General features: G+C 42.0%; 1 protein-coding gene across 3 annotated transcripts; it reads right to left on the reverse strand.

The window, feature by feature from the left end:
* Positions 1-54,659: 54,659 nt before the first annotated feature.
* UVH6 (RAD3-like DNA-binding helicase protein) lies at positions 54,660-121,392 on the reverse strand. Of its 3 annotated transcripts, XM_087660874.1 has the most exons (11): positions 120,420-121,386; positions 120,062-120,144; positions 110,123-110,523; positions 109,597-109,790; positions 77,063-77,243; positions 71,115-71,239; positions 68,741-68,830; positions 68,380-68,458; positions 68,209-68,285; positions 55,322-55,430; positions 54,660-55,225 (listed from the first exon to the last, which is right to left on the reverse strand). In XM_087660874.1, exons 1-11 carry the CDS (start codon positions 121,226-121,228, stop codon positions 55,112-55,114), a joined length of 2,262 nt encoding a protein of 753 aa, XP_087517000.1. In that variant the 5' UTR covers positions 121,229-121,386; the 3' UTR covers positions 54,660-55,111. The 3 variants fall into 3 exon arrangements, 1 of the variants encoding a protein (XP_087517000.1); XR_015687562.1 differs by lacking the exons at positions 54,660-55,225; positions 55,322-55,430 and having other exon boundaries at positions 68,216-68,285; positions 68,380-68,484; positions 120,420-121,392; XR_015687563.1 differs by lacking the exons at positions 54,660-55,225; positions 55,322-55,430 and having other exon boundaries at positions 68,242-68,285; positions 68,380-68,615; positions 120,420-121,392.
* Between the last annotated feature and the right edge of the window lie 857 nt (positions 121,393-122,249).

Consider the following 122,249-nt stretch of genomic DNA (forward strand, 5'->3'; position numbering starts at 1 on the left):
ATAAGATGTGCAACCTTGGTGAGCATATCCACCACAACCATAATGGAGTTGTATCCTCCCTGAACTTGGGGCAGGACAACAACAAAGTCCATACTAATGAATTCCCATTTCATTTGGGGAATTTCAAGTGGTTGCAATTTTTCGGGCATTTTGACATGTTCTACCTTAATACTCAAGACAAACATTCCATGACATATTTGAGAACGTCACCTTTGAGCCTATCCCAATAATAGCTCTTCCTGACCACGTTAAGGTCTTGGCATAGCCAGGATGTCCTAAGAAAGGGGAGTCATGGGCTTCCCAAAGTATCTTCTGCTTGAGTAATTGGCTTGCCGGAATACATAATCTCGTCCTATAGTAGACAAGCCCACTATTGATAGAGAATTCTTGATACTTTGCTTGTAGCTTTGGGTCTTGATCCTTGATGGGGATCTCCCTTAGCAATTTCTGATAGACTGGGTCATGGCATGCCTCTTCTCTAGCCAGCTCAAGAATTGGGTTGTTTGGCATGGATACCTTTGTGGCTAGAGATCTGGTTGTTGATGGATCTTGCAAAATTAGAGAATTTAGAAATGTCTTGCGACTGAGTGCATCGACAACTACATTCTCCTTTCCAGGCCGGTATATGATTTCAAAGTCATATTCTTCCAGCACTTCAATCCATCAATGTTGCCTCATATTGAGCTCATTCTGGGTGAAGATCCACTTAAGACTCTTATGGTCCATCATTAAGGTAAATTTGTTACCCAACAAGTAGTGTCTCCAAAGTTTGAGAGCATGGATGATAGCCAACAGCTCCAGATCGTGGGTAGCATAGTTTCTTTCATGGCTCTTCAGTTTCCTTGAAGAGTATGCTACAGAATGACCTTCTTGCATGAGCACACATCCTAAGGCAAGTGTGCTAGCATCAGTTATCACTTCAAACCTCTTACTAAGATCAGGAAGTTTCAGGATGGGTTTTGATACCAAGCTTTGCTTTAGTTTGTCAAAGCTGGTATGTTCAGCAGGTGACCATACAATTGATACTTTCTTCTTTAGTAGATCAGTTAGAGGCACTGCAATCAAAGCATAGTTTTTGATAAAGACCCTATACCATCCTGTCAATCCAAGAAAACTACGTATCTCTTTGACATAAGTTGGTGTTGGCCACTCTAGAACGTCTCTGCGGATCTACTGAAATTCCTTCCGCTGATACAATGAATCCCGGATATTCAACCTGTCACTTGAAAAATGCACACTTCTTCTTCTTGGCATAAAGCTTGTGTGCTCTCATTGTTTCAAGAACAATGCGAAGCTAGGGTTCATGATCTTCTTCCTATTTGGAGTAGACCAGGGTATTGTCAAAGAAGACGAGTACGAAGTCCTCAAGATAGGGCCTAAAGATATCCTGCATTAACCTGTTGAAGGTAGTAGGAGCATTTGTCAACCCGAATGACATGACTAGGAATTCAAAGTGTCCATACCTTGTGCTAAATGCTGTCTTTGGGATATCTTCTTCCTTGATCCTTATCTGATAATATCCAGACCTGAGATCTATCTTAGAGAAGATCTTTGCACCTTGAAGACGGTCAAGAAGTTCATCTATTCTTGGAATGGGTTATTTGTTTTTAATGGTCAATTGATTCAAACCTCTATAGTCAATGCATAGCCAAAGTGTTCCATCTTTCTTCTTCTGGAACAGCACTAGGGATCCCTATGGAAAACTACTGGGACGGATGTAACCTTGGTCTAACAGTTGCTTGAGTTTCTCCTTCAGCTCAACCACTTCTGGGATGGACATCCTATATGGTCTCTTTGCGATTCGTGCAGCTCCTAGCACTAGCTCAATTTCGTGATCGACTTCCCTTTGAGAAGGAAGTTCCATCAGCTCTTTAGGAAATACGTCCGCGTATTCCTTTAACCATGAAGGTTATTCCCTAGATTCCTAATTCTCATCTAGCTTATTTAGTTTAATCAAATAGATAGGTAGGCCCTTCCTAACTCCTTTTATTATCTGTGTTGCTTTGGCCAGTTGAATTTTTGACTTACCAACCTCTCCTTGAGTTGTAACTAGCTCCCCTTCAGAATTTTGAAAGGAGACTTGGCCCTTTCCACAGTGAATGCGGGTGTCATTAGGTATTAGCCAATCCATTTCGAGCAAAAATTCGTGGACACCTAGGTTCATTACCCTGAATCTAACCGAAGTCGCCTTTCCACCCAGTACGAATTTCACCTTAGCATTTTTCCCGGTACAAGTGACCTCACGACCATTTGCTAATTCCACAAGTAAGGTAGGTGCATCATTTGTGGCTATTCCTAATCTTCTTGCACAGACTGGTGAAATGAAGGAATGAGTACTGCCACAATCAATCAAGGTTTTGAAGCTTTTACCTTGATAATCCGAAGGGGTTTGAATCACCGAGGATTGGCGATTTGGACCTTTCCTATGAAGAGTGGCGTGAATTGTTGCCCTCTCAATATCAGCTTCCATGGTTGGGTCTTCTTCATCACACAACTCCTTGTAGGCAACAGTGGAGGTTCTCCCTTTTGCCATGACGGTGGCTCCTTGGCCATGGACGGCACCTTGGGATGGCCCTTGACATTGTCCTCTGCAAAGCTTGGGACACTACCTCTTGAAGTGACCAGGCTCGTTGCAATGGAAGCAATGGAGATTGTGGCCATCACCTTGTGTAGGAACGAAGTTGTTAGCAACGTTTGCCCTAGTTTTCTTCCTTTGTGCCTGCTTTTGGCCATGTGTTCTCTTGGCTTGAGACCTATACACTCCCTTGTTTTGATCCTTGTAAGACCAAAACCTGTTATTCCTTGGCTTGGACTGCACCTCCTGTATTATTGATGCAACTCGAATGAGTGCGTCTTGAAGGTCTGTTGGGCACATTGATTCCAAGCGGGTATTTATGGGTGGGTTTAATCCGTCACAAAACTTTGACACCTGTTGTGTCATATCCATTTGCGGCGTGTACTTTAAGAGAGAGACGACTTTTAAATAGTAAGCATCAAGGGATAGACCAAGCTGCTTCAGTTCATAAAACTCATTCATCTTCTACTCGTGGTAGGAAGGTGGCAGATATCTCCCTCGCACAGCTCTTTTAAGCTTCTCCCAAGTAAGTGACCCTTCTGAGATCCCTTAGTCTCTGCACCATTGCTTCCACCAAAGTCTTGCTTCGTCGCGGTAAGCTTTAGTTTGGCGAGTATCGCTTGGTTAATGGGTACAGTACCTACTGCTTCGAAATAATCCTCCATGGATTCAATCTAGATCTCGGCATTGGTTTGGACGGTCCTTCCCTTACCATCGAATTCTGGTGGCTTGATTTGTTTGAGAAGAAACTTCTTCTCCTGAATTACAGCCGTACTTGGTGTAGGGGTCAGACTAGGAATCTGCACTTGCGGTTGCACCTAGGCATTAAGATTCCTTACGTTAGAAACTTGCTAAGCGTTTCTCACATTACATTAACATGCCCAGTTCAGCTTTTAGCCAAGTGACCTAATCCCTTAACTCCTTTACCAACACTTACAGCCATGACAGACAATGGTAAAAAATCTTATTCATTCATGTGGGCATAGCCCTTTCGACTACATTTATTTGGGAAGGTAGAACAAGTTGATACATCAATTTGGGGCAAATAAGATTGTGTTACATTCGGCTACGAGAACTGAGTAATAATATGGAGTGGGGTCATGGATTTTCAAGAATCGATAGGTCATAGGAAGCTTGGGGTATCCCTTCCTTTGATACCCGTTCTTCTCATAACGTCCCAACGCCTTGATTCTGTCAGTAGGGATTATTTGAGTCACTTCCTCATACACATACTTGTTCTCCTTGACCTTTCAATCGCCGGCATGTAGGGTTGCATTTGCATGAGCCTCAACAAAGATGTACAGCTTCATGATCTTTAAATCCTCCATCCACTTGATTCTCTTCAAGTTGGTCTGAAGGTACGCAAGTCGGTGGGCAGCTATGTAATAAATTCGTGAATCACCTATCAATCTCCATTCCACGTACAGGGGTGAAGGATTGTAGATACGGTCTAAGATATTCATCATGCCTAGCATCCGTCTGTAATCCGAAGCACGCATTGCAGTCATAAAAATAACCTGGAACACCAAAAATTTATTCCATGCTTTGCGACTCTGCAGGCCAGCATCCATAAGCAAGTAAGGAAATTTTCTTATCGACAACATTTCTCTACTTCCCCTCATTTAAGTTTTCTTGTAAATATTATATTATGTTGGTTCGCTCTGATACCAACTGTAACGTGTCCCCTTGTCCACATGTGGGACATGTCTTAGTAGCCCATCGGGAAGAGAGTCCAGAAAGCGCAGTCCGACACTCCCAGGGAATGTCACGGGGTTTGCGATCTAGGACTTTCCAAGTCTACCACAAAGCAGAAGCACTCTGACCGTTCCCATTTAGGATCGACCTATATCATGGTTTCCCTAATGGTCAAGTTCCTAGAAGGTAGCTAGCGTCAACCCTAGACGAACTACTTTATGCAGAAACATCAGGGTCGAAGTGGATTTATACTGCACTTGGTTCAAGGAGAATGGGAAATGAGAGGGATGTGAAGCTCGACCTCTCTACCCGTAAGGGATAGTCTCATTCGGTTCCCCTAAAACAGTATAAATCGGGACTCTAGCTCTAAAGATTTTAGGTCATCGTTTACCTTATTGTCAATTCCTTTGAGAAAAGTTCCCAGTCAACTTGGACCATCCTTTTGTAGGATGGACCCAGGGTCACATCCATCGCACTTTCCTCAGGCTGCTTTAGTTATCTAATTACCTACCATATTTAGTTTGACAAGCAAAAACAGCTTCCTTAATTAACCAATTAATCACGGGTTCCTTCACATAACTTAAGCACTCATATAGAAAAGCAATGTCAAATGAGTTCATTTTCAACATTTGATATTTATTTATCAGTCTTTGGAATACATCAAATAATCTACCCGAAGGCTATTCCAGAAATCGACAGGGATCGCTATTCCATGTTCTGCCCGTGGACTAGTATGCAGGCCTCGAGATCCCATCTCGAGTCACGTCGGCCTCTTGTGCAAGATCTGGAGGCAAGGGATTTACCACCAGAGCCCCCACTAGCATCTAGGTGTCCTCTTGCTCCAAGTAGCACCCACGGAGAGACCTCTCACGGCAGGTTCGGTCCACGTATCCGGCATGGCTAACAACCCCCTTGGATAGGGTCAGGCAGACAATTAGAGGTAATTGATGCTTCCTCTCTCTCCAAGATTTCAACCTAAAGCATTAATTATTTTTCTGGCATTAGTTCCTTGATCAAAGAAGTACAAACAGTGCTCCTAAGTGTATAAACACAAGCACTCTAATGGTCGTTTATATGGCCACAACTGCTAAGGTATGAATCCTTCTCTCCAAATACATCCAGCATTCGATCCGAGATTAATTACGACTTGGCAAGATCCCAAGGGTTTCGTAAGCTGAGTTGCTTGTTTACCCCTTTTTCCTTGGGTTAGGGTTTATACCCTATTGACCCAAATTGTCACTACCTTAGGTTTCCTTATATTATGGTCAACAAATCCTGGACAACCTTGTTGTCCTCACTTGATTGGTCAATTGCTTGCTAGGCAATTCATAATTACCCTAACTTGGTAAATCAGCCCTGAGGAAGGGTGATGTAGTAGGATGACTACTCATCCTCTCTAGAAAATTATACTTGTACTTAGAACTCGCCAATCTTGTTCTAAGGAGTGGCAATACTATTTTGATTTAGACACAAAAGCATGTGATGTTGCAACTTGTTGCATGAGATAAGTGTCACACCTAACTTGTGGGACTATTTCTCCCATCACATGGCATTCCTTGGTCAAGAATACCTTTGGTCAAGATGTAGGGTTTGGGAGTCCTCTTGATCCAATCCAATCCTTGACCCTACTAGGCTGATAACGTTTTGGCCCTAAGGTTCCTAAATTCATACGGAGGTCTAGTATTTGATCAATTGATCCTTAGGGTGAGAACCCTAGATCGTTCTTGCATGGGCGTTTAGATAACCCAAACATTTTCGGGAATGTGGGTAGGATCTTTGGGATCGAAAGTCTTAAATCGGCATCCCAAGTGCGATATTAGGCACAATTTTAACGTAGCTTAACCCTACCTAGCACTTTGAGGTGATCGTCATATGCAATCTAATCGTATCTTTATGATTCCCATGTGAGTTACACAATTACAAGCAATTTAATTGTCTTACGACAAGAGGTGATCTTTCCTTAGAGATGCAATTACTTTCCCTAAAGATGTAAATAACTGCAAGATAGGTGAGATGCATCATTCCATGCAAATATGCGATTTCAAGACCATAGACCTTTTCCTTCTATGCAGCTATAAGATCTACAATGATCATTACTTTTCCTTGCCCTATGCTACGTTCATGCAACGAAATCAAAGCTTTAATATTTTTAATGAAGATGCATTCAAGCTTTGATTTAAAAAAAACTCCATGCATGAGCGAATGCCATGAGTCCATCCTTGATTTAATCCTTCCTTTTATCACTTAACCCAACCTAAAATGTAACCATCTTCACGTGCAATTTTCCATTCATTGAGACTATTTGGACATCATTCAATGGGCATCTAAGATTATCTCATACACGTCACAACTAGGAAATTATTACCTAAGTGCATTATGTGCTATTCTCTTCGCAAGGCAACAAGGATGCCTTTAGACAAATCCACATTTTAATTTATGCAATATGCGTTCAAGAATGCAACTACCATGACCATGCAAGTACTCGTCATGCAACTTACTTGGTAATTTGATGCGAGTATATAAATTCTCCAATGTATTCAAACTTGCCTGCGTGAATTAAAGACATGCTTAAATGCATCCTTTTCATGTAGGAAATTTATCGAAACCTGGACATTAAGATTCGAGGTGTTGTCCATTCGCGTACTTGAGGTGGAAGCTCCCGCGTGTGCTCCTCTTGCCTTTTGCTTCAGAGCCATTTATGTAGTGAATTTCGTCCCAACAACTCCCCCTTGGTTTACTCACGTGTTTTGAAGTCTCTCAGTCCGAGATCTCCTCTTCTGCAAAGGACACAGGCCTTGCAGTCACGGTTTTTTTTTAAAACTGGGGAAGGCATGGGAGAACAAGGCTTATGGAGGCTTTAATAGAATCCTCCAAGCTTTTGGACAGAGAGATGATGACGTGGAGATGGGGAGATGATTGGGAGGATGACGACGATGAAGAAGAAGATGATGATGATGATGGTAATGATGATGAAGATGATGGCAGGGGGCGGCAGCAAGGGCAACCTAGGGGTGTGGCCTGGCGGCAACAGCAGTGCAATGATCACGGGCAGCACGGCAACACGGCACGATGTCCTCCTCCCTTCAAGCTTAGGAGGGGAGGGTTCTTATAGTGGCAATCTGCATGCTCCCCTCCCCCATGCTCCTCCTCACTCAACTCACACTCCCCCTCCCCGCCATGCAACGGCTAAAGGGAGGGGAGTTCTAATAAAAAAAATTTGCCAAAATTTTATCCATTATCTCTTTTTTTTCCCCCTTAAAGGGGTGTTCCCACGTGGGCTACGGGTTTTTAGCCAGAGTCTCTTATGCACAATGCAGCTGGAGTTCGTTGATGCACGCGGAGGGAGCACTTAGCCACCAACATTTATCATTGCGGGAGACTACTTTGGGTTGCTTTTTGAGCGAGATTTAGGATCTTGAATATTTTGTAGCGGAAATATTACAACGAGAGTTTGCACTTTGGGGTCATTTCGAAGCTTGGGATAAGACCTTCACTTCTCTTGGAGCACTCCTTTGTGCCGGCGTTCCCTACATGCCTTTCAGTCAATGGAGAGATCTCAGGAAATGGCGATGGGGAGAGAGGGTACTTGAGGTTTCATCCAAGAAAGGAATTGCCCTTGAGCCTCTTCTCTCTCTTTCCCTTTCTCTCTTATTCTAAGTTTCCCCTTCACTCTCCCTCTCTCTCTCTCACTCTCACTCACACACACACACACTCTCTCTCTCTCTCACTCTCTCTCTCTCTCTCTCTCTTTTTCTCAAACCAGCACAACAGGGGGAAAGAGAAGAAAATTATATTGTCTTGCTTAAGGGGGGGTTTATAGGAGTGAGATGGGTATTGATTTGGGGGTGGGGGGGAGGCACTATGACAGGGGCCCTTAACTCCACTATAACGACCTGTGTGCATGTTGTCATGTGGCCTAAAAGAAGGGGTAGTGGAGGGGGGGCTTTGGAGGTGGCACACATGTGCCCCTCCCCCCGTCAAAATCATCATCGTCTTTGACTTCATGTTCTCGGCAACTCCACCATTGCCACATCATCTCCACCTCCTAGTGGTGATGCCCAATGTAGCTCCTTGTTATCATTATCCTCTTCACCTATAAATTACCGCTCCTCACCTTGTCACGTTGGCATGCCCTCATCATGGCCGCCTTTGCAGCCCCCCCTCCATCCGCCACAGTTGGTGGTGTGGATAGGGGGCCAAAAAAAATCGGTTAATTTTGATTTTTTAAAGGGGGTCTCACGGTGACATAATGTATTACATCCTTTCCCCCTTAAGGAATCAAGATGTCCTCATCTCAAAAGAAATTGGGGTTTTGGAGATTTTATAAAAAGAAAAATAAAGAAAAGTGATTGGCGAAATCGTGTGCGCTGCAATCACAGTCTATACGCAGTAGACAGCACTTCAAACAAAGAAAAGAAGAAAGAGTGAACTAAGAGCTTTCTAATCAAGTGTCTTGGGGTTTTACCCCCTTTTTGGAGCCAATGCAACCATCAGATTTATGATCTGAGTATCAAATCACTGAGTCTTCCAAGAGCCCCTCCACTCTTATTTTCAGCCTTATCTCCTCCTCTCTAATTCATTATGAATATGAGGCATGGGAGGCACAAGGGAGCATAAGGAGACCCCGAGAGGCTGCGAGAGAGAGGTAGAGAGAAGGATGCCCCTCCAAAAGATTGTGAGAGAGAGCTTGAGAGAGAGAGAGAGAAGAGTTATCCCGAGAGGCCACACAATTCTCTCTATCTCGATCCTTGACTTATCCATCTTCTCTTACGCTCTCCCATCTCAAATCTATTTTTCCTTCTTAATCTCTTGAGTCTACTTGCAGACGATGGCCTCCAAGCGAAGAACGTTGTGTGTGCATGGCAATCCTACAACTAGCAATGAAGCTTCAAGCGAAGGCATCACTATCAATCCAATTGCGGATCGTAAGTAATGTATTTTCTAAATCAATAGATGCTTGCTTTGATTCTCGCATGATATACATTAGGCCCATGCTATGACATACGAGAATAGGTCATGGGAAGGGATAAACCTCTTCCCACATATTCGAAAGATGGAGTTTGCAAAGTGCATGTATCAAGGGAAGTTGATTGCACTAATTATGTAGGGCTTATTCATTGATAGAGCAATCAATCACAGGTTATGAATAGCATAATCGTAAAAAGAATACATTAAGAATTGTGCATGTAAGTATTAAGTAAAATTTGCATAGAATTGCTCTTTGATCCCAAGGGGGAGAGCAAATATTCGATGGAATTATTATCGCGTCCATTCTTGTATTGTTTGGAAAAAATACAATTAGTTTGTTGGATTGATTGAACAACACCCTAAATGCTTTTTACAATCAATTGATTTGTTGTTTTGTGATTTGGATAAATATTCCAAGGCTTGTGTTGATGGCCAATGCATAGTAGGGGTGTGTAATGACAAGTTTGCATGGGAATAAAGGAATGTTTTCCTAGAAGATGATATTAGGGATAATTGTCTTGATTATGCTTAACTCTTAATTGGATTAATTAAGGAAGGATATTTTGCACGCATGGATCATCTCCAAGATTGCATCGTGGATTACCTCAAGAGGGCACTACTCAATTCACAAGCTAATGGTCGAATGGTGAAAAGGCCAACCACGGAAATAAAAACTCACTCCTAAACCACTCGTGGGTCAGGTGGAGCTCTGGACACCCCTTACTTGTCCAGAATGGGGTTTGAGATCCCCGTGAGCCCAACGTCTATGTAACATGCCATGCTTCCTCCCTTAGGAACCCCCCTTTTTTTCAAGAAAAAAAATTATTATCTATAATTCAAAATTTTTTAACCCCCCTCTCTCTCCCCACCGAGAGCATGTCGGGGAGAGAGAGAGAGGGAGTGGTGGTATTGGGGAGCATGCAACCCCCCCAGGTGGGAGGGGTGGCCATGCGACCCACCTCCTCCCCCTCCTATATAAGGGGAGGCCCCTCCCCTCCTTGGGTACTCAGAGAGCAAGCACCGCCCCTTCCCCTAACTTGTCACCTCCCTCCTCCAGCAGTAGTGGAAGCAACGCCTTGGCTCCATCGGTCGACTCCTTCCCCCCTCTCCTCGCTGGTACGGCAGCTGCGCTCCCTTGGGCCTTTCGCTAGAGTTCTCCCCCCCCCCCTTCGACTTGCTGCGACAGCACCCTGGGGCCTACGACTCAACTGCCTCCCTAGTTGCTAGCCCCCCAGGCTACGACTCAACCCACTCTCCCCCCCCGGTGACAGCAAGGCGGCGACACCCTCCTCTGCCATGAATTGCGTGCCATATATGTGAGCAAGAAAAAGAAGGTAAGAAAGTGGGAAGAGAAAGAAAAAGGGAGAGAGAGAAGAGGAGGGAGAGGGAGAGAAGGAGAAGGAGAGAAGAAGGAGTGGGAGAGAGAAGGGAAGAAGAGGGAGAGAGAGAAGAGGAGGAAGAGGGAGAGAAGGAGAAGGAGAGAAGAAGAAGGAGTGGGAGAGAGAAGGGAAGAACTCGGAGAGAAGGAGGAAGAAGAGGGAGACAAGGACAAGGAGATAAGAAGGAGTGAAGAGAGAGGAGAGGAGGAAGAGGGAGACAAGGAGAAGGGGAGAAGAAGAAGGAGAGGGAGAGAGAAGGGAAGAAGTGGGAGAGAAGGAGGAAGAAGAGGGAGAGAGAAGAGAAGAAGAGGGAGAGGAGGAGAGAAGAAGGAGTGAGGGTAGAGAAGAAGAGGGAGAGAAGGACAAGGAGAGAAGAAGGAGTGAGGAGAGAGAAGAAGGAGAGGGAGAGAGAAGAGAATAAGAGCGAGAGGAGGAGAGAAAAAAAGAAGAAGAGAAGGAGAGAGAGAGAGAGTAGGAGAATAAGAGAAAAGAAGAAGAAGAGGTAGAGGATAGGAAGAGAAGAAGGAGAAGAGGAGGAAAAGAAGAAGAAGAGACAGAGAGAGAGAAAGAAGGAGAGGGAGTGAGAGTTGATGAGTAACTTCAAGGAGCCACACTCAAACCACCCCCTCGGCGAAGGACCCCATCCAACGATCTTTCCTACCCGATCCCGTCGTTTCAAAAACCGTTAAGGTCCGGACTGTCCAATCTCCACGAGGTGAATGGCTCCCAAGAAGAAAGTCGCAGAAAGTGTAGGTGCCAAAGCTACCGGTAATACTAGAGAGGCAAGCGGAATGACCAACACAACAAACATGAATTAAACCCAGGTTTTAAGCTTTAAAAATTAACTAGGTATTATTTCTCATGGAAGAGATGAAAGGGTTGGTGACATGCATGGAACAAGAACGAGTCTTAGGGTTTTGTTTACTCTAAGCACCAAGTTGCATGCATCAAACAGTAGAGTATGGAATTTGCATAAGATTATATGCATGAAATGATAGTTTTTACACACATAAAATGATAAGGTTATCGCCTTACTTCACATAAAATGATAGCTTTTTAACTAGTTCAATGCATGAATAGTCATTTAGAATTCACGTTTCGCAATCATGGTTAAAAGAAACACATGAAATGTTAGTTTCTGTTCATGAGATACACTTGCATCGTTGGACAAAACCCTAGACTTCCATATACGCAAGTCACATGTGAACCGGTGCATTAGAAATAAGTACTCGTTGCCAAGAATGATGAGATAAAGGTTGTTTAGGATGCTCAACTTTACTAAGCCCACCATGTGCATGATGGGTAAGGTTGATTGGAAAATTCTGCATGGAACCGCACTAAGAGAAATGGAGGAAACGCATGCATCTAAACTATATCTCGAAGGCCCAAATGAAGAGTCTTGTGTTGCCAAGTGTAATAACCGAACTTGGTTAGAACTAGAAGATTAAAAAGACCCTTGGTTGGGTTGCAAATAAGGCATGTCCATTGCCTTGACTAACCAGCTAATGCTTGAGTTAGGGTTAAGATACCATAAGGTAAATCCCAAAGAAAAAGGGCAAGTCAAAATAAGTTAACTTACCAAGAACATTTGCTTGCGTAATCTTGTTTGAGATTATTGGGATCTCGCCAAGTCGTGAAAAGACCCAAGATCAGACCCTAGGAGCATCCGAGAAAAAAGGAGTCACACCTTAGCAGTCGGTCGTACAAACGACCTCCAAAATGTTCCTGCTTGTACTTAGGTAGAATTATTTGATATCTTTACTCAAGGAACTAATTCAAGGAAAACACTTAATGCTTTAGGTTGAAAGCCTAGAGGGAGAGGCAAGAACAGTTACCTCCGACTGTCTGCCTGGCCCTATTCAAGGGAGACGCTTGGGTGCCAGGGGAGGCTCTAGCTGTAAATCTCTTGCCTCCGAGTCCCGCACAAGAGGCCGACGTGACTTGAGATGGGATCTCGAGGCCCATGTACTAGTCAACGAGCGAAACTTGGAACAACAATCCTGTAGATTGCTGGGATAGCCTTCGGGCATGATATTGGATGTACTCTAAGATTTTGATAAATAAAGACCAGATATTGGAGAAAAAGGAATTTGCTTGACATTGTTTTTGTGTTAGTGCCTAAGTTGCGTGAAGGAACCCCTGATTAATTTGATTAATTAAGGAACCTGCTTTTGCATGTCAAAACATAATTGGGTAGGTAATTAGATAACTAAAGCGAATTAAGGAAAGTGCGGTGGACGTGATTTAGGTCTGTCCTACGGAAGGGTGGTCCCGACGGTTAGCTGGGAACTTTCCTCAAATGATGAGATAATAAGACAATGAAGACCTAGTGTCAGTAGATGTAGAATTTCCGGTTTATTCTGTTTTAGGGGAAAGGAATGGGACTATGCCGTATGTCAGAGAGGTTGACCTTCGCATCCATCTCGTTTCCCATTCTCCATGAACCAAGTGCAATATGAAACCACTTCAACTCTGTTGTTCCTACAAAAGGAGGTACAACTGGAGCTTGATGCTAGCTTCTTCCTAGAGACCTTGTTGATAGGAAAGGAACCCTGACCTTAGGTCGATCCCAAGTGGGAATGGTCGGACTCTTATGGCTCGGGGAGGGCTCCGAAAGACCTAGATCACAAACCTTGTGTCATTCCTTGCGAGTGCGCGGAGCCTTCTCGACCCTCCTCTCGATGGGCTGCTAAGACATGTCCCACAAGTAGGCAAGCGAACACGTTACAGTTGGTATCAGAGCGAACGAACGGGATCTAAGATCTACAAGGGAACTTAATGGATGAAAATAAAGAGAATAAGGGGACAGTCAGGGGAAGGTGAGTGAAATAGAGTAGTGTTTTCTGTTGAAAACATTTCCTTATTCACTTATGGATGTTGGGTTGCAGAGTCACGAAGCATGGAGCAAGTTCTTGGTGTTCCAGGTCATATTCATGATTGCAATGCGTGCTTCGGATTATCGTCAAAGGCTAGGCATGATGAATATTTTGGACGGCATCTATAATCATTCACCCCTATATGCGAAACGGAGATGGACAGGAGAACAGGAATATACTACATAGCAACCCACCGACTCGCGTACCTTCAGACTAACTTGAAGAGAATCAAGTGGATGGAGGATTTAAAGATCATGAAGCTATTCATCTTTGTTTAAGCTCACGCAAATGCAACCTTGCATGTTGGTGGTCGGCAAGTCAAGCAAAACAAGTATATCTATGAAGAAGTGACCCGAGTGATCCCTGCCGACAGGATCAAAGTGCTAGGGCGCTATGAGACCAACGGGTATCAAAGGAAGGGATACCCCAAGCTTCCTATGACGTGTCCCTGTCACCGATTGTAACACAATCTTATTTTTCCCAAATTGATGTATCAATCAGCTTGTTCTACTTACCCAAAATAAATGTACTCTAAGGGTTATACGCTCATGAATGAACAAGTTTTTTTTTTTACTATCATCTATCTTTATTGTAAATGTTAGCTAAGGTATTAAGTGATTAAATCACTTGGTTAAAAGCTGTGCTAGTCGTACTAACATAATATGGGAAATGTTTCATAAGTTTTTAACATAAAGAATCTTATTGTCCAGACGCAAACCCAAATGCAGGTTCCAAGTCCGACTCCTGCACTAAGTTCAACTGTGATTCAAGAGAAGAAGTTCCTTCTCAAACAATTTAATCCACCTGAGTTTGATGGCAAGGGAAGGACTGTTCAAGCCGATGCCGAGATCTGGATTGAGTCCATGGAGGACTACTTTGAGGCAGTAGGAACTGCAACTACTAACCAAGCTATGCTCGCCAAACTTAAGCTTACAGGCAAAGTGAGACTTTGGTGGAAACAGTGGTGCAGAGATCAAGCAATCTCGGAAGGGTCAGTCACTTAAGAGAAGCTTAAAGAAGCTATGCGAGGGAGGTATCTGCCACCTGCCTACCGCACACAGAAGATGAAAGAATTCTATGAATTGAAGCAGCTTGGACTATCCCTTGATGCATATTATTCAAAGTTTGTTTCTCTCTTAAAGTACGCGCCTCCGATGGATATGACACAACAGGTGTCAAATTTTTGTGATGGGTTAAATCCACCCATAAACACTCGCTTGGAATCAATGCACCCAACGGACCTACAAGACACACTCATTCGAGCTGCACCAATAATACAGGAGGTGCAGGCCAAATCAAGGAACAATAGGACTTGGCCTTATAGAGATCAAAACAAGGGTATGTCCAGGGCTCAGACTAAGAGAGTGCAAGGTTAGAATCCGGGCCAAATGAAGAAAGCTAGAGCCAATGCTGTCGACAACTTTGTCCCTACACAAGGTAATGACCACAATCTACGTTGCTTCCCTTACAATGAGCCCGGACACTTCAAGAGGCAGTGTCCCAAGCTTAGCACAGGACATCGCCAAGGGCAATTCCATGGAGCCGCCCATGGCTAGGGAACCACCATCATGGCCAGAGGGAGAACCTCCAGTGTTTCGAACAAGGAGCTAGGCGATGAAGAAGATCCATCTATGGATGCTGACATTGAGAGGGCAATGGTTCACACCGCTCTTCACAAGAAGGGGCTGAATCGCCAATTCTCGGTGATTCAAACTCCATCAAATTATGAAGGTAAAAGCTTCAAAGTCCTAATTGATTGTGGCAATACACATTCCTTCATTTCACCGATCTGTGCAAATAGGTTAGGGATAGCCACAATAGACGCACCTACTTTACTTGTGGAATTGGCAAATGGTCGTGAGGTCTCTTGTACTAGGCAAACTGCTAAGGTGAAATTCCTACTGGGTGGGAAGCCAACTTCGGTGAGATTTAGGGTAATGAACCTAGGTGTCCACAAATGTCTACTTGGAATGGATTGGTTGATACCCAATGATGCCCACATCCATTGTGGAAAGGGCCAAGTCTCCTTCCGAAATTCTGAAGGGGAACTAGTTACAACTCAAGGAGAGGCTGGTTAGCCAAAAATACAGCTGGCAAAAGCAACATGGATAATAAAAGGAGTTAGAAATGGCCTACCTGTCTATCTGATTAAACTGAATAAGCTAGATCAGAATCAGGAATTTGGGGAAGAACCTTCATGGTTAAGGGAATACGCGGACGTATTTCCTGAAGAGCTAATAGAACTTCCTCCTCAAAGGGAAGTCGCCCATGAAATCAAGCTGGCGCCAGGAGCTGCACCAGTAATGTGTATAGTTTGGATAGTCCAAAAATATTAGATTTTTGGGTTAAAAGAACTAGTATATTTTAGATATTATCCTAAAAATATAGAACTAAAAGTCATTTAAAAGAAAAGATAAGTGATTTTTTAGTTAGTTTTGGAGATTTTATAAAAAGAAAAATAAAGAAAAGTGACTCGCGAAATCGCGCGCACCGCAATCGCAGTCTATAGGCAGTAGACAGCACTTCAAACAAAGAAAAGAAGAAAGAGTGAACTGAGAGCTTTCTAATCAAGTGTCTTGGGGTTTTACCCCCCTTTTGGAGCCAATGCAACCATCAGATTTATGATCTGAGCATCAAATCACTGAGTCTTCCAAGAGCCCCTCCACTCTTATTTTCAGTCGTATCCCCTCCTCTCTAATTCATTATGAATATGAGGCATGGGGAGGCACAAGGGAGCATAAGGAGACCCCGAGAGGCTACGAGAGAGAGGCAGAGAGAAGGATGCCCCTCCAAGAGATTATGAGAGAGAGCTTGAGAGAGAGAGAGAGAGGGAGAGAAAAGTTACCCCGAGAGGCTGCACAATTCTCTCTATTTCGATCCTTGACTTATCCATCTTCTCTTATGCTCTCCCATCTCAAATCTATTTTGCCTTCTTAATCTCTTGAGTCTACTTGCGAACGATGGCCTCCAAGTGAAGAATGGTGCGTGCCGATGGCAATCCTACAACCAGCAACGAAGCTTCAGGCGAAAGCATCACTATCAATCCAATTGCGGTACCGGTCGTAAGTAATGTATTTTCTAAATTGTTAAATGCTTGCTTTGATTCTCGCATGACATACATTAGGCCCATGCTATGACATACGAGAATAGGTCATGGGAAGGGATAAACCTCTTTCCATATATTCAAAAGATGGAGTTTGCAAAGTGCATGTATCAAGGGAAGTTAATTGCACTACTTGTGTATGGCTTATTCATTGATAGAGCAATCAAGGGTTATGAATAGCATAATTGTAAAAAGAATACATTAATAATTGTAACGTGCCCCCTTGTCCACTTGTAGGACGCGATTAGTAGCCCATCAAGAAGAGAGTCTAGAAAGCACCGCCCGGCACTCACAAGGAATGTCACAGGGTTTGTGATCAAGGTCTTCCCGAGTCTGCCACGAAGCGGAAGCATCTGGCCGTTCCCACTTAGGACCGACCTGAATCAGCGTTTTCCTAATAGACAAGTTTCTAGGAAGTAGCTAGCGTCGAGCCCCAAACGAGCCACTTTGCTCAGAAACATCAGGGTCGAAGCTGATTTATACTGCACTTGGTTCAAGGAGAATGGGAAACGAGAGGGACGCAAAGCTCAACCTCTCTGCCCATAAGGCATAGTCCCATTCCATTCCCCTAAAACAACATATATCGGGACTCTAACTCTATTGATTCTAGGTCATTGCTACTTCACTATCAATTCCTTCAAGAAAAGTTCCCAGCTAACCAGGACCACCCTTCCGTAGGACGGACCCAGAGTCACGTCCACCGCACTTTCCTCAGGTTTCTTGATTATATAATTACCTACCACATTTAGTTTGACATGCAAAAACAACTTCCTTAATTAACCAATTAAAAACTGATTCCTTCACGTAACTTAGGTGACAACGGAATTTTGGCACCGAGAAGTGCTTAAAAATAGCTAAAAATTAGGAATATCAAGGGAAAAATATTCAACGTTGAAGGTGGCGGCTCGATCTAGGACGATTTTAAGCACCAAAGCGCTTTAAAGGCGCCCAAGCGACACTTGTTTATTTTTCATAATTTTTTAGACAGTCGTGCAGGTTGACACGAGTTACCGGCCAATCCAGGATGCCAAGCCGGATGCCCAGGATTTTTCAGAGCTCAATTCCGAGTCCGGACGGGGAAAAGGCCAAGAAATGGTCAAGATTTGAAAGGGTGGCCACAACATGGACCAAAGGGGGGGTGCCCTTTAGGGGAATTTTAACCCCCCACCCAAAAGGCATGCATTTTGGATGAAACAAATCGTGGGATGAGGAAGAAAACGTGGCCAGCGTGCCGAATTTTGCGCCATGAGAGGATGGGAGGCATCATGGCTGTTACACACACCCTGCCTAATGGATTATGGGGCTTCATTCCCCTCTGTCTGTGGACTCTATCACATGCCTTCGCTCCTCCAATGGTGGCATGAATGCTGAGAATAGAAATCAGTATTTCTCTCTTCTCCCTCTCTCTCTTCTAAGGGCAGATTCATGTGGTGAAGAAGAAGAAGAAGAATGGATGATGGATGCTTGTCCAATGAAGACCGGATTGCTCCGTGGTGCAAGAGGAATGAAGATTACTGATTGTGGACTGTCATGAGCATTAATGGCTACTGGAAATCAGTCCCGAGATATGGCAAATAAAAACCCGCAACCCGCAAAGAACGATAATCTCATTTTTACAAAGAAAATTGATGTTTTATGCAATTTGCTTCATGAATACTTGTTCCCATTGGATGTTTATGCATTATAATGTTGTTTGCAATGTCTTTCACCTGGTTATGATCAGAAAATCAGAAAATCATAAGTGTTGTGGATGAAATTAATAGTGGAAAACCCGTAAAGCACGTGAAATATGGGAAAATTGGGTGTTTTTGAGATATAAATGGAAAATACAATAAGACACACCAACTAAATTTGTGATTTTGCTACAAATAAACCTAAGGGCCACAACCCACAACTCATTTTGAATTTTCAATCATTTAATATTGAAAAAAATACAATAAAAATAGGAAAAATAGAAAAAATAGGGAAAAAATAGATTTTGAATGCCGAATATTAAGGAAAAATAAGATTCGTGTTTGTGGATGTATAGGGGGTCTGAAGTATGAGTTTTAGCCTCAGTTCAACCCTACCTTTATGTTTTAGTGAGTTTTTATTGCTTTTCATACAATAAAAAACATGGAAATGAACCCTAAACCGATCAATAATGCACAACCTAAATGGGTGAGGGGGTAGTGTATAAAAGGTGGTTAAATGCTGAATGAAATGATGAAAAGCTTGCTGGTTTTTTTTGCATATCATATAGATCGGTCGTTGATTAAAAATTAAGAACCTAGTAGCACGGGGTTTTCTCGGTGCTAGGTTCATGCAACGCCATATACGAGCGATAGTTAAAATCATTGAAAGAAATGTTTTCTACATGTACACAAATGCTGATTTTCTTAATTGTTTAAGCACATGGACATTCACAATTTTCATGAAGCATAAAATGATAAAAGGTATCAGACAATACCTCCTGGATGCATTGCACATGTATTCTCTAGATCGTGACCAACGTTGAGTGAGTAAGGTTGTCCAAGCTGTAGGCTAAGCGTGGATCCTAGGGGAAAGAAAGTGAGGTATGGTACATTCCTGGATATGATCAATTGGTACCTTGAGTGGAACTATGTGCGATATTGTGTTATATATGTTTAGCGATGCATCGAGGGGCCAATCCCTGAGGTGTAGGAGAGTCGCAGTGAGGTAGCAGAAATCAGCCGTTGGAGGACCTCCTATGTTTGTACTTCATGCTATTTGGCAATGTACTGGGACTCCCTCTGAGGAATGTTGATTGGGTTAGAGTTGGACTACGATACGTGATACAAACGCAAGATGTTTAGGAAGATGATGTATGTCACTCCTAGTCGTGAGGCCGTGGGGTTGTTGAGCGCATGATAGAGGTCCGGCTAGTGCATGAGCCAGTGCCGGCCCGTTTTAGGTCCCATCAGTGGTGTGTTTGCCGGGAGCCTCTTAGAAGTGGCGGTCCTCGAATCCTGGTTGTCTAGGGACCAGTTAGCAGTTTATGCCAAAGGACATTGAGATTGATCCGTTATTCATCGATAAGCATCATCTAGCAAAAATCCAAAAGCAAGAAAGAGACGAAAGAGCTAGGCGGCATGCTAAAATCCTTAGGAGGTATTCCCTTAAGCGTAGCGGTGTTGAGCCCTTACAAGGGAGTGGATCTAGTGGTCTTGGTGCCACAAGCAGTAAGTTAGGAGAAGGTGGAAGCTCTAGTGCTCCCCTTTCTTCCATAAGCCAGTCTATATCAAGTGTGGAAGGTGTAACCCCACCGTCCCCTATTCCTAGTGCAAATCCAATTCTCGTCATGGCGCAGCCTATCACAATTTCTGCAAGAACGACGGATTTGTCGGCTCTAGGTTACCCACTACCCATTTTTAATGGGCTAGTTGAGGAAGATGCGGAACTCCACATCAGGGAGTTTCAAAAGCTGATGTTTAACTGTCGCATCCAAGAAGAAGGACATTCAATGATGTTCTTCAACATGACTCTCAAAGGAAGAGCTGCCATATGGTATCATGGTTTAGAAGCCGGAACCATATTGAATATTGATGCATTTTATGGAGCTTTTCGAAGGGAGTTTTCCCCTGAAAGGGGTGGGCAATATTGGTTGCGTGTACTTAACGTGACCCGCCAAGAACCACACGAGGATATTCGTGCTTACGCGAAGAAAATAAAAGAGGTTTTCCGTAATTTGGACACCTCTATTCCTATCCCCACAGCTGCCCAATTGCAATATTTTCTACATGGTTTGGTCTTTAATATCCAATTGCAATTGAGTAGTGTCCCTTTGGGGGATATTGATACTGCCATTACAAGAGCACAAGAAGTGGAATCCCGACTACAAGCAGCCTATGCCTCTTGAGGCAATTTGAATATGGGTCTAGCATTGGAAAATAATATGGCGATGGCCAATGGCAGTAGTAGCCAAGGGATAGAGATGGCTAATCCTAGTGGGAGAGGGAACATGATGCAGAATGTGCCTTTATTACCAACTCCCCCTAGCATGACGATGCCTACGAGCAGTCAAATGGCTCCAAATGGTAGAAGCCACACGGTTAATCCTAATACCATGCCTGCAGTTCAACAACCAGTGCCTAATCAAATTGTTAGGCCGATGGAACGACAGGGTAATGATCAAGGCTACGAGTCGAGCGTTTCTAATGTTCTTGGTGAGGTTAAGGACATGATGAAGCATTATACTGACATGATTACGGAGCAGGATCGACAAATAGCCATTGATGTCAACTTCCTTAAAAAACAACAAAATTTGATAGGAAGTAGATACCCAGATGAGGGTACACCTTCAAGGTTTAGTTGCAAATGGTGTGATGGGCAACATTATCCACAAAACTGCCCAAATGTCAAGTGCAACATTTGTGGGAAATCCGGCCATTAGCAGCCACTTGCTGGAGTAAGATTAGTTCTCTCCAGCGAGGTAATCTGCAAACCAGGGCCTGTTAATCATCGTGCGCAAGTGTTGGCTGCACGGCAGCCTAGCCTCGTCCACAGCACGGTAATGAGGCGGCATGTTCGACTCCTTCCCTCCACTCCAACACACAGGCGGCAACCTCCTCTAACTACACAACGGCCAGCCCTTGTCTCCTCCCCCCTCGGCGGCGGTCAGTTGGATGACTTCCCTCATAGAGCCTTATCCTCCAACTCTCTTGAATTTCGATCGCCTCCCCCCCTAGCGACAGTAACGCAAGGTTTAAATAGGGGAGGGGAGGGGGATCCTCCCTCTCGACATGGCGAGAGGCATGGTGCTCTACACCTGTGAGCTCCCACCGAGGAGCTTCCGCCTTGTTGCTATTCCCCTACCGTTCTAGCACAACAGTCGGCTGGGGAGGGGAATAATTTTTTTAAAAATTCATTATCCTAAAAATTGCCATATCAATATCCCCTTTCCTATAAGGGTAGTTCACATAAAAATAAATTTGGAAAAAATGGTTACCAACTGGCCAATTGAAATCCTACTTGAGTCATCTAAGACCTGTGACCTTAAGATAAGAACCCCGGACTAAAGGTTGGCAAATTAGGGGAACTACCACCCAAATATAGATCTAATAGCATAATTGCTTGCTCCTATCACATAGGATTGAGGTTGGAGTGAGGGTATTCTCTATCCCCTAGAAAGTCATGGGAGTTGACATCAAGGCAAGAAAAAAACCCAAAAAAGGGGTGAACACTAAGCATTCAAAAATAGGAACTCCACCTTAGCAGATGTCCTGATACTCGCCTTCATTATTGTTTGTGCTTGTAAATTTAGGAATACCATCTATGAAAGGATTCTATGACCCCAAACTCACAAAAGAAATTGGAATAATGAATTAGGTTGAATTCATGGAGGGTGCTCCAAACCACACCCAGCTAGCCGTCAACCCTATCCAAGGAGGTTCTAAATAACCATGATAGGAACGTGGACCGAACTTGCCACGAGAGCTCTCTTCATGGAATTAGTTTGAATGTAGGAGGACGTTTGGATGCCAAGGGGGCTTTGGCTATAAATTCCCTACCTCCACCTTTGAACTTTATTGGGGTTTCTAATTTTACCTTAGGGTTTCTAAGATAATGGGGACTTTTGTTTATTCCTTTCACAAGTCAAGAGTAAACTAAGCCCTTTTGCAATCCTTGAATAGTTGTGAGTATTAAATGTCATGTGGCAAGTGGTCATTTATTCTTGTGGATATGACATTCGAGTTTTCTTGTATTGGCTTGGAGATGTATCATATTTTAAAAATGATATATCTAAGGGTGTTTTGGACTCATCGCGGCTAGTTGTTAGGATAGAGACCAAAGACATGGTTACTTGACTCTAAGTCAACATATGATTGTAACAATAATTTGACTTATTTACAATGAAATTCTAACTGAGTCAAATTAAACCCTAGCCTTACTTATCATTGTTGAGAATAGCAAATGATGTATGCCCATAGAGGCTAAATGTGTGCCTAAAATAGGCTTGCCCATAAGTGGCTTTGTATGAGAGATATGACAAATATGTATGGTCTAGAAGCTCAAAGAAGAGATGTCCAAAATCCCATATGCACAGTGAGGTACAGTGGTACTATCCAAAAAGCTATAAAGGCATGTACTTGACACTCATTTCAATGTAATGGCACTATCAATTTGATTCACTCAAGATTGTGTTATGAGTCCAAGCTAATCTATCTTGGAACCTAATTCACTTGAGTTACAATCTCTCATTTTGATAATGTATCGTGTGTTTGATTTGCGTCCACCATAGCTAACTAGCTCTAGATCCCTATTTCTCAACATGGTATCAGAGCTATGGTTGAGCTAGGTAGCTAGTAGGTGGAGTTTCTCCTTCTTTTCATGCTTTACAATCCTTCCTCTCTCTTTCTCTCCCTTGTACAAACCTATTTTTATTCCAGTATCTCAAGGTATCCAACATCCATTGTGCATTCGGGGTGAAGAAGCTCAAGGAAGGAGGTGCAAGGTGTTATTCAAGAAGCTTGATTTGGAGTCTACATTGAAGCAACAGCGAGGTGCAAGCTGAGATCAAGAACTAGAATCTGGGCAACAAGAGCTCCACGCCATGGATCCAATCTTTATGATAACAGTGCGCTTGTAAACCTTATGACGAGTTTCAAATCCATTACCCACTTTAGGTAGGCAAGTTTGCTCTCGTGAAAACTGGTCGTGATGGAGGAGAGGTTACTGAAGGTTGGGACACCTTCTCCCACTAGATTTGTCATGAATATGCTCAATCCACACACCGACATCGTCATGACTGAGCCTCAGAAATGGCTCTACAGCCCCTTCATCGCACATATGGATGCCTATGGAAATATCTATGCATGTGGCTCACAGGACATGAAGTGTGTTGGCATGCAGTACCTCAAAGCCATCAAAGTGCTTAAGATCAAGCTTGGATTCCAACCTCTGCGCACTCTCCACATCTCCTTTGTGCCAGATAAGGAGATCGGTGGGAAAGATGGCATGGGTAGCCTTGTTCAGTCGTCGGTCGTCTCTGATCTCAATTCAGGTATCACACTCGATGAAGGCTCTCCATCACCTGGATCAGATTACCATGTCTTTAATAGCGAGCTATCACCCTACTGGTTTATCATCAAAGCAACAGGGAGATCGAAGGCCTTTGCATTTAATCATCTACAGTCGGCTCAATTGATGTTGACCACAGAGTGCATAAGATAACACAATTTTAATATATTAAACCTTATCATTAAAGGTTTTGAAGTCTCCCCTATTAAAGCCCTATTCACACCTTGGTTTATCCATTTTTTTTTAATTCATACTAGACCTTTCTTGAGAACCTCGTTCACACACTCCTCTGGTTGCATTCAAACCTTCACTGAAATTCAATATCAATTTTTGAAATTGTAATCGAGATTAAACACTGCCATTGAGCAAGTTTACCAATTGGTAAGACCTTCCCGCATGAAATGATTTGCTCTGCACAAGTGCTCAAAAAGAAAGTCAATGCCAAATGAAAACCCAAAAACCATGTATTCCAAAATTCATCTCATGTGTCAGAGTTTGTCAAACAAAGCTCATATATCCATCAGTGTACTCACGTGTAAAAGCATGAAGCAAAATGACTATGTCAAGAAGATTGAAGCAAAAAGAGAAGTACCACACATCAAAAAAAGGGATAAGAAGCACAACAAAATCCAAGGAGCATGAAGAAAAAGAAGTCCAAAAAGATGAAGAAGATCAAAGGTTGCCAATGAAGCAACAAAACAAAAAGGATGAAGAAAATATTTTTCCGTTGCTACAAACCAACAAAATGTTTTTGCAAAAAATTCCCATTGTGGATTTGTTTCCCATAGTGGATTTAAAACCCTTACCAAGAATGTAAAGTTTCAAGCCTTAATTTGACTAGGCTGCCAACAAAGAGCTAGTCTCCTACTCCATGTCTACATGTAGGGGGGGCAAAAGCCAACAAGGGTAGAGACTCATCATTTGAGGGGGGGTGTTGAGAATAGCAAATGATGTATGCCCATAGAGGCTGAATGTGTGCCCAAAAGAGGCTTGCCCATAGGTGGCTTTGTATGAGAGATATGACAAAGATGTATGCTCTAGAAGCTCTAAGAAGATATGTCCAAAATCCCATATGCACAGTGAGGTATAGTGGTACTATCCAAAAAGCTATAAAGGCATGTACTTGACACTCATTTCAATGTAATGGCACTATCAATTTGATTCACTCAAGATTGTGTTTATGAGTCCAAGCTAATCTATCTTAGAACCTAATTCACTTGAGTTACAATCTCTCATTTTGATAATGTATCGTGTGTTTGATTTGCGTCCACCATAGATATCTAGCTCTAGATCCCTGTTTCTCAACAATAATATAGGATTTCATTTACCAAACTGCCTCTTGCAATTAAGTTTAGGAATTCACTTGCACATGTTAAATCTGTCTTTTAAGATGAATCTCTATTATGTAGTGCAACCGAAACTATCCATGATGCCATGCAAATCTAGATGCAAGTCTCTCCTGAGTTGATGATACGATGCGGGATTCCCATTCACATAGAAACAAGACTAATGGGAAGGTTTGACTAATAAGAAAGATAAGGTGTTGAGTTTGCCGCGTGAAACAAAGGAAGGAGCGTGAAACAAAATTAGACGAACATGATGTTGGCATATATCTTTGCATTTGCCTGCCACCATGATCATTGCATAAGGCAAGCTACACTTCGTCTTCTCAAGAAAATCACATACAACTCATGATAGGCCTGCAAGAGATAGCTAGTATTGTCTTGACAATGCTTAGGAGGGACCCAGTTTCTAGATGAGGTTGGCTCTATCAGACAGGTCACAGTAAACCTCGCCTCTTGACAACACTAGGCCAAAAGCAATAGCACATATGGAAGGCAAGGGAGGAAGGGATAGTGAAATGTCATTGAAGAGGGGGTGATGAAGAAGAATAAAGGGAAAGAGAGGAAAGAGGGAGACGAAGTGGAACTGGTGGAAAATGTTCAACAGAAACATAGACTTATCAACTCATCTTCTTCTCCATCTTCTCATTAGTAAAGCCTTCTTCTTCTTGATTTTACAAAACCCATCTTTTCTTCTTGAGTAGCATACAACCAAGAAATGATACTTTCCATGGCCGAAAATGTAGTTGCAAATCCTTCTCTTGCAAGCTCCATGGCCATCTCTTTCTTGGCCAGTGCACCAAATGAACAGCACCCTACCACACACAAATCGAACCACGAACCAGCTAGGTAGAGGCTGCAAAAAGCTTGCTGGCCACAAAAACCTGCAAGAAAACTCTCCTTCTCACCAAGAATCCATACTCTCATAACACACAAGAGAGAGACACACAAGAAATTGAGAGATCCAAACCATCCTCACCCTCTTCCTCTTCCTCACTCTCCATGAAAATGAGCATGAAGCATAAGAGAAAGAGATAAGAACAAGAAGGAAAATGTTGTGCGAAAATGGGAGAGATAGAAATGAAGCATGAGAGGAGAAGATAAAGGAAGAGAGAGGGTGTAACCACCTCAATCTCCCACCTCCTCAAATCACCCGACAAGCCTCTTCCTTTTCCTTTCTTGATGTTATAAAATGGAATTTGCATACATCTTGGCAAAGGTCTAAAGGGCCTTTATTTTTGGAATGGGACAAAAGGTGTTTGACCGTTCTTTTCCTTTCAACATTTTTTAATGTGAGCCTTTTGGACTACACATTTTACATTGCTTCATAATTGAAATTTTTCCAAGAGTTACAAAAGCAAAATGCTATTTCACAAAAGATGTTCCCATGTTGAGCACATTTTCGTGCCTTTTTTTGCGCTGATTTCTTGGTTATCATTCCTCCCACACTTAAGTGTGAAGCGTCCCCACAAACAAATTAGAGAAGAACCACGATCTGCACCGCAAAAACCTTCATCTTCATGCTCGGTCTTCAATTTCTTTGTTGATCTTCGAATCGCCATTGGATAAGGAGGGGGATAACACATGAAAGAAAGATGGAACTAGGATGTTGAGCCTAGCTTATAAGCTCACTACAAATTTTCACTTAGCACACAAAAGATAGGGCTCTCAACCAACTTGCACACAAGAATAACTTCACACTTAGGATAGATAGAAAAAACAACCACACCATGAAGCTCATGAATAAATCCCAAAAGGATATAAATATGAAGTGCATCCCTTGCAAAGGATATGATATTGAAGTTCTCCCACCCAGTACATGTATTTTGAAAAGGAAAAGAGGTGTAGACTTTATAAAGAACATCAACAAAGAGAAAAAGAAATACAAAATTTATGAGAAAACTTGTGCATATTATGAAGAAGGGTCCTTGATAAAGCAAGAAAAGCATATGAATTGATTTTAGATCCATGAGTATGAGAGAAAGAAGGAAGAGCATAGAAACAAGACTCATGGGAAGGTTTGACTGATAAGAAAGATAAGGTGTTGAGTCTGCCGCGTGAAACAAAGGAAGGAGTGTGAAACAAAATCAAACAAATGTGATGTTAGCATAGTTCTTTGCGTTTGCCTGCCATAACGATCATTGCATAAGGGGAGCTAAACTTCTTCTTCTCAAGTAGCTCACGTACAACTCATGATAGGCCTCCAAGAGATAGCCAGTATTGTCTTGACAACGCTTAGGAGGGACCCAGTTTTTTCTGGATGAGGTTGGCTCTATCGGATAAGTCACAGCAAACCTAGCCTCTTGCCAAGACTAGGCCGAAAGCAATGGCACATATGGAAGGCATGGGAGGAAGGGATAGTGAAATGTCACTGAAGAGGGGGTGATGAAGAAGAATAAAGGGAAAGAGAGGAAAGAGGGAGACGAAGTGGAATTGGTGGAAAATATTCAACGGAAACATAGACTTATCAACTCATCTTCTTCTCCATTTTCTCATTGATAAAGCCTTCTTCTTCTTGATTTTACAAAACCCATCTTTTCTTCTTGAGCAGCATACAACCAAGAAATGATACTTTCCATGGCCGAAAATGTAGTTGCAAATCCTTCTCTTGCAAGCTCCATGACCACCTCTTTCTCAGCTACTAGTGCACCAAATGAACAGCACCCTGCCACACACAAATCGAACCACGAAACGTCTAGGTAGAGGCTGCAAAAAGCTTGCTAGCCACAAAAACTTGCAAGAAAACTCTCCTTCTCACCAAAAATCCATACTCTCATAACAACACAAAAGATAGAGGCACACGAGAAATTGAGAGATCCAAACCATCCTCACCCTCTTTCTCTTCCTCACTCTCCATGAAAATGAGCATGAAGCATGAGAGAAAGAGAGAAGAACAAGAAGGAAAATGTTGTGTGAAAATGGGAGAGAGGGAAATGAAGTGTAAAAGGAGAAGATAAAGGAAGAGAGAGGGTGTAACCACCTCAATCTCCCACCTCCTCAAATCACCCGACAAGCCTCTTCCTTTTCCTTTCTTGATGTTATAAAATGGAATTTGCATACATCTTGGCTAAGGTCTAAAGGGCCTTTATTTTTGGAATGGGACAAAAGGTGTTTTACCGTTCTTTTCCTTTCAACATTTTTTTATGTGAACCTTTTAGACTACACATTTTACATTGCTTCATAATTGAAATTTTGCCAAGAGTTACAAAAGCAAAATGCTATTTCACAAAAGATTTTCCCATGTTGAGCACATTTTGGTGCCTTTTTTTGCGTTGATTTCTTGGTTATCATTCCTCCCACACTTAATGTGAAGCGTCCCTGCGAAAAAATTGGAGAAGAACCACGATCTGCACTAAAAAAACCTTCATCTTCATGCTCGGTCTTCATTTTCCTTGTTGATCTTCGAATCGCCATTGGATAAGGAGGGGAATAACACATGAAAGAAAGGTGGAACTAGGATGTTGAGCCTAGCTTATAAGCTCACTACAAAAATTCACTCAACACACAAAAGATAGGGCTCTCAACCAACTTGCACACAAGAATAACTTCACACTTAGGATAGACAGAAAAAACAACCACACCATGAAGCTCATGAATAAATCCCAAAAGGATATAAAAATGAAGTGCATCCCTTGCAAAGGATATGATATTGAAGTTCTCCCACCCGATACATGTATTTTGAAAAGGAAAAGAGGTGTAGACTTTATAAAGAACATCAACAAAGAGAAAAAGAAATACAAAATTTATGAGAAATCTTGTGCATATTATGAAGAAGGGTCCTTGATAAAGCAAGAAGAGCATATGAATTGCTTTTAGATCCATGCATATGAGAGAAAGAAGGAAGAGCATAGAAACAAGACTCATGTGAAGGTTTGACTGTTAATATTGTTTTTTTGAGAGAGGGATTTTGATGGATTTGCTACGTGGTGGAAGATAAGAAAGATAAGGTGTTGAGTCTGCCGTGTGAAACGAAGGAAGGAGCGTGAAACTAAATCAGATGAACCTAATGTTGGCACAGTTCTTTGTGTTTGGCTACCATCACGGACATTGTATAAGGCAAGCTACACTTCTTCTCGTCTAGCAACTCATGTACAACTCATGATAGGCCTGCAAGAGATAGCCAATATTGTCTTGACAATGCTTAGGAGGGACTAAGTTTCTTGATAAGGTTGGCTCTATCGGACAGGTCACAGAAAACCTTGCCTCTTCACATAGACTAGGCCGAAAGCAATAGCACATATAGAAGACATGGGAGGAAGGGATAGTGAAATGTCACTGAAGAGGGGGTGATGAAGAAGAATAAAGGGAAAGAGAGGAAAGAGGGAGGCGAAGTGGAATTGCTAGAAAATGATCAATAGAAACATAGACTTATCAACTCATCTTCTTCTCCATTTTCTCATTGATAAAGCCTTCTTCTTCTTGATTTTACAAAACCCATCTTCTCTTCTTGAGCATACAGCCAATAAATGATACTTTCCATGGCCGAAAGTGTAGTTGCAAATCCTTCTCTTGCAAGCTCCATGACCACCTCTTTCTCGGCCAATGCACCAAATGAAGAGCACCCTACCACACACAAATCGAACAACGAAACGTCTAGGTAGAGGCTGCAAAAATCTTGTTGGCCACAAAAACCTACAAGAAAACTCTCCTTCTCACCAAGAATCTATACTCTCATAACACATAGAGAGAGACACAGGAGAAATTGCGAGATCCAAACCATCCTCACCCTCTTCCTCTTCCTCATTCTCCATGAAAATGAGCATGAAGCATAAGAGAAAGAGACAAGAACAAGAAGGAAAATGTTGTGCCAAAATGGAACAGAGGAAAATGAAGCGTAAGAGGAGAAGATAAAGGAAGAGAGAGGGTGTAACCACCTCAACCTCCCACCTCCTCAAATCACCCAACAAGCCTCTTCATTTTCCTTTCTTGATGTTATAAAATTGAATTTGCATACATCTTGGCTAACGTCTAAAGGGCCTTTATTTTTGGAATGGGACAAAAGGTGTTTGACCATTCTTTTCCTTACAACATTTTCTAATGTGAGCCTTTTGGACTACACATTTTACATTGTTTCATAATTGAAATTTTGCCAAGAGTTACAAAAGAAAAATGCTATTTCACAAAAGATGTTCCCATGTTAAGCACATTTTGGTGCCTTTTTTTGCACTGATTTTTTTGTTATCAATCCTCCCACACTTAAGTGTGAAGCGTCCCCACGAAAAAATTAGAGAAGAACCATAATCAGCACTTCAAAAACCTTCATCTTCATGCTCGGTCTTCATTTTCTTTGTTGATTTTCAAATTGCCATTGGATAAGGAGGGGAATAACACATGAAAGAAGATGGAACTAGGACATTGAGCCTAGCTTATAAGCTCACTACAAAAGTTCACTCAGCACGCAAAAGATAGGGCTCTCAACCAACTTGCACACAGGAATAACTTCACACTTAGGATAGACACAAAAAACAACCACACCATGAACCTCATGAAGAAATCCCAAAAAGATATAAAAATGAAGTGCATCCCTTGCAAAGGATATGATATTGAAAATCTCCCACCGGGTACATGTATTTTGAAAAGGAAAAGAGGTGTAGACTTTATAAAGAACATCAACAAAGAGAAAAAGAAATACAAAATTTATGATAAATCTTGTGCATATTATGAAGAAGGGTCCTTGATAAGGCAAGAAGAGCATATGAATTGCTTTTAGATCCATGCATATGAGAGAAAGAAGGAAGACCATAGAAACAAGACTCATGGGAAGGTTTCACTATTAACATTGTTTTTTAAGAAATGGATTTTGATGGATTTGCTACATGGTGGAAGATAAGAAAGATAAGGTGTTGAGTCTGCCGTGTGAAACGAAGGAAGGAGCGTGAAACAAAATCGAACAAACCTGATGTTGGCACAGTTCTTTGTGTTTGGCTACCATCACGGTCATTGTATAAGGCAAGCTACACTTCTTCTTGTCGAGCAGCTCACGTACAACTCATGATAGGCGTGCGAGAGATAGCCAGTATTGTCTTGACAACGCTTAGGAGAGACCGAGTTTCTTGATAAGGTTGGCTCTATCAAACATGTCATGGAAAACCTCACCTCTTGACATAGACTAGGCCGAAAGCAATGGCACATATGGAAGGCATGGGAGGAAGGGATAGTGAAATGTCACTGAAGAGGGGGTGATGAAGAAGAATAAAGGGAAAGAGAGGAAAGAGGGAGACGAAGTGGAATTGCTGGAAACTGATCAATAGAAACATAGACTTATCAACTCATCTTCTTCTCCATCTTCTCATTGATAAAGCCTTCTTCTTCTAGATTTTACAAAACCCATCTTTTCTTCTTGAACATACAGCCAAGAAATGATACTTTCCATGGCCGAAAATGTAGTTGCAAATCCTTCTCTTGCAAGCTCCATGACCACCTCTTTCTCGGCCAATGCACCAAATGAATAGCACCCTGCCACACACAAATCGAACCATGAACCAGCTAAGTAGAGGCTGCAAAGAGCTTGTTGGCCACAAAAACCTACAAGAAAACTCTCCTTCTCGCCAAGAATTCATAATTTCATAACACACAAGAGAGAGGCTCAGGAGAAATTGAGAGATCCAAAGCATCTTCACCCTCTTCCTCTTCCTCACTCTCCATGAAAATGAGCATGAAGCATAAGAGAAAGAGATAAGAACAAGAAGGAAAATGTTGTGCCAAAATGGGAGAGAGGGAAATGAAGCGTGAGAGGAGAAGATAAAGGAAGAGAGAGGGTGTAACCACCTCAACCTCCCACCTCCTCAAATCACCCGACAAGCCTCTTCCTTTTCCTTTCTTGATGTTATAAAATGGAATTTTCATACATCTTGGCAAAGGTCTAAAGGGCCATTATTTTTGGAATGGGACAAAAGGTGTTTGACCATTCTTTTCCTTTCAACATTTTTTAATGTGAGCCTTTTGGACTACACATTTTACATTGCTTCATAATTGAAATTTTGCCAAGAGTTACAAAATCAAAATGCTATTTCACAAAAGATTTTCCCATGTTGAGCACATTTTGGTGTCTTTGTTTGCACTAATTTCTTGGTTATCAACAAGATAGAACAAACCCATGACATAGGTCAATTATTGGCATGGAGTAAAGCATAGAAAAGAAATGGAGCATTGCTTTGGGGATCCACTATATTTATATATTCTATATTACGTGCATTGAAGCCCTATTTACCTTAATAAAACACACCCCTTTTCTATGTAACATGTAAATAGCCCCTTTATATATCACCCTTTTGTATAATAAAAAACTAAAACTCTGGAATTTGAAAACAAATATATTTATGAGTTACCTCCCACTACCTATTTTCAAGCATAGAGGCCATAGAGTAAATTAAGTATAGTATTAGGACAACTTTGGACTAAAAAATGGACCTTTTAAGGGATTTGACTTAGTCTCTCTCCTAAAAAATGGGTCCATGGTGAAATTTTTGCAAAGTAACTCTAAATTTGTTAGAGCTCGGATACTTAGAAGATACTCTTTGAGCTCTTTCCATTGATCTATAACATACCATGAGATTATACATATTTCAAAAGATTCCAAATTATCTAACCCCTTGATGTGACTTCTACAATCCACAATGTTACATCAAGGCATTGGATCCATTTGGGATCTTTTGAAATATGAAGAATCTCATGGCATCCTCTATATTAACAAAACGAGCTAAAAGAGTATGCTCAAACTATCCAAGCTCTACCAATTGCATAGTTTGTTTGCAAAATTTTCATTGACGCTCCATTCTTTAGGAAGAGAGTGAGTCAAAGCCCCTAAATGATCCAATTTTAAGTCCAAACTTTTCCTAATGCTTCCATTTGTGTTAGGATATCTATGTCCACCATGAAACATGAGTTTTTAGGTGCAATGAAGCTTAAGCTTTGGAGCATGAGAAAACTTTAAGATTTTGGCAAAATATTTTGCAAGATTTAGGTGACTAGAAACCCTTTGTATGTTAGAAAGTAACTTGCCAACTCCATTGGGCCCTTAATAAGCCATGTAGAGGAAAGATTCCAATCAATTAGTCCCTCTAACAAATATTACATAATAAATCCAATTGGAATGGGACACATAAAGCAAACATAATAAATATAGTACAAAATACTCAGATCTTCTATTTAGATCACACTATGAAGTAGGCAAATTTGAAAATAGCAAAGAAGCCACTTCAAATAATGGCCCCACCATTGATTGAGTACATGTTGTATTCATGGTTCCCTTAGAATGCCCTCATGCTACATGATTCAAAGAGAAAAGGACATCAGTGACTTATGCTGATATAGATAATGATGCAATGAGGTAGTGTGCTATGAAATATACGATATTACTATATTTACATTTTAAATGCAAAATCTTATTATGTAGCCATATTCAAAAAATACCATATTTCTAAATTGGAAATAAAAATGTCATTTTTCACATAAGTTTGATATTGATTGAGAAACTTTACACAAAACCATTACTTCACTTACTACTTAGTCTTATGTCTTAGTCACCTAGAGGGGCATCTATCTATGTCTTCCAAATGTTGGGGATTGTCTTGAGTTCAAAGATAACCCTCAACACTGAGAGATCAGTTGGTTGGAATGCTCCTCCACAACCTTCTTACCTAGACTTCCAAAGTATTATTTTTGCTTGCCTTTGCTTTCTTAATGGTTAGGAGACTCCTCCTTCTCCTTCTTCTTCTTCTTCTCTTTATCCTTCTCCCTCTCCTTCTCCTCCTTCTCCTTCTCCCTCTCCTTCTCCCTCTCCCTCTCCCTCTCCCTCTCCCTCTCCCTCTCCCTCTCCCTCTCCCTCTCCCTCTCCCTCTCCCTCTCCCTCTCCCTCTCCCTCTCCCTCTCCTTCTCCTTCTCCTTCTCCTTCTCCTTCTCCTTCTCCTTCTCCTTCTCCTTCTCCTTCTACTCCTCCTTAAATCCTAGATTTATTTCAATGGTAATTTAAATGAGTAAATTGAGTTTATGGTACAATTATATAATGTATTTAGGAATCACTAGTACTTGCTTTAGTGCAATTACTTTCTTTTAATTAGGAATGTTCCCCAATATATACTTCAACCACCAAGGAAACTCACATATGTCCTAATCACTAAAACACCCAAGTGTGTCACCACATTCATATGTTGTTGTGCTTCAGAGAATGCCCCAAATGTATTGGGTAGTATAGTCCCACCACTTCAAGGATTGGCATACACCATTTTTAACGTGATGCCAATATACCTCATTGTACATATAGTCACACAAGTTTTTCACATGCATGACATGGAGGACACTAAGCTTTAGGTTGAGATAAACTTATTGCCAAAACGATCTAGGTTTAGAGTATCAACAAACTCTTGAAATAACTTTAACAAGTAGACACATATTCATATAACTTTGCCTATCTATCATTATTCTTTTTTAACACAAAAAGTAGGGCTTGTCCTTTCTCATGCCGAACTTATCGCTCAATGAAAATAGAGCTTTTGAGCATGAAAATTAGAGCTTCTCCTTTTCCATGAAAATGGTGATTCTTTTTCACCAAAAAAAGAAAAGCTTGTCCTTTTCTATGCAAATGGTAGACTTATTGTCCCATCTCAATTGATATAGGGTCTCAAACAACTCTTCTCCATGCATTGGATTTGCAATGGTAGGGTACTTATAACCCCTATCTCTTAACTTATCCTACTCCCTGTAAAAAATTATTCCTCTTTTAATTGCATTAGTATTGAAAACAAAATCTCTCTTATAGAATTAAAAAATAAATGTAGATTATGAAATTAAGTCTTGTATTGATATAAAGAATGAATTAAACATAATTAATGGACATTATTATGGTGTCATGTCATTGTGTTTTGGTATTGCCATATCCCAAACTTGTATTTAAGCTCCACCTATTGCCTTTTTTGTGCTTTCTTAACCTCTCCAAGATGCTCTTCTTATTAGGCACAACAAACTTTTGAGACATCCAAATCTTGTGCCCAAGTTTGGTTTTATGTGGGTAGATGTGACACTCTAAGTTGTATTTATAAGGCCATATTATGCAAACATATGTTTATAAATTAAATACAACCATATAGAGCATATAACACCTTATCTTCAATACCATGCATTCAATACAACCATGTGGAGAATATAATATCTTAATTACTATATTTTCAATAACCTTTTACATGAAAGAATATTTTTTATGAAAGAATTATTTTTCAATAACCTTTTACATGAAAGAATTTTTTTTATGAAAGAATTCTTTTTTAACTTGAAAGATCTTTTTACAAAAGATTCTTGTATATAATAGATGTATGCATTTTATATAAGCATACGCTAATAGTTTAGAATTTCTTATACAAAGGAAAACAACTTTGATGACCACCTACCAACGTCATCCATTCCCTACATTAGCATACAACTCATTTAAAATAGACTTACAAAAAATAACTTAAAAAGTAAATAATTGTAAAAGAATAACAAGATAGTTAGATATTAGTAACACCTTGTTGCTTGTTTACTTATGTCGTCTTACTCCAATGAGTTTAGGATTAGGAATGAAATCCATTATGATAGTAACGCTTTGGTACTAGTTTTCTTGCATCTTGCACCAATGCAATTAAGATTAAAAAAAGTAATGTGTTAGGGTAGTAGCATCTTGATGCAAATCTTGTAGCAATGGGTTTAGAATATGGTAAAACTCTAAATTTAGAGGTCAGTAAACAATGCCTTGATATAGGCTTGGATGGTTATGCTTTATACCCATGTGCTTGTATTATAGTAGTTGTACTATAGTATGCTTGTATTGCACACTATGTTCTTAGGCTAGAACTATATTAGGATCAATGATAAAGATAATGCACCTAACATATGTAGAAATATAGAATTTAGTGTCCATTAGATAATATCATAAATGATATGGATACCTAGATATATTGGTAATTGATAAATGATTAGCCCACAATACTAATTTTACCATTGAAAATGTGTCAAAGTTTGATTATCAAACAAAAATACAAAATAAATTATACCATACAAATGACCTATGATCCATCCTTCAAAACCTTCATAAATGAGCTTGGTGGATACTAAGAAACCCTACAAGAGAAAATATCCTAGAGAATATCAAATCTTGGATTTCAACTATAAAAGAAAAGTTATAGTTAGGAACTAAGTCTCATTTTACATTATCCTAGAAGCATTTAAACACAGATAATGGTTGAACTTTATATGATCCCCTAAAATTCAATTGTATTATTATACACTACAATAGATGGGGCTATTTTTATGCTAGCTTCTAATGGCTTAGCTATTTGTTGGTACGTCATTAGTATAGACATCAATAGAATTGCTAATATATGCATCAGTATGTGCATCACTACATGTACTGATAGTTTTGCATTGGTATATACGATGGTATTTATGTTATCTGTGTCGATATATGCATTGCATATATTTATGTGTATACCGATGTATATATTGGTGCATATACTGATGAAAATACCATCACAAATATTTTCATTTAAAAAATACATAAATAAAACTTTTATTTTATTTGCTCATTTATGCATCCTATAGCATCTTGTGGTACATGAATATGTAATATGTGAAGGTAAGTGCTCTTTTTACCTCTAGTTTTATGCATATTTAGTTCTTTTTTTACTTTTCTCTTTTATGCACATGCACAAAAGAAATAAAAAACATGGATGCAAGGTCAATGTGTTTTTGTTCATCTTCTTTTTTCTTTTGTGTAAAAGAGATACATAGTAGAAGAAAAGAGTTAAGAAAGAGAAAGCAAGATACTGAAGTAATTAGGTTGTATAGCTATATTCTAAATTAATTTTATTCCATGTTATCATGAAAATAATATGAAAGAGGAAAAGAAAGGGATTGGTGAAAGAATAAGGAGAAGAGAATATAAACAATTTACCCTTGTAGATTGTATGATTTATTGTGTACTCTTTTCTTCTCTTAATTTTTTTGTTATACAAGAGAGAAGAAGAAAGAGAAAGAGTGAGGAAAAGATGAAGAGGATGAAATTGGATTATGTATATTAAGTGAGTTGTTAAATTAGTGAAATCTTTCATTTTTATAGGAAATTGTGAAAAATAGTGTTGAGCCAAATGCACCAACATTCAGGACTTTGGACGAACTTCTATTGTTTCAGAAGAAAGTTGCAACTCACTTTGACGACAATCTCTCACCTTGTCTCTCAACACTCTGCTCTAACTAGCCAAGCATCCTCCTCTCCATCCCAAGAAAGCAAGCAAGAACACCAGACTAGCTTCAAGAGCATGAAGATATAGAGGAAGAAGAAGAGGCGGAAGATGAAGACATTCAATACATGGCAAAATATACTTCTTCTGACACTGCAAATCCGTAAGACTTTGGCACGTGCCAAAGGATGTGCAGGTTAGGAGGGGGTGGATGTCGTGCCACTACGTGCACACCGTGTAAAAAAATCTAGAGTGTGGCTTCCTTTTAGATTTAGAGAGCCAATGCCACTTTAGGCATTAGTATTAGTATCCATGGTTCAAAATATTATATTTTTTTGGACAAGTTTTTAGTCAATTTTTGATATTCTAGATATTATCTCTTTTAAAAATCCATAAAACTATAGATAACTTCTAGATTAGGAGGACATGTAAAAGAAAGCATGTAGCTTTTAGCCAATTCAAGAGGATTTTATGAAAAAAAAAAGAGATCAGTGAAATTGTGCGACGCACGATCGCTGTTTTCAGGCAGTGAACAGCATTCCGAAAGTAGGAGATGAAGAAGGAGTGATCTGGCAGGATTCTGGCCATGTGTCCTAGTATTTAACCCTCCTTTCGGAGCCATTTGAAGCATCAAATTGGCGATCTGAGTAGCATAGAGAAAGGTATTATTTTGTACACGTTTTTGTCTATTAGAGTTATATTTTCTCATAATGCTGAAAGAAACTAACAAGCTTCATCTCCGTTAGTATTCTTCTATATTTTCTAATTATTTTTTGGAGTATTATTCTACATCTTCAATCTCTTCGAACCCCTTCTCTTCCATCTACTCCTCTCCTCAAATCTACCTACACCCTGCTGTCTCTTATCTTCAAGAACTTAGCTTGAAACCTTCAACCCTTCTCTTATCTCTACCATCTCTGAAGTCTAAGCTCTTGAACCCCCATACATTCTTCTCTTGCCAAATCCTTGTGGTGACATTCAACCCTATGCGCTGCAACAGTGCCATCTGCCATAGCTCTTGCTTTGCTCTTACTTTGGATTGTGTACTTCCACTCAGGCTCTACCTTTCAATATTAATGGTAAGATATATAGCATACTTGGTGGATATTCCTCTAAGCTTGGAGAACTTGCTACTAGTGAAGGGAGGTGAGTCCTGATGTGGAAACACGAGTGAGAGCAAAAGCAAGAGAGAGACACGCACAATGTGGAAACTCCAAGAGTCACAATGTGTGACCGACCTTCCCTTTATTCAAATGTCACTAAAAGAATAAATAATGAAGTGACTATGATGGGCGCCCACCACCTGTAGTGTGCAGGTTGCGGGTACTGTCAGCTTAATAATACACTGGCGGCTAGGCAGAGGCACCTTCACCCCTAACAACCTCCCATTTAAAGATGAATCTGTCTTAGTGAGGAGTGAAGAGAAAAAAAGAAAAGATAGTACAAGATATACATGGATACAACAGGATGAGGAAAAATGTCATATCATCCAATGCCCATCAATCTCCTAAGGAAGGCAAAGCACTCTATAGAGAGGCTTTTCATGTGCAAGTCTACATGATTCTGGTCAATTGAGATCTTGACAAGGCCAATAGACTTATCCTCAATAACCTCATGAATGAAGTAATATTCTCACCTCAATGTGTTTTATCTTCACATGGAAGACCGGATTCTTGGCTAACTGGATAGCACTCATAGAATCTGAATGCAGTGTAGGGGTAGCATCTACAATACCAAGGTCACCAACCAAATGGCCTCCTTGCAAGCCTCAATGGCTGCAACATACTTGGCCTGTGTGTAGTAGAAAGGGTTGTGCATTTGGACATCCATAAAACAGCACCTCTAGCAAAAGTTAATACATAGTCAAAAGTGAACTTCCTATTATCTACATGTCTTGCATACTCAAAGTCATTGTATCCCACGACTCCTATATCCTAGCTACCATAACGTATGTACATATCAGCAATGCCCTTCAGGTATCTCATAATGCCCTTCACGATATCCCAATGCTTCTTGCTAGATCTAGCCATATAACGTGCCACAACAACAACTGCAAATGCAATACCTGGATGGTTGGCTATCATGGCATACATAAGACTTCCCACTGTGGATGCATAGGGAATCTTGGTCATCTTGACCCTCTGCTCATCTATCTATGGACAATCGGCCTATGATACCTTCACATGAGAAGGCAATGGATAGCTAATAGGCTTCACATCCTGCATACGACGGCGCTCAAGGACTTTATGGATATGCTCCTTCTATGACAAATAGAGTAGTCCCTGAGACTTGTCACACGTAATGCGCAAACCAAGTATATGAGAGGCTTGTCCTAGATCCTTCATCTCAAAGCTCTTCTTGAACTGAGCCTTAAGAGCATCTAGCTCATCATGAGCTTTCCCTACTAAAAGTATGTCATCCACATAGAGTATCAAAATCAGTAATGAACCATCATGGGCTTTCTTGATATACAAACACGGATCCATAGCACTACGACTATAGCCTTATGACTACATGAATGCATTAAATTTGTGGTACCATTCCCTAGGTTCTTGCTTCAAGACATAAAGTATCTTCCTCAATTTGCACACTAGGTGTTCCTTACCAGGCTCAGCAAAGCCCTTAGGCTACTCCATGATATCTCATCATCGATGATCAACAAGTTGTAATGCCTAGTCAAGGAGTCCTTGAACTAAGGCCTGACAGGATCGTAGATGTTAGGGAGAGACAACTGAGATCTAGAACCTTGAGAGAATGCCTCGTCCAGTGGAAAGATTATCCCAAGGAGGATGCCACTTGGATAGATGAAAGCACTCTCAACCATCAATATCCCCAGTTTATCTCGAGATGAGGACATCTCGATTCCTCCAAGGGGGAGAGAATGTAACCTTCTCGATTCTAAAACACACATTCTTTATATGAATCTCCTACAAGTCCCCATGTAAGAAAGTCACCTTGACATCCAACTAATACAAGTCCAAGTGAGCTGTGCAACCAAAGCGAAGACTGAGCATAGGGTAGTCATCTTAACCACAAGAGAGAAGACCTCATCAAAGTCAACACCATACTCTTGCTTAAAACCCTTTGTTGCCAATCTGGCCTTGTATGCCAGTCTAGGGTGTCTAGGGGTACTTTTCAACTTGTACACCCACTTACAAGGCAAAGCCCTCTTGCCACTAGGCAAGAAAAGTAAATCCCATGTACGATTTTTATGCAACAAGTCAATCTTAGAGTGTATAGTCCTCTCCTAGGAGTGACTCTTGTTAGCCATTGGCTTAACACTACATTTACCCTTAGAATGGTGTATTACCTTAGTCAGTGTTATTTCCTGTATGAAGCAGCCTTTATATATCTTATGAAGTTCACTGCCTCATGAAGTGCAGTTTTGGGGCAGATGCAAAAACATGACCTGATGAGGTATTTTGTGTATTCTTCTCATTGATCTGGTCATATGTGATGTCTATACATGATGTATGATGGATTTATCTAATTATGAAGAGAATCTAGCAGTTGGCGCCATCATCTATGGTGTATTTGTCTCATTTGCAACATGTTTCATATGTTGTGCTTCTCATTTTTTGATATGTACTGCTATAGTATGTCTATGATTTCATATGATTAGTTCTGAGTTTCTCTAATTCCTAGGTGTGAGATTAGGTATTTGCCTCATGAAGCATTATGTCCTGTTATGTATTCTGCATAGATAGGGCAGCAACACTTTGGAAATCTTGTCATGCTTTTCTGAATCTCTGGTGTGGAAGTTTAGCAACAAAACGACTTCAGTTGATGCCAAAAATTTGAAGGTCTGTCAAAAACAACCATGTTTTGGGGAAGACAACAAAATTTCGTATATGTAATTTGAAAGGTTTTATGGGTGCTGAATTTGTGTAGAGATTTGAAGAAGTACTTGAGATTTGTGAAAAACGACTTTGTTTTATGGATGAAAAATATATTTTTTGTATGGAGTTCAAAGTGTTTTCTGTTGGTATATGTTGCCCTTGCTTCTCTGTGTCTCTATGTTCAAACACCATTAAAAATGGCAAAGGTTGAGGCCAGAAATTCGAACTTGCTATATGGAGCAGAATGCCTACATGGAGTGCAATTTTCTGCATGAAGCAGAGTTCCTGCATAAAGCCATAGTTCTTGAATGGAGAAGAATTCTTGTGTGGAGTAGAATTTTTGCATGAAGCAGTTTCCTGCATGAGGCAAAGTTTCTATATGAAGCAGAATGTCCTAAAAATCTGAAATTTTTGCCAAGACATGAAGTAGGGCAGATTGCTTGAAGCAATGACAACTATCTGAAGCAATGGGTAAATCAAGGGAAAAGAAAAAGCGGTGCAAAGTTTTATTTGAGTCTAGACATACTTCAAAGCATAGTTCTTATGTTCGTGGGTCTTGTGAAGACAGAAAATCTTGCAAGTATTTCTGCATGTTTGATTTATGCAATGAGTTTGATGGTATCCACAAGAGGTTTTCATCAGCAGTAAAGATGCCTTCAAGTTCGAAGATGGATAAGGCATGGAAGAAGTTGGATTATTTTCAGGATATTCTTCATGATGCTTATGAATGGCATGATAATCATGAAGGCAAGAAAGTCAAGTCTTGTTCAAGCATTAAATATATTGGGAGATTGCTTACAGTAGTTGAAAAGCTCAAGGAAAGATATGAACATGTTTTGGATTCCGATTTAGATTCTGATTCAAGTTCAAGTGATGATGATGATGATTGGTGCTCTTTACCCATGGTCTTGCCAAAGATTGAGGTAAAGGGAGTGAGAGAGGACACACGCCAAAGAAGCCAAGAATCCTCAAGTACCCCAAACCCAATAGAGCAACCACCCAATGGGAGAGTGGATCATCACACACTTTGCATCAATAATCTCAAGGTATTTTCCATATTTTGGTATTTTGCAAATTGTCATAATCAATCTCCAGTCATCTTTAATCAAGAAGAAAGGAAGCCAACATTTATGAACAATGAAGATGATCAAATTGGTGATCAAGAAGATCAATTATGTATTCCAAAAGATGGTGCTATTATGGATTATAAGTTTGAGGATTATGGTTATTGCAATGAAGATGTCATTGGGCATGATTTTCCCGGTTCTCTCATTGATGCTAAGGAAGATAATGCAACAACTAAGTTGGATTTCAATGAAGGAACTTTACCAGAACTTGAAGAAGTGCCACTACTTCTAGTGCTAAATGCACCATCTTTGGATATATTTGTTCAGGATACCAATGTTTCCAATATGCAAGATAATATTTCAGGTCATTGAATTGCTAGATTTGAAGAACAAGTCAGTGTTCCACTCCCAGAATTGAGGAATTGCAAGATTAGCACTGTAATCCCTTTGCAAGAAGAGTAAGATTGCAATATTTGCACTACATTTCCTTTGCAAGAGTTGGTTGAATATGAAGCATTGCAAAATGCAGTCTGTTTGCATGCTTTTTCTGAAGTTCCCAATGAGGTACACTCTATGCTTCAATCTCCAACTGATATGATTCATTGGTTTTCTATTGAGCTTGAAAAGGAGAGAAATGCAGCCAATGTTGCAGCAATTGAAGTTTTGTCTGTTATTAATCGGCTTCAAGAGGAGAAAGCAATACTATAGCAAAAGGTTTCTCAACTGAGGAATGTAATGGATTTCCAAGTTTCTCATTGTTTTGAAGTCATTAATGATCTTGAGGATTTGTTCTCCAGAAGGATAATGAAATTGCTAATTTGCATACACATTTGGTATTTTCTCCTGATTCAAGTCAAGATGTTATTCTTGAGGATCTCTATGCATTGAATGATCAGGTTATTCATGTTTTAATTCAAATTGCTATTTCTAAAGTCATTGAGGACTCCGATCAGTCTATCACTAAAGTTGCAGTAGTATCTGGAAGTATGCCAGTACCTACATTGGATATCTATGCAATTCATATTGCGGCAGGAATGGTTGATGTTATTCATGTTGATTGGTTTTTTAGCATGAAAGTACTGATGATGTATGAGGTGGATGCTTGTAGCAAGTGTATGTTACAATTTTCTGTATCAAGAAAGCTTTAGAATGATCTGCAAGAACCTAAATTTCAGCAATTCTTACTAATGAATTCTGAATTCCTACAACAATATTTTAACTTCATGCAGCAGCAACCAAACTTCATGCAGCAGCAAGCTGAATTTCTACAGTACCTACAACAGCAAGCTGAATTTCTATAGTATCTACAACAACAAGCTGAATTTCTACAGTATCTACAGCAACAAGTTGAATTCTTGTACTTCCTATGGCAGCAAAATGTACTATAACAAGCTAAAATGTAGTTAGAAGTGCTACAACCACCTCAAAAACAGCAAATACAACAACCACATGATGATTACTGGTTCCAAGTACTTGAAAATCAACAGTTGCAAGTTGTTGTGTATTATCTTATATGTTTCTTCAAGATGCAATGTCTTATTCAAGATCCAAATTGGGTGGTACACTGCCATACATTTATTATGATGAAAATGCTAGAGCATCGTTGATATCTTTTCAAGTCAATGCAATTATTCTTTGCAATTGGAGTAGTAATCTACTTATTCTATTATGGTTTTATATCTTCATTCTCTATTATATACTATGGATGTCATTGTATATGATGAGTTCTCAACTGCCCTGACATATTTCATTGAAATGGTTGTACTATAGAACTATGGTCCATTACCTGTCAGTAGTTGCATAGACTTTCATTTTGGCTATAATGCAAGGGTGCATTGTTCAAGTTGGCATAGACATACTATATTCAGCACTACATATTAGAAAATGAGAAGCACAACATATGAAACAGGCTGCAAATGAGACAAATACACCATAGATGATGGCGACAACTGCCAGATTCTCTTCATAATCAGGGAAATCTATCATAGATCAAGCATCGACATCACATATGACCAGATCAATGAGAAGAATACACAAAATACCTCATCATGTCACATTTTTGCAACTGCCCCAAAATTGCACTTCATGAGGAAGTGAACTTCATAAGACATATAAAGATTGCTTCACATAGGAAATAACAATGACTAAGGTAATACACCATTCTAAGGGTAAATGTAGTGTCAAGCCAACAGCTAACACCTGGCACAGCCCGGTGGATGGTTGGCATAGCCATGACTCAAACCCTTGAATGATCCATGAAGTCAAAATGCCTTATCCAAAACCCGACATATCTAGTGAGAAAAATTATGCCTTACTCACAGCCTTGCACCATGAAGTAAGCCACAAAGAGTAACCATAAGTAGAGCCTCTCTAGTAGGATACTTATTGCCCTCTACTGCAGTTGCATGGTCCCCTCAAAAGACAATCAAAACAAAACATAAAGGCATAGTCCTAGAGACATACATATCAAATATGAAATAAGCATGAAATAGATCTGACATTGGTACATCAAAGTAAGTCATGAACTATGAGGCTCATGAGCATCATGGCAATCCATAGTAGATTGCTCTTGGTAATGCTGCTCGTGTGGTCCAAGAGGTAAAATATCCATATCATGAATCCTATCAACTGTGAGATCCCTAATCTTAACATGTTGGTTAAGATCCTGCAAAACATCACTAATATCATCCCTAACCACATCATCAACATGTGCAGGCCGATTTTCAGCACTATGAAGCTGCTTAGCATATTGCAATCCAACAAGCATATCCACAAGTCTATGGTACTCAGCCTATAGACCATCAAACTTCTCTTGCAACATGTCTTTCTCATGTATCAATGCTTCCATATTCTCAAACAAAAAGGATTGCTATGAAATTGCATAAGGTTGAGAAAGAGTAAGAAAATCATAAACTACTCTTTGAGGAAAAACTACACTGTCTACTATGTGAGGCAAAACTGCACTACCTGCTCTATGAGGCAAAACTGCATTGCCTACTCTATGAGCCAAAACTACATAAAGTTGAACCAAAGTAACTGCAACTATGGATTTCTTTTGAACTTCAAGAGAAAAATCATTATAATTTGGTTATACTAGTCTTCTTAGTCTGAACCCATTTATTGATGGCTTGATTATTTCACCTCGCAAAGTAGCCAACACGAAAGTACATTGACCCACATCTTTTACAACCTCATAAGGAGGACCAATACACCTCAACTTTAGCTTTCCCATATGTTTTCCAAGCCGTGAATTATACACCATGACCGATCTCCTTCTTTAATTATTTTCTTTTTGATGTGTCTATTAACCCATACTCTATCAAAATCCTCCTCTGTTTTTGATAAAGGCTTTTGCTGCTTCTTGAAAGTGTATCCATATTAGTTCTCTTACTCCCCTCAGAGTTACCATTGATTTCTGCAACCAAGTTGATGACTTGTTGTATGAAATCATTGTCATGCTCTATGGGGTTACTATTTACTAACAATGGTAAACCTGCTGCTTGGAGTAGTGACCATGTTGCCTGCAGTAGTAACCTTATTATCTACTGCAATAACCTTGTTTCTTGCTGCAATAACCCTGTCTCTTGCAGCAAGGTTACAGTCACCTTTATCAAGATTGTAGTTTCATGTAACATGAATGATATCTGTTTTGTCCATTCAAGACAAACAAATACAATTGTTAGCACTAAAATATCACCAATATAAGTATAATGAGATATTGTCAAAGTTTGAGAACTATTTATCTCATAAAACTGACAAATAACCACTATATCCATAGAATTACGCACTACTGCTACCACCAGGAAAACTTTAGAGTGACATCACCAATGCCAACAATAGCAAGAGACCGATCATCACCTAAGCATAGTACCAAATACACTGTGATAGGTATGAAACCACTCACAGTAGGGGGTCACATGAAAAGACATACTTGAATCCAAGAGCCAACACTATGCATGCATACATTGAGGAGCCTCAGTCAGTTGAGAGGCATCACATGAAGAGGCTGCTAAGATGTAGTCACCATCGGACTCCTCAGGCTATATGGTATTTATCTCCACAATCTTTACGCTGGACTTTACATGTATAATGTCGTGATCATTAGATTTCTCCTACACTTTTTCTGTCCCCTTTTCTTTACGCTTGTCATCGTGCATCTTATGGCACTACGGCCATATGTATCCTACTTTCCCACAATAATGGCATATAAGATTAGACTTATGTCCGAGACTTTTGAGAGTCCTTCCCATGATGATCATTATATTTCTTACCACTTCTGCCACCTGTAACAAATTCCATGCACTCTAATCTTCATCTTCAACAGCATTATTATGGACCTCTTTAGAGAGTGATAAAATAATAGTAGACTTGCATACTACATCTAAATCAGCACAGTCATCATCATCCATATTCTCAGGTTTAATACTTTTGTTTCTTAGTGGCTTAATCTTCAATTTATACACCAAAATTTGCCATATTTGAGACTTCCAGTAGCCATAGTTGGTGCCATCCAACTTGGCAATGTTAAACAAAGTCGTACCTTTGTAAAGACCAGCCATAATGAGTCAAACAAAGGCAGACTATGCAAAAAACAATCTTTTGTAATCAGCGATAAATAGGCCACAACCACTACTACCAAAACAAGCTAAAAATAAGATAAACTGCTAAAATGTCCAATTGTCCACCAAATAGTACCAAAATTACATCAAAATGACATGATTAAGCTCAGTAAGTGCATCACAATCAACATAAAATAGCTTGTTGTAATAAACCACAACAATGAGAAAAAGAGAGCAAACAATGAGCTAACAGTGATCCAAAGTCAAGTATGACTGCCAACTCAAATCCTGCATGAAGTGGGCATGTAACAAACATTACACTAGCCAAGAACCATGAGCCAAACACCCAAATACTTAACAAAGGTCATTGTATGCTCAAAGAGAAGACTGATCAAATCAACCCAAAAGCATCCGATGCAAACAAGTATCCATCAAGAGCATAGACATGTAAGGAATCCCAATCTCATCTACTCAAGAAGTTGAACTGCATAAACGACAAGCTCTGCAATATCCAAAGATAGCATGAAGACCCCACTGGCAGAAAGATCATTATCAATCAAGCAACCAATCTCAAAGATAGCATGTGAATGCATAAGGCATCATGGAGCCAAGACCCTATATCGACAGAGCATCCAGAACAAGGGATCAATCAAGCATCACCTATAACATCATGTACATCATGTAACAGTCAATATCAAATCTCTGACAATCTAAATAAGCATCCAAGAGCTCCAAAGTATGCAAATGAACGCCCAATTGAAGCTCCAAGTAGCAATCAAACACAGACAATGTAAGGAGCATGGATTTATGACATGCATCAAAGCATGTACCGAAGAGTCAATCATAGACCATAGGCATAATGATTGTCATAAAGGATGCCAGTATAGACCAATGTTAATAAAATTCCAACCAAGACGAAGCGAAGCTCAAAAGGAATTCAGTAGCAATACAAGGCATGTGCCAACCTCCGTATACATCCGTATAGTCATATGAGTCACCTAAGAAGCACTCATGACCAATAGGTAGACCTTTATTCAAATGTCATTGAAAAAATAAAGAATGAAATGACAATGATGGGCGCCCTCCGCCTATAGTGTGCAAGTGCAAGTACTATCAGCGTAGTAATACACGAGCGGCTAGGCAGAGGCACCTTTACCCCCAACAGCTAGCAGCACTCTTATATGTTGCTCCCTAATCTTTAAGTACCACAAACAAAAAAACCTTTCACTTCCTTTAGACACTTATCAAATTTATTGTCCACATTATCCTTACCAAATCTAGCTCGCCCTCTCATCCTACAATTCATCATTGACCATCATTCTTCATGACAACTCATATCACAATCCATACTCTCCAACTCTCACAATTCATGTTGCCCCTATCTCCTAGTATGGCCTATTTGCATCTAATGATGTTGTGAAACCTAGCTTTATCCATTGTCTTTTCAAAGCCTTTAGACATGCTTGCATTATGAGAACAAAGTATACGTACTCCTCCTTTTGGCAACAGAAGAAACACATTGGATGCCCCTGTTTAAAGTTCCTAACCATCTTTTTTGTGGAAAGCTTTTGGAACAATACCCTCCAAAGCAAGATGTTTGACTTCTTTGATACTGAGTGCCAAATTCATGAGCATCTTCATGATTATATCATTTAGAAACCTTCTATCCCAACATGCATTGAGCTTTACTATGTGATGCTTATCACGCTCCCTAAAGGCTCCCCTACATTTAAGCTTGTATTGTGTAGTCAGACAGATTGGGGCTAACCTAGTAGAAAAGGGTCTTTCCTCTCTTGATCACCCATGTTGTGGGCCACTTGTCCTTTTTCTTGGCCGAACAAAAGCTTCACCCTTCCACCTCTCCATTAGTGAGTCAATTCTTACTTGATCCTTACTTCATTCTTCGATTCCATACCTCCTAAGTTCCACATGTTCACCCACACTTTAATGCCCTTCTTGGCAATCGCAATGGCCTAGTTAGGTTTGTTGTTGATGTGCATGTATTCATTCTTATAAGATTCCTGTATGCACCAAATCTATTGGAGCAAGGAGTCACCCCTTTCGTCCCAATTTCACCTGTAGTTCAATCCTTGTGGCAAATAGCTTGTCTACCCAATTAAGTCGTGACACTGCATTGGATATTGTTGGGCTAGATCCTATTTGGTGTCAACTAATTATTGACCAAGGTTGGTTATCTTCCAATCTCTTCAAAAATGTAAACATCGGCCTTTGTGATTTTTCCTACAACAATTCTAGGTAGACCAGTCATTCCCTTGGGGGTTCTAAGTTGGTCCCACCTGATTGCTACTATTTTCCTCCTATGTAAGTTAGGGGCTATAGGTTGCATCCTCAAATGCTAGTCAGTCAAATTTGGGGCTTTATGCTATTTATAGCCCTCCCTACTAATTGGTGGAGCATTCTTCTCTCTTCCTTGGCAAGTGGTCTATTGGTGGCTACTGTCTCCTCCGTCTCCAACATGGACAGTAGACTACATATTCTTCGTCTTCATCACCATCTCCATCACTATCACTATCACCATCTCTATCATCATTGATTCTTCTTCTCCATCACCATCACCGTCACTAACATCATTTAGTCTAATCCGGTGCCCTCACTAACACGTGGAGCTACATATAGGGACTAATCAATCCACTCCTTTGTATTTAACACTCTTGTTTAGTCAATGCAGAGATCTCTCTCTCTCTCTCTCTCTCTCTCTCTCTCTCTCTCTCTCTCTCTCTCTCTCTCTCTCATGTTCATCGTTCTTTTCTATTGCACTCACAAGGTATGATCACCAAAGTGAGTATAAAGAGTTACCCAATCGAGGAGAGACGAAATTCATCAGCATTGGCACTCTTCATGTCGCCCTCGGATCCACATCTTCTTTAGCCTTCAACGACATCTAGGATCTGGGAGGAGGTATTAGCAGTCATGTTTGTCATGCACTATCATCTCCTACGTGTGAGCCTCAATCTGAGCCAAACGGAAACATTAGGAGCTCTAACATGTCTATCATGTGCTTTGACAAAAGAGGCGACTCTATTTGAGCATGCATTTCTTGGCCTATGAAGTCGTCCTGCAAATTGTGGCCAACCCTCTCATATTGTGATTGGTCTTGTCTCCACTATCTACATTTATGATGACTTCATCTACATCTTTTGCATTTTTGTGTGCAGTCAACTGCACTAGATTTTATGGAATCCTCAGAGGTTGGTCTACCAAATTTGGGGCGGTTATGCTATTTATAGTCCCCCTCCCCCCAAACTAGCATAGTTGCCAAGGGTTTCTAAAACAAGATCTATGCAACGGGTTTCATAGGTTTCATACAAGTTTCCTAGAACATTAGAAACAAGTTTCATTCAAAATGGAAGAAAACTATTATAAGACTTTATGCGTATAGAGTATGACTCATATCATGTAATTTATCATGCTTCATGATCATATACAATGCAAATGGGCATTCAACATAGCACCAACATATCCATGCATCATGATCCATTATCCATGGCAATATTAGGTTTAATTATAGAAGAAGCCATCAATATATGCATCCATCATAGACAATAGCTTAAGAAAAGTTCTTGCAATCTATGCCAATGTCCATGTTAGTGTGTCAAATGAATCTCTAACAAATGTTGATCACAAAAGTTCATAGGTACATCTATACATGGTGGTATGGACTAATCCATATTGTACAATCTGTATGATACCATAATGTACATATCCATACGAATTAGTACAAAAAAATTGACCATTTTTGTCCACACCCTTTTAAGTACGAAAACTGCCACTTTTCAACATGGAAAACTACCCCCTTTGTATGATCATTGATGATAATGTATGATGTATCCGCTCCCACCTATCTACTTGTAAGTTGTAGTACATGTGCATTTCATTGTATCATATTGTACCTTACCATAGCTTCCATATGTGACCACCATGCAAAACTTCAAACACATTTTTTAGGGTGGGACTTCTGGAAAATTTAAAATAGGTGTTTCATAGGTTTCTGAAATGTCAAGGTATGAAACTAGTTTCCTAACCTTATGAAATGAGTTTCTTGGCAACTATGTCCACTAGGTGGTAGAGCATTCTTCTCTCTTCCTTGGCAAGTGCTTCGTTGGTGGCTGCCGTGTCCTCCATCTCGGGGTGGACAGCAGGCTGCATATTCTCCATCTTTGTTACCGTCACTATTGCCGTCTTTATCACGATAAGTGTTGCTCTCATAATTTCAACCTAATTTGGTGCCCTCACTAACGGCTCAGGCTGTGTGCAAGGACCGATTAGCCCACTCCTTTGTATTCAGCATTCTTCTTCAGTCAGTGCAGATTTCTTTATTTCATCTCTTACTGTGTCTCTCTATCTCTTTCTCTCCATGTTTGTGGTTCTTATCCATTGCGCACTCTCACAGCACCCAAAATACCTAGTCACTACTCCATGTTGGATTTCTTTGAAACTGAGCTGAGATAGCCAATGCAACCGCTCATCCTAGTCCTGGTCATTATAAAGCATCTCATTTTTTGTTAGATAATCTTCAAGCCCGAAACAATCGAGAAATCATCATACACTCTCAAAAGGGCTTTGACCAATGGTTCTTCATCTTCCAAGAGATTCAAATTATCATCTATGAACATCTGCATGAGAATTGGCTCATTGTTGTGGGCAGCTTGATTCCTCTGATTAGGCCTTGCTCCATCTTCCCATGTGCAGCTCTTGGCAAAGGCTCTGTGGCGAGCGTGAAGAGCAGGGGGCTAGGTGGAACCCTTGCCTCACAAATCTCTTGGGCTTGAACCCCTGGGATGTATGGCCATCAATTGATACATTGACAGCAGCATGGCAGAACAGCGGCCTCACCATCCTCTAAGCAAAGCCCAACACCTCAAGTACAAATCCCAAGAAATCCTGTCATAAGCTTTTTCAAAGTCTATGTTAATTAACACATACTTCCCTTCCTGACTAAGTGCACAGTTAATAGTGGTAACCAGATTGAGGGTTGGGTCCTGGAACTTTCCTGTGTACAAAACCACACTGCCGTGGATAAGTTAATTCAGGGAAAGAATTTTTTTCTGTGGGCTAATGCCTTTGGCATGACTTGATAAGCAGTGTTTAGCATAGTCAGTGACCTCCAATCGCTTGGCTTCATCCTTACAGTCAACTTGGTGATAACTTTGATAATGCCAATGTACACATTCGCAAAGACTTCTCTCTCTAAAGCTATCCAACAGCCAGCATAAATTCTATCCCAACACATCCCAAAAGGTTTGGAAGAACTCCATGGGAAGCCCATCTGGTCCTGGTGACTCAGTGAGTTCTACTTTTCATCTTCTATACCACAAACTCCAGCTCTTCCTCTGTGAATGGCCTATCTAGCATCAGCTGCTTCTCCATTGGCACTCTAGCATGCACATACTCCAACAGTCCATCTTTTTTCTTTTCCAGACTAATTCGCCATCATCTGGGGTTCTGGTGCCAAGCCCATGTTGCTTAAGAGGTACTTGTCAAAGACTGCAATTTGAGCATCATCTCTGCAAAGATGCCCTTCATCTTCTATGCTCTCCTTTTACCTGCTTCTTAGCATGACAAACTAGAATTGATGTGGAGCTTCTTCCTGCATCAGCTTCTTCTCCATTGGCACTCTAGCATGCACATATTCCAACAGTTCATCTTTTTTCTTTTCCAGACTAATTCACCCTCATCAGGGGTTCTGGTGCCAAGCCCATGTTGCTTAGGAGGTACTTGTCAAAGACTGCAATTTGAGTATCATCTCCGCAAAGATGCCCCTCTTCATCTTCTATCCATATGATGCTCTCTTTTTACCTGCTTCTTAGCATGCCAAACTAGAATTGATGTGGAGCTTCTCCCTGCATCTCCCACTTGAGCTGGAGCTGCACTCAAGCGGCTTCAGCTCTGCGATGCTCCTGACCTTTTATGAATTTTTCTGTTATATATAACACCTAGTATAGGATGGGATCACCTGCATGCTCCGCTGACACAAGGAGAATATTGCTGCCCTCTGGCTGCTGCATTCCATGTTGCCTGCCTAGGCTGCTCTACAGTAATCCTGCTCCTGCAGAAAGGTGACATTAAGTTTAATTGAGGGAGGGCCCCCTTGATTACCAACATAGTTGGCAATTGCAAATTCCATAAAGATTGGGGAATAATCAGATTTGGACATACCCATGGGGGTTTCATAGCTCACTTCAGGCCCTAGCCACTATCCTTCTTTACATGGATTCTATATGTCCCATACCCTCGTTCCCTCCTCTATCATGCAATCATAGCCATAAGACCTGTCTTCTTCAACTGCAGTCATGTTCCAATTGCCTGCAAGGAACATGTGGCTGTTTCCTAGTTGCCCTCCTATGCACGCCTCCAACACACAGTCCCTCCAGACATTTGGAACATAGACGAAGACCACAGTCAGCTTCTCACCTTCTACATTGAAGTTAATTACAGCTATGGCTCTGCTTTCATCAAGCCATTCCTGCAGTGTTTCTAACTCGTTCTTGCATAATGAATGGTATATCCTCTTCCTCGTATTCCTGCCTCCACAGAATGCTGATATCTCAGATGGACCTCCTTTCTTCCAGCTCATCCCCAACCGTCACAACTATAGAGCAATCAAGTCATGTTTCATTCTTCTTACCTCCTTTTCTTGCTGCAAAATCCTCTTAGATCCTTCGGCCAGTGCTCCAATCTCCCCTTCCAGCCAGGCTGGTGGCACTGGAACTGGACCCAGACCAGGCAGCCATGGAGAAGTGCAGCTTCTGGAGAGAAGCTGGTGATCCAATGTACCATGTACACCAGGTTGCCTATAAACCCAACCAGGCTACCCAAAACATACTCCCTCTCTACTCTCGAGCCAAGAGGTGCAAGGAAAAAACATCTGCCCACAAAGCGATATTGTCACAGAGATGCTTTGAGTCGGTATGTGAAAGTGAGCCATTTCATGAACTCATTGCGTATTATGCATCGCTGTTTTTAAGTTTTGACTGTGAGAATGCCACTGGAGCTCAGAGGACTTTAGTCTTTCTTGCCTTCAATGGTGTTGCTTTTGCACTTGTCATTGTGAAGCTCAAGACTGATGCATAGCTCCTGCTCAATAGCTTCCATGGAAACTTGGTTGCCACGCACAACTGCTACGTAATTGACTTCCATCCCATCCCTTTCTCCTTTCTGCAGATAACCAACAACACCCCTCACATCATCAACTCCTGCTTGGTCTAGCTCGCTTTGTGCAGATCGTCTCTATGTACCCTCCTACATGTGTTTGATGGAGTGGGTGGCTACCAAATGGCAACGTCCACATTTCTCTTTATTGAGGTTTTAATGCTTTGACTGCCATTAGCTCACTCACAAGCTTCCCTAATTCTCCTCACCTCTGCTCCTCCCTTGTTTCTTCTAGGGTAACAGTTGCATTGAGCAAAAACAACACTAGATAATCATACAGATTGACACATAAATACAAGAACAAAGTCGTGCAGAAACTAGATTACAAATCATTGCACAGTGGTCTAAGGCCTCTTTAAAGCGAAAATTTTGGGTTGCGCATACTCTCACTCAATTGATACAAGATTAAAAGGCAATCCCATCCCACATTGAATGGTCTGATAATATCACCAACCAAAGGCACTTCTATGTAAAAAGAAAGGCCACATTATTTACTTTCTTTAAGCAGAAATGGCACTACCAAATCATATTTCTCTTCTGAATGTGTTGCTAATTTTTGGAATAGAGTTTATCATGAAGCCTATTCCATGTGCATTGTGTATGTGCACGTAAGAGGGAGGTGTTGTATTAATGCCTACGAAAGGGTAAAATGGCCTATGAGACCTGAACATATAGTAGACCTGAATGACATCTCATCAAAGTACATCCAATTTTGTTGAAGTATGATCAAACGGTAGATCGTATGGGACAATGGTTGCATGAAGAAAGATGTAAAAGAACACATGCATACATACATTACATTTCTGTGTATCTATACATAAATGTGTAACACTTCCAACATAAAATATACTTGAAATAAGGCAATCAAAATCATGAATTTCAAAAATTATAGGTCTTTATTAGCCATTGGGAAAGTTTCATACCCTTCGCTCTTCCACAGTTTTTGCCATTGACCGAAACTTTTGTATTATATAATGTTTTCTAGTTGTTGTTTTCAGGCACTAGACCTTGATCACAATGCTTCTCAGGTACAAATTAATCAAGTTTGCCTCCTACTCCTGAGGCTTTTTTGTGCTGACTTTCTGTAGACTTTCATCTCAAAATTTTCATCAACCCATCACAATTGAGTGGTTCATTCTCACATTTGTATCCATGCTTAAACAGCCCTTCTGTATAAATCATGCCTCTGCAACCCTCAGCCTTCTAAATGCAAGGCTTGCCTTGTATTTTGACAAGCAAACCCTCCATCAGCATGTATGACTCCACCCTTCTACACCCAAGTCCAGCAGCAAAGCATGTTTCCTTGGTTCAAAAACCAGCATTTGCTTGAGCTTCCATACTTTCAAGGTCTGACTGAGATAACAAGGTCTTCCTAGGTCCATTGCCTGACTTGTCATATGGTTGGGCCATTTTCCTCAAGAACTGAAAACCAACAGAAGAAGATCAGTATAACAAAACAAACTTTTGCAGGAACCATGAATAACAGAAAGATCACAGCCATTTGACCTCTAGACCTACCTCGCGTGCTATATGAAGAGACATATCAGTGCTCAAGTTCAGATGTGCATCCTTCAAGTGTGCCAATATCCACCCTGGCAGCTTTGAGCGCTTATCATGTCGATTATATCTGTACAAGAAAAGGTACACAGAGCAAAGCAGTATTGCTATAAGAAAACCTTGATTGTTCTAAATGCAAATAACCACAGATGCCTAGTTTATGACATTTTATCTCATACAACATAGTGTGCTTCTTTTGTTTTTCCAGGAATAAATATCAAAACTCATAATAGTGATGCCCTATGCAACAAATGCAAATCCATTTAGTACCAAGCCTAAAGTAGCAATACCCGACTTCTTATCCGGCAGTAAACCATGGCCTATGAGATCAATATGACTTAAGACACTATGCAAAAGATGACTGAAAACTTGCATTCCACCCACTTCAGATCTTGCAGGAGCTTCCTACACTTTCTGTCCCATCAACAAAGACTTTTGACACTTTTGAAAGCGAGTTCAAATGTTGGGGTTTAATACATGATGGAAACCCAAGACAAATGAAGTGGACAGCAAAACCAAAGTGAAAGTTGAGCACTAGGACAGCAACGGGGCAGCAGAGAACTAATTGAGATGAAATTAAAAATGCCCTGCATAAACAGATGCATGCAGCAGGAAAGTTTCAACCTACACTGTCCAACCATAAAGTTGACAATGTTGGTCAGCCCATAAATGAACACCAAAATAAAACTGGACACACCCCATCTAAGCAACGTTTCTAGGAAGCCAAAAGAGAACCCAAGTGTCCTGAGGTCAAAAGGAAAGAGAAATGAGGAAACAAGAGCCCCTCTCAAAATGGAAAACATGGAGGTCCAAATCTGCCTCTGTACAATCGCTCAAGGCTGCTCAATGGAAGGGCCTCCATAAAATCTGCAAGGCTATCCCAGGCAGGATGTATTCCAATATAGAGCTGTCAACTCAGCAATCTACTGTCGGACCAAGTTGTAGCAGTGGTCCTCAAATGGAAGACAGGATCCTGTGCCAAGGCAATCCTGCAGTAAGTCAGTAGATGACTATGGGCATCTGTGCTGCACATGCCCGACTGCTGGCAAATGTATAAGAGCTCTAAAGTAGCATCACAATGGTCTGCAGACAACCCTGCAATTGGGGGTTGCTTCAAGCTCAACCAACAAACGAGGCCAGTTCCAAGAGAGAAGTGATGTTCTGTATATGATCTCTCACCAGCTCCAGAGGATCTATTTAAAACTCTAGAACAGTGCCTCTATGCTAACAAATGGCAAGATGTGAAGTGCCTCTAAGGTAGGTGAGCATCCACATAGGTGGTCTCAAACTCTTGAAGAGCAATCCTCTAAAATAAAAAGAAAGGAATGGGAGAGGCTAGATAGATCAAAGATGGGTGCATGAAGAACAAGGGCAGGAGGTCCTCCTCAATAGGAAGAGAGAGGGTTGTGTTGCAAGGATGGGAAAGTGGAGAGATGAAGACCAGTCCCCTTTGAAGATTGCTCATTAAAACAACATCATTCATAACAAGCAAATGTGTCTCCAGATCCCAAAACTAGTAGGCCTTCAAAGCATTGTAGCTGATGAAGATGTTGTTGAGCTAAAACAAGCTGTTCAGCTAATTAGCATTCTTAAAACAGCCCCAAAACACACTTAATTAATGAAAAACCCTTAAAAGGCCTAAAAAGGGGAGCAGTCCGAGAGAGTTTCAGTGGTCCCCCAAAAGCCCTAATTCTTTGGGGCACCCTTCAACATCTATAAATAGACAGGCTACCCCCATTCAGTATTATTCCCATCTGTGCAAGTTTCACACCCTTGAGTGCAGATTCCAGCCATCAATCTACCTCTATGTGGCTGTCCAACCTTCGAGACTACTATCACCTCTCCATCAGCCCTTGCAATGCCTTGGCACCTTCCTCCAAGCTGTCGCCCACTGTTTGGCGCCTTCCTCCAAGCTGTGTTTGGCATCTTCCAGCCATCGCCAACATCTTCATCAACTCCTGCTACTTGTGTTTGGTGTCTCTTCCTCCAGGCGACAGGTGCTGGTGCTCCTCCTCATCCAAGCGACATCCACAGTTTGCGTTTACACTCATCTGGGGGCCACCTTCCATCTCCACAGCTTCTTCTACTTGCGTATGGTGCTCTAGGCCCTTCTAGCATCATCGTTTTGCAAACTACACACTCCAACTAGTGGTCACAGACTTGGGATCTGTTTCTAGTGGACGTCACTCTCCGACACACTGCTCTGCCCTTGAGTATCTATATACTCTTACATTCATTTGCAGTATTCATTCACTTTAGAGTTGTGTTCTTCTTTCCCTTCTTCCGTTTGTGTTTGAGTTTCTGTGTTTGAGTTGAGTTTTGCATTTAGGGTTTGAGTTTTTCTTTTTGTGTCTATACCTGTCTCTTTATGTTTCTGTTGTGGTCGTACACTCTATGTTTCCTTAGTGCAAACCCTAGCAGTCTTCTTCACATGGTATCACAGCCAATGCTCTTGTAAAGAGTATCTTGCGGATATTGTAGAGAGGTAGTCTTTGTGCGAGGTACACAATGTGACTCGTAATTGAATCACAATGTCCCAGACACATTCTCCAGTTCCTATGATGTCCTATCAAGCTTCTCCATCACTGGAGGCCCTAAGGCAGCATTATGGACTTGATGAGGAGGACAACACTCCACTTTCACCTTCGCATTCTTTTTCTACTCCTATTCTAGATTTCACTAATATGACAGAGGAGAACTTTGAGGAGTATTATCATAACAAGTACAATAATGTTTACACCCCTCCTACAAGCTTTGCTACCACATTCAAACCGGTTGGTGGGGCTAGCCACCTCTTCGATCATGGAGGATATTCAGCATTTGGAGCATCTGGCGATCCATCTTCTTCATTTCAACTAGGTCCAATGTTAGATTTGTACAACCCTTTTGAGTTGAATGAATCAAAACCCTCATATGTTTCTTCTTTTGAGGTGCAAGATCCAACTAGCTTTGCGTATGTAAACTTTAATAGAGGAGGCTCACGAAGCAGACAAAATTCAAGTACATCTACAACTTCTATTTCATTTGAGCATGTAACACACACTTTTCACTTCCTTCCCATCCCACCCTCTTCTACCTCGACCCTTGATCATCCCTCTTCATCCTTTCAAAATCTCGGATTACACTCCACATCCGCTTCACACACACTAGGGGTTGGATCTTCCATCTCCGCTCCTAGCACCTTCTCTTTCTCTACCCCATTCTCTACCTCTTTGCACCATGATACTTCATTAGGGGGAACGCCACCCTTTAACACAGTGCCTCTCACCTTTCTGCAAAGGAGCACACCCATAGCTCCCGGGGCGGCTTTGATGGGCATCCCCCTCACAACTCCCACATTCACCTCTCACATGACCACTCAGACGCAAAGGATTCCATCCTCGGCTTATGGTGTGTCATCCCACTTACCTTGGGTTACACCTACGAAAGGGTTTTCATCTTCTACTTCACGTGTTCCCATCCCACCTCCACCCTGGGCTACTCATACGGCTACCATATCCATGCCTAGTCAGCCCATCCCAACCTATGGATCCACCTTGCACACTACCCGAATGTTTGGTGGGCACTCTGGGGCCCATTCCCAAGTGCACTCCACTCCCCCATCTTACCCCCATTACACTTTTTCATACTACCAATCTCCAAGCACTACCACTCCTGTTGCAACGGCCAAGAATGCCTTCACAGATAAGACTCGTTTTAACAGGTCGAATTTCACCATTTGGTCGAATTTCATGCAACAAGTGCTTGAGTCTCAAGGCCTTTGGAACCTCGTCATTGGTCTAGAGCCTATGCCAGACCCTCGACTAGCTTATTTTAACTACATCCATCAATGGAGAGCCTGCAATGCCACAACCAATGTTGAGCTGATGTAGTGATTGCTTCCTGAGTTTCACTCTCAGTTATAGCACTTCCCACTCATGTCAGAGCGTTGGAATCACATTCTCGACCGCTATGCGGTCCAAGATCGTACTCGACACATAAATCTCGACTTTGAGCTTCAAGAGTTCTCTATTAAGGAAGGGGATGATCTGAAAGTCAAGCTCGCTGAGTATAGGCGGTTACTCGCCAAGTTCGCCACTATTGGCTCTCCAAAGTCAGACGACGATGAGGTTACATTCTTCTTGAATAAGTTGCTCAAAAAATACTTCAATTTCATTCAGCACATCATTTCACAGTCTCAATTGCCAACCTTCTACGAGTTTGAGTGCCAATTCTTGCATTACGCAAGGCTGCATAATCAAATCCACAAGAAATCCTCACCACAGTCTTATTCCGAGCAGAGGGGGTTAATTGCCTCTTCTTTGGGAGGCAAAACCAACAATGGCAAGATGCGAAGGCAAGCCAATCAAAGGGTGACTCCTCTTCCTCAGATGGAACCCAAGAATCTAGACCTATCTGGCAGTAACTCCCTAAGAAAAACCGGTTTTGCACAAATTGCCAGAGAGCAGACCATATGGACGAGAAGTGTCGCTCCAAGGCCCAAGGTCTTCCACTTAAAAAGCCTCAACAGACCGCTGCAACTGCACAGGCTAGTGGAGCTACGCCTTCCACTCCTGCTTCATCTGCTCCTTCAGCACCCGTTGTTGCTACTGGACATGTGGCCCGAGCACAATCTCAACAGACAGTCTCTTTCACTACTCCTAAGGGACTGGCTAATTGGTCTGCAGGTCCCGATCCCATTGCATTTCATGCATCCATCTCACCTTCTCCACCTCGTTTCCCTTGGCAGAGCCTTACTACTTGACGTACGTGATGGTAGACACCTTAGACTAGCATGTCTCTAGGTCCTTTAGGATACCCTAGGTCAGTCTAGAATCCATTTTTCACACTCTTAGAGTCAGGCCCATAAGATTCATTGTCCTTAGCTTTTCCATTTTTAAGTCTTCCGCTGCATTTACTAACACACATACATATTCATTGCATTGTCTTTTCAGTTAGATTTTCTCTTTGTTATGTTTTGCTTTGATCCATCTCACCACTCACCTCTATGTTTACAAATTCTCATCTCATTTACAAGGTTTTGTCTTTCAATGTAGGGCTAACTTGCAGCTTGCTTTGGTCCTACCTAGGCTAGAGACGTAGGGACGTGCACCATTCCTTTCATGGTTTCATCATCCTAGGAGTGCTTCCTCTTCTTCCAACATGGCGATTTCCCATCTCGAGGCAGATTGTGCAACATCTCTCTTGATGCTATCATGGCGGTGACTTCTACCTTGCTCTTCCAGTGAGGTGCTTCATCCACTTCATCTTCTTCCCTTCCTTACGGTTCTCAACACCAAACGAAGACCGACATCAGGCTCCTCTTCCTTCTTCGGCATTTACATCCAGGTTGAGAGGGGGTTCCTACCCTTCTTGGTATTCTACAAGCTTCAGCACTTTGTCTTCGACATTAGCTTCTCCCCCCTGTTGTATCTTCCCCTTTGCATTGCATGATTTTATCATCTTTGTACTAGGGCGCTTGTGCAAGTGAACAATTTTTCCACAAGGGACATTGTCCAAGTGGCACCTACTACATGAGCATTCTTCAACATGTAGCATACTTTGTATCTCATTGTGCAAAGCACCACTTGAGCAGATCCTAAGTTGTTTCCACCGGCGGCTGTTGACACCACTCACCATACTCCCTCATCATATTTTCCCTCGTCATCGACATCCTTGAGTGGATGGGTAAGCTTGTACTATTTTGTGATGTGTCGGTTGTACCCTCCCTACTCGCATCTTTTAAATCATTGTTACTCAATCGGCCACATCCCATAAAATTTAACTCGCTTTTTTTTTTTTAAGTTCAATGTGGTTCCATCCGCCTTTGTAGGTCTTGGTACGCCACTCTTTTGTCCGATGCCCTGTCCTCTCTAGGGTGACTACTTGGACTCCCTTGGTAAGATAACCATCGCCTCTGTAGTCTTGGCAAGCCACTGGGCAGCCGACGTGTACCCTTTGTCCAATGCCCTGACTGCTTTGAGGTGAAACGCCTTGGATTAAGTAAAAATCTAACTAGCTAGCCTAACCTTTTGGCTCCATTTTTGGGCTTGAGAGGGAGTGTTGAGCTAGAACACACTTTTCAGCCGATTAGTATTCTTAAAACAGCCCCGAAATACACTTAATTAATAAAAAACCCTAAAAAGGGGAGCGGTCCGAGAGAGTTTCAATGGTCCCCCAAAAACCCTAATTCTTTGGGGCACCCTCAGATGGACGTCACTCTCTGAGGCACTGCTCTGTCCTTGAGTATCTGTACACTCTTACATTCATTTGTAGTATTCATTCACTTCAGAGTTGTGTTCTTATTTCCCTTCTTCTATTTGTGTTTGAGTTTTGAGTTTTGCTTTCTATGTCTGTGTCTGTCTCTTTGTGTTTCTGTCGTGGTCGTTCACTCTGTGTTTCCTCAGTGCAAACCCTAGCAGTTTTCTTCACAGATGTGCTGTTTGGACAAAGGCCAACTTGCACCCCTTTCCATCTACAACATGCACAAGGCACTATAACCAAAACAGCGTGGATGAGAAAGACCACCATATACTTATAGGCTTCCTATTGAGTGATGACTTGGAGGGCTTCAAAAGGTATACGGCTAAGCAAATAGATTGCCATGAAAATGAGCCCTATCTTAAAGGAGTGATAAAGCTCTTTCCTATACAACATGGAGAAGACTATCACCACAACAATTTATTTCTCCTGCTCAACAACCCCATTCAGAAAAGGATGTAAGGAATGGAGAAGTGGGGCTTCATACTACACATGCTTTGGAAAAACTCACCCACCATTATCGATGTGGGTACTCCTTGTCTACCTACCTCAATCTCATTTGAGACTAAACACTTTGCGAAATAGAAAAATATTCTCGACTCGAGGGATAAAAAATAGACCCCACTCAAGAGGAAGAATCAATTAGTAGAAAAAAATCAAGCGAACCAGCACAAAAAGACAAGTGAAAAGGATCAAGTGCACCTCAAGCATGAAAGCTATCTATTGACAAAATGAAGTACAATGTTGCTTGCTCTCTAAGCAAGCCTTACAAATGCCATCATCTTCCTCAGTGGAGATAAGCCTCAAACAATGGACTTGCAAAAACGTATACTCAAGCAAGAGAAAGAGAGATGACCATACCTACATTACCAAAACATAGATAGATTTAGCAACAAGGCCATAAGACTTGAGAATTGGTAAATAGATCCTCTTCCTCAATTGGAGAGATGTAGGAAGTGAGTGCACTTCTCTCTCAAGATTGAGAAGGGGCCACCTTAGTCCCCAAGAACCTTGTACCCATAAACTGAGTCCCTCCAAAGCTATCCTAATCTCGTGCTACCACTATCCTAGAAACTATTTTTCCTTACATAATTGTAGGTTCCACCAAAGCATACTCCAAGATTTACAAAAAAACCATTTATTCATTGTTTTCGATGTGTTACTAGAGGATCTACAAGGGCTTGAGTTTTCAACGTACTAAGAGCTCCAAATTACCAGTCCTAGAATCAACACAGATCCTTTATTCCCAGTAAATGCCAGTAAAAACCTTCCACATCTTTTGAGAGGAGGGGCATCAACCATAGGGCAGTAGTGCATTAACTTGAAAACAAAATGAATTGAAAACAAGTATGGCATCTTGCAATATTATTTTATGATTGCTAAAAAGCTTTACAAATTGTCAACCACCCAATTGACCAAGATCAAATATGGACTTTTATAGTCACCAAACAATGCCCCACTGCAAACTCTAATATTGGTGGGCACTATGAATCAGTCCCAAATTTACCAATGATTCTTCAATGCATAGTCATCAAACTCAATCTTGCTTTACTCTAGTGCATTTGCCCACTATTTCTCTCACCAACATTGACAATTCACACGACAAAATATCCCAAATGCACTTTGAGAGATGCACACATGCATCACTAAGTATACCTCCCTAGTTGAAAACCTCTTTCCCCTAGTTTAAAACTGTAAAAAGTCCCTTCATAAAAAGACACATTTCCTATTTTGGCCCCTCTTGAAAGAAACTTTTGAAACATGTTTGAAATGCTTCGTTTCTAAAATTTATGGCTGCTATGTGAAAGACCTTACAAAAGCATCCATCTCTCATCTTAAAGTTGGCCAAAGGAAGTTATCTATTGCTTCCAATGGAGCATTTATAACTCATTGCCCAGTTTCAACTACTTTGTGACACATAGACCTATTAGTTTGGTACATATCATGGGTATTTAAGCCATTGGCAGCTTCTTTTTCAACGGGCAGACTAATCCTCTCAAGTCTCGCTCCTATGATCCACTTGGGCATTGCTCCATTGTTGCCTCTTTATAAGCAGTCTTCCACTCTCATTGTATCACATCATCTGGAGAGGGGGAGACTCTAGGAATTGTCAATCACATTGTCTGCCGGTTACACCAGTAGTATTGTACCTTATTCTTATGCTTTCATCAATAGATACTATTGCATGCCCATGATGTTGAGAAACCCTTCACATGCACTTTGCGTTCTACGTTTTGTGTTTAGGGTTTTGTGTTTTGCGTTTAGGGTTTCACAGTGGACAACCCCAAAAAGGGGTTGGGCGCCCACAATGGGGCACCACCCTAGACAGTCGGCACCCTCCCTCCAGGCGCCACCCTAGACAATCTCTTGCCTATTTATAGGCTGCCTCTGTCACTCATTCTTCATGGTTGATTCATTCAATCCGTCACCTCCTCTCTCCAACCTCCCCACTACCCTCACACCCCTTCACGAGGACATTGCAGTTCATGGTTCGTGGTTGTCTTCATTATCTTCCTTGTGCTATGGCACCCTTGTTCCCTTTATCACATTCACTCCAAGATTCAGATCTTCATCATTCCATTCATCAGAGTTTCTTCTCTCTTTTCTTCTCATCTCAGTGTTTGCCGAGTTCACTTTGTGTTCCTCCCCACAAACCCTAGTGTCTCGCTGGTACGTCGTCTTTTGACATGGTATCAAAGTTAGATCTGCTCAAACAGTGGCAAAGATCCTCCACTCCAGTGAAGGCAAAGACAGGTGGTGGGTTTGGCATCCACTTCTCTTCTTCTTCCGCAACATCAACACCCTAACTGGCGGTTGCTCCCTCTTGCATTTGCTGTTTTCCAACTTGCGTTCAGGGCTGCTGCTGCCACCTCCACTTCTCCTTTGATGCGTTTACTGCTGGCAAACCTTCTGCTGCACCTGGTAGTATTCCAGCGCCTACTGTCTGCTGCTGGTGGCTCAGCTAGACTGCTAGTGGCTCCTCCTTGCTGCTGGCGGCTCAGCCAAACTGCTAGCAGCTATTCTCTGCAACCTAGCAGCTGTTCTCTGCAACCCAACGGCTCAGCCAGATTGCTGGCAAACTGTTGTACCCTGCGTTTTTCTATTGGTTGCAACCTCTTGCTACTAGTAGCATCCTCCCACTGGCAATTCACTTCCAACCCTTGCACTGCCCTCACATCCCTTCATGCGGACATTGCATTTCATGGTTCGTGGTTGACCTCTTTCTTCTTCAGCAACTTCTTCTTCTTCGACTTCTTGGTCTGCTCCATTGAGAAGCAGTGACTGTTGCCCATCAATCTGAGCCCCACCCTTCACCTACGCCTACTCAGGTTCAAGAGGCCATCTCTAGGAGTTCTTCACCGCCCCAGATACCTTCTTTGGCACAGCCGGCGGCACTTTCTTCATCCTCAAACATTTGGGAGTCCGTGATCCATGAGTTTTTGGATTCCCTATCTTCCTTAGAGGGGGATTCACAGGGGGATAATCTTTCTTTGCCCTCCGAGGGGGCATCTACATCTACTGCAACTTCAGAGGGGGCTCCTATTCCTCCAATTTCAAAGGGAGTCCCCACCCACCGCTCAATCCTTCGCACACCCTAGCAGAGGCATTTTACCTTCTTTCTCTACCCTTGGATGGGGTGGCTTCCTTCCAACGGTCATCTCGCCTATTGATACCCAAGATCTCAAGGATCTACCTAGATCGAGACCTTGGAAGTTCAGTCGTGACTTGGTGACGAGGCCTTCGTATTCCTTCTTGCATGGATGCACGGAGCTAGTGGCTTCTCTCTCGAGGTTGAGTTTCACATTCTCCAGTTCACTATGTCTACTGTTCTTTATTGCAAGTTACCTTTCAAGGGGAAATCTTGGATCTTAGGGATCCTCTACATCTTCTTTCTCCTCTTTTTCTTGCCTCGGTCACTTGATCAGCATGGAGCCAACTCTCGAGATCAAGTACGGGCATATCCTTATGGTTCTCAGCACCACAAAAAATTCGACATTCCTCCTATGCATTGCATGTTTTCATCATCTTTGTACTAGGGCACTTGGGCAAGTGAACAATTTCCCCACGAGGGATACTGCCCAAGTGGCACCTGCTGCATGAGCATTCTTCAACATGTAGCATTCCATCTCCACCTCACTCTTCTCTTTTTCTCATTTTTGGGCTTGAGAGAGAGTGTTGAGAAACCATTCACATGCAGTTTGTGTTGTATGTTTTGCGTTTACGATTTCGCGTTTTGTGTTTAGGGTTTCACATTGAAAAGCCCCAAAAAGGGGTTGGCTGCACCCTAAGCAGTCTCTTGCCTATTTATAGGCTGCCTCTATCACTCATTCTTCACAGTTGATTCATTCAGTCCGTCACCTCTTCTCTCCAGCCTCTCCACTACCCTCACAACCCTTCAGGAGGACATTGCGGTTCGTGGTTTGTGGTTCGTGGCTGTCCTCAACATCTTCCTTGTGCTAAGGCACCCTTGTTCTCTTGTATCACATTCACTTCCATGATTCAGATCTTCATCATTCCATTCATCAGAGTTTCTTCTCTTCTCAGTGTTTGCCAAGCTCACTCTGTGTTCCTCCCCGCAAACCCTATTGTCTCGCTGGTACGTCATCTTTTGACACATGATTCATTCTTGAGGTCGTTGTTCTCATTCTCTGTTCATTGTGCTGTGTTCTTGCTTTGTGTTTCTTGCTTCCACTTCTATTGTCCACTCTCACACAACCATACTTCAAAAGACTCCATTCCTATAAGAGTATAGAGCACATCTCACTGACCATCAAACAGTTCATCAAAGACCCTTGCAAACTGGAACTCTAACACGCCAATATTTGCTCATCATGTATCTGAACAGCATCATGGTGTTCCCACATGCATTGCACTAGATGTCTTTCAGCTTGTTACATGCTGCGATTTCTTGGTGCACCCACTTGGTACCATGCTAGTTGCAATATTTGCAACACCCATAACAAGGATTTCAAAACTATCCCCAAGTCTTCACATACCAAATAGCCTCACAAGATCTTTGAACTTCCCATACGTTCCACTTTGCAACCCTAGTTGCATGCCCGTGTTACCATACATGACATATGCATTCCTGAATAGACTTTGAATAGTGTATCCTCCGTTTTTTGCATGTCTGGAGACTGTTCACTGAAAGGCATACAAAAAGGCGGCTGCCCATGAGTCTTAACAAACTCCCTACACTATGAATGCTTCTTTGTCCTATTAGGCACAGAAGAAGCTTGCATAAGTTCAGCAAAGGAAAGATTCTAAGTAACTATCCTAGAGTACCCACTACACTAGCCAGCCATGCTTCGAATAATGCCTCTGTTTGCATAGGTTCAGCAAAGGAAAGATTCTAAGTAACTATCCTAGAGTACCCACTACACTAGCCAGCCATGCTTCGAATAATGCCTCTGCTTGCACTACATTTCAAGCCTCTTTAGGCTCTCTTAACTAAGAGACATTCACATCCAATGCATTTGCAGCTTGTTGACCCATTACATTCTGACCATCAGCAGATGCATCATCACACAATCATAGCCTTTCCTTTTAGGATTCTTGTTCGTCATCCTATACATCATGTACTCAGTAACTTAAACTTTGTGATTACACTCCAGACAATCAAATGCTCGCATCCTGAAAGAGATGGTGATGTGTCCCAGCCGCAGAACCATGAATTCGGCCTTAAATATGAACCAAAGCACAGTGATGCATTAACTTCCAAACACAATGATTTGAAAATAGTAAATCAGTAAATTAAAGAATCATGAATAGGAGAGCTACAATGCCTGTACTATCTATTTGTATGGCAATCTGAACTCTACAACCTTCTCCAGCAGCTGCACATAGGCACAAAATATATCAGCGATACTCCTCAGGGCTGAAGCCAATTTTCGTGCATAAATTGAAGGACCATGACACATGTTCTGCGGCTCAAGTGCAAATGATCTCTTTCGAGGATGCCATGAATCCCATGCACCTTCCCTAATTTGGTCTTAACTTGCCATCTTGCAGTTGAAGGACTGTTCTGTTGTGGAGCTGCTGAGCTAACCTCCTTCAATAGTACCCAACAGCAGACACAGTGAGTGTGACAGCTAATCAAGGTTAAGATGCACTTTGATGGTGTCTAAGCACTTCTGATCACCAAGCATGTGGTACAGCGACGACCAATGGAGGCTGATGCCTTTTTGGACTGTACAAAGAAACTTGGCAAATAATCTTAAGACTAATTGAGACCTAAATTTTTTTATAGCTTATCAGAGATGGCAAGGGCCAAAATATTCACTATGAGGGTACTGTTCCTAGTAGACTGAACAATGTTACAAGGAATTTCCAAAATAAGGCACGTTAGGATTCTTTTTACCATCTAGACAATGTCTTAAACTAAGAAGCATATTAAAATGGTGCTTACAAATTGGAATCTTTTCCACAGCTCATGCTTAATCAAGTTCACTTAGAGGTAACTATCAGCGTTATCTTTAATCATTAACTATCAGTAATAACTTCAAACCATCATTTGAAGATCCAAAAACAAGATACCACCAAAATCTTTACCTAAATAGAAGAGGATAAAAACACCATTTGAAATAAAGAAAATTCATGCAACCCACCTCTTATCAGCAAAAATCATCATCCCATAGTCAGCCTTAGAACGAATGACACGTCCAACACATTGAGCAGCTTGTCTCTATAGTAGAAGATGAAGCAAACATTAGATACAAATCTGCATACAATAGACTTTCTTCATGATCCAGCACAACAGCAAAACAAATTCCAGATACCACGGCATCAAATGTAAGAAAGTCCCCCTCTTTGATTTGGAAGGTCTCCCTCAGATACTCCAAGCGAGCTATGAGAATTCTGCATTTGAGACAGATTTTGAGCTTCTGTATACATATTGTGACACTGTTTGTTACAGTTTGTATGTGATGGAAAGAGGATAGAGCTAATTGTTCTATGCTGTAATCTGACAAAGTAGCACAAGCTATTCATTCATTCCATTCAGTTTAGACAGGTTCTGCAAAAGTACAGGAAAGTCATTGACATTCCCAAAATTGTTCAAATAAAACTTACACGCTCATAGCAGAAGGAATGATCAGTCTTCTAAGCTCTACAATAAAATGAAAGAAGCGTCAATTGTACCTGCTTAATGTATATTGAAAAGGGACCCCAAACATAATCACCAACCGTCCATAGTGACGATCAAAATCAATACCCTCTGCTACTTTGCCCCTGCAAGATGAGTTAGCAGAAGAAGGCTATGAAAACAAATTAATGAAAGAATGAGATGAGAACTCTGTTCATGAATGCATAACACACAGATGCCATTGAAAAGAGATAGAACCATAAAGAATTTTAGCATGAGATTCATGCTGCACGTAACCCGTCTAATTATGCTGCATTAGCAGGAATGTATGCTTCTCTGTTTTATCTCAAGAATGATAAGGCCTGAAAGGAAAATCTGTCAAGCTTTATAGCACAGACCAAGACTCTTAGCTACTTCATTTTATAACTACAACACGCTAGTCAATAATGAGCATTGGATGACAACAATTGCACAAATCTATAAAAACAAGTAATCATTAAATAAGGGGATTTCCTGGAGGTGTTTTGCTTATAACAATGGACAGAGGTTACCTGAAGATTGAAAGAAAGAAAGCTTCTAATTCCTGTACTCAAGGAACACCCTCTGATGTATGCCACATTTACTTGCTGCCACAGACTCTTTGCACAGGCTATTGATGCAGCTGATTGCTAGAGCCTAGATTTCCTCGAACTCGCTTGTGAAGAAAAACTTTTGTGGACCATATGACAGGGCTATGCTTGGGCCCTGAATACATGACGGGGTAATTTCATAACCAATGGTTTGAGAGTGAGCAATTTGCATGTCATAATGGTATGTGCAGTTTTGGTAGAGGTATCTGAGATATACAACTAGAGGCAGTTTTGTGCGGGAAGTACAGCATTGCCAAAAAGCAATTTTTGGAACATGAGAGTCACTTTTTTAAAAAATTGTATGTTCCTTTCTGTCTCTCAGAGATTCAGATGCAACCTCTGATTCTACTTCCATTTTGCTGCTAGCAGGACTGGTTGCTTCACAATCAGATGTAACCTTTAACTCTACTTGGATTTTGCTGCTTGCAAGGAATGGTTACTCCAGTAGAATTTGTCTATAAGATGCCCCCAACCAAAAAGAAAAGAACCTATAAATGAACACCCTTCTACCTGAAAAACCAAGATACAACTACAATACACAGCCCAGACAAAAAATTGTAAGGGAAAACAGGTTGATTTCCGAGGCTGGCTGCTCTCAAGAGAGAAAGTCCTGTACAATGGGCTACGTGAAGATCCATCGGAGCAGTGTACTGCCAATATATGTGAGAATGTGAACCCCTCTCAATGATCCCTGTGTCTGCCTACACCTCTCCTACACCCATAAGCTTTAAGATATGTACTTTGGCTATGTACTATGATCAATAAGCCAAGTTTATCATGATCAACCACAGCCCTCACTCTCTATCTTGGATTTTTGGTTAAGTCGAATCCATGAATTGTCCCAAAAAGAATGGGCCACCATCCAAGACTGCAGAAGAACAATTCTTTTCCTTGACAAGAGGAGAAAAGATGGCAAACCAGCTCATCTTGGGAGGTCATGTGTTGTGAACAAAAACTGTGGAATGGGGTATTGAACGTCTAACTTCATCATGTCACATATATGAGCCCTAAGAGCCTGCCACTTTATCTAAGAACCGCAACTATCCCAAAAAATACCCATTGCCAATGTACTTGGAGCACTGAGGATACATAAGATATGCCCAGCACATGCCTTGAGGTTAGAGTGACAAAGCACTTAAGATTAAGTCTCCATTATCATCTCCTTTTCCAGCAAACGAATGCTTTTATAATGCACTGGGGTATACTCTTCCCAACTCTTTAATTACATTTGGCTCTTTCTTTTTACAAATTTGCCTGTGACTCTTTCTTGTTACACTGTTGCAGAGTGTGTATAATGTTGGTAACATGCGTGGGAATTTTATGAATCATGGCTTACGGATTGCCCAAGACAATATCATGGCTTATTACATTTGTGTCCAATTCACTAAAAGCCTACAGAATCATGAAGAAAAAAACAAATTGCCCAAGACAATCACAAGAAAGAAGCATGTGAAGAAAGAAGAGGAAACTATAGGACATGCAATGTGATATTGGATCTTTATAAGGCGGCATCAAAACATTGAAGAACCTTGACTGCACAAAAACATGTTTCCAAACAAGGATAAAAAAAGAAAAATATTTCAATACTTTTGTACCGAATTACAGATGAGATGTGTTTCATTGCAACTATCCATGATATGACATCAGTCAGATGTCAGATTTTACTTCTCATGCAGGATCTGTATATAGTACATAAAGGTTTCAAGCAATAGAAACATGATCTAGATACAAGCACTGATTACAAGAACAGTTTCACAGCATGCATTGCCATGCAAAACCACCACTTAAACAATCAGAGGACCTGGCAACAGAGAAGAATACTGCACCACGGCCACAATCGCAAGCCCTCCTATAATTATCAAGGGCAAGTGTTGTCTCAACCACATCTTGAGTCTCTATAAAAACCAGCTTGTGCTGCATGATATCCTGTTGGATGAAGATTTAGAACAAGATAACATGGCCATTGCAAACGGACACATACACTCTCACCTTCATCTACATACCATCAAAGAAATTCCCTGAACAGCTTATTTGAGAAAGCAGTAACAGAGACTATAATGTATTCCAAATTGAACAAGCTAGTTTTGTCATCATGTGACCCAAATTGACTGAAGGAATTGAAAATATAGTGCAAATATTCAATCTCATTTATGTGTGCACCCAATCAGTTTGAGGTACAAGGATGTGACAGCAAATAGAACAATATTACAAGGTCCACTTGAAATGTATGAAACAAAACAGGTTCCATAGGTGCTAATGAAAGGTTTTGAAATGGTATAAAAACTTGCAAGGAATATTTTGTACAAATCCAATATCTCAGTAATGAAAGCAGGTTACAAGTTCATAAAGTAAAAGTTGCAAGTTTCTATAAAATATTTAAATACTCAATTTTCCAGTGACAAGTCAGTTTTTGAACTTTAGATTCAGCCTCTGTAATAGCTTTGTCATGCCTAGAGTAGTAGACCATCCATACGACAAGAAGTAGAGAGGCTATGATATTGATCCTAAATGCCTATGAGAATTTCATGTAAGCATGCCTAGGAGAACATATAACCTGAGAAGAAGCTCATATTTTTACATACAACACAGTATGAAGGGGTCTCTCCTCAAGAATATCAGTCTCTCTTTGCACTTGACAATCTTAGTAGGACTCATCCCCCTCCTACTCAAGAATCGAGCAATACAAGAACAGAACATCAGCTTCTACACTATGTTCAAGACAATCTTTAACATTTAAAACAAAGAGCCCATGTACCACATCTGCTACTACAATTCTATGAGAAAGCTTTCATTACAATCCTTTTTTGCAGAGCTCATCAGAAGGTAAATGATATATCTCACACAGGTACTGGGGCTATGGTCAAGACTGTACACAAAGAAACAGAAAATCTGTAAATTTAAGAAGAATCAAAAACTAGTATTAGATTATATTTCTCCCCATGAGGGAGTGTTAAATGCCTGGAAACACCTCTTGGAGGGATGCAAAACAGTGAAACGTGTATTGCCCAACCTGAGACACGTTTCAAAACAACCTTGTTATAAAAACAATCAAGACATGAACTGACTGCTCCCCTGGCTGCCAACCCTGCAGCTTCCCAGAACCAGCATGCAACTCCCTCTCCCTTCCCTTCATGCTGTCTTCCACCCATCCAACCCCCCAACCCACCCATTTCACACTGCCCTCCTCCTCTCCACACCTGTGGCATCCCCCCTTCCCATCACACCTCCCCTCCTCCTTTCTGCTCCCCCTCCCCCCCCCAAAAAAAAAAACCTCTTGTGGCTGTTGTTCAGCACAAGCTGCCAGATCAGCCGTCACCCTTGCCTGCTGTTGACCTAAGCAGCAGACATATTCTCTTGCTGTCAGCCCCCTTCTGTAACCTGCCCTTTCCAATTGGAAAATACACATCCAAGCCCAAACTTCGTCCATGCCCAACCTCACTTTTAAATTCCTAACCTCTTTGAACCTGAAAGTCTTGAAGGAGATATTCAATATCCCTGACCAAGATCTGTCCTACGTTCCCTCTAGCACTCGTCCATGATAACTTTTGCCAATGTCTCCCATTGCCAAAGCTAGGATTATCTGTCATCTTGGCACACATCTAACTTGATCTCATATGTGCACCTTACATGTGCACAACTTAATGTCCCAACTTAAGTGTCCAAAGAGAGTTAAAAATCCACATCCCTATGACATTAATCTTTCTGTTCAATGGATTTGATGTTTGTCATGAAGTCCACATGTTCTAGTGACTCCAAGCATTGGACTAGTGTGTCAAGTATGAAGTTCATGATAGGATGTACAACACAATGTGTTCATATGGTCTCGCATCAAGGAACCTTAAGGATGTGGTAAAATGTAATGGAGGAATCTTGGTGTCACAATGGTCTATTCATGGAGCTTGTATGGCTACAAGAGACACATGTTGGCTAGCTTGTCTACTCCATAGTGTTTCTATTATTTGCTTATTCACCTACTCCAAGTGAGGGTGTTGAAAGTGGTCTTTTCACAAGTTCTCACAGTTCTAACACCCTAATTTATGGGTGGCCTCGTACAGTTATTTAATTATTGAAAAACCCACTTTTGATACAATTTCTCTACTTTTGTTTACAAAAGGAGGGAGTGTAACCATAGTCATTAGTCTTGTACTTGCAAATTATTGGTATGAACAGAGAAAGTTTCTAGAGTGTGCGACTTGGCACCAAACATTGTACACTTGATTCTCATAGTGGATTCCTATTCCCGTTACAATTTGTGCATAGCCATGTTCATTTTTTCATTGTCATTTACCACTTTTCTAACATATGGCTAACCAAAGCTTATAAAAGCACAATAATCAATGCACTTTAGGCTGATGAATTTGATGGATTGAAGCTCAACTACACACACACTCACAATGAACAGGAACAGTGAACAACGAGAGAGAGAGAGAGAGAGAGAGAGGTGTGTGAGCATTTCAAACATTCTTGTGACACGTTGAGTGCGAAAGCTGGAAAAAAGAAAAGGAAAAAAAAAAGAAGAAAGAAAAGAGAGAGAGAGAGAGAGAGAGAGAGAGAGAGAGAGAGAGAGAGAGACCCATTCACAGCATTCATTCATTCACTTCAGAGTTCTTCTCTAATCGTGTTTTTGTGTTGGTGTTTGAGTTCTCTATGTTTCCCTCATAGTTGTACACTCAATGCTTTCTTTTGCAAGCCCTAGCATATCTCTACATAATATTAGAGCCAATGCTATTCTAAAGAGTTGCTTGAGGCTGTCGCGGAGTTGCTTAGTTTGTTCTTGATTACACACTAAGTCATGTGCTAATTCATGAGGCTCAAACCACTCCATTTTTGGATCCTCTAATGTTTTCTCATATTGCTCCTGCAATGGAGGCTTTGTTGAGGCATTATGGTCTTGATATGGAGGACAATGCTCAATCTACTAACCTTTCTTCTAGGGATCTTTCACAAAGCCCCAACTCTTCTTCGTTTCATATTCCTTCACAAGGTGCATCTTAGTTTGAGCATTCTACTGATGAGACTGATCATCTCTCGATTGAGTAAAACTATCCACTGGGAACACAACCTTCAAGTTATTTACAAACAATCCCAATGGCAAGTTTATACCATTGATTTTGGTGTGAGTTTGAATTCTGATTATGTCTATATTGCTCTTGGATTATATAGGGACAAGTTGCAAGTCACCATGGAGACTTGGATTGGTACCAATCTAGAGTAGAATTAAACTCTATGAGTAGAGATGTTCTGTAGGGTAATCCTTTATCTTCTATTTTATTTGAGTCCGAGTTTGGTGCTTCACATTCACCTTCACCTTTCTAGCCCTTCCCTCCCACTTTCACTTCAGACTTAGATTCCTTTACATTGGAGACCTAGATTGGTACCAATCTGGAGTAGAAGAAAACTCTATGAGTAGAGATGTTCCACAAGGTAATCCTTTACCTTCTATCTTTGAGTCTGCATTTGGTACTTCACATTCACCCTCACTTTTCTAGCCCTTACCTCCCACTTTCACTTCATACTTATATTCCTCTACATTCAATCTAGAACCCTACTTTATACCTATCATAGATTATCCTATTTTAGCTCATATTGTCTTGGATGTACATTTAGGTTTTAGGCCATCACTAGACACTCATAGGTTTACCACTTTGCACTCTAGTGCTTTGTTGCTTGGAATGCCACTCACGCACTAAGCACCTCTTGTAGATCCACAATTGTGTCACTCTTTGTCCTCTAGTCTTGTTGTGTTGGGGAATTCCCCCTTCTACACACCTCTTGGATTGCTCAATCACATGAACCCTCTTCTTGTATTAATGAGAATTCTCCTTCATTAAAGGAAGCACGGAGTGGACAGGAATCACCTAGCCATTTAGACCCAGCCCAACCCTCCTTGATTGATCCTGGACATGGATCACGTTCCAATGCTAACACTCAATCTCCTCCTTTGAAGGAAAAAGGAAGTGGTAAAATCCAAACCTCAAAAAGACCCTACTGGCATTACTTGCCTAAAAGGAAAAGGTTTTGTACATTTTGCCAAATATCCGGCCATGTAGATGACAATTGTCGCTCAAAGGCAAAGCATATTAGACCCATACCCAAAATCACACTATCCATAACTAAGGGTATTTTATCCACACTGAAGCCGAATCCAATCCCCGTTCCCAAACTAACCTCGGCACCTTTCGGCAGTGGTAGCACCACTCCAAGACAGTTGGGAGGGGGCCTTGCCAAGGGCAATAGCGCAGTTTCTCCACCCCCTAGTATCCATGTTCAGTGGACTAGCCACTGCTGCAGTAGATCCTGAATCTCTGCCTCAGTCTTTGCCTCATGGCATCTTTGACTGGTTCAGTCATTATCTCCCACTAGGCTAGTATCTTAGGAACCTTAGGCTAGTTAGACTCCATTTCCTTTAGTCTTACCCGTATTTTTTCAAGTCTCCACTGCATTCTCCACTCACTTAGCTTTCTTTTTCATTTAGCACAGCATGTTGGAATTGTATGGATGTCTGGCTACTAAGTAAAACACAAAATGTCCAGCTTTGAATTCCGAGATTGCACCCTGCAACTCCCGATCCTGTCCAGTCTTCCCTTGCATGTATATGCTCTCAAACCAGCACCTGTGGGTATGATGACTGGAAAGTCCTGGTTCCAGGACTGGTCTGCTGTTGTAGACTAGGACTGAACAGCTACAATTTGATCAGACCCTAATGTAACAGCTCCAATACCAACTCTTACCTGTGACCCAAGTGGCTGGGTCACAGATTTGCAAAGAGACCCATCGGAACACATGCTCAATGATACACACTAGAACAACACTCAGGCAGAAAAAGGGAAGATGCCCAAATGTTAAGCTGATATAGAAGGAATCACACATTAAAGTACATCTATAAATGTTCTATCCTCAAGTATACATCTGAAGAAAACACAAGTGTGGGTGACACTGAGGTTACCACCTGATAAGCTAATACTCAAGCCAAACTAATAACTCAATTAGGCTGGATCTGATAAGGGGAAAACACCCTAGAGAAGAAGGAAAAATGCGCCACATGGCATGCCTGCTATAGAACAATAAAGGCTGACACCCACCCGAGCTGCTCTATAGTGACAACAGGTGAAGGAACTAGCCAAGCTAGTGACCAATCATTACATCCCAGTGCCAGATGGAAATCTGATGCTACTCAAGGAGAGCCCTCAGAGTCATGTTGTGATCATGTCAGTTGCAATCTTTGGTACCATAACAATATACACACAATCCATTACTTATCGTGTGTGTACTATGGATGATAATCAAACTAGATCCTTTGCTTAATATCTACTGGAAGAGTGCTACAGACAGATGACCTACCAATGACAGTAATGGCAGCAATCCTCCTAATAGACTACCTACCAATGGCCAAAATGGCAGTAATCCTCCTAATAATCTCCTACATAAAACCAGAATGTTAAGCCAAGAAGGAGCTACTGAAATCCAAAGAGAAATTCATGCAACCCTATGGATTGACATCAAACTGAGAAAACTTTCAGAGGTAATCCTGATAATGAAGATCTCGGCATCAAAAAGATCAACCATACTGCAAAGAATGAGGAAGTTGTATTAACATCCTCAATATGCCTCAGATACGTCTGGGTCAAGAATACAGTGCATCATCTAGATTACAATCTGATGTGTGCTCTATGGCAAGAGGCTATAATTTAAAAGAAGACAGACACCCAATCAAAGAAACACTCTACTAAGCTGTTCTTAGAAGCACACCTTCAAGATACCCATTTCATTCCAGCTATTCACAATACCATCCATATATGAATAGCTGACAAAAAAGCACACCACTCCATCAGGAACAGCAGCAACCATCTCCAGTAAAAGCCGACCATAATTTCGAACTACACCAGGATCACTCCGCATGTCAAACTTTGTGCTAACAGGAAGCTGGTCACTGAAATATAGATGTTAGTGTGAGGCAATTTCATAAAAAGAAAACTGAAGTAGTTCTCCAATGTCAATATTAAGCATTCAAAATATGGATTCCTATGGAGCATAATTTATCACACAAAAAGCAAAAGGAAAAATAGCCACATTTGTCAACTTTCACTTGCTTCAATCACCATGTCTACACTCTTCAAGGTACTAAATCAGCCCCAATACAATGTTCACTGCCATCTATTACATCTGCCAATACCACCCAACAATAACTTTTAATATAGATGTTTGCTATCACGAGTCCACTAATGACATATTTTAGATTATTGTGACAAAGTAGTGTTTGTAAACATCCTTCTACAAAGCAGGCCACTAAATCATAGCACATATATGAATACCCACCAATAGCATTTCCTACATTCAGGCATCAATAGCACACAGCAAATGCCAGCTGCCCATTAACTAGCAAAGGTTCGTGCCTATGGACGTGCAAGCTTTGGCCAAGCAAACAAGGTAAACTAAGCATTTATAGCTCGACTGTTCTTTCAAAAGCTCTCAAAATTTAAATGCCGACTGGCAATTGTGATTAGCTACAAGCACATCCTCTTCACAAGCCGAGGTGCAGCTTTGCCCGAATGTGAGCTCAAAGAAGCAAAGAGAGTTATTGTTCAAGGGTTTCACAGATTGTCTCATTTTGCATCCCGATTGTGCATCTCTTGAGAGTCATAAATGCTATGCAACAATACATTGGTGAGGTACATCAGGCCATGGATAGGCTGAATGAGAAGTTACAAGAGTTGGCACCCAATGAGGGGCATTATGAGAAGATTCATCATTCAGTTGTGCAAAGGTGGAACTACTATACCTCACACATGCATAAAGAAGATTTTCTTGTGGATCATAAGCACCAAGGCAACAGTTAAGAGAATGACATAGAGGTGATGGATGCTCAAAGGTTGATAGTGACTCATCTAGGGCCAGCTCAAGGAACTAGATAGAAGGTTATACACGTGCATAAAGAATCTTTTCTTATGGATCCTAAGCACCAAGGCAACAATCAAGAGAATGACATAGAGGAGATGGATGCTCAAAGGTTGATAGTGACTCATCTAGGGCCAACTCCTGTGATGGTAAAACCTAAGGCAAAGGCATCAATGGTCTTAATGAACATGGTGCATTTACATGAAGACACTAAAACATTATACACTTGATTCATCGCATAATATTATGCATCCATATTTGCCCATGTCTCCTTCAAGAGCTCCAATTGAGCCTCTATGGATGCTTTCTCCTTTTGAAGCTCTTGTGTACGTAATGACATAGAGGTGATGAAGCTATGTCTCTCGAAGCCTAGTTGTGGGTCGGTCAAAATGAAAAGAATGATTGCAGAATGCCAGCAAATCATATCCTCTACTTTCCTCATCATATCTATATCATCTCCTGTGAGGCCTCTCATGTACTCCATGAAGCCCTCCTCTAACTCGTCGCTAGTGTACTACTCGTCGCTGCACCAAAGAGAATGCAAGATATGTGTGACATGGATTGGTTTATGGAACCAATCTTATTGTACATTCCACATTGCACGAATCTCATCAACCCTTTAGAGCGATGGATGATGAATCATAGATAAAATAAGTTAAAAAACTTAGAAGTTAGAATAATGATCGATCATCAAGGAGTCGTAAACACTAAAGTTAAACAAAAACTCACTTGTCTTGGGGCAAAAAGTTGTTACGAAGCAAAGCCTTGCCAATTTTATCCATATACTCATATAGAAGGCCCAAAGTACTCCCCTCCATATTAGTGATGTGCAATACAGTGTAAATAAGAGTGAGACTTTTCACCAATGCCTCTGCCTCAACCCACCAACTCTCATTTAAAATATTGTGCCTAAAAGCAAGAGCCTTTGGAGACTCTCTCTCACTCCATGTGAGCCAATCCTATCATGCAATGGTCCGTATCAAATTTGGACGGACCCATATCAACCTCACTCCATGTGAGCCATTCCTGGCATGTAATGGTCCGTATCAAATTTGAGCGGACCCATATCAACCTCTCCAATATAATAAACATATAAGCAAATCTAGTAGCAAAGAGCTTCAATAGCTCAAGTATGCTATTGACTCAAAATATACTAGTAACAAATGACCTCTTCATCACAAATCTTATCATACTTGCTGTTGTCTTGAAAATGTCATCCACCCAAGATATTTGCCCAATATCCTCAATAAGTAAGTCAAGGCAATGGAAATACACATGAAGTCCATAATGTGCTAGAAAACACCTTCTCAAGCATGCATCCCATAGATACACAATTGCTTTCATTATCTATCCCCATTTGCACCACACTTTGGACTCCTACATCCATGATAACCTATCGCATATGCTCCCAAATGAAAACTTCTATGATGGTAAAACCTAAGGCAAAGGCATCGATGGCCTTAATGAAAATGGTGCATTTACATGAAGACACTAAAACATTATAAACATTCATTTGGCGCATATCTAACCATCCATCGCATAATATTATGCATCCATATTTTGCCTATGTCTCCTTCAAGGGCCCCAATTGAGCCTCTATGGATGTTTTCTCCTTTCGAAGCTCTTGTATACGTAATGCATCCGTAGATGGGCCTTCCCACTCACACCCTATGCGGCTCACTGCCCTAATTGCCTTCTTCCATTGATGTATAGTGACCACATTGAAAGAAATAGCACACCAAATAAATAAGAGTGTGAGTTCCCTAGTTGCCTCCACAATTGTCTGCCTCTAAAATCTTACATAGACACTTGCACCATGTAAGAAGCCCTTTTGCCCACCACCACTAGAAGATGGCAACGAGATCCTTTTTGCACTTAGACCCGATACGGATATGGATGCACTTATTTTTTACGGGTCACTGGCACCTCCAATTTGGCTAGCACCACTAGGCCCACTAGCCTCTCATTGCCTCGCTTGTGCTTCATTAGCCCGCTTTTGGTGCCAAAGATGGAGACTTACCGTTACTTCTACCGGCACATTTGCGCGAGGCCCGATGCCTTTGTTGAAAATGCATGCCAAGTGGTCTTTCATGCACATTACGCTCCCTGATTTCTTCAATCCATAATACTTGCACCGCCACTTCTTTGATCCATTGAAGCCCTCGTATTCCTTGCTTGGAGTGGCGTGCCTCCAATATGGATCCGGCACCATGATTAGATAATGGGATAAGAAAAAGAAGAAAAAGAAGAAAAAGAAAAACTATTCTAAGTCTAGCAATCAGCTCTTGTTTTGTTTGAAGCAATTATGGAAAACATATTTTCACATTACTTCGAAGAAAAGCACCCCACTTGATGTGGAAAGGACAAATGACTTGGTGCTTGTTAGTGCAAGTTTTTGCATATTGTACAATAATATGATTGCAAAGACTCGTCCTTTCGAAGTGGGAAATGCAGCAAGAAAAGAAGGATGATATTCAAAGAAATACACTGCTTGTTGATACTCATGATTATGAAGCGGGCACTTCAATAGCGGCTAGGGCACCTTCTAACCATGATGATAGCACATTTTACCATGTTATGGCAATTGTGGAAAACGCAACAAGAAGATAAAGATGATATTCAAAGAAATACACCACTTGTTGATACTCATGATTATGAAGCTGGCACTTCAGTAGCGGCTAAGGCACTTTCTAACCATGATGATAGCACATATTGTCATGTTATGGCAATTGACCTGTTGAGCCATTGCTTCACTATCCACTCCCATATTTAACCTTAATGTCATTCAAACTCAAATCACTTCTAGCTTTCCATAATCTAGTGGCGTTCACTAAATATTAATAATTTGATTATGGCCATGTCTTTACAATCAAATTGCTCCACCCTTGTTTACAATATCTTGTTGTTAGTAACGATACATTGATCTATCCCACAGGATCATATGTGCTATTTATCAATTGCATACCTCTTCACATCAACTAGAGATGGACGTGGAGATATGCTAGGGTCTGCAAAAGAAAAATGTGACAGTACTATCACAGCCGAAACGCAAAGTTCAAACACAAATACAAAACACAAAAACACTCAACACATCTCCAACCAAGACCGCAGCACCTATTTCAGCTTATAAAGAGCTTTCGCAAGCGAAAGACCTTATCCTTCCGGTCAGTAGAAGAAAATCCGAGAGCCTACTCCACATAGGCTTCCTCCTCCAAATAACTATTCAGAAAGGCACTCTTGACATTCGTCTAACAGATCAATCAACCGTGAGCAAATAACACAACCAACAAACGAAATGATGTCAACCGCGCATAAGAACAAATGTCTCTTCATAGCCAATCCCTTGCTTCTATCGAAACCCTTATCCCACAAAGCGAGCCTTGTACTTGTCTTAAGTCCCATCAATCTTTAGCTTAGTTCTAAAAATCCAATTCCTCTTGATGGCTTTCTTATGGCTCCGACAATCCACCAAGGTCCAAGTCTCATTTTCGATCAATACTCTCTAGCTCCTTTCCATGGCCTCTAACCATTGGGAATATTGAAGAGCATCCTATCAATTATCCACCTCGGAATACAATATGTAATAACTATAAACAACAGTGCAAATGATGCCTAAGATACAAGCCAAACAAATCTTCGAGGGAACTCAGAAGTGGAATCCGGTGGAAAGATCCGTAAATCCCACATGGTCTACAAGTACTCGTGAATTAACGAGCCTGGCACGAGGAGCTTAGGAGCTGAAGAATCTTTGAGTGGGTCAAGAATGACTAGTAGACCCTACTTAGAAGGCACTATCTCCAAGGGAGTAATGTGAAAAAAGGGCTTGGAGTCGAGTGCAAAAAACTGTACAATATCTCTCTTATCAAACACTACATCTCTCGTAATGATCACCTTTTTTGTCCAAGGATCAAACAAACAATAGACTTTCGCTTCGAAGGAGTATCCTACAAAAATCAAAAGATCAACTCAAGAATGAGCTCACTTATCTTATCATCACAGATATGCGTGTAGGCACAACTCCCAAAGACTACAAAGTAGGAAACTACATGTCGAGAACCAAAAAATGCCTCATACATAGTCCTCTAAGGGACAACCATAATCAAGCACCAGTTGGGGATGTACTCTGAAGTGTTAACAACCTCCACCCAAAGGCGATCATGAAGCTCTACTGCGAACAACATAGAGTGCGCCATGTTCATGATGGTCTGATTCCTACGCTCTACGACTCCATTTTGTGAAGGAGAGTTGGTAAAGATAAGCTAGCATGAAATGCAATGCTCTTGTAGAAACTTAGAAAGTTCATGGGAGGTAAACTATCCCCCACTATCACTCCTCATGCATCCTATATGATGACCGGTCTAGTCATGTATCAATGGCACCCAAGCAAAAAAATATGTGAAAGTATCAGACTCGTACTTAAGAAAGTACACCCACATGTATCTTGAATGATCATCCACAATCAAAAAGAAATACAGTGCACCATTCAAGGTAGCGCTAGACTCAGCCCACAAATATCGATATAAATCAATCTAAGAGGCGTCTTAGCTCTATGTAGAGATTGCTAAGGAAATAGAGTATAGTGTTGCTTCCCGAGTTGACAAGCTTTATAAATATCTTGCAATATCTTCAAGTATGGAAGGCCGTCAACCATCTGTCAACATAACAACTCATAAAGAGAGTCGTATCTAAGATGTCCTAAGCGAAAATGCCAAAGGCACTTAATGCTCATAGACTCTCGTATAGTAGCTAAAGCCTAGAAGTGGTGGAACTAAGAGCCTTCGACTCTCAGCTTGGAAAGAAACGGTGTCATGTGGTACAAGCCACTAAATTGTGTCTCACCGTGAGCAATCACTAAACTAGTCTTAAGAGTCAAGGACCTTGACTATGATTATTATGAAGAAGACTCCTCGACCCAACCAGCAAAGCTGCTAAACGAATAGTAAGTTCACCCCAAGTTGGGAAACATAGTACACATCATCCAGTGTAGTCCTAATCAGTGCCAAAATTGGCACAACCATGAAGCTCAATCTTGACCAAGGAGTTGTTTCCAATTCAGGCTCTTCCGATTGCAAGAGCTCACAAAATGAAAATGTCTTGATAGGGGTCATATGATGAGTAGCTCCACTGTCCAAAATCCAAGAAGTAGCTAAAGCACTCGACTATGACGAGTGGATCTCTGCAATCACCTCGTCAATAGGCAACTCAAACTCAACAGACTTGTCCTCTACCACCTCCCCGATGAAGTGATAGCACACCTCAATATGCTTTGTCTTCACATGGAAGACCAGATTCTTGGCCAACTCAACACAACCCATAGAATCTGAATCCAGTGTAGGAGTAATGGTAATATCAATGTCTCTCACCAAACAACCTAACCATAGGGCCTCCTTGCAAGCCTTAGTAGTTGCACCATACTCTGCCTCAATTGTAGATAAGGTCGTGCATTTCTACATCCTAGACATCCAAGAAACATCTCCAACAAAAGTGAAGACATACCCAGAGGTGAACTTACTATTATCTCCATGTCCTGCATAGTCGAAGTCAGTGTAACCCACAACTATAATATCCTGACGATCATGGCAAATGCTCGTACTTGTAGCGCCTTTTAGGTACCTTATGATACCCTTCACAGCATCCAAATGCTGCCAACAAGGTGTAGGCATATAGCGTACCACAACTCTCACTACAAATACTATGTTTGGACAAGTGGCTATCATGGCATGTATCAAACTATCGACTGCAAATGCATAAGGGATCTTGGTCATCTCGACCTTTTGCTTATCTAACTGGGGACAATCTGCCTGACTGACCTTTACATGGGAAGATAAGGGACAACAAATAGGCTTAACATCCTGCATATGGAAGTGTTCAAGGACTTTCTATATGTAAAAACCCCCCCTTTTTTATGTGTCCATAGGACCCCCCCCCCCCCCTGTCGACGCCGCCAACTGGTAGGAGGAAGGGGAAGCAAACAAGATGAACATGACCATGGAAATGAGGGAAAAGGGGCACACGTGTGCCACCTCCCTCCCCCCTCTCCCCACTATCCCTCCCCCAACTCCTCCACCTAGGCGGCTGGCCGCTGCCATGCAACCGTTAGGTGGAGGGTGAGGAGAGGGGCACCCCCCCCCCTGCTTCTCCCTATAAAAGACCTTTTTCTCCCCTCCTACGGTGGACAATGGGATACCCCCTATTGAGTTGCATAGGCCAAGAAGAGAGAGAGGAGTGAGAGAGAAGAAGCTTCTATTGAGAGGGATTCCCACACACTAACTTCGTGAAGCGTATAATCAGCAAGCAATCTACCAAGGTCGTATGCACAAGGAAAGGTATCCTAGGATGGCCCCCAAGCAAAGAATGCCTCGCACCAATGGGAATCGCACAAACACCAACGGAGTTACCGGTCGAGGCGGTACGACAAACAATAACTCGGATTCGGGTGTAGACAATACATCCTTGAATAACCAAGTGCTATTGATGCCAGGAGGCATATTCCACGGTGGATTCCGTGAGGTTTTACGGTGGATTCCGTAAACTTAGATGACCGGGGCTCATACGCAAAGAGGATTCTTTGTGCGAGAAGTTGATGGGGACGCCTGTCCTTTTCGGACGTTTCATTAATTTAGTGTGTACATGGGTGATTCCATAGCGGGTGATTCCGCAAAATGCATATTAAATTAATAAACGTTTATGAGTTTAGAGTGCGCACTCGTAATAAATTAAGGTTAGGATTTATTTCTAACCAGTTGATTTATTTATGTAGCTGAAGACTGCTAGGTATTCACTTTTGTCGGTTTAATTGTGTTATTTTACTAACGATTGTGAATGCTTCAGTTGATGTGTAGAGATAGCAGGAGTGGCGGAGGAAAGCATTGGAGTCTAGCGGGTTTTCGACCTTTCGACTATATTTTGATAGGCGCCACGCCTATATTTTGATTATGTCTATAGAGACATCGACTATTTATTATTATTTTGTATGCGCTTATGCGCCTGGATATGTTATTTTTATTTGGACATTGAGATTGGGCGTGCCAAACTCTTTGGGCACCGTCCATTAGCTTTATTTTCCTATTTTTGGTAGAAAGCAAACTCAAAAGCTAAAAGCTTGTATATTTTTGTAATTGGGCTATTTTTGAGCAAAAAGATTGAAAATATATATTAAATACATGCTTTGTGAAGCGCTCACACAAGGCATGGGGGAGATTCAACCCAATTTGTCTCTTGTCTCATGTCGTGCTTGTTTTTACATTGGTTTTTGTGCTAAAAAGTAGAGTGCTTTGTTCTTGGGGACCTTTGGGAATTCACTACGTGAGCTACCTGCGTCCGATCTGCGCACCAGCTATTGATAATCTTTCCTACGTAGCAAATAGTAGATAAAGGAAAAAGATTCGTTTTGCGAAAGATCATACTTCCTTGCATTGAAATGATCTTACATTGAAATGGTCTATTGAAATGATCATGTTTTTCTTGCATGGAACTGATTAAATAGGTGCATGATATTAGAGTTATCTCTGCAGAAGTGTAACTTGTAACTCGTAGGTCATTCACACTAATAAAATCACACAGCTAACAAAGCTTGCATAAATCCGCACATGAAGAGTGGATAAATGTGTTAACTCATAGGAAGAGTTAAGAGTTTTCGTCTTTGACTCATAAAGTTACACTCTTAGATGTATGTATCAATATCATTTGGTTGTAAGATGCATCTTTTTTTTTAAATTCTAGAATTGAATTATTGTAAGGAATGGCATCTCAAGACGTGTTTAGAAAAGATAGCTTGCATCTCCATATTAAGTATGAAGGATCACACATTACATAGAAAGCATTTGCTCTTAAGGGTGTTAAATCTTGCATCCTAATTCTCTTGATATCGTAGATATAATTTTGATTGTATTGCACATAGGATGTGATCTTCATCGTAATTTGTACTAAAGCTAGCTTGTATGAGGAAAATTCATTAGGCCATTCTTTCAGCAATAACAAACTAAGAATTCAACCACAGGATAAATCGAAAAACGTTGCAAAATCGAATTAGTTTTAGTCGAACTAACATAAGCAAAAAGATCAAACCTTGTCAATAATCGGTACTAGATTCAAAAATTAGGCATGATACCACTCAAATTGATGCATCAAACGTCAAAGAAAGAACCCTCTCCACTAATCAAATAATGTACCTAATGCTTGCAACTAGGTAAGAGCTAATCAAAATAAACTAGGTTACTCCTTACCCTCGCAAGAGGATCGAGCAAAAGATTTCCACCATGGAACCCTAGAGGGGAGAAACTCTTAACGAAAGCTGGAGGGGAATTGAAATTCGTAATAGATTCTCAAGAGGGCGAGCCACCCTCAAACGGTCCTTGTGGATCTTAGATTGGATTATCTAGAATTTTTTCGAAAACCCAACCCGAGAGCTATAGAACTTTAAAAAAATTTACCATCCGGAAACTAATGGGTGTTGCCAATTGGATGTAAGTCCAATTGCGTAAATTCTCATTCTTATTGCATAAGAATGAGAGATGGAACAAGGGTATTCCCTACCCCCACACTGGAGCATTGCATTTGACATCAAGGCAAGAAAAAATCCGAAGGTTGAATGCTAAGTGTTCAAAAAGGAACACCACCTTAGCAGGTGTTTTGAGCACTCGCCCACATTATTATTTGTGCTTGTAATTTTGGGGGGCACTGTTTGTGAAAGGATTGTTTGACCAAAGCTTTCATAAGAATCTTCTATAATGAATTAGGTTGAATTCCTGGAGGGGCGTGCCAAGCCAATCCCCAGCTCGCCGCCAACCCTATCTAAGGGACTCTAAATAACCGTGACGAGAATGTGGACCGAACCCGCCACAAGAGGTCTCTCCGTGGATTAGTTTGATCGTAGGAGAACGCTTGGGTGCCACAGGAGGACTCTGGCTGTAAATCCCCAACCTCTGCATACTACTGAAACGGTCTACGTGACTCGAGATGGATTCTCGAGGCCCTTGTTACTAATGCAAGGGCAGAATCTTGGAGGAAAAATGAAATAGCATCCTTAGGGATTATGGGATCATACAGTGGACAGAAACTTGTACTTCCAATGGATTCTCGATATAATAATTACTTTTCCTTGAAAAAAAAACTTGTACGTTATTGTCTTCGTGTCGGTGCATAAGATTACATGAAGGAACGTGTATCTAACAAAACTAATCAATGAAGTCATTTGTATATGTCTTCATTAATGTGCTCTTAGGTAATTAAAAAACTAAAAATGTTCCTATCGCCAAGGGAAGCGGGTGGGTGCAAATCCCTAATGGATACGCCCAATGGCTAGGTGGTCTTGTTGAACCGAGAGGCTTCTTGAAAAGTCAATAAAGACGTTGACCTTAGGATGTCTAGGTTAAAACCCCGAAAAACTTAGATTGGTCCTCAAAGGGTTGGCCAATACACTCCGTTGCAAGGAAGTCTCGGGAGGCGCTATCTGACTAAACCTATAACATTCTTCAAGAGTGTCAGGCGGCGTCCTTTACATTTTCCTCCAGATGAGCTACAAAAACATGTCAAGGTCTAGACATATTACACTATATGTAGTCATTTTGTGGCAAGTAAAGAAACCCCTTAGAGCAATCGTGCATAATGCCCATGCAAGAATATGTGAGACTGATAATAAGACTACCATCACAAGCCTTCTTCATGTAGAGACACGGATCCATATCATTGCATGTATATCTCTATGAATGCATGAAAGTATCAAACTTGTGGTACCATTCCCTAAGTGCTTGCTTAAGGCCATGAAGGTTCTTTCTAACTTGCACAATAGGTGTTCCCTGTCTTTTTCCTCAAAACCCTGAGGCTACTGCGTATAAATCTAATCATGAAGATCCCCATGTAAGAAAGTTGTCTTTACATCCAGCTAATAAAGGTCTAGATCTAACGGCGCAGCCAAAGCCAGTACTAAGCGTAGGGTAGTTATCTTGACCACATGAGAGAACATCTCCTCAAAGTCAACACCATGCTCCTACTTAAAAGCCTTTGCAATTAATCTAGTCTTATATGCCAACTTGGGGTATCCAAGGGTACTCTTTAACTTATACACCCGTTTGTATAGCACAGCACACTTTCCACTAAGCAAAGACACCAAATCCCACGTACAATTTTTCTACAATGAGTCATACTTTGACTGCAAGGCCCTCTCCCAAGAGTGAGAGTGACTATCACCTCTACGCATGGCCTCATCATAGGTAAGAGGCTCACCAACATCTTTCACCATAACATAGTCAATGGAGGGTGCAAGCTGATCAAGCTAACATAGTCAATGTAGGGCCTGTACATCTTGTCCAACATCATGATCATGGGACACTCGAACATTAGTTGTAGGCTGTCTAGTTGGTTGTGCGGTAACAAGAGACTCCTCTTGAAATATCACCCTACATTCCTCAACTACCTACTCATACTCCTTATGCATCTTCTCCTTATGGAAAGCAATATCATGGCTACAAATGACCTTTCTAACCAACAGATCCCATAGACGATAGCCCATCTCGCTTGCATCTTCATAACCAAGAAAGATGCATTTCACTGATTTAGGATCCAACTTGTTACGTTTCTCCTTGAAATCATGGCAAAAAGCCTCGTATCCAAAGACACGTAAATTAGCATATGATGGAGATTTGTCAGACCATACCTCCTCTGCAACCTAATAAACAATAATAGTGCACGGTGATCTATTTGGTAAGTGTATGGCAATAATAACCGCCTCAGTCCAAAAATATTACAATAAGCCTACTTGGCTAGGCATACTATGAACTTGAATCGTTCTATTCATGCACTCTACAACAACATTTTGGGGTGAAGTGTAAGGAGTAATCAACTAACGCTTAGCACCCCACTCATCGTAAAATTGCTCAAATGCTTTAGAAACATATTCGCCCCCATTATCTGACCTTAGGCATTTCAGCCTATACCCGGACTTGTTCTCAACAAGAGCAAGTCAACACTAAAGATAACCAATACATCCAATTTTTGCTTTATGGGATATACCCAGACCTTATGTGAAATCTTCCATATGGAATCACCAAAAGATATCTAATATCCTACATCATCCAGCTGTCCAACAGAGAGTAACCTCTTGATCAAAGCCGGAACATAGCATACATCATGCAAAACAAAGTGATGCCTAAAGCCAACTACAATCTAACATCACCAATGTCAATAATATTCAATGCCAAGTCATTTCCTAGTCTCACACAACTTGTCATGCTGTGATAGAAATGAAACCAATCCCTATGCAGAGTAATGTGGAAAGACACCTCCAAATCAAGCAACCAACACTAAGAAAAAGTGAATGAGGTATCAACCAATTGACTAGCATCAAGAGAAATAGCCACCAAGATGTAATCATCATCTAGCTCATGCTACACTACATTTATCTCTTCAAACTTTACACTAGACTTAGAAGAGACAATGTTGCCATCATCAGACTTATCTTGCACTTTGCCCTTATCTTTCTCCTTGCGCTTATCATTGTGCATCTTATAGCACTGTGGCCTAATATAACCATGCTTCCCATAGTAATGGCATGTAAGAGAGGCCTTACAACCACGGAACTTACTGCGAGACCGCACGTGAGACTGAGACCTCTGAAAGTATCCACCATAATCATTACCGCTCTTACTATCATATCTGCCCCTAACAATCAATGAATAATAAATACAGGCTACATCCGCATTCTTTCTATTCATCTCCTTTGTGAGTAAGGCATCCTCAACATCTTGGAGTTTCAAACCATCCTTAGGCATATTAGTATGCATGGCAATACAGAAAGTATTCCATGACTCAAGAAGTGTCACAAGCAAGAACAAGGAAGAAAGATTATCCTTAAACTCAATGCCCTACAAAATCAACTCGCTAAAAATCGAGTAAAACTCATTCAAATGTGCAGACACACTAGTCACCTCCTTCATGTAGACATCCATGATCTGTTTCAACCGATATATCTGTGAGGCAAGACTTTGCTTGTCATAAAGAATACATATCTTTTCCATTAGCCATAGCTCTTGCTTTCTTGCATCCACCACCTGCAATGTACAGGTGTGCAGTCACCGTGTGTGAAGTAAATACAAGGCAGCATAAACACAAGTACCTTTACCCCTAACAATTCTCACATGCATCACACTAAACCACAAATGACTCCTAAGATTGAGCAAGACAAACACATGATCTGAAGTCATATTTTTCTTTAACTTCTCAAATGCTCAAATTCCCACTGAATTTCAGCTGTTGATTTCAGTGTATGATGCCCTTGACAAATGGCACAAGTCCTAAAGTGGCTACTACACTCTAATTACTGCTGTAAATTAGGGTTTACAACAGAATTTCTCTTGCTGTCCACCAAATCTAGCTATGATCTTCCCTAAATGGCTAGGAAATGCTAGATAACCTGAGAATGGGCTGGAGAAGGTGCGAGAGAAGCTAGAGAAGAGAGAAATTCCTTATTTCCACGTGAGAAACAGTTGACCATACCAAATTGCATTAACTGCAGTTGCCTGTTGCTTGGAACCCCAAACCTATTGTTGCTTGCAATAAATGCTGTCACCAGCGGCTCCTAATGCCACAGATGCTCTTGCCTACAGCTCTTGGTCTCCTAGCTGTTGTCTCCTACCTCCAATGGCTAAAAACAAACCTGAAATCTGATAAGCAGCACCTTCTCCCTCTCTCTCAAGCTCAAAAACTGAATTGAATGGCTCAAACCAAGCCTAAAAAACGTTCCCTCAATTTGCATGGTTATTTGTGCCAAGTGGCAACCTTCTAAACCCAATTTTCAACACTATCCCGCAATTAAATTAATTTCAACCCTTCTAACTCTGCCCGAAATTAAATATGCCCATCCATAATTAAATTGGCTAGACCATTTGCGACCTGGAGTAATCCCCAACCTCTGTTGACCACTAACACTTAATGGCCAAACAACTATCCTAGGGTCCAAACTAACACCAACTCACCACCAAAGCCCAATTAACATAACTTATCACAACTTTTGCCTTTGACACCCACTATATCCTAGGGGTCCTTAGCCCATCATCATGAAATAACTACCATGTGCAACACGTGCCAAACAACCTTGCACATGTGATTAATAAGTTAATCATATGTTACTAGCAAGAGTAAAGCATCTGAAGATTTCATGTCCTCGAGACATCAAACTAGACTCAAAGGGATGGTACAAGTAATGAAGAGAGACAATAATGCATAATATTTATAGAATAGGATACATGCAAGAGGACTGGGATATATTCATTGCAATATGTCACTTTCCTCCTACAAACTTGACCTATGCCACACCAGATGGATCACCCTTTGATGTACTTTATGAGGATATTATGAGATGTGCTAGCATTGGGAACATATTATTAGTGAGCGATTTCAACACATGAACTAGAGATAGATAGAGAGAATTTATATGCAAAATAATACCATGTTCAAGGAGATTGCATAGATGAAGTAAACCTATGCAAGAGAGCCTAGAACAAAGAAGTGGGCCCATATGGAACACATCTATTGGCTTTGGAAAGAGCACATAGACTAGCCATCTTTAATGGCAAACATTTGACACTTTGACATGGTGGAACCACAAAGCAAGGGCAAGTACTTTGGACTACTTGATAGGCTCACTAGCATTGATATTAGATATCCAAAACTTTAAGGTATCAAAGAGACCAATTGGCATAGCAATAGATCATGCTATTTTAACTTTCGTGATCTCTTGTGGATATATGAAACATCGAACATCATGCCTTTGGAACATCCCAAATATTGCTTTGTAAAAAGACACCTCACAAATCCATAGTATCCCTCTACAAACTAATTTGCATACATTGGGCTTGAGCACTTCATTTGAGGAATACACATGGACTTGGCAGAGGCCATACATAGGTTAGCCATATATGCATTCCCATAGACCCTACCCCGAAGTAGACCCACATGCTTTACTACCCAAAATAGTTGGTATGATGATAAGTGCAAAGTTACTCGGGCTCACTTACAAAGAAAACTAGAGCTAAGCACTCAAACATATCATCAAGCAAAGACACTCTTCAAATGTCTTGTGCAAAAGAAGAAGTGAGACTACTTGTCAAAAGCAAAGGTAAAGATATATCAGCTATTCTTAGGACAAGATAGCAAGGGTGCATGGAAGATGTTTCATGAGAGCCAGCCCCCTATACAAATTACATCACCAAATGCTTGGCTTGACTATGGGAGACAGCTATATGATACACCGAGGCTTGGTGCATTAGATCTAGGGAACTACAAGACCATCATGGTAGGCCACACATTGGCCAAAATATATGGAGCAATACCAAAAGCGAGGCTTGGTGCATAGGCAAACAGAGAGGGCTTGAGAGCAGCGAGACAAGCTAGCTTTAGATGGGGCTTTTCTACAGGTGATCACATTTTCACCCTTGGGACTATGGTGGAGCAAGCAAAGACAAGGAAGAAAAAGCTCTACTACTACTTTGTGGCTTTCCACAAATCTTTTGACACAATTCCACAAGATAGACTACTACAAAGGCTGCAGACACACATTAGAGATCCCATCAAATATGATTTGGGGTATCTATGCACTATATGAGAGGGTGATTGGTCAAGTGAGATGCCCAAGAGGATTATCAAACAAGATCTCTAGTCCTATAGGAGTGAAGCAGGGATATTCTCGTTTCCCTATGCTCTTCGGACTCTACATTGATGAGTAGAGCCGCATCATACGAGGAGGGGGAGGAGGAGTGGATATAGCAGGTACTTTAGTTTCCATTGTGCTTTATGTTGATGATATTGTTTTGGTCTCTAAGTCACAAGAGGATCTACAAGAACAATTACACCCCTTTTAGGATTTATATACACAGAGCATTTTTTGAGGACTACAACCAGCAGCTTCATTGTGAGACCTTGATATTTGGATGTAAACATGCCACATGAGATGTTGGTTGCCATTGGCCAGCTCACAGTTGTCAGAGTGCAGCGATGCGGAAGCGTGGGACCAAGATTGAGAAGAGAGAGAGAGAGGAGACAATGAAACGCAAAAAATCTGCAATGTAGTATGCTATATAGGAATGCAGAAATATACACGGGTGCAGAGAAAATATCTACGTATGTCCTCCTCTACGATGTCACCCCACGAGCACACCTCGAGGACAACAAGGCCTGATCACAATCTGATCTCCATGAACTGCAGAGAGTACCTGTGAATGACTGAGAGTGTGCCACAAATTGGCTATAAATAGCCAAGGAAAAATAGTGCCCAGGACCAGGTCGGCTGCAGTAAATGTAGCCGACTGTATAAAATAATGCTAAAAAACTGTCCGATTGAACAGTCTGCTGCCACGTGGCATCTGCGGCAGCTAATGTGGCTCCTGATCTGCTGACGAGGCACCTTCTCTGCTGATGTGGCACTCTGGCCATACTATTCTGCACACTGCTGTCCAAGAAATGACTCTCGAACACCCCCTCTCAAATCCTGGACAGGTCAAAAGACTGAGGGATCTGGCATGCCTCTGAAGAACAGCCTGGGGAAGCGCCTTCATGAACAAATCTACAAGATTATCCTACGTCTTGCAATACTCCACATCAATGATGTTGAGATATTTGCAATCACACCTACTGTAGCCTCTTTGTATGAGGCAATTCTAGGCTTAGGACATGCAGGCAAACTGAATCCCATAGGCACAGAAAGGGAAACTGGTACCCATCCAACAACTATAAAGCATTGTACTTGACTACCACTTTATGATATATGATGAATGCAATATCATGATGCTTTCCCATTTCAGTTAGTGTCTTGGTCATTGTCAATCTTATACACAAGATTATGTTTATGAGTCCAAGTCTCAATCTTGGAACCTAATTCACTTGTGTAACAGGTCAAGTCGTGTCTATGTCATCATGAGCTTAATCTTCCTCTTCGATCCATCATAGCCAATGCCATGCTCTAGATCCTGCACCTTTTCACATGGTATCAGAGCTCAGCTGGAGCATGGCACTGCCTCTCCGGTCTTTTCTCACCTCTAATCATCTCTACCCAGCTCAGGATCAATGTATGACTCCATTTTCAACTTCATCTACACTCCCTATCACTTATCTGCCATAGCCAGACATGACCTGCTGTGATTCAAGCTTTCGTATCTCCCAAATCACACCATATCTCCTCAAGGTTTCTTCTGTGGATTTGTTCCTTGACTCGAGGGTAAACTTTCCATCACCTCAGAGCTCAACATTGCTTACTATATAGCTCAGCATTGTTATTTTTTCCAATCTCTATTCTGTGTGTCTACCACGGCCACGATGATCCAGCCAACTTTGAGCACCTAAATCTCCATCTGCAAGTCATAACTCAACAAGATTTCTTCTAGGCGATTCTTTCCTAGGTTAGGGCACAACTCTCCATCAAGTTAGAGCTCGACATTAGCTGCTCAATGCCTCAGCATTTATGAATTTGTGTCACGCTGTCAAAAACAGGCACAGTCCTGTTCGGGCCGCTCTCTCCTAACATGCGCAACGATTCGACCAACAATCATAGGGCTTTGAAAGCTCATGAGACAAGCTCCATTTCCATTAAAAAAGTTTTGAAAATGATCAAGTATAGCTCTTGCAATGTCAAAAAAACCAGGCCATTGTCAGAAACCCTAATTATGACTCCATAGCCATTTTCACCTAAGCTCAAAAATCTCATCATTCTCTCTCTCCTATCACCTGGAGCAACCCATTGCCACTCTGATCTACTGTCCCAGCATCAAATCAAGGAGGGAAAGGACCTGGAAAGATCGAAGGATCGACGACCCCAATCTAAGAATATTCAAGTTCGACATCAACTCACACATAGTCTTTACATAGTGTGTTCTCACACTGTCATTACTTGTGTCTCTTGACACACTATAATCTGCTCTTCCACTGATAAAATCTGAGAATTCTGGAGTTGATTTGCTACTGATCCTTGGCCATGACAATGACGAACAAGAAGATCTTAATGCGGATGCAAAGCAACATTACTCTTGTTGCTCACTTGCAGTACATAGAAGTCTTGTTTGCATCACTTGCAAGTAATGTTGGAGCTGCCTACACCAAAGAGCAATCAATGATCTTATCTAAAGACCTTGATGTCAGAGTGCAGCGGTGCGGAAGCGTAGGACTGAGAGAGAGAGAACGCAGAGAGAGAAGGGAGAGAAAGAGACAGTGTACACTGAAGATCTGCTGTATAAAGAATGCTGAATACAAAGATATACACAGGCGCAGTGCGCTGGACTGCGTGTCTCCACCTCGACGATGCGACCTGCTGTCCACCTCGAAGTCTGCTGCAGTCTGCACTGTCTGCTGTCTGAAATCTGCGAACAAAGACAGAGATCTGCACGGCACCGGTCTGTAATCTGCGACAGAGAATGATCGGGAAGACTGCTGGAGACCTCAGGTATAAATAGCCGAAATCTGCCCAAAGAATAGGACAGGTCGGCTGCATTAAATGCAGCCGACTGGGCTGCAGGCAGTCGGACTGCCACGTGGCAGTCCGACTGTGCAGCCCTGGTGCAGCCCTGGCTATGATCTCTCTAACACCCCCTCTCAGAGCCTGGGCAGGGCAGAAGCCTGAGGGATCTGGAATGTTGCCGAAGTAGAGCCTGAGGAAGCGCCTTCGTAAACAAATCCGCAAGATTGTCCTCCGTCTTGCAATACTCCACAGTGATGGTCTCATCCAGAAGCTTTTCTCGGATGAAGTGGTACTGGATCTCAATGTGCTTCGTCCGGGCATGAAAAACAAGGTTCCTTGCCAAGGCAATGCAACTCTCATTGTCACATCGCAGCAATGTAGGACGAGTCTGGGGGCACCCAAGTTCCTCCAACAATCTCCGAAGCCACACAACCTCGCATGTGGTGGAAGATGCGGCCCGATATTCCGCCTCAGTAGACGAAAGGGCTACCGTGGGCTGCTTCTGGCTACTCCATGAAATAACTCCTGCACCCAAAGTAAAGCAGTAACCTGTTGTAGACCGCCTGTGGTCCACGTCATCGGCCCAATCCGAGTCGCTCCAACTTGCAAGTACAAGATCTGACCCATCTGTCCCTACGGGGTAATGAATCCCCAAATCAGACGTCCCCCTCAGATACCGAAGTATCCTCTGAGCAGCCTGCCAATGCACCGTCTTAGGTTCACTCATGAACCCTGCCAAGAGCCCAACAGCAAAACATAGATCAACCCTGGTGTTGAGAAGCCAAATCAAAGACCCTATCAACTGTCGATAGCGGGAAGCATCCGCCAAAGGAGAAGCTGAGTGGGAAGTGGCCTTCCAGTTCGGATCCATAGGAGTAGAGAGGGCCCGACAATCTTCCATCTCAAAAGTCACCAAGAGCTCCTGAACATATCTCTGTTGGGAGAGAAAGATCCCCCTCTGAGACTGATAAATCTCATGGCCTAAAAAGAAATGGAGTAGCCCCAAATCCGTCATCTCGAACGTCCGATGTAAAGCTGACTTTCTCCTGGACCTGCTGTGCATCATCACCTGTGACAATCAAATCATCAACATATAATACAAACAGCACACAACCATCCTCGGAAGTGTGAACATACAGCTGCGGATCGGCCTTGGACCGCCGATATCCCAACTGAGTCTGGAGGAACGAATCAATCTTCTCGTTCCAAGCTCGCGGGGCCTGCTTGAGACCATACAGGGCCTTCTTCAACCTGTAGACTTTCCCGTCCGAAGAACCAAAGCCAGGAGGCTGCTCAACGTAGATCTCCTCCTTCAAATCACCATTCAGGAAGGCCGACTTCACATCCAGCTGATAAACAGGCCATCGCCTATGGCCAGCCAAAGCAAGAACAGCTCTAATGGTTGCCATACGAGCTGTAGGGGCAAAGGTGTCATGACAGTCAATCCCTGGGCGCTGGGCAAAACCCTTAGCAACAAGGCGAGCCTTGTGCTTATCCAAAGTACCATCACTGAGATATTTGGTCTTGAAGACCCACTTGACTCCAATCACCTTCTTCTTCGGGGGGCGTGGCACAAGTGACCAAGTGCCATTCCTCTCAATAGCCTCCAACTCAGCTTCCATAGCTTTCTTCCATGGGGCGGACTGTAAAGCCTCCTTCACGGAGGTGGGCTCTTGATCCTGCATAACTCGGGACATCAAACAATAATTGGAGCACACAAGCTCCGAAGAATGCGCCTGGTGCCTCCGTGACCGCCGCGGACCATCCTGCGGTCCCCACTCCTCGGGAACCCCCTCGATCCCTGAATCACGGAGTGTGTCACGGGCCCAGCGAGGAGGAGGCCGAACCTCCCCTCGTCGTTCTCCATCAGTAGAAGACTCTGGAATGTCCACCAGTGGTAACTCCTCAGAAGGATCCGGTGGAACAGGAGACTCTGTGTCAGAAACAGAATCATAATCAAACGGCACAGGCTCCAATGGAACTGTAGAAGGAGCCAAACTCTCCCCTGGATCTCCAAGAACGGGATGCTCCTCACCCGTTGAAGAAGCCGGAACCTCCACAAACCGCACATCACGGCTAGTATATACATCCCGTTTGACGGGATCATAGAGTCGGTAGCCTTGGGACTGGGAGCTGTAGCCAACAAATACCTGTTTGCGGGAAGCCGCTTCGAATTTGTCACGGTGAGTTTTGGGAATGTGAACATAGGCATCACACCCAAAGACCCGAAAGTAAGAAACATCTGGCTTCGACCCAAAATACGCCTCAAATGGAGTCATCCCGTCCACTGCCGAAGTAGGAGATCGATTAAGAATATAGACTGCAGTAGCCACAGCCTCGGCCCACAGAACCTGGGGGGTCTGTCGGTGCTCCATCATGGTGCGCGCCATCTCGATCACACTGCGGTTCTTCCGTTCGAGAATACCATTTTCTTGTGGAGTATTCGTATTGGCAAACTCCTGGTGAATTCCTCTATCTGCACAAAACCGAGCAAATTCATTAGAGACAAATTCACCTCCCTTGTCGGATCGCAAGGTCTTCAACTTCCGGCCTGATCGGTTCTCCTCAAAGAGAAGCCAATCCTTGAAGTGCGAGAAAGCTTCTGATTTTAGTGCCAAAAAGTAGGCCCATGTCATCCTGCTATAGTCATCCACGATCAGCATGAAGTACGAGCTCCCACGCAGGGACTCATTCCTCATAGGGCCACATAGATCCGTAGATACTAACTCCATCGGTGAAGTAGACCGCCGCGAAGCGGTGTGGGGAATGGCATCCCTATGCTGCTTCCCCCTTATGCAGGAGACACATGGCTGCTGGCTCACCACTATATCCGGCAACCCTCGAACAAGCTGTCCCCGTGACGCCTTCCGAAGATAGTCATAGTTCAGGTGACCAAACCTAGCATGCCATAATTCAGACTGTGACTGTGAGGTAAGAAGAAGAGTGGAGAGGGCAGTGGAAGACTTCAGTTTGTAAATGCCGTTCTCCTCATATCCAGATGATAGAACCTTCCTCGATTCACGATCAAGGACTCGCACTGTAGAACTGTCAAACTCCACCAGAAGACCAAGGGAACAAATCTTATGGACTGAAAGGAGATGGTACCCCAAGCCTGGTACATGCAAAACCTCTGAAGTATGGGTGCTACCTCGTCCATCCGGAATAAGCTGCATCTTACCCAGACCTGCAATAGAAACTGAAGAGCTGTCTCCAATGAGAACCTGCCCACGCGAAGGTCGCAGCTGGGCAACACCATCTGATGAAGGAGTCATGTGCCGTGAGGCACCACTATCAATAATCCACTCTCGAGATTGGGAAGCCGCCATCGCAGCATCAGAAGCATTCGGTGAAGCGTCCTCAATGACAACTAGATGTAGAAATGCAGCTGATGAGGGTGCAGCCACCGCTCCAGAATCCTTGGTTTCCTTCTTCTTGGTGTCCTTCGAGTCTTTGTCAGGGCAATCCTTCTTCCAATGGCCAGTCTTTCCACAAATATGGCATGTGGAGTCTTTGTCCTTGTCCTTCTTGGACTTGTTATCCCCCTTCTTCTTCTTTTGGTCCTTCCCCTTCTTCTGAGAGGCTTGACCTGTCAACGCCTCCGTCTTGGAAGCATTCTGTCCCTTTAACTGTTCCTCTTGGTCCAAGACCATAGGAACCAACTCCTCCCACCGAAGAGTAGACTCTCGCCCCGAAGCAATAAGGGCAGAGTAAAATGTACCGAATCGTGGCGGCAACTGGGACAAGAGTGTAATCGCCATGTCTTCGGAGGAGATCGGCTTCCCCGCATTCTGAACCTGCATCTGTAGCTGCCTTAGCTTGTTAATGTGTTCCCTTAGCGAAGAAGACTTATTGACGGACAAGGTCCGCATCTGAACCTCCAAAGAAACCCTCTTCATCAGGGTCATCCGATTGTACATTTGATCAAGCTCCAGCCATATCTCACGAGCCACCGTCAAGTGCTCGATGTGAGCGATCACGGCTGTAGTGCATGATAGAAAGAGAAAGGATCGAATCCTGGCATTCAGTTTGTCCCAATGAGACTGGGCCCTAGCCAACTCCGCACGAGCATCGGAAGAGAGTTTGGCCTCATCTCTTACCGAAGGCCGGTCAATATCTTCCTGTACCAACTCCGCCAAATCATAGGACTCCAGAATGGCCAACATCATAACGCGCCAAATGCGGTAGTTGTCGCCGTCGAGCTTCTGATCTGTAGGAAGAGCCAGTAGGACAGGCACCTTCCGGTCCATAATCGCCTGGAACTCCAGGTCCATCTCTGTAGACATCTTCACCTGCAATGCCTTCTCAAACGCAAAAGCAGCCCCCTCTGACTGAGTAGACTCAGCTTGCTAAGGCTCTTCAGCGTCCCGAAGCTTCTTCACCCGTCGGAGGCGATGAAAAAGCAAAACCTGCACTTTTAGGTTGAAAACTCAAACTTTCTCCGCGTCAAACAGCAGTAAACAGCAGCAAATCCACCACCTGTACTCCTTTCCTGTGCGCCCACACTCGTTTCAGCCTTGTTCCAAGGCGCAGCCCTCCTGTTTGCCCTTAAACGCAAAAAACGCAAATTTGTGTCGCGATGAAAACTCCTCTTCAGGTTGATTCTGCGCTCAGTCAGCCCTCAAACACTGCTCTGATACCATGTCAGAGTGCAGCGGTGCGGAAGCGTAGGACTGAGAGAGAGAGAATGCAGAGAGAGAAGGGAGAGAAAGAGACAGTGTACACTGAAGATCTGCTGTATAAAGAATGCTGAATACAAAGATATACACGGGCGCAGTGCGCTGGACTGCGTGTCTCCACCTCGACGATGCGACCTGCTATCCACCTCGAAGTCTGCTGCAGTCTGCACTGTCTGCTGTCTGAAATCTGCGAACAGAGACAGAGATCTGCACGGCACCGGTCTGTAATCTGCGACAGAGAATGATCGGGAAGACTGCTGGAGACCTCAGGTATAAATAGCCGAAATCTGCCCAAAGAATAGGACAAGTCGGCTGCATTAAATGCAACCGACTGGGCTGCAGGCAGTCGGACTGCCACGTGGCAGTCCGACTGCACAGTCCGACTGTGCAGCCCTGGTGCAGCCCTGGCTATGATCTCTCTAACACTTGAAGATGCTCCAAACACTCTACTCAACATGCCAAAGAATGAGATGTCTTTGTTCGAGGGGGACATGGACTTGAAGACTGAAGCTGCAAGCAAAGTGAAGAATAAGTACAAGATCAAAAAGAGCAAGCTGGACTACACCGACAAGAAGACCTATAATGAATTGAAGATCTATGTAAAAAGAAATGTTGAAAACCGCAAGGACCTCACGATCCTTGACTCAATTCTTTACTGAATTTTTTAGCCTTGTATTGGCTAGCTCAAAATGCTCCTGTCGTAAGCTTGTAAACTCCTCATGTAGCCTAGTACTATAGCCTCTGTACACTTTGTGAGGCTCCTATTATAGCCTCTAGATGTTCACCATGTTTGTGGTACCCACACTTAGCCTTTTCTGCGACAACCTTTGGTGTTTTGCCATGTCTATGGTGTGCCCACACTTTGCAGGTGTTGCTTTCACTAAAGTGAAACCAGCCTTCCTTCTTGGAATGGGTGGTGATAACCTGATTTAAGAGTTAATTGCAACAATAAATAAATGCACATAAAATGAAATACACACTTTACCATAACATTCTGGAACAGTAGACACCTTGTTGGTCCCAAAATTGACGCCCCTTGCAGTATTTCTTTAGCTTTCATTCAATTGGAAGGAGTACAACTTGAGATTCTTCAATCTCCTCCTACTAACCAATTGCTCTTGCTATCTTAAATGACCACCAAGCCTTTTGGGTCATTTGCCCCTTGAATCACCCAGGACTTCTTCTCCAATTTGACCCTTGGTTGGCCAAACGCTGCCCCAAATCAATTTGGAATGGGCTGGCTCCTGAAATCCCTTGATAATCTTCAATTGCTGATTTCAGTCCCTTGAGCCTTCAATCTCTGGCACAGATCCCAAGGTGGCTGCTAAACCCTAATTCTTGCTGTAAATTAGGGTTTACTACAGAAAGTACATATCAGCCCACCAAAAATGGCTGAGATCTCCTCCGAATGGCTAAGAATTGCTAAGAATGGCTGAGCATAGACTGAAGGAGATGAGAGAATGCTGTAGAGAGAGAAAATTCTGAGATTTGTCGCAAAGAACTGATCAAAATCAGTTGCTGCCCTGCTGTACCAGCCCCAAACGGATGCACCAACAACAATAGGAGCATCAGAGACTGTGATCTTCAGGAGAAAGTGCATCAGCAGCAATTGTCAGCTTCCCAAGGTCAAGAATATGCAATCTCCATCGCCAAAATGGTCTTCAATGGCTGGGAAATGGCACCAAAAGCTGGCAGCAACAGTCCAACACCTCTTCCCAACAGCTTCAAAATGAAAAAACGAGATTTCCCTCTCCCTTCAGCCCTTTTTAGCCTTTCTCCCACTTGCATGGGAAAGTTTTGCCAAGTGGCAGCTTTCTTAATCCATTTTCAGCTATTTTCAGTCATTTAATTAATTTTCAGAATTAATTAATTCTGAAAATTAATTCATCCCTTAATCTATGCCCAAAAAAATGACCTTGCCCATCCAAAAATTAATTGGCTAGGCCATTTGCAACCCAAAGTGGTCCCATGTATTAATTGACCCTTGGACAAGCATTAATCCATTAATTAATGCCTAGTCCCTAGTGTCACCACTGACACTTAATGGTCAATTAATGGTCCTAGGGGCAAACTGACACCAAAATTCACCTAGAATCTAACAAGTGTAACTTGTTACAACTTTTGCCTTTGACACCCATATTTTTCACAAGGTCCTTCGGCCTTCAATTGGGAAAATTAGCTTGCACCTCACATGTGCAACACATATGCATCTTTTAATTGCACATTTAATTGATCCTTTAATCAAATGTCAATTAAACATAAGCAAAGTATCAAATCTTCACGTCCTCGTAACAAAAGCCTCTACACACTTTGTACCTTCTGATTGTGATTAAGAAAGGGTGTTGAGATATTTTGCAATCACACCTACTGTAGCCTCTTTGTATGAGGCGATTCTAGGCTTAGGACATACAAGCAGGCTAAATCCATATGCACAAAAAGGGAAACTCCTACCCATCCAACAACTATAAAGCATTGTACTTGACTACCACTTTATGATATATGATGAATGCAATATCATGATGCTTTCCCATTTCAGTTAGTATCTTGGGCATTGTCAGTCTTATACACAAGATTGTGTTTATGAGTCCAAGTCTCAATCTTGGAACCTAATTCACTTATGTAACAGGTCAAGTCGTGTCTATGTCATCATGAGCTTAATCTTCCTCTTCAATCCACCATACCCACTGCCATGCTCTAGATCGTGCATCTTTTCACAAATGGTCCCATCCAAAAGCTTCTCACGAATGAAGTGATACTGGATCTCAATGTGCTTCGTCCGGGCATGGAATACAAGATTCCGTACCGAGGCAATGCGACTCTCATTATCGCACCGCAGAAGAGTAGGACGAGTCTGGGGGTAGCCAAGCTCCTCCAACAATTTCTGAAGCCACACAACCTCACATGTGGTGGAAGATGTGCCCCAATACTCCGCCTCAGTAGAAGAAATGGCTACCATGGGTTGCTTCTTGCTACTCCAAGAGATAACACCTATACCCAAGGTAAAACAGTAGCCGGTAGTAGACCACCGGTGGTCCACATCACCAACCCAATCCAAGTCGCTCCAACTTGCAAGAACAAGATCTGAAGCATATGTACCTTCTGGATAAGAAATCCCTAAGTCAGAGGTCCCCCTCAAATACCGAAGAATCCGCAGGGCAGCCTGTCAATGCACCTGCTCGAGTTCACTCATGAACCCCACCAAAAGACCCACAGCAAAACAAAGATCAACACAAGTGTTGAGTAGCCAAATCAAGGATCCAATCAACTAACAATAGCAGAAAGCATCCGTCAAGGGAGAATTTGAGTGTGAAGTGGCCTTCCAATTCGGATCCATAGGAGTAGAAATGGTCCGACAAGTCGCCATCTCAAAAGTCACCAAGAGCTCTTGAATGTATCTCTGTTGAGAGATGAAAATCCCCTTCTGAGACTGATAAATCTCGTGATCCAAGAAGAAATGAAGAAGCCCCAAATCCGTCATCTCGAACGTCTGATGTAAAGTTGTCTTGGTCTCTTGGACCTTCCATGTCTGGTCACCTGCAAGAATCAAATCATCAACATACAAGACAAACAACACACAACCAGCCTCGAAAGTGTGCACATAAAGCTACGGATCGGCCTTGGAGCGCTAATATCCCAACTTTGACTGAAGAAACGAGTTAATCTTCTCATTCTATGCACGCGGAGTCTGCTTGAGGCTATACAAGGCCTTCCTCAACTTGTGAACTTGCCTATCCGAGGATCCAAAGCCAAGAGGCTACTCTACATAGATCTCCTCCTGCAAGTCGCCATTGAGAAAGACCAACTTCACATCCAACTGATAGACAGGCCATCTCCTATGGCCAGCCAAGGCAAGAACAACTCGAATAGTTGCCATACGAGCAGTAGGGGCAAAAGTATCATGGAAGTCAATGCCTAGGTGTTGAGCAAAGCCTTTAGCAACAAGACGAGCCTTGTACTTGTCCAAAGAACCATCGCTAAGGTACTTGGTCTTGAAGACCCACTTGACACCAGTCACCTTCGTATGAGAGGGACGAGGCACAAGGAACAAAGTGCCATTCCTCTCAATAGCCTCCAACTCGGCTTCCATAGCCTTCCGCCAACGGTCAGACTGCAAAGCGTCCTTCACGGAAGTGGGCACTCGATCCTGCATAACGCGGGTCATCAAACAATAGTTAGAGCAAACAAGCTCCGTAGAATGTGCCTAGTTTCTCCGTGACCTCCACAATCCATCTTGCGGTTCCCACTCCTCAAGGACCCCCTCAATCCCTAAATCTCGGAGTGTGTCACTGGCCCAACGAGGAGGAGACTGGATCTCTCCTCGTCACTCTCCATCTGTTGAAGACTCAGGTACATCGATCGGCGGAAGCTCCACTGGGATGGCCGTTGGAAGGGAAGACTCTGAATCAGAAGAACAATCTCCATCAAGAGGCTCTGGCTCCAAAAGAATTGTCTCGGAAGCCTAACTCCCCTCTAGATCTCCAAGGACGGGATGCTCCTCACCCCCCTCTGTGGTCGAAACTTCCACAAACCGCACATCTCGGCTCGTGTAGGCATCCCGCCTAACGGGATCAAACAGACGATAACCTTGGGACTAGAAGCTGTAGCCAACAAAAACCTGTCGTCAAGAAGCCACCTCGAACTTGTCACATTGCGTCTTTGAGATGTACACATAGGAGTCACACCCAAGGATTCAGAAATAAGAGACATCAAGCTTAGTCCCAAAGTAAGCCTCAAAAGGTCTCATCCTGTCAACGGCCGAACTGGGAGATTGATTGAGGATGTGAACTGCAGTAGCCACTACCTCGGCCCATAGAAACTAAGGTGTCTGTCAATGCTCCATCATGGTGCGCGCCATCTCGATCACACTTTGGTTCTTCCACTCCACAATACCATTCTCTTGAGGAGTGTTGGTGTTAGCAAACTCCTGGTAAATGCCCCTATCTGCACAAAAACGAGCAAACTCATTAGACACAAATTCACCACCCTTGTCTAAGCGCAAGGTCTTCAATCTCCGGTCAGATCGGTTCTCCTCAAAGAGAAGCCAATCCTTGAAGTGGGAGAAAGCCTCCAACTTCGAAGTCAAGAAATAGGTCCATCTCATCCTACTCTAGTCATCTATGATCAACATTAAGTGCAAACTCCCCTTCAGGGACTCCGTCCTCATTGGGCCACAAAGATCCGTAGATACAAGCTCCATAGGTGAAGTAGACCGCCGCAAAGCTTTGTTGGAAATCGCATCCCAATGCAGTTTACAACGAATGCACGAGACACATGGTTGATGGCTCACCACTATGTTCAACAAACCTCGGACAAACGATCCTCGGGACACCTTCTGAAGGTATTCATAGTTCAGGTGGCCAAACCGAGCATGCCATAGCTCGGACTGTGTCTGAGAGGTAAGAAAAAGAGAGGTAAGAGCTGTAGAAGACTTCAATATGTAGATGTCATTCTCCTCATATCCTGAAGAAAGAGCCTTTCTCGATCCACGATCAAGAACTCGAACAGCATCACTATCAAACTCCACCAAGAGACCAAGAGAACAAATCTTATGGACCGAAAGCAAATGATACCCCAAGCCTCGTACATGCAACACCTCGGAAATGCGGGCACCACCACGTCCATTTGGAATCACTTGCATCTCACTCCGTACAACAATAAACATAGAAGAGCTGTCTCCAATGAGAATCTGCCCACACGAAGGTCACAAATGGGCAACACCAATGAGAGAAGGAGTCATGTGCCATGAGACACCACTATCCATGATCCGCTCTTGAGCCTGGGAAGCTATCATCACACCATCAGAAGTCTTCGGTATAGGGTCCTCAATGACCACTAAGTGTAGAAAAGCAGTTGATAAGGGTGCAACCACCGCTCCAGAATCCTTCGGGTCCTTCTTCTTGGTGTCCTTATCTTTGTTAGAGCAATCCTTCTTTCAATGACCAGTCTTACCACAAATATGGTAGGTCGATTCCTTCTCCTTATCCTTCTTAGATTTATTGTCCTCCTTCTTCTTCTTTTGATCCTTCCCCTTCTTCTGAGAGGCTTGGCCAACCAAAGCCTCCGATTTGGAAGCATTCTGTCCCTTCAATTGTTCCTCTTGGTCCAAGACCATAGGAACCAGCTCTTCCCACCAAAGAGTCGACTCCCGCTCTGATGCAATAAGAGCAGAATTAAAGGTACCAAATCGTGGCGGCAACTAGGACAATAAAGCAATCACCATGTCTTCGGAGGAAATAGGCTTCCCCGCATTTTGAACCTGCATCTAAAGTTGCTGAAGCTTGTTGATGTATTCCCGAAGCGAAGAAGACTTATTCACGATCAAGGTCCACGTTTGCACCTCCAAAGAAACCCTCGTCATCAGGGTCATCTGGTTATACATCTGGTCGAGCTCCAATCATATCTCTTGAGCCGTTGTCAAGTACTCAATGTGAGCTATCATGGCTATAGTACAAGAGAGAGAAAGAAAAGAACGAATCCTAGCATTCAATTTGTCCCAATTAGACTGGGCCTTAGTCAACTCCGCACCGAGGGCTGGTTAATCTCCTCCATCACAAGCTCTGCCAAATCATAAGACTCCAGAATGGCCGACATCATCACACGCCAAATGCAGTAATTGTCACCATCAAGCTTTTAATCTAATGGAAGAGCCGGTAGAACAGGCACCTTGAACCTTCCTGTCCATGATCGCCTGGAACTCCAAGTCAGTCTCTGTAGACATGTTCACCTGCAATGCCTGCACAAACGCAAAATCAATCCCCCTTTGACTGTGTAAACACAGCCTATTAGGGCTCTTTTCTATGCTTCCCGAACTTTCTTCGACTACCGGAGGCGACGAAAAGGTAAATCTGCAGTGAGAGACCTAAAACACAGCCTTTCTCTCCTTCAAACAGCAATAACCTGTAGCAAATTCACCAACTAGACTCCTTTCCTGCACGCCCACACTCGCTTCAGCCTTGTTCCGATGCGCAGCCCTCCCACTCACCCTCGAATGCTGAAAACGTAGCCTTGTGTCGCCCTAAAATCTCCTCTGCAGGTAGGTTCTTCAATCAATCAGTCCGATTTCACCGCTCTGATATCATGTCAGAGTGCAACTATGCGGAAACGTGGGACCAAGACTGAGAGAAAGTGAACATAGAGAGAAGAGAGAGAGAGAGGAGACAGTTAAACGCAAAAAAACCTGCAGTGTAGTATGCTGTATAGGAATGCAGAAATATACACGGGTGCAGAGAAAATATCTGCGTATGTCCTCCTCTACGATGTCACCCCACGTGCACACCTCGAGGACAGCAAGGCCTGATCACAATCTGATCTCCACGAACTGCAGAGAGTACTTGTGAATGACTGAGAGTGTGCCACAAACTGGCTATAAATAGCCAAGGAAAAATAGTGCCCAGCATCAGGTCGGCTGCAGTAAATGCAGCCAACTGCATAAAATAATGCTAAAAAACTCTCCGACTGATCAGCCTCTGTCCGACTGAACAGTCTGCTGCCACGTGGCATCTGCAGCAGCTGACGTGGCTCCTGCTCTGCTGATGTAGCACTCTGGCCATACTGTTCCGCACACTACTGTCCAGGAAATGACTCTCTAACAAGGGTCTCATCCCATCAGCTTGAGATCACAATAGGGAGAGCAGCTCCTATCCCCTGGGCAAAGCAGAGCTCAAAACTGTGTTCGGTGGAGATAGAGAGCGAGGAGTAGTATGTATGCAAATATTGAGCCTACAATATGGTTCGCAGCAAATACCCCACACTTTTCAGGGATTACTTTTCTCTCAGATCCATTGAGGAGTCACCAGATCAGCACCGACTAGGCCACTTCATGATCGAGATCTAAAAACTTTGTACATCACTATTACATGATGGCACGACACATAGGGGAGACAAGCAGCCACAACCAACTTCTTCCGAACAACAATGACCACACACAGAGTACCGGCATAGAGGGGGATGAGTCCAAAAAGTTGAGAAGATCAGAGCAGCACACCAACCATGGAGACTAGGGTACCAAACGGAAAGGCTATACCAAAGAGAGATAATGGAGATCCGCCAACACCATGACCACCAATACCTAGCAAAGATGGGAGATCAAACTAGACACTACCCTTACACCATCTCCTCAAGGATGTATGACATACTCTACCCCCCGATCCCCATTGGATGGGGATAGCAAATCTATAGATTCCCCCACTCTCTATATTGTGTGCAGCATACCTTTGTAGTTTCTATTGGCACTATATATCACCATCATCATAGATCACATCTTGCCATCATAGATGACATCTCAATATGTCAGACTTTGATACTCAGTGATGACCATCATTGTACAGTAGAAATTATTTCACAACGTTAGTGAATTCCACATATGCACATTTGCAAGAGATCCCTTGAATTCAATCCATCTTAATCATATCATTGGGGAGTCACAAATACAAAATTGTGATAATTTCGGTCTGGTATCTCTAAAATGGATGGAACTAGTGAGACAAAAACCTCCACATGGTGTCTTATCCCTGACAATGTAGTGACAAAGAGAATGATGCAATGTATGTGAGCGGCATGCGCTTTGATGTGACACATTGTGTCATACAAAGAGGTTTCTACATGGGATTAATGATGATGACTCACTTGTATCTCATGTGCAAGTCAAAGTGTGATGACATGTTAGCGAAATGAAATCATGTGATGTCACATGTATCACATGATAGCTTACTAGTAGCTAAGGAACTCACGGATGTTTCCTTCAAGAGTTGGCTATGTCAACCATTACAAAAAGCATTCACAAAACACAATACCTAGGAATTCATTGTCAAATGCGCACCGAAGTAGGATACAATGAAATGAATGCTGAAAAACATGCATGCAAATGAAGGCAATAAACACAAAAAGTGGTGGAAAAGCATCACATGATAGGCATCCTACATGGAGCACTGATAGCTTTCCAGTTACCCTATCAAAACAACCAACCAAGACTCCGTGCTTTTAATTACTGCTTAAGAGTATATTTGCACATATCCAAAACAGCATGATTAGTAATATCTATGAATTTTCCAAAACTACTTTAAATTTCAGCTTGTAAACAAATGATTGTTAGAATCTACGAATTTCAAAAATTGCTTTGGCCTACAAATATCATGTTTTTCCAAAATGAAAGTTAAAGCACAGTGCCACCATTGCAGACAATACCTTCTAATGCAGTTTCAAACTAGAATCATTACAGCTTCCAAATCATTATCAGGCTCAGAGTTTGCAAAGAAGTTTTAGTATCAGCTTACCTGCCACGTGTAAGAACCATGGGACATAAACAATCTCTTGTCAAAGACATTGTAAAACTTTGTATAATCACAGGGTTGAAGTTCAAAAGCTTTGGGTACAAATCTATTGGACTCAGCGTCCCTGACGTTATGATGACAGACTGAAACCGCTCAAAAACTGGCTTGATTGCGAGAGATGCATCAAGGCAGCTAAGCTGTAAGCCAGTAAAAGTAACATCACAATCAGCTCAGGATTAACAAGCCATTCAAAATTCTTTTTAGAAAAGCAACCAATCTTCAGATAGTTGTGCATATAGCTTTCTCAAATAACTGTTCATTGCCCAGGCAAAACTAGAAATCAAACAGAGACTACACTTAAGGGAAGCACATTCCTTTAGCTCATCATAGATTACAGGCAACTATACTTCAAGCTCAACCCCTATGCATTCACGAAGTCCTTGCCAATGACCCGACAGTTGTCTATGTTTAAGACTATACAACCATCCAACTCTACGCCATAAAGAAACCTACAAGAAAAGAAGAATACCTGCAAGACTGGATCTGGAATATGTGGCATTCGCTCATCAAAGGGCTCAATAATGATGGAAAATCCCCGAGTATACGTTCCAACCAATGTGGCAAAATTACAGAGAGTTTGTACATGCAGAAATTCATCAGTATCTGTTATCTCAAGTGTGAGCATAAGGGAATGCAATCGGTCGTAGCAAAACTTCAGCGTCTTTTGATCAATTCCTACAGAGCTCAAGGACATAACAAAAGAAGCAGGCCCCTCACTTTCAACCTTGTCTGTCTGAAGCCTGCCTTTCAAATAATGTAACAATCTTCTTAATAAAGCAACAAAATGCTCAGCCCGCCTGATATTTCCAGGCACTGCCTCCTTCAATATGTCGTCTGGCAAAGAAGGGTTTGCAAGCCAATTGTCTGAGGCTGAAATACAGCAAAACATCCATTATGGATCATGATGCACCAGCATTAACAGCATTTCCAACTAATATGTAGTAGGAGCACCTCTACAAACTTTTTTTTAAAAAAGAACGTGCAAAATACATGGCTAGTTTGACAGCAGCCTAACCTTTGCATAAATTTCATGTTGATAGTACCACTCTGAAACGTTAGTATCAATAGTTCCAACTTCCACAACCAAGAGAAAGAGACTTCGTGCAGCTCAAAGCCCTGGCATCAGCTGCCATAAGACAAACTAAAGGCCCATAGCAGTAAAACCAGTCATCTGGTAGGAAGCTTTACTCCAGGGTTCCACTCCTCAAATATTGAACCTTTGGTTGGGTTACAAGAAAATAAAAGGAATATCATCCATAACAAAGGCTTAGCTTGTCTAAAAGCTCCCACTGATCCTAAAAAGAACTTGCATGAATTGTGAGAAGATCTCATCTACTGCCACAAATATACCAGCTTAAGCCATCCCTTCATCTAGAGTGAATGAAAGAAGCACCCTTTCAAGACTATAATATCTGACTATAAGGTATAAGAACCAGCAAGCCCATATTTGGTATAAGTCTTAAGAATGAGCCAAAGCAAGATTGAGCCTGAGCCAGTCAATCTAGACCAAATTTATTGGCAAAGATCCCAGAGCCAGCACCATTGCCTTTATCACTGATGAGCCTCTATTCCTCAACAACTCAAGATCTTCAGTTTTATCCAGCCATAGCAACTAACACACATTGTAAGTTGCTAGATCCTCAATGCACAACTCAATAAAATGATAGGAGAACCCAAAGGTAAAAATCATTCTCTAATCATATACCATGTCAAAATGTGAGTAGAAGTAGGAATCACAGAATAGAAGGGGAAAAACTGAAGAGCAAGATGACGATGAGGAAAACCAGGACAATGAGGATACTGAAAATGAAAAGATTGAAGACAGCATGATTGACTAAGGTAAAGTCACCAAGCCGAAAAGCTGTCCTAATATAGGCTCATGACCCACAAGAGATACGTGACCTAAAAGAATGGCACAAAACATGTTTGAGGCCCAAATAGCATGGGTGGACCCAAAGGACAATGACCACAAATAGACAAAGCAGACCAAAATGACCATCAGTGGATAGAGCTCCTAATGTTCCTCACCGACTTAGTGTAGGGTTCCTTCCTTTGGGACATGTCTACCTAGTTCACTTCCTATAGCCCCAAAGTCTACCACAGAGGATTTGACTTTTCATCTTCAAAACCAATGTCATTAATTGCCTTTGTGTGATCGATAGCTTTGGTTCTTTGAACTCAAGAAGTGTAAGAGGTGGCTAGTAATGGTGTCTTCTCCTATTCAACCCTCCTTTGGCATAGCAACAAATAGAGAACCTAAAACAACACTGTGAGCAGATGGGCACAAACTAATCGGCAAGGATACACTCTACAAAGCAAGAAAAGATTGCTAGTTAGCCTCCACGAAAAAGCTAGGAGTGCTACCTACCACAAAGGATACAAAAAGGAACCTATGAACTAGCACCACAATTGGTAAATATCATGAGGACATGTACTTTTAAAACCTCACTTAAAATGTGAATTAATTTTTTACCACATGGTTAAGTAAATGTTGCACATGTGAGGTGTAACTAGGGTTAGAGTAAATTTATTAGCCCGAGACCTGAGGATATCACGGGATGTCAAAGGCAAACGTTGCTACAAGTTATGTTGCACAGATATTTGGTAGTATCTAGTGCCATTTGTTGGCCTAGGTCATTCATTTGGCAATAAGTGTCAGTTGGTGACACTAGAGAAGTAATATTTAATGGTACCCAATGCCAATCTGATGGTCAAAGATGACACAAAGACACTCAAGAATGGAAGTTGCCTAGCCAATTTAATTACTGGTCAGTCAGAAAAATAATTATTAGATTGAATTTTAGTATTTAAAGACTGGAAAATAATATTTAATTATGGATAATGCTGAAAAAACCATTTGGGAAGGCTGCCACTTGTCAAAAATGCCCACACAAGACTGAAAAACGCCTTTAGAGGTTGGAGAGAGGCATTTGAGTGGATTCAGCATGCAAGAGAGAGAGAGAGGAGATGCTGTTAGTCTGATTTGTAGCCACTGAAGGACCTTCTGAGACAGCCAAGGGCAGGAGAAGAACAATCAACAGCAAGTGACAGCATCTACACCCTGTTGAGACAAGGCAACACCAATAAATGACTAATTTTCTTCAGTTCTTTGAAGAAAGTCTAAATTTTCTCTCTCCTCAACATTCTCTCTCACCTCCCAACCTTGCTCCAAAGATTACAACATTGAGATCACCACAGGCTAAGAAATATCAGATTTCTATTCTGTAAACCCTAATTTGTAGCAAAAATTAGGGTTCAGCAAGAGCCTCAAGAAGCGTGCCAAAAATTGGAAGCTCCAAGACTTGGATTCAACAGGGCTAAAGCTGTTTTTAGTCAAATTCAAGTGGAGGGACCAACGAATCAATAAATTTGGGGTATTTTCCATCTCCATCAAAGCAGGTGAAGGCCAATTGACTGCCTGTATCAAGGGGCAAATCTGATTGAAGACTTGCTAGTCATTTTGGACAGCAAGGTGTTGAGAGTCATTTCTTGTAGCCATGTCAGCAGTGCCACATGGCAGGCTGCCACGTGACAGCAAAATCGAACAGTCTGATTGCGGTCGGCTGCATTAGCCGACCTGATTATTTCAAGTTATTTGCGGGGTATTATTTTCAGCCTTTAAAAGGCTGAGTTTCCAGTAGTTTTGTCACATTGTCTCTGATAGATTTCAGCCTACTGATTGTGGAGATTGTTCTCGGGGCTGATGCAGATTGAGATCCTCGAGGTGGAGACATACACAAATGTTTTCTTTGCACCCATATATAATTCTCAATCCTTATACAGCATTCTTCACTGCAGATCACTGTCTCTTTCTCTCTCTTCTCTCTCTATTCACTCTATCACAGTCATTCGCTTCCATGTTGCTTCACTCTGACATGGTACCAGAGTATTGAAGGACTGACCTAGGGTGGATCTATCTAAAGAGGAGTTTTCAACGCGACACAAGGCTGTGTTTTCAGCATTCAAGTGCGAGCAGCTGGGCTGCGCATCAGAACAAGGCTAAGGCGAGCGTGGGCGTGTGAGAAAAGAGAAGTTTTGCTTTAGCTATTGTTGTTTTTTTACTGTTAGAGAAAGGAGAAGGCTGTGTTTTTTGCCTTCAAGTACAGATTTTACCTTTTCATCGCCTCCAGCGAATGAACAAGGAACACGAACCTCAACCCTAGCAGACTATATTTTCACAGTCAGAGGGAGCTGCTTTTTGTGTTTTGTACAGGCATTGTAGGTGAAGATGTCTTTTGAGGCTGAGACAGAGTTTCAACCGATCATGGACCGGAATGTGCCCGTCCTACCGGCTCTTCCTTCAGATCAAAAGCTCAATGGTGAGAACTATCGCATCTGACAGGTTATGATGCTTGCCATATTGGAGTCCTATGATTTGGCGGAGCTTGTTACGGAGGCTATCAACCATCCTTCGCGAGATGAGTCCAGACTCTCGTCCAGTGAGAAGGTGGAGTTGGCAAAGGCTCAAGCACATTGGGATAAAAAATGCCCACATTCACTCATTTTTATTTTTCTCATATACTACAACTGTTCTCTCTCACATAGAGCATTTGACGATGGCGAGGGAGATATGGCTAGAGTTGAATCAAATGTATAATCGGATGACCATCATGAAGCATGTGTCTTTGAAAGTGCAAATGAGGACTATGAGTGTCAACAAGTCATCATCCATGCGGAAGCATATCAACAAGCTAAGGCAGCTTCAGATGTAGGTTCAAAACGCAGGGAAGGTGATCACTTCTGAAGAAATGGCGATAACTCTCCTTTCACAGTTACCACCTCGCTTTAGTGGTTTTTATTCCGCCTTGATTGCTTCAAGGCAATCTGAGACTCTTCGATGGGAAGAGTTGGTTCCTATGGTCTTGGACTAAGAGGAGCAACTTAAAGAAACCAATGCTTCGAAATCTAAAGCTTTGGTTGGTCAATCCCCTTAGAAGAAGGGAAAGGATCAAAAGGAGAAGAAGGAAGACAAATCGAAGAAGGACAAAGAACAAGGAGTCTACTTGTCACATTTGTGGCAAAACACGTCACTCGAAGAAGATTGCCGCGAAAAAGAGAAGAAGGAGAAATCTTCAAACGATTCCGAAGCAGTGAGTGCTCCCTCATCACTTGCTTTCCTCCATTTAGAGGTAGTTGAGGATTCGACTATGCTGGCTTCGGATGCTGCATTGACTACCCCATTTACTCGAGAGTGGATTGTTGACAGTGGTGCCTCTAGGCACATGACTCCTCCTTTAGCACGTGTTACTCATTTGCAGCCTTCTCATGGACAAATGCTTATTGGAGATAGTTCGTCCATTCCTATTCAAGGACGGAGTAATATGCATCTTATTCCAGATGGGCATGGTGGTGCCCATGCATCTGAGGTACTTTATGTGTCAGCTTTGGGGTATCATCTTCTCTCGATGCACAAGATTTGTGCCCTCGGCCTTTTGGTCGAGTTTGATGTGGATTCTTTTTGAATTCTTGATCGAGGATCGAGAGCGGTTCTATCTTCCAGGTTATGAGGAGAATGGAATCTACAAGTTGTGATCTTCTTTTGCCTTGACTTCTCGTCTTCTTACCTCTCAAACACAATCCCAGCTTTGGCATACTCAGTTTGGTTACCTCAATTATGAATACCTTCGGAAGGCGTCTAAGGACCAATTTATTCGAGATATGCCCAAAATTGTGGTGAGTTAGCAACCTTGTGCATCCTGCATCCATGAGAAGTAGACTCATTATGTTATTTCCAGCAAGGCTTCCTGGCTTCGAGACGGTCTTCAGCACCCTTGAAGCTTGTTTCCACCGATCTTTGTGGACCGATGAGGACGAAATCCCTTCAGGGAGTTTGTATTTCATGCTCATTGTAGATGATTACAACAGGATGACATGGGCCTATTTCTTCAAGCTAAAGTTGGAGGCTTTCTCCAACTTCAAGGATTGGTTGCTCTTTGAGGAGAATCGATCAGGGTGGAAGCTGAAGACTTTACGATCAGATAAGGGAGAAGAATTTGTTTCTAATGAGTTTGCTCAATTTTGTGCATATCATGGCATACACCAGGAGTTTGCCAATACAAACACCCCTCAGGAGAATGGCATTTTGGAGCGGAAGAATCGCATTGTGATCACGATGGCCCATACTATGACGGAGCATCGTCAAACACCTCAGTGTCGATGGGCTAAGGCTGTGGCTACTTCAGTTCACATCCTTAAATCCTTCTTCTACTTCCATTGTTGTTGGAATGACACCTTTTGAGGCGTACTTTGGATCCAAGCCTAATGTTTCTTGTTTTAGGATTTTTGAATGCGATGCTTATGTTCACATCTCGAAGATATAGCATGACAAATTTAAAGTGACTTCCAAAAGACAGGTGTTTATGGGCTATAGCTTGCAATCTCAAGGCTACCGATTATATGATCCTGTTAAGCAGGATGTCTACACAAGTCGTGATGTTCGGTTCGTGGAGATTCCAGCCCCAAAGGGGGGTAAGGATCACCCTGTACTTGGAGATCCCGATGATAGCTATGCCCTAGCAACTGTTCCTCTCGAGCCTGTGTCTCTTGAGGATTCTTCTTCGGATGAGGAGCGCATTGCTTCACTCTGACACCAAGGGAAGTTGGAGTACCGAAAGGGATTGGGAGAATCCCATTGTACATCTTCTTCTTCTTCAATTAAGTTGAATAAATGCTCAAAGGGGCACCAGTTTTGGGGCCAATAGGGTGTCCAATGTCCAAGATTATATGGTAAAGTGTGCATTTCAGTTTTGTGAGTTTGTTAATTGCTGTAAATAGTGCTTAATCAGGTTATTTACCACCCTATCCAAGGAGGAAGGCTGGTTTCAGTAAACCTCAACCAAATGATCCAACTACCCAACAAGGTGAAGATACTACAAACCAATGATGCCATAGAGCATCAACACCTACATCTGAATATGACTCTGCTATTGATGCAAGGGTTATGAGCTGGAATAGCCCACCCTCTACTACCCTGGTCAAAGGTTGAGCTCTCCTGATCAAGCACCAAAATCAAATGCTCCAAAGATGATCTCCAAAGAAAGTCGAGCATTGTCAAGTAAAGATGATGAGTCAAAGCCAAAACTTGGAAGTACCTGGAAATAAATATTTTAATTCATGTCAATTAGAAAGAAGGATAAGTCAAGCCACTCAATTAGTTCAAAGTGCATTAGCTAACTCCATAAGAGGATGAGGTAATCATGCTCGCCTCCTTGCACCCATATAATAAAGATGGGCCCACGTCCAACATGCCAATAAACCAAATTTGTTCGAAGTTGCTACATCTAAAGAAGAGGAGGGTCAAGATACACAAGGCAAAGAGGCTAATCAATCTTGACAAAGGCACATGCACTATGGCTCTAGCTTTACGTCTAGCTGACCAATTCTAGTATGAGACATTGGCTCTTTGGCTACAATTTTCAAGCCATCACAAAGCTAATTGGTTCACAAACAGGCACTAATACAATTGCTCTAGCACTATAATCATGGCACGACTCACACTGATTCATCATGTACCATGGGCAAGGCTGAACATTGATGCATCTCACCGCTTGAGGGGGCATCCATAAAACCAATCTTCAATAAACTCTTCAATCAACATCCATTATCACACTATATATCACAAATCACCTTAAGAAGAGGCTCAAACTAGTCTTGGTAATCACCACCAATTGAAACTTCCACTAGCCAATGGCTCAAGGTACAAAACTTAAGCCATGTGTGAAACATATGTATCCGATTGGTCAATAAGAATAGAAATAGTTGGAGGATGAGCAATAACCATAGAAAACTACTCCTCCCTAGAGATAATCCCAAAAGCCTACCGAGTAGACATCCATCAAACTCACTCACTTGCTCACTCATAAAAATCTCCGCTACAAATCCCACTTTGAAGTCCTACCTATAGCCCTATAAAGAGGACTTTTGACTACTAAATAGAGCCATCAAGCAAGAGTGTATGTTGATGAAGTTGCATATATTGGCTATCCAAGTCCAAATCCAAGTTGAAACCTTCATAACCATAGAGTGTGTATAAGTCAAAGATAATCTACCCTCATAAGGCATAAACATAGAACTCCCAAAACTAGAGCCAATAGGTACAAAAAAGAGATGTCCAACATAAGATGGTCCAAACAAAGTCTCCCAAGCTAAAAATCAAGCCTCTAAAACTGAAGCCGAAAGTCCAACCTAATGACACTCATCTAAGCACAACACAAAGTGGTGAGTTTGTGAATGTGCTACAAGACAAAAGGATAGACCTATGAGAATGTGCAACAAAAAAACATAAACACAGAGAGAGAAGGGAAGAGAAAGATTACAATGAAAGAAGAGAATGGAATTAAAAAATCTGCACTGAACTCCAAAAGAATGCTGAATGCACGCAGCCCAAAGCATCAATGAAGGCACCAAATCAACAGAAGGAAGCATCAGATGACAAAGGAGAGCCACCGTTTGTCAAAGAGTGCTGAATCTACAAAAGAATGATGTGATCAGCGACTGAAGGTCAGCTATAAATAAATGAATATGCCAAAAACTGGCCAACTGCATGAATCTGGACCCAAAAATGCTGGCTGACCTGATCATCAGCAATAAAATAATGAAGAAATGCTGATCACAAATAGACAGCTGGTCGCCGTCATCTGCCAGAGCAAACACAGCCTCCAGCCCACTGAAAAATAAGCATACTGAGCTGGAAAATCATCTCAGCCAGTGTGAACACACTAAAAACTAACTAGAAAGGAATGCATGCTCTAGAAAGAGCTTCCTCCTCCATCAAAACACAACACAACAGACACAAACATATAGAATGTCAGAGCTCTTAATGTCCCCGTCTAACTCATACTAAGGCTCACACGCAGGAGATGACTGTGCACGACATAAATGACTTCTAGCAAGACTCACTAAGCTCTCCAATCGTGGCGGACTAGCAGATATCAACTGATGTGGTGATTCTCAATAGAAAATGTGTCTTATGCTGCAACCAGCCTCCCAAAGTGCAAGTTGTGGGAACAAATTCCAGATAAGAGTCAGTGAAAACAGGGCCAGTCACCCCACTGCCCAATGAAGGAAGTATGGGAGTGGCTCCATGAATGGTACAACCTACAAGTCTAAGGTAGGGACACTATATCGGCAGTATACTAAATAGGAAATAGCTATCATGGAAATAGCAAATGTCGATGTCTACAATACGTTGCAGATCGAAACCATGAATGTCTAGGCTATCAAGATACCCAATCAAATGTCTCAACTATGGAAAGGTTCACCCATTGAGCAACCGAAGAGATTAGATGCATTAAAATTTTAACTGTATTGTATTAATTTCTAACTTTTTGTCTCCATTAAGAACCCCAAAAAGTATTTATATTTATTGGCACTTATTGCACATGGTAGGACAAATGCTGCAATATCCCCTACAAAAAGGGTATGTTGTAGTCATTCTTCACCACCCCCCAATCATTCCATTGATCATTCTTCAGTCTCTCACCTCTCCATCAAGCTAACGTCCTGATTATCTCAGCTCCCACTGTTGCGTTCAATTTCCCAGATGGCCACCCTGCTGTCCACAACATCCTCTCTGCATTAGCTCTCCATTTTGCTAGACTGGCAACTCCAGCATGTAGATTGCGGCCTTTTTCAGCTGGTTTACACCTATGTTTTGCTGATTCGGAGGGTGTGCTGTAAATAGTGCCAGCCAACTGAGATCTGCTACAGCCAGTTTGCACCTGTGTTCTGCATCCTGGAGACTCCCTGATAATTGGTGATGTCATTCTCTATGTGGTCAACCAATTTGCAGCCCTCCTATTCTTGCGTTCGGTGGACAATTATTCTTCAGCAACAGACATCGTTGTGTTTTCTCCCCCATTTGACTACCCAGCAGTCGTCTTAATAGCATTTATCATTCTTGAGAGATTACAGCATATCTTGATCATGGACAACCCCTAAGGACTGCCCTCTAGTGCGGTCCACCATCATCCCCCTGCTCAGAGGACTATATTTCGCTCGTAATCAGTTCAAACTTTCGAGCATAGTCCCTTCTCATTAGAGTTTAGCTGTGATAGATTTAGTCCCAAAGCTCAGTTTATGGATAAGGACCATTGCTGCTCACAGAGCTGTCACAGGTTGCTCCAAAGTCATGCAGTTCTCCAGAAAAGCAAAGAAGCACATATATAGGCCACAGCAACAGCATTCAAGTCCTTCTCAACTAAACAGCTAAGCCCTGCATTCCAGACTTGGACCCTGTAGGAAGCTTGAAGAATATCATGTCTTCAAACATCAACCATTTGCTTTAATATATGAGGATACCATAACATTCTCTCAATTGCAATTCAAGGCTTTCTTGTGCATAAGTGTCCCGTCTCTTGTAAATAGCTTATGACAGCAAAATATAGGAAAAAAAGGTACTTGCTCATACCAGGTAAGTTTCCTTGTTGGGCCAACCCTTCGACAAGCCTGTTATATTCCTGCCGCAGCCTGTTGGCATCTGTTGCCTTGAACCTTCTCAATCATCCATGCAACCCATAAGTTGCTTCAATGAACCGCACAAACAACCAAAAAAATTCATGCACATCAGCATTTCCCAACTATACAATGAATATTACATCTTTTCTTTCCTTTTTTAATGGATAGTTTGAACTTCACAAATAAACTAGCCCTACTGCTATGAAAACTGTGAGCTTATTCATCATCCTTTCAGTAAACAGCAGCCAAATTCTTGCCTTTGTTAAGATAAATGGGTTCAACCAATGGATGCTTGGTCACAAGAAACTTACTTCTCAATTGTTTGTGAGATTTTGTTGAGATTGCGTGTTGTTCCATCCACAGTCTGCTGGCGTATGTTCACACTGAGAGCTTCAATGCATACATTGTCAATGTTGTGTGCCTCATCAAACACTACCACACACTCCTTCTCCATCTCACGTGAGATAATACCAGACACTTTTGGGTCAAGTAGGTATTGATAGTTGTAGACAACCACATTGGCAAATTGGATCATGTGTCTGGCTAAGAAGTAAGGGCACCAACCCTTGTCTTTTCCAAACCTTCTGAGGTCCTGGAGTGTGTAGACACCAGAAGGAAGGAGAGCTTCAGCTCCCTTTTTCTCATAACTTTCATAGAATGGGCACAGTTCGATGTCCGGGTTGTCGACAGCAGCAGCACGGACCCAAGAGGCAGTCAGTTTCCGACATCCGGCATCGACACTCTCGCGGGAGCCTTCACCGCTTACAACAGGGTGGATGCAGAGGTTCTTTCTGGAGCTAAGGCCCAGGGCAAGGATTCTCGCAGCCTTGCCAAGTTCCTTCTCCTGGTAGGCCTGGAGGGTTCTGAGCTCATCTAGGACCTTCTCCATTTCGTGGACCGTGCGGGTGCAGTAGATGAGCTTGCCCGAGGGGTGGGCCAGCTGGTAGCTGGTGATGAGGGAGAGGAGAGTGATAGTCTTACCTGTGCCCGTGGGCATCTCGAGCAGGCAGTGGCCCTTGGCATCCAGTGCTCGCTTGAGCTCCACCATGTACTGGTGCTGCTCGGGGTATATGTACTCGTATGGGAAGTAGACTGTCAAGCCCTCGATCTTGAACTTCATGGCGGCGGGCAATCCAATTGAGGAGCAGATGACACGATGCCAAACAGACAGCGAGCTTCAGAGTTTGAATGCCTTGAGAGTTTCAGTTTTACAGTTGAGGGCCCGAAGGCGTTGTATGGGACTCTTTTAAAGTTGTTTTGAAGGACCTTCGGTCACAGGATACAAGGAGCATCTACCTCAGGACTTAGAACGCCTTCGGTGAGAGGGTATAGGGGACCGTCTACTAAAGACCTTGAAATTTGAAGGGACTCTTTAACGATGCCTTCCGAGCCTTTAGTGACTAGTCTCACTAAGGGCTTGGACTTTGAATGACCCTTTTAAGTTGTCCGGGAGGGCTTACATGTATCATCTACTTAAGGCTTAAACTTTGAAGGACTATATTAAGTTTCCTTCAAGGCCTTCAGTTGCAGCATATAAGGACCATCTACCTAAGGGCTTGAACTTTGAAGTACTCTTTTAAGTTGTATTTGAGGCATTTGGTCACAAGGCATAAGGACCATGCACCTAAGCACATGATGGGCTTCAATGTTTCAGCTTTCCGCCACTTTGAGAGTGTGAACTTTGAGCTTTGAAGGACTCTTTTAAGTTGCCATGGAGGACCTTCAATCACAAGAAACATGGTAGTGACACTTAGGGATGAGCTTGAGAGCTTGAAAATCTTAAAGAGTTTTATTCTTGAAGAATTCCTATCTTGGGGGACTTCTATCAAAGAGTTCAAGGGCACAATGTCGAGTAAATAGCAAGCTTTAAAGTTTGAAAATCTTAAGGGTTTCAATCTTATAATTAAGAAGAACTCTTTTTAAGTTAGTCTTGGAGGCCTTTAGTTATAGGGTGCAAGGACCATCTACCTATTTATGGTGACACTTAGGGACAATTTTGAGAGTTTGAGAACCTTAATAGTTCAAACTTGAAGGATTCCTATATTGAAGGCCTTCAATCAAAGGGTTCATGGACATGAGACCAAGCAAACAATGAGTTTAAGAGTTTGAAAATCTTGAGAGTTTCAATTTTACAATTAAGG

The sequence above is a fragment of the Lygodium microphyllum genome, chromosome 20, assembly GCF_053477565.2.
Source record: "Lygodium microphyllum isolate KBCC chromosome 20, Lygodium_microphyllum_v1.1.10, whole genome shotgun sequence".
In the NCBI taxonomy this organism is placed as follows: domain Eukaryota; kingdom Viridiplantae; phylum Streptophyta; class Polypodiopsida; order Schizaeales; family Lygodiaceae; genus Lygodium; species Lygodium microphyllum.

Excerpts from the sequence above, each read along its gene's own strand:
- UVH6 (XM_087660874.1), bottom strand. The coding sequence starts at position 121,228 with ATGAAGTTCAAGATCGAGGGCTTGACAGTCTACTTCCCATACGAGTAC. Across the intron at positions 68,831-71,114 it reads GTATTCTTCTCTGTTGCCAG|GGGCAAAGTAGCAGAGGGTA; the intron begins GTCCTCTGATTG and ends CTCATCTTGCAG. Across the intron at positions 55,226-55,321 it reads CTCTTCATATAGCACGCGAG|TTCTTGAGGAAAATGGCCCA; the intron begins GTAGGTCTAGAG and ends GTTGGTTTTCAG.